General features: G+C 40.7%; 6 protein-coding genes across 9 annotated transcripts; 3 read left to right on the forward strand and 3 right to left on the reverse strand.

The window, feature by feature from the left end:
• Window positions 1-16,440: 16,440 nt before the first annotated feature.
• LOC113137552 (poly(A) polymerase type 3-like) lies at window positions 16,441-23,300 on the reverse strand. Its single transcript, XM_026319282.1, has 18 exons — window positions 23,293-23,300; window positions 22,871-23,035; window positions 22,418-22,484; window positions 22,213-22,294; window positions 21,889-21,998; window positions 21,749-21,802; window positions 21,520-21,631; window positions 21,268-21,357; window positions 20,578-20,716; window positions 20,210-20,282; window positions 20,001-20,121; window positions 19,634-19,718; window positions 18,369-18,422; window positions 18,118-18,237; window positions 17,849-17,955; window positions 17,528-17,766; window positions 16,690-16,992; window positions 16,441-16,551 (listed from the first exon to the last, which is right to left on the reverse strand). Exons 1-18 carry the CDS (start codon window positions 23,298-23,300, stop codon window positions 16,441-16,443), a joined length of 2,040 nt encoding a protein of 679 aa, XP_026175067.1.
• An 801-nt stretch (window positions 23,301-24,101) lies between these two features.
• On the forward strand, window positions 24,102-36,655 carry agbl5 (AGBL carboxypeptidase 5). Of its 2 annotated transcripts, none has more exons than XR_003296372.1 (17): window positions 24,102-24,344; window positions 25,423-25,716; window positions 25,857-26,028; window positions 26,169-26,335; window positions 26,466-26,643; window positions 26,795-26,973; window positions 27,611-28,142; window positions 28,307-28,476; window positions 28,744-28,879; window positions 29,960-30,177; window positions 30,300-30,502; window positions 31,156-31,332; window positions 34,355-34,485; window positions 34,626-34,678; window positions 34,901-35,080; window positions 35,252-35,382; window positions 35,482-36,655. XR_003296372.1 is itself a non-coding variant. In XM_026319439.1 (17 exons), the coding sequence occupies exons 2-17, from the start codon at window positions 25,502-25,504 to the stop codon at window positions 35,557-35,559; spliced, it is 2,907 nt and encodes a 968-aa protein (XP_026175224.1). In that variant the 5' UTR covers window positions 24,102-24,344; window positions 25,423-25,501; the 3' UTR covers window positions 35,560-36,655. The 2 variants fall into 2 exon arrangements, 1 of the variants encoding a protein (XP_026175224.1); XM_026319439.1 differs by having other exon boundaries at window positions 34,901-35,067.
• A 60-nt stretch (window positions 36,656-36,715) lies between these two features.
• ost4 (oligosaccharyltransferase complex subunit 4 (non-catalytic)) lies at window positions 36,716-37,817 on the reverse strand. Its single transcript, XM_026319441.1, has 3 exons — window positions 37,813-37,817; window positions 37,082-37,219; window positions 36,716-36,843 (listed from the first exon to the last, which is right to left on the reverse strand). The coding sequence occupies exon 2, from the start codon at window positions 37,216-37,218 to the stop codon at window positions 37,105-37,107; it is 114 nt and encodes a 37-aa protein (XP_026175226.1). The 5' UTR covers window position 37,219; window positions 37,813-37,817; the 3' UTR covers window positions 36,716-36,843; window positions 37,082-37,104.
• selenoi (selenoprotein I) lies at window positions 37,807-48,885 on the forward strand. Its single transcript, XM_026319440.2, has 10 exons — window positions 37,807-38,351; window positions 41,148-41,216; window positions 41,627-41,735; window positions 42,356-42,430; window positions 43,489-43,751; window positions 44,909-45,017; window positions 45,099-45,147; window positions 45,228-45,408; window positions 45,513-45,692; window positions 45,845-48,885. The coding sequence occupies exons 1-10, from the start codon at window positions 38,295-38,297 to the stop codon at window positions 45,950-45,952; spliced, it is 1,200 nt and encodes a 399-aa protein (XP_026175225.1). The 5' UTR covers window positions 37,807-38,294; the 3' UTR covers window positions 45,953-48,885.
• Window positions 48,886-58,564: 9,679 nt separating this feature from the next.
• LOC113137303 (hormonally up-regulated neu tumor-associated kinase homolog) lies at window positions 58,565-67,651 on the reverse strand. Of its 2 annotated transcripts, none has more exons than XM_026318857.1 (11): window positions 67,063-67,651; window positions 65,676-65,798; window positions 65,368-65,537; window positions 63,719-63,774; window positions 63,432-63,570; window positions 63,147-63,274; window positions 61,506-61,641; window positions 60,915-61,092; window positions 60,694-60,777; window positions 59,744-60,029; window positions 58,565-59,657 (listed from the first exon to the last, which is right to left on the reverse strand). In XM_026318857.1, the coding sequence occupies exons 1-11, from the start codon at window positions 67,321-67,323 to the stop codon at window positions 58,879-58,881; spliced, it is 2,340 nt and encodes a 779-aa protein (XP_026174642.1). In that variant the 5' UTR covers window positions 67,324-67,651; the 3' UTR covers window positions 58,565-58,878. The 2 variants fall into 2 exon arrangements, with proteins under 2 accessions (XP_026174642.1, XP_026174641.1); XM_026318856.1 differs by having other exon boundaries at window positions 60,694-60,780.
• Window positions 67,652-93,150: 25,499 nt separating this feature from the next.
• On the forward strand, window positions 93,151-101,920 carry tbx18 (T-box transcription factor 18). 2 transcript variants are annotated; one of them, XM_026317972.1, is made up of 8 exons: window positions 93,151-93,591; window positions 94,858-95,020; window positions 95,300-95,401; window positions 96,618-96,789; window positions 97,254-97,421; window positions 98,326-98,390; window positions 99,735-99,829; window positions 100,321-101,920. In XM_026317972.1, the coding sequence occupies exons 1-8, from the start codon at window positions 93,357-93,359 to the stop codon at window positions 100,860-100,862; spliced, it is 1,542 nt and encodes a 513-aa protein (XP_026173757.1). In that variant the 5' UTR covers window positions 93,151-93,356; the 3' UTR covers window positions 100,863-101,920. The 2 variants fall into 2 exon arrangements, with proteins under 2 accessions (XP_026173757.1, XP_026173758.1); XM_026317973.1 differs by having other exon boundaries at window positions 99,735-99,814.
• The last annotated feature ends 40,158 nt before the right edge of the window (window positions 101,921-142,078 follow it).

The following is a 142,078-nucleotide window of genomic DNA, read 5'->3' on the forward strand; positions in this document are numbered from 1 at the left end:
ACAAAAATTTCAGAAAAGCCGAAATTACTGAGCCAAATGAGGTAGTTGCATTCAAATTGTTGGGATTATGAATAATTACTGCACGTTTTTCTGGAACTTTCCTCAATTTCCTCGGAAACAATGACTTTAGTGTTTTAATTAAAGAAAATCCAAAAGTGAAGTGAAGTTATTGTTTTCCGGTGGTTGGAGGTAGAGCTACCAAAACCTGTTTTCTAATGCTCAAAGAGTGGACGTTGAAGAAGTTGAAGACGCTCCCTTAGTCTTATTCAAACTTCACATATGATCTATCATCTATTTAAAGTTCCTGCCAGCTGTAAAGAAAAGCCTGGTGAGTAGCATTCAGCATACAAGTAGCACAATGGATTAAAATCCAGTTACTAATCCCAGTAACCCTCTCTAACTTCTACAAATTAGATGTCATCATGATCAATGTCTTATTCAGGTTTTCTGTGTTCAGTGGCGAGAGTGGTGCGCCTCTAGCAAAAGTTGACAAATGTGTTCCCTGTATAAAAAAATGCACTTCCAAGTAACTCCAGAAATCTCTTAATGCACAAACTACCACTAGATTCAGCTTCTTCAACCATCATTTCTCATTTCCTGCTTCTACACTTGCTAAATGCTAAGTATGTTTTGTTTGATTAATGCTGAATATGTGTAATTAGCAAAGTCGTGTAATTAGCTTTATATTAAGTCACATGTAATCACTTATTGATTCAATATTTCAAGTAACTTTCTGAACACTGCAAACAAAGTGAAACACAACTATACTAACTCCTCAGTCAAGGTCAGGCCTTGAGAACCATAAGCTACGCCCATTTTAATCTGAGTATTTTAAAGATATAAGGTATTTTCATGGTAATTATACCACTGCCTGACATGCTGTACAGCACAAACAGCGTTGGACATGAAGGACGGGGGTCTTAAAGTGATGAATGATGAGAATGATGAACCAGCCTGGGGGCTGACTAGCGCTTTGATGCTCTGATAACCAGGATGCTGCGTCTCACCTTCTGCAAAATCAGTAGAGTAGAAAAAAAGCCAAGAGACAAGGTAGTTAAGAATTATGGATTTCAATTCTTTGTGGTTTGATTGAGCGCTGCAACAAACTCAGATACGTAAAGTGTGTTAAAAAATGTAGATGAGTCCATCATAAAAATCAGATGAAAGGAGTCTTTGGTGATGTGGACCAAGAAAAAATGTCAGAGAAGAAAATGACTTAAAGAAGGAGGTAGAAAAGCGGAGGGAGGGGATGAAGGAGGGATAAGACGGCTGTTGTTATTGTGTTTGATGTGGTGCTTGACAAGCAAGAGAGTTTAGAAATCCTCGTGTAGTGCGAGGCAAAGGAAGAGAGGGTTCATTTAAATGCAAGCTCACTCTGGGCCCATACAGAGTGGGTGTCTGCTGAGAATTCATCATGGCCTCGCTGATAAAGCCTCAGCCTCTTAGCGAGGGGAAAGGACAGACAGATCACTCTCCTGAGGTGAGATAGCCTCGTGGATGGACACTTGTTATGTAGAAATACACAACACTGATGGATATTACTGTGGCACTTTCAGACCAGTTAGTCATCCCTCCATCCCATCCCTCCATTCTGCCATTTCCTCAGGTTGAATATGAAGTGCTCTCTGGGGACCATAAGCTGCATCAGTCATTAAGGCTTCACAACAATTAGGAGACAAGATTACAGAGAAATTCATCCAGTTTTCTTTTTTACAGAGCATCTAAGTGGGGATATCTTAAAATGACGAGAGATCTGTGAAAATTAATTGTATATGAAAACACAGACACTATGAACAATGCATTCACATACTGTATTTATCACTTATAGCAGGTAAAGGTGTTAACAAGCAGGAGCTTTTTCTACACCAAGCACACACAGAGCAACACTAATAAGAAGCCTAAGTTGTGTTTCTGTACACGCTCAGAAAAAAACAGAAAAGTAAGCAAATTATTGGAAGGTTATGATTCATTACCCAAACAGACAGGATTAAATCTGGGTGGGACAAAGTGAAAAAAACTTCATTTGCCCCTCCCTTGTCAACCTCACTGTGGTGCCCTTGACCAAGGCCTGTAAATCCAGTGCTCTAGTGGAGCTGCTCAGAAGGCCAGGCTGTTTGTACTGGGCATCCTGCAGGTGTAAATGTTTGAATGCAAGCCCACTGTAAAAGGCAGGTTATTCTCAGTGATACTACCCTGAATAAATAAAGTTTTTTTTTTTTAAATATGCACTATGCTTTCACTTCAGTGTTGGTCTACAGAAAATTCAGAGAAAAATGTGTGAGATTGCCTGTTTTCCCAGCGCAGGGTTTCCTCTGGGTACTCAAAAACCACAGTTTAGTTTAATAGGTGGGTCTAAATTGCCAGTTGAATATGAATGGAGGAATGGTTGTCTGGAACCCCAGCTCTATTCCTCTAACGTATAAACAGGTATATGTAATTGGTGGATATTAATAACAACTGCTATTGCTGGAAATTATAAAATTGAACCAAAACAGTAAAGTTATGGACTGTAAAAACAAAAACAATGAGTCCAAAGATGCTAAAATGGGAAAAGCAGAGGGTGGATGAGATTTTTTTATGGGTTTGTCAGTGTGACCCATATTACTGAGCACATAGGCTTTTGATCTAATGTACAAATTTGAACTGTTTTAGACAAATTAGCATTATAACAAGCACCATTAACAAGAAGACTGGAAAACCCTATTACCCTTAATGAAGACTATGTTTAACACTGTGTACCAAAGGCTTATGCAAAAAAGCTGTTTGATTATTTTAATGTACAAAATGTGATTGATTTATGGCACAGAGCAGATGTTTATCAGCTCAGCTGGGTTTATGCATATAGAGCTTCTGGCAATATCAGATGCAAATGTAGAGGTAATAAAAATGACAAAAACGAAACTGCCACAACCTAGTGTTTTGACATGAATAATTTTAAAGTTTGACAATGTGCTGATTAAAAAATGTTACATATAGATTCAAAAGGCATATTTAAAGGAACACTTTTGTTATGTCGGCTTCCACACAGAAAACTGGGCATGACATCTGCATATAAACGTTCATGTACAGACACAGGGAGTCATCCGTCTTCATTGATGTACATTTTACACAGGCAACGCTCATGTGGACCAACATAAATTAAAGCCACGCCATTCAGTTCTGAGGAGTAATTAGCATGGCTCTGCAAACACAGGCAGGAGAACAATGGCCTTAGGAGGTGAGGGCTGAGTGTGTGTTTATGTATATGTACATTATGGTTTGTCATTTGAATGTGTCAGAGCCACAGCAATTCCAGTTTAAATGTCAATTTCCAGGTTTGCACTTCAAACAAAAGTTCTTTGATAAGACTTTAACATATGCAATTTAATTTGAAAAATAGCAAAGTGTTAAATTTAGGTAATTAAAATTTTGGTTATTTTATGTTGGTTGTAACACTCATTCATTTTTTTTTTCTTTGCACGCTGACTTTTTTCTTACACATAATTCATAGAAAATATATGATACTAGTAGTTGAAGGCTGTGAGTAAGAGACAGGTGCAGGTGAAGTTGTCTTTGAGCTGAATCAGCAAGTACACTGTTTTTTCTTGTTTGCTGGTTTGTGCAATTAGCTTTTGAACCTCTGTCATGTCCTTGGACATAACTGTCCTACTTACACGCATCTGCTGGTGTCTGCCCAGCTCCTCTGTGAAATTTCACAACCAAAAGAGTTCTCTCACTTTCCTCTGTTTCTCTCCTCATCTTAGTCACACACACTAAAATTAGTCAGTACTAATCCAAACACAATCTTCCATCTGCTTCCACTCCAATTTCCTGAAAAGTTACAGATATTTGTGTTTTTTTTTTTTTTTCATCTCTAATGTGATAGACGGGAAAACTTTTTTGGAGTACAGGGGGTTTTGGGGGCTGGCATGGTGGTGGTGGTGGTGAAGTAGGCAGCAATTAGCGTGGCGCTAATGAACTCCCTCTCATTATCAGTGAATCAACAGGCCTGTGCTAATTACGGTTAGCAGGACAGACTCCTCTCTCCCACTGCGACGGGCTTCAAGGTCCCTCTGGAGCTGCAACACACCGGATGGTCTGCCAGCAGCCACAGGTGCAAAGCACTCACTGCCAATGTTAAAAACAGAACATAACACATGTACACACACACACACAAACGTGGGGCCCGCTACACACACACACAGGCAGAAACCAATACTGTCTGTCATGTTGTGGTCATCTTATGCAGATGGCCCCACAACACAGCCTTTTTTACATATTTGTTAGAAATTAAAGTGCTGTTAGCCCTTTATCAACAATTGGTAGGTGACCGAGAGCGGTATGATGCAAACACTTGATTACTGCTTTCACCTGTACCTGTACCTCTACCTGAAAAGCAATTTCAGCAGTCGTAACATTAACATTTTTATTCACCAAGGTAATTGCTGGGATCTGGAATCACAGAAACACCACTCAAATGAAGTTAAAAGAAGCAAGGAAGACAAAACTCCAGCCCTTTCACATCCCACAGTGTCAAATACTAGTGCTTTGCTGAGCATTTAGCATCTCATATGGATGCTGAAGGGTATCTATAAGATGCCAAAGGTACTTGACAAAGCATCAGTAAACCGGTTGGCTTTACACACAATAATGACTTAATTAGGTTTTGGCACTAAAGCACAGAATTAAAAAACATGTTGATTAAAAAACACGTTTCACACTGGAATCAAACACTTTTCTGTCTGTTGGAGGCGATCAGGTAGGTTTACACTGGACTGTTCTTAAAGGATACATTAATCACATTTTTCATTTTATCGACTGATTACATTACTGTGTTTTGTGAAATGTGTCCCTTCTAATCACAAACCCACAGAGTTTTATCATTAAGTGTGCAGTTCCCCTGTTTTTTTGTTTTGTTTTTTTTTGCATCTGATTTTATGAGCCACAGCCATCGACCAGGTTTTCAGCTGTAGCAGGCAAAGATAACCACTGGTTAGTGAACCATGTGAAATGCCAGATATTTATTCCATGAGTTGGTAAAAACCAAAACAGAGCTGCAGGGATCCTGAAAACGTGACTTATTTTAGTAGGGTGGCCAGAAACATGACTCCTAATGAATGCTAATGTGGCTTTATGCCTGCTAGATGAGGCAATTGTTTGCTAATATGCTCAACATAACATCTATAATGTGATGTCAGTGTGTCAGCTTATTCAGTGTTACCCCAGGCAACGAAAAGAAAAACATCAGCTACTACTACTTTGGACAAACTGTACAAACACTGAACTGGTTTTATGTCTTCTCTGTCCTTCTGTCCATCTGTTTTTTTTCCTAAGAGGTCAAAGGGTGGAGCTGAGACTGTGTTAAAGGTGCAGTACAACTCAGTTTATATTAGAAAAGCAGTGTACTAGAGAGAAATCCAGAAATCACACCTGCGAGATTCTCCTGGGGAGTTTTCACTTCGACTGGTCTGTCAGCTAACTCCTTTTGTTTGCTCTTTTTGTTCCACACCCATGCACTGAAACATTGCAGTCTGTTTGATTGCTTGAGTTATTCACCCCGTCTTCATGGTGATGTTGTCATATAATGTGATCTCAGCAATTACGCTGGCATGTGCAGTCATATCAAAAAACTATATCCGAAACTGCAAAAATAAACCCAAGTTGTGATAAACTAGCATCGCCCTTTAAGCTGTACAGGTCCTGCTCTGAGCTGTGTACCTTTTAACTGGCATATTACAACCAAATCTGTCATCTATCGCACAGCAGCCTACCAACATTCCCTTGCTCTGCAAACAAGTGTTTTACAATAGACACAGCAAGATCCATTAATGAAATGCCGTTTGTAAACCAGCAGTCACCCTCACCTATCAAACACTCTGCTTATTGAAAAGCACAAGTTCTAAATTCATTGATAAAGGGACTAAAGGCTTTTGCTGCGAGTCATTTAGGCGAGCAAACACTACAAAGATTCTTGGTGTCAGCCCACAGCATGAGCCATAAGATGGGACCTTGGGCATGTAAAATAGACCCCCCTCCCTTTCTATCCATAACTTAAGCAGAGATCAGTGGCTAACACTCTTAATCCCAAGGGGGCGCTTTCTGAGCTGTAATTTAAAAATAGCGTTTTAATAACACACCACTGCTACAGTACATTAATCTCAGAATTAATTATCCACCCCACCCCCAGCCTATTTGCTTGAAAGAGGCTCTTTGCTGCATTTCTTGTGTTTTAGTTCTATTTATTTCATGAGTGAGCGGATAAAGAGATGCATGTGGAGTGTCTTGTGTCGAGTGCAGTAATTATGCAGTTGCTAGTATATTACCAGTATGTATATAAAAACCAGCAAAGGAATTAGAGCTGCAGGGTGTCATCACCATAAATGGTCAGTAAGGTGAGAAGCTATTAAACAACACAGGCAGTCTAACACAAACACGAACAAGAAACAATTCAATTAGAGAGTGCATTAAATAAAAATGTGAGCCTAATCTAAAGACGCTGTACCAAACACTTTCAGTATGGAGAATAACTTAATGTTCGTTTACATTTTTATGAAAGCAAATTTTTTTTAATCAAACGTCACTTCCAGCAATAGAAAATCAATCCCGAAGAGAAATTAAAGAGCATAACATGACTGGAAGCCAGGCCTAAAGGCACCACAAATATTCAAAAACAATATTAAACTGCGATAAATAAAATATGAACCTTCTCTGGCAATATAGCATTCAAGCATCAGGGGACATGGGCACTTAATGCAAGTTAATGAAACACAAGAATCATGTTTAAAGGCACAGCAATCACTGAGTATGTGTTGAAAGGTGATGAGCGTGTTGCTGAGCCCTCTGGCAGAAGGAGCATCCTGACAAGAGATCACATTGAACACTGACAGTGATTATTAGTATATGAGTTTGGGATGTTAATAAAAAAAAGACAAATCCTTCTCGTTCTCGTTCTCCCTCGCTTACTGTTTCCCTGACTGACTGACTGACTGACTGACCTCTATTGTCATAGCTGCACAGCTGACAGTGATCTCCACACATACATCACTTTGTATGTTCTCGGCTGAATAGCGGCGACGTGCGTGAACTCTGCATGAGGCAGGTGCCCTCGGGTCTGTGTATCACAGATAACCTTTACAAGGAGGTGTAGTTCACGCCTCCCGGCCCCTGCACCTTCCTGCTATCACATCAAAGGATCGGGATGTGGTTATATTCAGACACTGGAGAGGCAGTCAGGGCTTGACATGCATGATTGATGTCGAGTTTGTAACATTAGGTATCATAAGGTGCAATATAAGAGATAGCATGAAGTGTAAGATTGCATTTGGGTGTGTTGAAGGAAATAGGAAACTGTTTGACAGCTCTTGGTGTTTTATGATTTCCTGCTGGTCTTTTTCTGCTCTGGATATCTGACCATAACTATAAAAAAAACAAAGATCTGCTTTTAATTTGTGTTATGCAATGCGTTAAAGCAGTTCTCCTCTGCATCTCTGTGTGCTGTACTTGTTATGTGGCTGTGTGTCTTGCCTACTTTTAAAGAAATCCCTCACACACATAGATAATCCCTTGCAGACACTCATGTTTCAATTAAGGTTTGATAGAGTTATGAAATATACACGTCTTGGAAGTAAACCATGACAAAATGACATACATTTTTGTTGTTTGTGACATGACTCTACTCAGATTTCTGTGTCTCCTACATGACATCCTATTAATTTTGTTTATATCCAGGCAGGTGGTTGTCAGTAAAAGTCATTTCGTCAATCAATTTTTTTCGGACTGACTATTTTTCAAATGAAAAAATAAGTTGCTAATTTTGTCAGTGCTCTTTCTAGACACTGCAGGTTTAATTGCTAATTGTTAACTGGGAATGAATGCATTTGCATATTAATTAGTTAGCCCATTTGCATTTTTAATTTGCTGCCTTCAAAGGGGGTGAGATAAAAGGTCGCACAATTCTGAATAATTTAAATAATTTATGCTCCATTGGTGAAAAGAAGCTGAACAGAAGTGTTCTGCGGATATTAACCCCTGAGAGCTTTTACCGAATAAAGCACTCCAAAAATTGTTTTAACAAATCTAATTAAACGGAAAAAGGTCTGAACACACAACCACCCAGAGCACTAGGAGCTAGAGTGTGTCCTCGGGAACCAAAAACGCTCGGCAGAGAATGATGGAGGGAGTATGGATATGGAGGACGAGACTCCCAGCCCTCCATCCGGATATGAAGGCCTCTCGTAGTCTTTTCATCATTCAGATTGATCAAATACCCCTACAGGAATGCTGATGGAGTCAGTGCTTGGTAATAGTAATTCTCTCTGAAGTTAAGCTGCTCTTTGCAACGTGCCACACTCCATAAGCAATCAAAGAGATGCATGTTCTATAGTTAGTCCTTGAAAGTTAGCTGAGACTGATTTGAAATACATGTCCAAGTTATCTTTTTAATGAATGGACATCAGTAACACAAGCATATCCATCAGATTATCACAGGGAAGAAACAACAGATTGACAGTGTTTGTAGCCATACATTTGTAGCTTTAACTTTCTTCTTTGCTAACTATTCAGGTGTCCGTTTGAAAATAAATAAATAAATTTAAAACTTCTTTCCATTTTTGGATGCAAGAAGCTAATATTTTTGCTCCCTCTTCTTCAACCAGGTCCCAACTGTATTGTGAGACTGTCTCCTCTCCTTTGTCCCAGTGATCTTAATTACAGGCCCTGGGCCCTGAGCAGAGAAGCCCATTAAAATCAGAACACATCCAGCTTCCATTATGGGCTTGGCATTTGGTCTTTGTGCCCATGCTCTTAAATTACATGCTGCCAATCCTAGTGGGCACGGGCAAGATGAGGAGCGGAGGATGGGTGAGAGATGAGGTGAAAAGGGGATGAGAGAAAGGAGAGAGGGGGCTGAAAGCAACAGTGGAGGGGGCCACAGGCTGCACAGAAAGCTCCACTCCCTCTCTTCTTCTGCCCTCTTTATCACAAGATAACTTATGTAAAGTAGCAGATGAAACCCATTCCCATTCACGTCGGCCTGATTGTCAGAATAAGCTTGCATTCCTTTGAAAAGTGATTGACCGCCTGAAAGGGTACAAATTAGGGGCCTGTTCGTCTTTTCTTCTCCGGTCGTGGGGTTTATTTGCGGCAGATTCACCCAGGCCCAAAATTAAGTGAACTCAGGCAGGGATGAATGGGAGAGCTCTGATTGAATAATTGATTTCTTTTGTGCGGCCTGTGTTTAAGAGGGATAACTAGACATCCTTTGGAGTGTAATGATTGTAATTACTGCGATGACTGGTCATGTCAAATATGACACAGGAAAGGACTGTTATTAACCTTTATTCTCCACATAGAAAAAAACTAACCCAATATCCACTTGTCTCTCCCATCTGCATATGGGTTTCACCTCTGGTGGAAGCATGGCTGCCGTAGGTTGAATGCATGGATGAACTCATTCGCTGTCTTCTACTCCTGCCCATGAAAGGTAGATGGGTAATTGACTGTGTAGTCGGAGTCAGTGGAGTGTCAATGACTCACACAGCTAGTGAGCCTTGGGGTAACTCTCAAAGTACAATGCATTATGGCTTCAGAATTTGAGTGTAAAAGATAGGAGTTATGGCCATGTTCATGATATCTGTCAGATTCCTATATGCCTTGACCTCTCAAGCAGTGCAGCCTGCATTGTGCTTTAATGCACTTGACATATTGTAGGGCCTCGGTGAAACAGACATTCATCACACAGTGATCAGACACAGTCTGCTGGAGTTACTGGATATGTGGTCCATATGAATCACAGACACACTCACTGATCTATTGTTATATCCAAACAGTGGGGTCCAGCTTGGCTAGTGGAGGAAATTCTCAATATCTAAAACCTTTTCACTTGTTCATTTAAAGCTGAAGTAATTGATTTTCTTTTTGGCTACTTCCAGGGAGGGAAACAAGATGTAAACTCAACATATAACGACATATCCACCTTAATAAACTGATATGTCTGAAGCAAACCTGGTTACCCATTTCCACATGCAGCACACGAGCTGGTTACTGGCTTTGTCAGCCTACTGGGTACTGATCAGGCTGCATACATTGGATCTGACTGAGCTGAAAATTGTAAGCTCTGTTTTAGTTTGTATATATGAAAATTTTTCATTTGTGATATTAAGGCTTTCTTTAAGATCCAGTGATTATGTCAAACTGAGACTAGTCATGGAGCTGCTCTAGAGACAGTGAATAATTGAACAACTGAAGGGTCACCATGACAGCCCACATGATGATTTCACTGGGGATATGTAGACCTTTTATAATTCACACATATAAGGCAAATAAATATGTGAAATGTCAAACATTTTATGTCCATGGAGTCAAACCCTACATACAGTGTCAGCATACCAATTCAGAAAAGTGAATACAATTATGAATTGAAGATTTGATGATGAGATTTTGAGCAGTTTTTGCCCCTTTTCCTCTTTTTCCTCAGTTCTCAGTAACAATCTATAGCTACTTGGCCCATCCACCACAGACAGCCCCCCCTTAATCTCCAGGCAAAACTTTTGAGTCTAGAGACAGAGTCTCTAGTTCCAAACCTGTCACCAGAAATCCCAGGCCTCGTCCTTCTGTTGAACCTCTGGAGTCAGTGCTGCCAGCCTTGCCAGCTGTGGAGACAACTGAAAAACTTCATTTGCAACTTCATTTGAAGCCTTTAATTAGGTACCACAAGCACTACAGGGGGAGTGTGACCAGTGAACACCAGACAGATGGCAGCAGGGAAACAGTAATGTATTCTCCATATGACCCAAGCGAGGCATGTCATATCAGTATCTGTCTCAAATAGTTCATATTAAAGAAATGAAAGGATTATTATTTAGACAGACTATGACTCTAGGAATGGTCTGTCCATTGTCTGTCTGCGTGGTCCATTGCGTTGGTTTAGACCAAAGTGTGTTTGGGGGCATAGGAGAGTAAAAGGTGGGAGCTCAGTAAGAACCATAAGGCAAAGACACTGTATCAGGTGGAAGAGACGTGCATGCCAATATCCTGAAAACAATAACCAATCACAAACCTTAGTTCAGCGCACTGATTTAGCTCATCTACTAACTAACCCAGCATGTTCAGCAGCAGCAGAAGTGAATAAATAACCAGCAGTCACTTTGGCTTTCCCCAGACTTTTTTATCTAGCACCATCACCAGTAGAAAATGTCAGTCCCTGTCTGTACTTTCTGACTGAAAAGAAATGGCAGTACGATGAGTCTCAGCTGTAAGGTACTTCATGTTTAGTGTTAATTAGCAAAGTTAGCATGCCTAACACACTAAACTAACAAGGTGCGGAATACACTTGCTAATCAACAGCATGTTAGCATTGTCACTGTAAGCATGTTGGCACTGAGACAAGCACTGTGGTGACAGCCTCACAGAGCCACTAGCATGCCTGCAGATTCTTACTCTAGTTCTTCTCTCACACATTATTTGAATGCAGTCTGCACCATTCACTGCTTTCTTCCTCAGCCTGTATGTGAATTTTGCTGCGATTTACTTGTCCCTATGTTGTTTCTACCTTGTCCTGCCTTTGTCCCACCTGTAGGGACGTAGTGGGGTGTAATCCGTTGTAAACGACGGAACTGAAGCTGACAAACAAAATAACCACTAAATTTAATTTCACTTTTTATATAATTATTTGCATTTGAAAGAAGGTTTGATGAAAGGGTAAAACAAACCTAAATGAGAAATATAAATTATAAATATAAATATAATCAATAACAAGCAAAAAAAAAAGTTTTTCCCCAACAGTCTGTAAATTAAGACACAAATTTAGTCTGGAGTTGGTTGCGACTGTGCCATCCTGCTATTTGTGTTCCTTAATGACTTTCTAATTCCTCATCAGTGGGTAGCTAGCCTCCACAGCAGGCAGACATAGAGCAGTGGCAGGGTGCCATCCACGAACAGGTGCTCTTCCATGTTGTGCTTATGGTGTCCGTAGGCCTCAATTACATCCTTTAGGTTGCTCTTAAATTGGGAGCGTTTCAGTGGGTTCAGTGTTTTGCCATGGGCTTAACTTTTTCCACTTACACACCTGACTTCAACTTCAGATACTAAGTCATTTGTGGCTGCTGCCGCTGCTGCTACCTCGATTAGACTTGTTTTTAACATGGTGGTAAAGTTAGTTGGTTACAACAGCAGTGAGCAAGCAAAGAAAGAGGCTAGATTTACCTGCTAGCAGTAACCTCTCCAATCAACGGACATGTCATATAGGTTTGAACTTCAATTGAAGACTTCATAGGTATTTGTTGCTTTCACAAGGTGCAATTATTTTGTTGGGCATGTGGTTAAAAATGGTAACCTGAAACAGTAACAGGTGTCAACATCACCTCATGCTGGTGGTGTTTTACTGTGCGAGCTGTGAAAGAGTATAGCACAGAATTTTAAGTAGGTTGTTAAGGCTTCGGTGATGGTGTTGAAGTTAAAGCAAAAGTCGCTGTATGTGTTTATGTGAGGATTTCTCTCCACTTTGCTGGACCTCACTAGCTACTGTATATTTACAGTGACAGGACATTTCTCCAGAAGTAATTGTTGCAATGACTGACAATGATTCATTTGTCACTCAATACTATGTCACCTGTTTAACCAATAATGTAACTCAAATAAAGGTCTGATCAGGTACTTTGGAATTCATTGCACATCTGCATATCTATTATGTTACACTGTTAAATTGTGTTAAGCTGTTACGTTACAAGGGAAATATGAAAGGTGTTTGCCACACAAATGAATTAATAATTTATAATAAAACATCTCTGAATGGGGCTTTGTTGCAGACCACACCTGCATTCCAGTCGACTTCAAGCTTTGTAGTTTTTTGCTGATTTACAGTAGGATGCTTTGCTGGATTCCATAAATAGAGCTGTTTTGTTGCTTTGTTGTCATAAAGTCTCCTGAGGTTATTAAATTGTTATCACGTGCAATATTGTAGTGGCATCAAATGTATTGTTTGGTTGAATAACACCAAAATAAATGCATGTCAGGGTTTACCAACATCTAAATCTGGCAATTCTTATTCAAAGCCTGTAAGCTTTGAAGCTTTATTTAAAAATGGGCATCCATTTTGTCAACCATCAGATGCGATGATATCCCCTGCAGTCACTCAGATCAATACCTGACCAGCTCAAATATTGTAACAGAATAGTGGATCAGCCACAAAGTACAATAAAGATTGTAATTACATTTGCTTTTTTTTTTTAATTTTGTTTCAGCACAATGCAAAATAAACACAGAATATGGAAGCAACAAGAAAAGAAAAATGAACAAAATGACTGGGAATGGAGGATGGAGTCAATCAGTTCTGCCTCCTATGAGAGAAAAAGGGAGAGAAGGTTTGTACAGTCTACGAGCTCATGGTACAGTCTGGAACACCTCTTTTAATAACATTCACTGGTTTTAAAAAAAGCTATGTAAAAAGCGATCTGCATTGTTTACACAACAGAAAGGATCAACTATTTAATACTTTTAGCATTTTCAGGGTTGTTGTACATATAAATATGAACCAACATGTATGTACCAGATGTCAGGTTTTCATTCCAGATGTTATTGTTAGTATCAATTATGTTAATTTCTTCTAAAATGATAGCAGGAATTAGAAGCAACTTGTAGCATGTCAAAAAAAAAAAAAAAACTTTTTCAAATGGATTAGACCAAATCCACCCAGAAGAAAAACCACACCCCTTCCAGTTAGTCTGTCCACCAGAACAGTTCTCCTCAACCACGCTGGTCAGATCACTCAGAGAAACATAACAGTACACATCTACCGGGCCTCCTCTGATCTCATCCGGGAAGGAGACAACACTTTCATATCAATACCCTGTCATCTCACAATGTGGCATCTTCCCCTTTGAAGATACTGTAGCATTGTTGCAGTTGCTCAGATGTGAAACTCTAGCTTTTATCATTCTGTTTTGGGCAAGGAGGAGAGGAGTGGGAGATGAAGGAAGAGATTTCTTTTTAACTTGGACCCACCAAAGTGGAAAGAAACAGCATGTTGACAAGTGTGTGAAAGGAGCACTGCTGGGTCAACTGGGAACTTCAGAGACCAGTTTAAAAGTCTCTCAGAAAGGAAGAAGTAATAGGTTTGCAGGCAGCAGAGCAACTATCAACACTCATGTACAAATCACAAGTTAGCATTGAGGGTTAGTTTCTACAGATGCCTGCACATGCTTTCACTGTCAATTATGCTACAAGACATGCTAACGTGCACTGGTGTCAATCCTCCATGAGTCTTAAGAAAGAAGCCAGAGAGATTTGCACTTGTCCTGAATTACCATCCGGCTGAAAACTACAATTCCCATTTCACAGCAGGAGGATCATTCTTCCCATTAGCCTTGGCATAGTGCCGACTCCAAAATGCGAGATCTGTGGTCGTCAGGAGGCCTAGTTGGGGCGAGACCCTCTGTCACTCATGGCGACACATGTCATAAACTCATTGTCTTGCCATCAATCCTGAGACCTAACCACATCCACAGCAGATGGAGACCCAGCAGGAAGACAGGGGGCCATGCCCTGAGCCCCTGCCCCACACAGAGCGCATGCAGCAGGAGTAAGAAGGGCCACAACCATGGGGAAGCACCATACCCTAGACCAGACCTCCTGTGGATACACCTTTGGATGAAGTCCTAATGTTGTCCATGATTAATTAAAAACAAATGTACTGTAAGTATGCTATTACTGCTGTGTATGAAAATAATGGTTTTGATTTTAGCCTGTTGAATAACTATATTTTTAAAGTTTGAAATTATAGACTGTCTCCCTATACAGCCTTCCCTTTATGTCAGCAATTACTACAGCATCACAACTGCATCAGTAAATATATAGAAGTCTAAAACTACAGTGAGCATAAACATCCCTCCAAAATTTAGGAGTGAAAATAGCGATAAACATGGTCTGCAAGGGATACAGATGTCTTACCTCCCCTGAATGGGGATATGTAATAATATTCATAAAGAGACTACCTACTGGGGCACAGGAAAAACTGTTCCTTAGCAACAACATACAAGCTCTTACAAGCTACATCTTGGGAAATTTTGACCGGATTGGGATGCAAACAACAGAAAACCTTTAACTAGGCCACGTTATGAGTCTGCTCCCTATGGCTGAGCATCTGGGTGTCTCGTCTGGCACAAATCCCTCCAACTAATGATACATATTGCATATCAACAAAACACAATAAATAGGACAGAAGCAAGCTTGTAGTATGCTGAACCAAATCCCAACCCTTTTCTGTTCAGTTCAAAATGTTGCATGAATTACAAGTCATATAATTAATGTTCCAAAATCCATCAAGGCTAAAGATCAAGTTTCATTTTTCACACAAAAAAGCCCTTAAAAAAATGACAAGTTACTGTAGAGTGAATACTTTGTACTCTTCAAAGGTCAAAAATTGGTCAACCCTACTATCTAATTCCTGTTCTCCCTTCTGCACTCAGAAACCATTTCACATTATCAGCTGATAAGGGAACTCTGATAGCTTAGGTGCATTAAAGAAGCCTTATCCCCATTTAATGTTATAAATCGGAAAGTCCTGTTCATGATGGCTCGTTGTGAGATTACTGAATGTTAGAAATGTTTAGAGAAGAAAAAAAAATCCCACACCCAAAGATGAGGTTGTAAGTATATTTAAAAAGAATTTCCTTATAATATCTTATAAGGAAATGCAAATGTTTCCTCTGAGGATGTTATCTAAACTGTTATGGGGGTGAGGATGTAGGATGCAAGCACTTTAATGCTTGAGGTCCATCTAGATTGAGTGTGATTTTTGTGGCACTCAGATCTTAAGCATACTCACTATTATCCTTTTCATCCAGAAAAACAATTACCGTCCAATAATGAGTGATGTTCGTTTCTCCCTCTCATTAATTACAGTTAATCAAAGACAGCAGACGACTTAAAAGCATCAGTCTGCAAAGAGCTCACAGAGGTCAATTGATCAAATATCATCTTCTGGGTATAAACATTTTTTTAAAACTATATATGTGTTTTTTTTAAAGTGCAACATACCAGATCATCCTCGCAAATACATCACAAATTTATTAATCAGTACCTCACTACTATAATCTGGTCTTCAAAGCAACACATTAGGATGAAAATTGCAAGCATACAAAATCATTATTTTCTTTCCTTAAAGACCCAGCCATTTGTAAAGAGATTACTGAGGGTAAAGATACTCCCTTAACTCTAATCTGCACCAAGCGACTAGTCTTTGAACAGTTTGTCAGTTGTGTGTACCCATTAATTTGCTATGACTGAGGAAGAGGCCAGCAGAAAGGCTTCGTTGCCCTCTTGTGGTGAAAAGACCTGAAATTCATCCAGCTCTAACAGTCTAACTTGCAACAGGCCCTGTATGGATCTCAACATGTGTGCTGTGGGCATGACAAGGCAATAGTTGAAGTAGGTGCCAGATAGAGGGAACTACAAAGAGGTTTTTGGTCAGAATTCTGTGCTGTACCTGATAAGCTGAAGTTTAATGGCACGCCTCATGAAAGTAGCAGGCTTGGTGAGGCCATGAGTCGTGTCAGGCAGCTCGACTGTGGGCAGATTCTGAGAGGGAAGGAACAGATGCTGCGATAAGTCACAATATACGTATATCTTCACTAGTGCCAGGTTTTTAAGCAAGAGGGAAGGGGTTAATAATGTATGTCAAGTTAACATAACACCTTGGAGAGCAGTGTGTCATACCGGGCCATATTTGAATTTCTTGGCTGGCGTCTCAAGCACAGGAGTGCCAGGCCTCTTGGTTCTTGGCAGGCTCACACTGGGAGATGGGTTCTTACTGAGTGAGACACCTGTAGAGGACTCTTCAGAGCTGGTTCCTTGTGTGTCTGGAGTTGGTTCATAATCATCAGCTTTGAATTTCTTACGTGAAGTTTTTGAACAGGAAGAACGAGTTCTCTTTGTGAACCATGGCATTGTGGATGGTGCACTGGATTTCCTAGACATGAATGCTTGGGCGGAGGAGCCATTTGTCACAGGCACTGATTTCTGTGAAGAACAGGACACATGTTTTTCTTCTCATCAGGAGTTTCGTCACTGCAAATAGTTTTGACTAGTGTCTTAACACAGGTAGTAGTCTGCCAGGTTATTTCTTTATAGATACTTATTTGCTTCTTCCTAAAATTTTGACAAAAAGATTCATATCAATCTCATCTGAAAATTTTAAATCAAGCTACATCTCAGCATAAATACTGGAAACAGAAGGAAACGGCTGGTCTGGCTCTGTCAGAAATGTTTGAAAAGTGTACAAAAAGTGTACAACTTTTGAGTTTTGCAAATGGACTTTTTCTATCCAACAGATTGTGTGCTTTCATTGTGCAGATTAGAAAGCAGGATATAATAAAATAAACTGACTGCACCTCTAGATGAGGTAAGTGGTATCAGTCTTCTCTACTCCAAAAATACTCAAATAAGCCTATTTCTCATAATTTCCTTTACAATTACAGTGCTAACATTTAAGCTTTTTTTAAATCATAAAATAGTAAATATTTTATATATTGTTATCAGCAATATTTTGACAAACCTTGTCAGCTGGTGTCTCAGATCGGGGCTGGCCTGATTGGCCAGGGCTGACAGGTACAGTGTGACTAGGTGGCACTGTGGCACAGCTTTGGTGTCTCACTGTGGGCTTCAGTTCTGGACTGAATACACTTTTGCATTCACCATTATGGAATTTCCAGCTGAGATTTTCCCTCCTCACATATGTGGCTGATATGGTCATTCCCTCTTCATATATCTTACAGTTTTCTGCCAGACAGATGACTGCAACAGCACAAAATAATATATAATTATATAATTTTACACACCCTCACTTAATTTATGGTGTATTTTAAAAAATACCTACTACTATCAGTGAAGGAATGGAGGTCAGAGGTCAGGTCTGTTTTCTTTTTTTCCCACTCCTTCATATTAAAGAGAAGTCCAATCAGCCACTTTGTGCTCTTGACTTTTCTGAAACAGAGAAGTGCAGGCCAGTGATTTACACAAGTAACTACAAAAGTAAGAAATAAGTTTTAAAGCTTTTGTAAATATTAGTGCAACCCAAGTCTAAATATATAGCATAAGAACAAAAAAGGAGTGAGGTCAAATATAACTGTAAAGTCATGTTCATACTTGTTATTGGCCTTGCTTGGTCCAGGGAAGGACTCAAGATTAACATGTGCCAAGGAAATGTGCACATTTCTCTCCAGAATTCCCACCAGGGAACGTATTTTTGACTCCACCAGGCTAACCCTGACAGAGTGAAGAAAAGAGGATTTCAGAAAGTAAGAATACTACAGTAGCTGGAAATAAAATGTTCATTTTTTACTCGTTCCAGTTTTACTTAAACTTGGCTTCTCGTTTACTTTGTTCTGTGTACTCACCATTGAAGATGCTGCTCCTCTGTAGCTGAAGTTGCTTGCAGCACAACATAATGCCTTGATATAGAACAATGGCAACAGACATCACATCAATGTGCATTGGTACACAGTCTAGGATCCTAATACATTAATTCTAATTACTTATCAACAAAGATAGTTGTGAATTCATAGCTGTAATATCAGTATTTGAAGCAACACATCATGTAATATCATTACACAAAGATGGATACTGGTACTATGTCCATTATAACCTATTTTAAATCAACAACAGCCGACTTTATTGTTTTAAAATGTAATCATTATTATTATCCATATCAAGCCAATTGTGTAATCCAAAAAAAAGGTAATTAAGAGTTTTCAGTCGAAATTTCTCAAAATAAAAATGAGGGCTCAGAACATGCAACAGATTTATTCAATCAGCACACTGCAGTAAATACATTAGAAAAGACAAACCCAGTAAAAAGAGTAGGAAGTGCATATTCCAAGTTAAAACACTGATTTAAAAAATATCAACAGTCCACATAGCAACAGAGAAATTATCCAGTTTTCCAGATTCTTCAGGCTCCAGTCCATATTTTGAATTACTAACAGAAACCAGCGAAACCAGTTCAGCGGGTCCATTAGAACAATCAGTATTCAACGATTAAAGTTAAGCCCATATTTAAGTCTAGAACAGCACATTAAGAGCTTAAAAATCACATTTCAACGTGCCATAAATCCACATTATTCACCTCCTCTAAAATTACTTGACCAGACTTCAGTCAACATTTTTAATTAATAATACCAAACAGCGAAAACAGGAAGAAATTTAAGTCTGTCGCAGTAGCAAACACAGCATAAGAATATCCACTTCTTAAATAACCTAACAAGCTTCCATCTACCTTTACAATTAATATTAGCAAAAACTGTTCTGAACACACCTGCCATTCAAGAATTCATCTTGGATGCAAAACACAGCCAATTTACAACAAAAAGTCCTTAGAAAGCCCATTATGCAGCACACAATGAGTCTGCCTTAAGTAGCTTACTGGTATGAAAAAAATCACGAACATGCAAATTCACACACTCTAAAGCACAATGTGTAAAAAGCAATTCATTTTGACATCGAGTAGGCCATATAGGATATGTTTTTTACAATCATGTACCTACATTTGTTCAATAGGAAAATAACACTGTCTTCTTTTAAATCATTGTTAAACAGAAAAGACTTATACAGTGGTTGTTACAACACTATGCTTATTTTTGCCTTTATGTTTCTTAATACATACTGATACTTTTCAAAAAAGTTTGGTGTTTCAAATAGCTTGGACCAAGCTGCGTTTTTCTGCTGTATTTCCTGAGTGATGGCATGACCTATTAATGAGGAAGAGAAAGGCTGTTAAAGTCTAAGTAAAACAAAATCTCATTACCTTGTACACATTAAAATACTTGAATAATCCTTGAAGTTATGAGTTTAACACAGCTTGGATTACCACACAGTAATTGAAGATCAAATGCCTACACCTGCCATACCAACTAATTTAACAGTTCAGAGACTGTGTTAAACCAATTTTGTTACAGTAATGGTTATCTGGCTCACAGCTCAGGTAGTCAACTGTGAATATTTGATGGTTGTCAAGCCAAGTCACTTCATACCCCGTTTGATTTCCTCAGTCATAATGGCTAAGGTGGAGGGAGACACGTTGAATGAGGTGTTCTGCTGTGGGTATGCTGGGGTAATGATGGGCATTATGTGCGAGCGGTCACTTGGATTAACCTGAAAATCCAGAAGAACAGAGATTGATAATTAACTGACATGATATATGTAGTCTAAAATCCTAATAGAAATCCTACTGAGGCCTTACGCTGGGATCCCAGAAAGGAAGGTTGAAGTAGCAGTCATTTACAATCCTCAAACGAACTGGGATTGGCCACACCCTGACATAAAACACAAGATCAATTCATCATCAGCTAGAACGTTCAGGAAGGCATTTACATGCACATACAGTTTGAAACTGTAGAAACTTTGCCCCGAAATGCAATCTAACACCAACACCTGCATGTTGCAGTGTTGCCTCAGTTATTTTATTTATTTATTTTTTGTTCCAGTGGTTAGCATAAATCTCCAAGAAGACACAGTCACAATTTAAAAAGCCCAACAATGAATTGTCTCTTTAGAACCCAAGCTATATATTTTTTTAATAAGGACACCAGAAATGCCATGAAAACTCACCACATGGAGTAGACTTTGAAGAATTTCATGACCAGGGTGGATGCTGTAGCATTTGGGTACAACTGACAAATTCTGGCAACCAGTATGGCCCATGATATACCACCTAAGAAGCCCAGCATGTTTGAGTAAATATTACGTCCTGAGCAGGAAAAAGCAGGTGAGAAAAAAGATTAAGACCACTTGTGTACATAATCTTCCCTACTTTGCCAACAGTCTTTTCAAAGTATAAATTAGTATGTATGTATGAGTAAGTATGTGTTGTTACCTTTGTTTCATTTCACATTACCATGATGGATACAATCATCAGCTATTATGAAAATTTCAATTATGCTCAAAACTATGTAAAATTGGATGAAATGAATAGAATACTGTGAAACAAGCACTAACTATATAGTTAAGTATTGTTACATAGTTCATTCCTGCAAAATAGAGACTGAGCTACAGTTGCCTGGTAGCAAACCTACACAAATCGAATATGATATCTATGGCAACATTTAATTCTTAACCTCATAGTGAAAATAGATTGAGAGTCAAGTTATCATTTTGCACCATGGACACACATATAACGGTAATTTAATACATCAGTCAGGTGTTGCTTATGTAAATGTGTCATTATTTTGTAAGGAAAGAAGCCTAGCATTCAGTCATCTTAGTGACTAACAGGTTTAACTAGTTCTGTGTTCAACTCACGTTTGGCCCACAGTTTAATGACTCTCAAAGTGAGTCTGAAATTATAAACATTAGGCACCAGCTTGAGGGTCTCTTCTGCAACTCTGTAGCCTACACAAACAGATGGAAAACAGTCAGTGTAAAGAAAGGGAAAATCACACATCCATAAATTTACACACACACCCTGTTACTCTTCAATAAAAATATTTACAGCTACAGTCGGGTAATGCTGCAGAATTTCTAAGCAGTTGGGCACTTAAACACAATTCATACCATTAAGGCTCCTGGCGCAACGTTGATTTATGTACTTCAGCATCTTGTCATCAAGAAGGTCCAGATTTTCTGGAATACATTTCTGTGCCACCAGGGCAAAGATGAGGTCAATCTAGAAAATAGCAGAACCACAAAAAATAAATAAATAAATAAAGACACATGCAAAGAGAGCTTTAATTGAGGATGCTGCAGACAGCACAGTGTGTATTCATTTCTCTTGACAAGTTACCTTAATTCCATCAAGGGACAGTTTGATGACAGGGACGTATGTCTCTTCAATGGCCTAAGGACAAAAATATTTTCAGTCACTTGTATTAGGGGAAAAAGTATCTTTTCACCTGCATGGAGTGTATCACTTATATGACTAACCAGTATGTTGTGGACTGCCTCTTGGGCTTTCAGCTTCTCATAGAAGGAGGTGAAGAAGTCTTCCCTCTGAAGAAATCCAGGTCCAATACAGAGGGCATCAATATCAGCACCTGTCAAATCAGCATGGATTCAGCACAGTATATATTTGAATGTGTCACTACTGTATGCTCTAGGCCCTAGATCTTCATCCACTGAACCAATCTCTCCTGCATGTCCCATGAATAAAAAGTCTCACTTTAGAAACCAGTGGCTAATAAATCACACAGCATTACAAATTAAAGCTAGGACATGCTCATATAGTTGGGGAAAACATCCCTTAATTACCTTTTGAGTTAGCTCCCAGATGATAGGAGCCAAATGGAAGAATCTTGCCTCCAACCTTTTTGGTTAGCAGTTCAGGTAGGTTCTAAAATTATTAAGCATGACAAAGATAATGTATTATCTATGCAAAAGCATGTTTCTAGGATCATATTTCAATATATTTTTTAAACTATTGTATGGATTAAAAATGTATTTCTTAATTTCTTACCATTTCCTCACATATTTCTTGAAGCCACTCCTTATAGAGTAACTCCAGTCTTTTCAAAACCTTCTCTCTGCAAGTAAAATATGAAGAGCATTTTCAAATTTAGCCACTTGCGTTAGTATTAGCTCTATTCACTGGGGATGTCATTCTTGAACAAAATACAAATTTTAGAGTAAAAATAAGCCAGGTAAGGGAATCAAAAGTCACTGGTAAACACACCAAAAATCTATGGGTTTTTTTTTTTAGTTCTGGCCCTCCAAGTGTGGTAATTAAGACAAGGCAATTGGAGAACATTTGTAGAGTGAATTTTGTACATAAAGTCAAGTCAAAATGCTTTACATAATACAAGAAAGAACAGAAACCATCATCAGAGAACCAGTGTAAAATAAAGTGCATTTAAAAAAACAATGCATGAAAAATACTTGATAAGATGTTAAATAAAAAGATGTTCTGTGCCTGTGCAGCAGCTCTAAGTCGTCCTCAAATACACTGTATGTTTTCAGACTTTCAATCATTTTTCTGGTGTGGACCAACTCAGGCTCCTCAGGGAAGTCTTCACTGATAGGACCAGTGATCCCATACCATGCAGGTATGTCTGATGAAGCACTGCTCTTCACTGGCCTGAAAAGGAACATTTGCATATTCGTGCACTATCCATGCAACACAGGTGTTATGTGCTGTGTATGTTGTGTTATGTAAATGCTTCACAGAAGACCAGGTAGTACATTACTTCAATCACATGCTACTTGTCAGTACAAGTCCAAAACACTTACAAAATCACAAGCAACCACAACTGTCAAGTAGAAAATGCACTGTAATTCTGATTTATCTGTTTTACCTCAGCTAAATCTTTCCAATTACAAGACACGCGATCTTACCTAGACATTGTTGCGACAGTTCAGTTAGGCTGTTTTTTTTTTTTGTTGCTTATATCGAGTCAGAAATATAATGTCAATATAATGTCACTGGGTCAAACACTGAGTAGAGTTTTCACTTTGGAATGAGCGCCCTCAGTGACGTTAGTTCTCTACCGAAGTTAGAACAGCAGGAAGAAATGACGTGTTTTTGTTTAAACGTACCATCTCTTGTCCTTTTCTTTTTACGTCTGTAGCCATGCGTGTCAGTGTTGTAGTCAATTAGTAAGTCTGTATTTCTCTTGTATTTAATTTATATTTTTGTAGCCTGTATTGTTAGAGTTATTAAAACAGTCCGTCTGATTTGGGACTACACTTAAATTATTTTCGAGGGTTATGATAAACTGGCATACCAGTCAATTGTTTTTAAAGGTTTAGCGTTAGCTAGCTAAATATATTAGATTTGTTGAGATGTCTGATCAATAGGCCACGACCGATGATAATAATAAGCACAAATAATTGTTAATAATTTCAACCTCATTTTGAAAGTTCTAGGGTTACAAATAAAAATAAAAAACAAAAACATTCAAGCAATTTGACTTACATTTTAAGCAACTTTGAAAAAAATAGAAACTTTTTGTTTTCTAGATATAATTAGATGTTATGAAATAATTAAGAACTTTTTTTCTCCACACATTAAAAACGTAATGTGGGTTTTTTTTCTTGTCTGTATTTCGACTACAGGTCCACCATAACGAGGACAAATACCGACACGTTGGTTAGTTGACTGGTGTCAAGTGTGTAAGTAAAAATTGTGTGTGTGTATGAATGTAACTATGACTTTTATTATCTTTTTACTGTTTCTACATGCTATTATTTTTACAGCTGGTTTTAATACCACGATTCTTGCCAGATCCGAGTCCATAAACAAACATCCTACTACCTGTTACGGCAGTGACGATAAGCGACAGAGAAGTTTCCAGGCTTTACAGAGGACCCTGAACGCAGCAAGTAGAGCAACGAAATGAGGATTTAGACGGTGAAAACAAAAATGGACCTGGGCCGAAAATAGTCCAGTAAGTCTGATAATTCGTCTTTACATGTAAAAGCCTTGGTGCTGATAAAATGTAAGGGGTAAATATAAAGACAAAAATCGCGTATTTGTTAAAAACACTGTCGTTTCGAGCGACGACTGTTGGTTTGGTGGCCAAGTTAGCTTCAGTAGCTTAGAAACCAAGGCTAGCATCATAGCTGTGTGTAACACTAACGGTATGACATTGGCCAGTAAAGATAGCATAATAGTGAACATTAGCTGGCATTTCCTAATTGAAATAGCGTCTAACGAAAGCATTTTGTGAACCGACCGTAACGCTTCACTCCTCCTATCTGCTCCGTGTTACATTTCTCGCTCAGCGGTTGTTTTTATTGCTCTTATTGAAATCAAACAGCAGCCATTATTGTACCCACAGTAACGTTACAGAGCTACAGTCCTGTTCGCATACATGGAAGGCAAGCAGCTAGGCATCATTTTGGAGCTAGATGTACAGTGAATACAGAAATCTAGCAAACATTAAGGATGGAGCTGCTGAAAATATTGTATATAGTTTGGTCATAGTTGTATTTCCATTAACGGCCTCATGACGTCGCCATTTTGTCTGGTATTCAAGCTACTGATGTATTTGCCTCCAAGATATCTGTACCAGTAAGGCCAGAGTGTAGTTAGATGCTTTGAATTTGAGTCATTTCCAGTTACAGCACTTTTTACTCTGATTAGTCATGTGTGATCTAACTAATTCATGGGTATCATCAAACGTGAAAGTGAATGGATGCTGACACTTGTTTTGGAGAGTGTGCATGCTTAAGCAAGTAATTTGTTGTTTTAGGAGAGGTCACAAGGTATTTAGCAAAAACGGAGGTCTTTGCTAGTGTAGGCAGATGCTCTTTTTCTGATTACAGAAAGTGGATTTCTTCCACTCCAAACTAACGATGACCTGTCCCAGTTGTCACTGCAGTACAAAGCTGCATCCAACACTTTTTTGTGTTTTTTGATCTACATGCCCATTCTCTTTTAGCTTATTTAAAACAAAAGACCAAAAGCATCTCACTTCTCAATCTCAGTCTAAATATAATTTTGTTTGTCTGATTTCATAATAGACTGTCTATGCCAGATGTTTGACTGACACTTCACGAAGACTCAAGGGGAGAAAAGTCAAAAAGGCCCTAGTTCAAAACCATGGAGGCTCGCTTTGGAAATATAGTATTCAGCTCTAAGTTTGACTCAGGGAACCTGGCACGTGTGGACAAAGTGGAGAAGGGCAGCTCTAGCCCTTCTTCTGATACAGCTTCCGGTGGGAGTGGCCCCTCAGGGTCAAACCTTGTTCCTGATTATGAGTTCAATGTGTGGACACAGCCAGACTGCGCTGGCACAGAGCATGAGAATGGAAACAGGTAACAAAACACCTGTATTTTATGCTAAAGGCATAGCCAATATTTCGCTTTAGATAAATGTGTTTATTGTTGCAGCACAGTCTTTTTACACCAAGCTTCATTATTTACAGCATCCCAAATCATTGTGCTTGTATTTTCAGATCATGGTTTTACTTCAGTGTCCGAGGTGCATCACCTGGGAAAGTGCTGAAGATTAACGTGATGAATATGAACAACCAGAGGAAGCTCTACAGCCAGGGCATGGCTCCTCTTGTTCGCACTATACCTGGAAAGAATCGCTGGGAAAGGATTCGAGAAAGACCCACATCTGAAGTATATACACATTCTTAGAATAGCATAAGACATGGGCAGCGGGAGCCACTGAGACAAAGCACTCTCAGTCTGGTTTCCTAGGAGTTACTATTATCTTTCTAATAATATGTCTCTTTGTCCTTTCATCTGTTGTTTTCCAGATTGTAGACAACCAGTTTATTCTCTCATTCACTCACCGGTTGTTGGAGGTGCGAGGGGCAACCACCTACTTCTCCTTCTGCTACCCATTTTCTTATAGTGAATGCCAGGAGATGCTGCAGCAGTTGGATGAGAGCTACCCCAATGCTGCTCAACTCAGTCCAAGCAGGTAGAATGCAATGCCAACCTAACTCACATACTGCTTTGTAAGTAAAATAACCTATAATGTATTTGACTGTTAATTATGCCCCTCTCTTTTCTACCAACTTTTCTCACAATCTCTCCTTGACTGCTACTAGTGCACCAGGCAGTGTTTATTACCATAGGGAGCTGCTGTGCTATTCCCTGGATGGCAACAGGGTGGACCTGCTCACTGTGACCAACTGCAGCGGAATTCAAGAGGAGAGAGAACCTCGTCTCCCTAAGCTGTTTCCTGACACTAACACTCCAAGACCACACCGCTTCTCTTGCAAAAGGGTATAACTCAGTCACACATAGACACAGTCGGTATTCTGTTTCGTAATAACACACCTAATGTGTTTTAATGGCTGCAGGTGATGTGAAATCACCTAATAACGTCAAAATAGTGCAGTTAAACAATGACCTATGTGTGTTTGTGTGTTTGCAGGTATTTTTTCTCAGCAGTCGGGTGCACCCAGGAGAAACACCCTCATCGTTTGTGTTCAACGGTTTCTTAAACTTTATCCTAAGAAAAGATGACCCACGTGCTCATGCGCTTCGTAACATGTTTGTGTTCAAGCTCATTCCCATGCTTAACCCAGATGGGGTTGTCCGGGGGCACTACAGGTAAGATTTTCACGTTTCTGTTTCATGTATCATCCTCACAAGTGTACCATCAGTCAGTCAGATCAGTATAGCCTAAGGTCTTGTCTCGTGATTACATGTTTTACATTAGACACATGGCATACACATAAGAGTTTTTTCTAAGTAATAATTATGCGTGGTGCATATATGTCAACACTAATCTTTTTGAAAAATACTACCAGTAGGGCAAGGTCATGTACTGTGAACCTACATTGATCTGCCATTGTTGTCACAAAGCTAGTTTGTTATGTCATCATATGGCTCACCCTAGAGCACAGCACATGGCATTCAAAAAGTCAGGTTACTAAAGAAAGCCACCTCTAATTTGGTTACTTAAGTGCATGTAAACACACAGATTGTCAGGACGAGGATAGAAGAACCAGGTGAAATGACACATGGTAACCCTTTCAACAAATGTAGGTTAAACGTGCATAACCTTGTGTCACAAAATGATGTTTTAAAATGATTTGTCAGTAAACAGTGACAAATACCAGGGTACAAGTATGCCAGAATAGCCAGGATTATACTAAATGTGGAGCTGATGTCCAGTTGTTCTTATAGAGGAAAAGTGCTAAGTTTTGCCATCAGTGTTAAATAATGGTAATCTGCCTTTATGCAGGACTGATTCCAGGGGTGTGAACTTGAACAGACAATACCTGAACCCCAGCCCTGAGCTCCACCCATCCATCTATGCAGCCAAAACACTGTTGCTTTACCACCACACACACAACGGCTTGCACAGTACACAATCCAGTACTCATACAGACAGCCCTACACAAACACAGATCCCACCCCTTAGCATCAAACCCCCTAATCAACATCAGACCTCTCCCCTCACTGTCATTGAGGTCACTTTGAATCAAAGAAATGCAGAGAAGGATGCAAATCCTGCACAGCCAGAAGTTCCCATGGTTATGGAAGAAAATGCCTGGGTCAGTGCAGAGATGGGGAAGGGGAACCAGAGCAGCTCATCGAGCTCTGCAGAAACGGTTGCTCCTGTTACTGTAGATGTTACAGTCCCACAGACAGAAGAACAGGTACCTATTCCCCCCCAGGAAGGGGGTGTGGCATATTATGTGGACTTACATGGCCATGCCTCCAAACGTGGGTGTTTCATGTATGGAAATAGCCTTCCTGACGAGAGTCAGCAGGTAAAAATTATTAAATTTACTTATCTATCCTTTGCTGTATTGTTGTATTGTACTGGTAATTGACAAATTTGTTTATCCCTATATGTAAGCCACGGCAAATGGAGTACAAAAACTTTTGTTACCAATAATTTAGCTTCTGTGCACTGTGTTTTGTCTCCCTGCAGGTAGAGAACATGCTGTATCCAAGACTGATAGCTGTGAACTCTGCCCACTTTGATTTCCTGGGATGTAACTTTACTGAGAAAAACATGTATGCTCGAGACAAGAGAGATGGCCAGTCTAAAGAAGGCAGCGGGCGGGTGGCAATTTACAAGGCCATAGGGCTGCTTCACAGGTCAAATGTCAATGGATACACACCACTTCAACAGCTGATGTTCAGTGTAGTTCAGATATCACATGGCAACTTTTTAATGTATTTTTCTTCTAGTTTTAATCAGTCAAAAGTATTGTTTTCAAAAACTCAAGTATCAGTTATTGCACACACTCTTGCTTCAGTTGCTTTTTTAAAAGTATTTTTAGTCAAGTTTGATTGAAGAAAACAGTTCATATGAGTCAGGTTTTCTTCTATCAAATTTGACTGCTTCTGTTGCCTTCTAAACAGCTACACTTTGGAGTGCAACTACAACACAGGAAAAACCATGAACACCATCCCACCTGCTTGCCATGACAACGGACGAGCAACTCCCCCTCCACCTCCATCATTTCCCCCAAAATACACTCCAGAAATATTTGAACAGGTAGGAAGACTTGAGTTGTTTGTTTGGAAGTATCTTCTTCATACAGGAATTAAGTTGCAGGTTTTATGGGAATATGAATGAGCAACACATTATGACTCAAGCTACTGATTCCTTGTCATCAGCTGATGATCAGCCATGCCAGTTTGTTGCATATTTGCTGGATGGTTTTAATGTTTAAATGATATTTGATAATGGCACAAAACTAAGCAGATCACTTACCAGCACACCCTCTTAGATCAATCTGTAATTGAGTATGCCTTAATACAGCACATGGTGCATACATTGTGTCCAACATGTTTCTGCTGTGGAGGCATTCAGGGACCACAGTGTAGGTCACTAATGTTTTGGAAGCTTTTCAGACAATCTTGTCTGCCCTCGGGAGGCAAGCAAAGTCAGGCCTTGTTAGTTCTTGGATAGGAGACCACCTCGTAATACCCTGCACAAAAAGGTTGGGCTTCGGGGTAGCAACCTATCCTCTTGTAAACCTCATTGCTACAGAAAAGATGAGCATCACTCCTGAAGAGACCTTGTTGCTTTATGTGCTCACCAGCACAGGAGGAATTCAAACTCAATTTGGTTATACAAACTTCATTCAGAGTGCCATATTAAATGTTATCTTTTGTTGTACTTTTGCACGCTCCTACTATGTTTCATGGCTAACACTATGCAATCACTGTTGTAGTTGAGGCCAAGACCACACCAAACATGCTGGACTCCATCTGATCCAGACTCATTTATTTTGGTTTGACCTGACCAAAAAATGCCTGGTCTTACTTTGAGGCCTGTGTTTTTCTTGTAGTCTGTCAAACCTTCTTTTTAATTATAAGGTTTTTACTTCAACTTAACCACTCATTGTAAGATGATACAGCAAGGGTGGCTAACCCTGTCCCTCAAAGGCCACTATCCCTACCCTACTGCAGTAGCTCTCGAGGACCAGGATTGGCCACGCCTGTAATACAGTGTTGAATCTTTTGTAGTGAGAATGCACAGACGAATCTTTAGTTTTGTTGTATACTGTGTTTTCTAATCAAATTTGTGCCAGAAAGCCGTTCTGAAATAAATGGAGCTCATGTGTATCAGGTGGGCCGTGCTGTGGCTATCTCAGCTCTGGACATGGCAGAGTGCAACCCATGGCCACGGCTGGTGCTGTCCGAGCACAGCTGCCTGACAAATCTCCGAGCCTGGATCCTGAAGCATGTCCGCAACACCAAAGGGCTCAACACACACATACACGCTCAGCCTCCACCAAGAATACACCACAGCGGCAGCAAGGCATCGCCGCCAAAGAGCTTCAACAAGTGAGTTCACACACATCTCTTTGTAAAACCCAAAGGGACATCACACTTCACTGCCTTTAGTTTCTTCTTCCCACAAAAGCTTTGGGTCATCTGATTTGTGTCTGTCTTGGTTTTTGGAGCAGCTGTCTGTCTGGCTCGGCATCAGAGAACACTCTCAGCCGTGTTCGCTGCAACAGCCAAAGTAGCAGCAGCCAGACACCCTCCCGGAAGATGCACAGCTCCCCAAGCTTTACTTTTGGCTGCCCCCCAACCCGAACTCACACACAGCACAACAACTTGCACACCGGTGGACGTGGAGGCAACAAGTCACTCGGGCCAGTCAGGGGTAAGCTGATCTGTCAACCATCTGCCTGTGTTTCTGGTTGGCATTCACCTCTCATTTGGTGCTCCTGCTGCTTTCTCGTTTTCTCTCAACATAACATATTTTGTCTTTTAGAGTCTGCCTTCCTTGCTGCCATCCTTGCTCACTGCTGTTGGAGTTGCTAAGAAAGCCTAATGAGTGGTTGATGTGTGACAGTTGGCTTTGTGTTTACTTTTGTGGTGATGTAAAATCAGTCCAGGGCTTGAGATTACCTTGATTTTAGAAAACAAATGGTTAATATCCTGGATATCAGTACCATGTAACTTCAGCTGACCCATGTATGACCCCTGCATGACCTTAGCATCACCCCACCTGCTGCACCTATCTGCGCATTTATTTTGTGACCTTCAGCGTTGGCCCTAACCTCACTGAGGATGAAACATGAGCCATGTTCCAAGGCACTATAATCAAAATGGTTCCTTCGGTGAAAAAAGTCTTGAAATATATTAACATCAGTTTCAACCTGGCCCCAATTTTTTCAGATTTTTCAGTTGGCTTACTAGAAACATTTTAACATCTGGCTTGCCTCAGTACATGGCTCTCAAAACACTGCTCAAACTGTATGTTTGTGCCCTGCATGTCTCTGAGCCTGTGTGCATGTGTCTCCCTCTCTGTAGACGCTAAGCCTCAGGAGAAGAGACGCCCCCACCAGCACCGCTCCATCCTGCGGTCTCCCAGCAACAGCCACACACCCTCCTGCCCCCCACTCTCACCCCCTTCCTCGTCCTCCTCCTCGTCTTCCTCAGTATGTGCATCAGGGTCCTGTCCCCTCCCAGCCTCCGTCAGTATGACAGGTCTGTACTCCCTCCAGCCCCCCAGCCTCTCCACCTTGCTCCCCTCCCTGCAGGCTCTGCCCCGCCCTGGTCTGCTCTCCAAACTGAGCCCCCTGCTCCTCCAGAGCCTGCCATCGGCCACCAACACTCCAACTGGGCCCAGCCAGGACTGAACCTAATCTAAACTCAACTCGTGAGAGTCTGTGCGTGCGTGCTTGTGTGTGTGTGTGTGTGTGTGTGACAGACAGACAGACAGACAGAGACTCTGAAACATCATGGGTGCTATCTTTTAACTTCTCTCACATATTTATAATTTTTCCTTTTGCACATATCTACATAATTACATTTATCTTATCTACAGTATTTGCACTTTAGAATAAATATCATGTTGAGAACATAATTGTCCCTCAAAAATCAGTTAAAACTGAAATGTGTTGATAAATGTTTTCCCTTTCATTACCAACTTTAAATCAAGCACTTGGTTACACTCATTCCTGTGACATAATTGTTGTGGCTAAACTTTGCTAAACAAAGCAGATCAGTTAGTGTGTGTAGTTCAGCAGACAGAGATGGTTGCTTGGCTACGTAATGTCCATTGTCTCCAATGATGTGTATAGTGTAGTAGATATTAGGAGGATGTGATATTGCAAATCTTACACTAATGGATTATAATACATAAATCTATTTTTCAGCCTCTATGCAAGTAATAAGCTAAGAGGAGTTACCATTTGACTGTGCTGTTTGGGAAATAGCCAGTGCTGCCAATTTTTATATTATAATAGATTTTACTTATGCCATTGTGCACTTTAATTTTTTATCTATTTAATTTTTAAGAAGTGGCATTTGCAGAACTAAACTAAACATTGTGGCTTCTAGTTCTGTAAAACCGTTTAAAGTACCTTCTGATCTTTTGTTCCTTTTTCACAGTATTTTTATTGTAACCTGTAATATTTCAAACATTGCAAGTCACCGACTGATCAAAGTCCAATTATAATTCTCTTTGGAGTTGGTTCAGAGTAGAGCTGACCATTCTGTAGCCTAAATTTAATTTCTAGTGACTGAAAATCACGGCTATTGTTTAATTTCGTCTGCAAGACACTGACTCTGTCTGTGTTATGAAACCTGTGTCATTCCAGTGTCAGACCTTGGTCCTGACAGTGATATTCAGAGAGTAGCCTACTGCCAGAAACCTTTGTCAAGAAGCAATTTCATATATTTCTTTGTTCCAATTGTGTGACTAAGTCAAAGTTGGCAAGTGTTAATTTTTAATAATTCCACTCTTGGGTTTGGTGTAAATAGAGTGTAGAGTTTTTAAATGTTATTATTTTATTGTATATCATCAAACAATGAAGACATTGAGCGTTATTTATTCAAGTACATTTGTGTGTTTCCTTGAGTAAATTGAATTTGACAGGTGTGTAGTAGGCTGTTGATGGTCAAAGTTAATATATTGTGATTAGCAGAGGTGAGAATTACCTTGTTGTTTTGGTCTGTATCTAAGCCTCATAGCTCAATTGTGGAGTTCTGTCATTTTCTTGTAATTCAGTTTTGTGTGCTACCGTCTGAATACTTGATGGTGGTCTTTGTTTAGGACCACCCATTTTAAATGCACTGAAAATGCACATGTGCAGTGTCTGTGATCTGGTGAGGTTTAGGAGCAGCAGATAAACCATACCATCGATTAGCTGGGTCAAAATAGCTTGCAGAATATCTGGCCTTGCCTCGCTGTAGCTGCTGTCTGTTTCAGTGTCGTGCGACATTGTAGATATGGTGTGCCTTGCTATGTGGTAACAGTAGGTCTAGGAATCTCTGCTCATCCTTTTTACCAGAAAACCTAAATTATACTGAAACTGCTTTGTCCTTAATGTGGACAAACATTCCCTTATAAGATGCAACAAAGAAGGAAAAATAGGACACATTTATAATTAAGTAGCTTTTTGAATATACAGGCCTAAAACACTGTACCATTAAACATAAAACTACACATATATAACTACAGTTTGGCCATATAACTATTTAGACATTTTAAGTTAAAGGGGCAAATTTAGGACTTTTTCTAGGCGTTTCACTGAAGAAAAAGCTAACCAAATAGAGCAGATATCAAACAAAAACTTATATTACCAATCATCTTGCAATCCTCTATTACATATATAGAATTAATCCAAATAAGGAGTATAGGCCTGAAAGAGGAATCTCAGGTCTTTGAAAAGAAATAAGTTATTGGGTGTGAAACTTTCAACCCTCGAAAAAAATTTGGTCATTTTGCACTATAGAGGCATGAAAGTGTTACAAATTGCTCCTTCAATGTCACCATGATGATAATTTTCTTGTAGCCTGTGCCTGCTGCATTCAGCACAATGGGAAAGCTGTATTATGAGCTTTCAGTTTTGATAAGTGCCCTGATGAATTGGCAGGGTGCCCTGTAGTTTTATTCTGCTTTCTCACTGTGAACTTTGATGTCCTGTTTGGTGTTTCAAACCTGAAGCAAGTGTCTTCATGCAAAATGACAAAAAAATCTTTAGGTGAAGACACACTGTGTGCATAGTCACATTTCACCTGATCCTTCCGTTGTATTCTCCTTATGAGAATTTTGCAGTTTCCTTCAACGTGGTGCTAATCTTCAATGCAGACTATTGTTAAGTGTTTGTCTGTGTAACATCTTTAAGAATATCACCTTCTTGAATGTCCTGCTGTCTTTTACCGCCTCTCTGTTTAACCTCTGGAATAAAAACTATCCCTTCGTGAATCAACTTCTGTGTGAGTCCTCTAATCTCTATTGACTGGGTGTGTGTACAAGCGGTTTATCAGCTTCTATGTGGCATGTGCTTGGTGACAAACCAGTGTGCTTAAAAGTAAAAACTCTGGGTACAGAATCATTTTAATGTGTAGTTCTATCACATTAACATTTAGCTGTGCATGCACGTTTCTAAATATCAAAAATAAATGTCCACCTTTTGAATGTTGTGTTTCTCATTTGACACCTACTGTTTCTCCTCTCTTCTCTCTGTTCCTTGTTTTCAATGTCCTTTCATCTGATCAACAGGCCTCAGCTGTCCAGACATTCAGGCTGGTGGATCCAGTTCAGCGGGTTGGTCCAGAATGCCTTTCCCCATGCGTTCTGGGCGTGTGGGGAGAGGTTGCCGATCTCTCACGATCACTCATCACCCCACAGAGGTTAGCTGACCTTACTGGCTCACTCACAGAGAGCAAATTCTCCTCTTCCCCCTTAATTACAAGTTTGTTCTGTTATATATCCTATACACAGCATATGCTTGGTATATTAAATCTCATTGTAATGTCTCCATCTGTCACAGACTGCTAAAGAGTTGGGGCCTGAACACATCCTTTCATCCATCAAATTTAGCAAGTGAGTCCAGTTTTGTATGGGAAATCTCAGAGAACATTTTAAGCCAAAGCAGTCAACAAGGGTCAAAAGTCAGGAATAATGAAATCCGTGAGCAAAATATATTACAGTATTCAAGAAAATTCTGAAAATACGATTGTCCCCCTGGAACATTTTATATTATGGACATAGTCTGTGATTTCTCCATGATCTGTGAAAATGTTAGCCTCTTGTATGCCTGTGCAGGTGTGAGCTGCAGTCTCATATGTGTCACATCCCCATCCGGAGGACGGGGTCAACTGACACCCCTCCCACACGTCACAGTAAGACATCCCCTCAGAGCAACAATCCATCCTCTCGTGAAGTAAAAGATGAGTCGGCCACTATGAAGGTCTGGAAGCTGATTCGACCAGGCATGTTGCTGTGGTATTTAGCCTCATAACTCATCACATATTTTGAATTTGAGTTGTTCCCAGTATATTTTCCTTTGCTGGAAAATTTCTTACAGGCTGTGTATTAATGCTGTTTGAGTTCAGTTTTTGCAGTATGTAAACTGCACTTACACACAGTACAAATCAATTTCATTTCACTATATAGGTGTATCAGGGAAGGAGGGTGTCATACAACTGGCCTCTAAAACACTAATGAAGACAAGCACAGACAGTTTACACTACAAAGGAAATCCTATCATAGAAACTGCACCAGAGACGGATGAAACACAGCAACAGGTGAGAACAGATACACACTTTGTGTCAACTAGCATTAATATAACATTGCATATATGACCCCTGAATGAATCCAATGACTTCACCCTGTTGTTTTCAAAGGCCGAGGAATCTGTATCAATGCCTTTTCTGCAGCCTGTGAAAATGTGTGAGACAGTGACCCTGTGTGGAGAAGCCTAGGCCCTGCACTAAAGGGGAGTTGCTTTATTTGCATTTATATTTACTTAATGTGGTGTTAATTAATGTATTGTGATCTAAATCATTTAAACCAAGGACATATTGTTGTCACTGGAGGATTATTAGGACTACATGATAGAACAGTTCTACTGGAACAGCTCTGGGTTAAGTGCCTTGCTCAGTCACAGCAGTGGCTGAGGTAGGGAAGAGGCACACACATTACCTGTCCAAGTTTTCAAACAGTTCAAGGCCTATACACTTGAACTACTGCTTAACATTTCATATCCCATTATTATACCTCACATATGCTTTTGTAACTTCAGTCCGTTCCTTCTGCTACTCCATCCCTAAAAGATGTCAAATGTGTGAATGACCAATACTGCTGATGCACTAAATATACTGTAACTATACCACATGGTTCAACAGTCAGCCACTTGTACTATTAGAGCACAGGGTTGACATTTATTGACTGACAAGCACAACAGCACCTTTACAATCTCCTTTGTGGGTTTAGCAATATGTAAGAGAAGTGTTTAATTATTCCAGAAGTTGTTTGTGTTTTGCATAAAACTCAACATAGAAAGTGTTCACCTTCTTTTGGACCGTTTCACGTTTTTACCACACTGATTGACAGAAAAACAACTAAAGTGTAAAATTGTCAAATTTTACCATGCAAGTGACAATATATAACAGTTACAATGTTTAAAATACTTAAAATGTTACATTAATTGTATTTGTTTTTAAGTGTCTCTATACATTGAATTGGAAGGTGATAATACTACAGTATACTGTAGGAGAATTGAATCCATTGTGAATCAACTTAAAACATGAAAAAGTCCAAGGGTGGGTTGATACTGATAGACAATATATTTGTATTGAATATACTTTTCCTGTCACATTCCTTTAGAGCATTTTCCTCCTGAGCACTCTTTTATTACCTTATATATTCATATAATGTAAATATTTTAGGTAAGCTAACTGCTATGACAGTGTTGATACCAATTAATTACAGGACTGACATAATACTGTGCTGGAACTTGAAAAATACTTGAAGTATAAATAAATGAAGTTGAAATAAAATCAAAAGTTAAACACCTCAGACGACTTGTATCTGTATGTATGTAGAACAGCTTCAGGATTCTGAATGAATGAATGCACATAGAATTCAGACATTTTTATTAGAAAAAAAAAAACACTACTGTGCAATCTTAGAAAATCATGTCTTGGAAAGAGGACTGGATGAGGGAGATGTCATTTCCAAGGTGGTGACATTGATTCCCATCTCACCTGTGGCCAGAAAAAGAGTTTGCATCAATTTAATTGAATTGTAGAAACAAACAAAATACTACATTTGTTGTTTTTTACCTAACAGTATGGCTTAAATCACAGAGGGAACAATTCAATAAATTCACTAATGTAGCATTGCATCAAAACTCCAATTTGTTGAAATGCACAATTAAAAAAAAAAGAAAAAAAAAAAAAGGCTGAACCTGGTAAGCACAAAAAGATACCAAAGAGGACTTACCTCTTCATTCATAGTGGGGGGCTCTACTCCTGCTTCTTAGGATTATTGACAGCGACATAGTGATATAACACAACCAGCAAGAACAACGACACGCCAAGCATATTGGCAAAGATGGCCAGCTGTACGTCTGTCACCATTCTGCAAACAATCATCAAGTGTAAGGAGCCTGCTCAAGTATGTCAGACAAATGCACGATGTGGATATTTGTTGTTTCGCCATCGTTAAGTCATTTTCACTGGTGTGATATATTTGTTTCCCAAACTCTTCACATAACAAACAGGCATTTTATGACCTGGTCACATTTATTCATTCATTCGTTGTGGTGTGACATTATCAACCTGCACACTTGTCTTGTTAGGCAGGTAAGTAATTTATATGTAATTTCCAAGAGTTATACACAAACTATTGCTTAATTATAAAGCAGATTCTAACTGCTACCTATCTCTAGTTAAAATCTCTACAAGTCATTTGAACGTAATTTTAGTTTGAGGTAAATGTACCCCACTAATATGAACTATATTCTTTATTACATTAAATATAAATATAACTAAACACAATTTGTTGTGTAATCTGAAGTGGTCCACCAATCTGTTTCACGTTAGCCTAGCTAGCTAACTAGAGGAACCGCCGCAGGCTAAACTAACCAACACAACGAACATTACATGTAACTGCTGAACGAAAGTGTCAAATTAAACATATCTCGTTGTAATATAGATGATGTTGCTACTTACATGAACCTTTAAATTGGGTTTTTAACTCGTCTCGAGCGATGCTTCAGCCGCTCAGGAACAGACCAGCAAATCCTCCGCTGTCTTCCGGTTGGAGAGGAAAGCCACGTCACATTTAAAAGCGCCATATAAACAGTTTCACTTAGGTTGTGATGAATTAACAGAAATAAAACCCAGCGATAGAGGCTGAATTCAGCCTGTCAAGCAACGCCAAAATAAATTAAATACTCTGCGTCGAGGCAACTTTACCCCGTTTGCTGACGCTTTTCTCATTCTTTTATCGCAACCACCCGAGCCACAGGTGGCAGTAGTGAGCTGCAGCTGGCTGTGTCTGTCGCCGAAGCAGAGGCGCCAACGGGTCGATACCACCTCACCCGGTGTGAACGGCTGTGGCTAAGCTAGATGGTACTTCGACACGGCAGCTAACACTGGGGAATTGAGTTTCCAGATCTGTATATCCCATCGCTGAGCCACTGGGTACCACCATGGCTCTTTACGAATATGTCACTCAGGAGCAGCTTGCGGGCTTCGATAAATACAAGGTATGATTAGCATGCTAGCAGCTAGCTAACCATTGAGTCGACAGTGTGTGATTCACAGCTAGCTGTCACGATTTGGAGGGTGCTTCCCTGGCACAGGAGAGTGTGTGAAGGTGGCCGGTGTTAGCCAGAGTCATAGCGGCTGTTGCACACGATTCTCCTAAAAATAAAAGCGCGGAAGTGGAGCATTATAGCATCTCTTATGTGGATGGCTTCTCATAACTACACGATCAAGTCGATGGTATTTTGTGTGGAGTTATAATGTTGACGGAGTGGTCCTAAATAACGTTTTAAAAAAGCACTCTTACTCCTCTTAATAAGGAGTGGCTGCTATTTCAGGAATTTCTCCAGACAATTCAGTATTGATAAGAGACGGTTTAACTTGGCCTGTGGTATATATAAATTGGTTTATCAGTATAATATGTAGTGTACCCCTGAATTTGACAAACAAGCATATAAGTGGTGTATAGTTGTAAGTGTGTTCAAAGTTTGTGTGCATTGTTTAATCATTTATTGTCTGTCACTTCAGCTAAATAGCAGTTTAATAATGAGATGCTTGAGCCTGGACATATAAGTATAACGACAGGTATTTAAAGTCTTGTGATTTACAGCAAATATTCGTGTAGTGTCAGTCTGATAGCATGAAATGACAGCTAAAAAGTCCTTTATTTGAAAGTGGTGGCCGGAAGTGTGGTTGTTTACCCTGTTGCGCTTGACTTTGGCGCATATGTGCTAGTAGCTAGCTAACGACTGTGGTTTGGCTATAAAACATAATACTTTAGAGAGACACGTTTTGACAGGTCCCTCCCCCGACTGTCCCGTTTTTGAACAGATGACTAATTGTTTAATGTCTCTTATTAAACAAAGAAGCAGAAGAAATGAAAAGCTAAGAAGGCAAACCCTCATCCTGAAGCAGTAAGGTTGATAAGAGATAAGTCTGATAAGAGATGGACACCGGCAAGTGAAATCACTTTACTAGGATTTCTAGTGACTTTAAAGTTGTGTGTGTGTGTGGTTTTTAGTGTAAAAGACAATCCCATTAGTGTTGAGCGAACCACAGTAAAGATGAGCATCATGGCAATACCCGGGGGCTATAGAGGACTGAAAATAAGGAGTGGCTGCTATTTCAGGAATTTCTCCAGACAATTCAGTATTGATAAGAGATGATTTAACTTGGCCTGTGGTATATAGAAATTGGTTTATTAGTATGATTTGTAATGTACCCCTGAATTTGACAAACAAGTATATAAGTGGTGTATAGTTGTAAGCCTTTCTCCAGTGTGTTCAAAGTTGGTGTGCAAATTCTTTTAAAATAAGGACTACAATTGCATAACTGGCTCTGTTTTCAATTTTCTTTATGCTCTATGCCTCTAAATGACTCAGAGGTGTCTCAGTCTCTCTCACTCTCCAGTGTCATCTCTTACTTTGATTACTAAAGGAAACTGCTCCCTTGAGCTGTTTATCATGAGAAGCTTTTTTCCAATAATTGCTTTAAAGTGGCTCACTCCCTGTACTGGCTGCTGTGCTTCAAGCACTGGCTGCTGGAGGAGAGCGGAGAATGACTAATGAAAGTAAAACAAAGGATTGTGGCTGTGCTTTGATGCAGTTTGTTTTCTTAAAGGTTGCACCATTGTGCACAGACACAAGCGTGTAAGTGGAAAGCACGTGAAAGTGAAAGGTGGTTCCACCTATCATGTGAGGATTTTTTTTCATGTAGTCACCAATCTTTTCTGTCCTCTCACCCTAACTGTTCAAGGCAGACGGTCGCCCAAACTGAGCCGCGTTCTGCTGGAGGATTCATCCGTTAAAGGGAGATTTTCCTCTCCACAGTCGCCAGGCGCTTGCTCCATTAGTGAGAAAGAAGCTTGTGGATTCTGTCAATGTGTGCATTTGCTTTTCATTTGGATGGTCATGTTTGTACATGATGAAGCTCTGAATTATGTTTACAGTGTATGGTTTTGCCAATCACATTTTTATTTATTTGAGGAACACACTCTTTTCACATAACCCGACATAATGACTATCTTTATTCATATTGGAAATTCTAGTTGAAGTGTTTGGGTTATGGACATGTAATCTGTGAAAATTTATTTTGAAAATTAAAATCTTAATAATGTATTAGATAAGCAATTGTGCTCACCCAGCAGAAGCCTGTGTACATATTAGGAGTGTTCAGTAGTACCATTAGTCTGTGTTCTTGGTTTGCTGCTGTAGTATTAACTGCTTCACTATATCTATAGTAAACACACATTGTGGTGTTTTATTTAAGAGTATGCTGCTCTTGTGAGAACAGATAAAAATCAGTAATCAACCTTTTTGTAGTTACCCAAAACTACAGATTCCAATTTTCTTTCAAGGGAATTAAGAGTGTGAATGAGATCAAACCCTAAAAATCGAAATCTATTACAGAAAAAGGCTATCCACTGACATCACAGAGAAAGCATTTCGTCTCAATTAGAAAGTCTAGCATTAAAAAACACACGTAATGCAGCTTTACAGACGCCTTAGATTGTACGAACTCTGGTAACGGTTCATTATGCTGTAGCATTTGCATATGTTCGTCATGCATGGATGAAGTTACAGAGACTGGATTCAGGTTGTTTTGGTCTGCATGATGACAGACTACCACCATGATCTGGTAAACATGTTTACATGTGAGAACATATGGGCTTTTGCAAGCCCTGGTTTGCTTGCAATGACAAGAAATTTAAAAATTACATTAAGAAAATGGCACTAAAGTAGATGAACTCTAATACATGATAGTCACTTGTTGCCTGATTAAACTGTGTCTCTTTGCAGTACAGTGCAGTGGACTCCAATCCCCTGTCTGTCTATATCATGCACCCTTTCTGGAATTTTGTAGTGAAGGTGAGAAAGACCTATTCATCTCTTATGGGTCTGTGCATCTGCACGTGGTACATCATTAATGAGGTTTCCAACCATCTGCTCTGATACAGTAACAACACAGCCTCACACACCGCCACCTTGTTTATCTCTGTTCTCTGTGTCAGAACACATCAGACTCAGGCTATATATATATATATATATATATATATATATGTGTGTGTGTTATGTAAGGGACCATCCTTTATAAATACTACATTAAGAAGTTTATATACTTCATCATATCTGCTCAACTACAACCAGACATTCATTTAAAAGAATTCATATCCTCATACACAACAATAATTACAGTATATTTTCTCTGTGTCCTTTCTGTGATGAGCTGACATGTCAGTTAATTGTTATTCACTGGGGTGTTTTCTTCTCTTTAACAGTTTCTGCCAATGTGGTTGGCTCCAAACCTCATTACATTCACAGGCTTTATGTTCCTCGTGTTGAACTTCCTTATTTTGGCCTTCTATGACTTTGACTTCACCGCCTCTGGTAGGTCCTGTGTGTTGTTTATTTCTCTCCCCAGCTGTGTTTGTCTTGGACAGGATGGAATGTTTTTTTCAATTTGTTTTGCCGAATCCACCCCACGTCATGACATCTAAGTTTATTTAGTCAAAGGCAAAGTCCATCACTTAGTGAAACGTGATTGCCTGTGTTGACAGATGGTAATGACTAACCATGCCACAGATATACAGTGAACTGCCACAGTCAACATGTGCAAGAACACATAAGATAACATAAGATAAACTTTATTCAATCCCAAAGGGAAATTCAGGTCCCAAATACACGTTTGTGATTGACACAAAACTGGTCCAATATTTTGCTCTGTCATGTCTTTCTTTTGCACAAATAAGTAACCATATATGAATAAAGTAAACTCACAGTGTAACCTCTGCAATTAATATGAAAGCTAGGCAGTGACCTCATGTGAGTATCTGCTGTCAGGAATCAGTCCTTATGAGAAGAGCTAAATGTTAGAGGATCACATTAAATATGCTCCTTTCCTGTTTTTACCCCAGTGTAAGCATTATCTTCTGTCAGGAACATGGCTTTCATGTTTTCCAGTGTGTCTCAGTGTGGTACGATGTATATTTACATTATTTGTGTCTCAGGTGCAAAACATGAACACGTGCCTAGTTGGGTCTGGGTTGCTGCAGGGATCTTCAACTTCTTGGCCTATACGCTTGGTGAGTCCTAACCCCTGTAACCCTTATGTTTTTTTTTCTTCTTTTTTTTTGACTGTTTGAGAGGCTCAGAGGGAATTCTTATAGAACATACATAGAGCCATTAAACTCTATTCCTAAGCAGAAGTGGATACTGTGCATAAAATCCTTGTTGCAGATATATTTGTGTTTAGTTCTTTTTTTTTTTCTCGATTGAGAAACTACTGCTTGTCAGCTATTAAAATGTTGATTAGGGTGTTAATGAGAGATGTCAATTGTAGTTCTTGTATTAGGTAGGAATAGGTATAAGTAACAACAGGTCTTCACATGACCAGTCAACAGAAATGCTTGAAAATACTCTGTGAAGGGAGCTTTTCTGGTCAATATACTGAAATGGATGACAGGTTTGATATGAATAAAAATCACCCTGAGATGTAGAAAATGTTACACAGTCACTTTAAAAGGGTCATATTTACACAACCAGGTGTAACATTAAGAACCTTCAATGTTTGAGCATGTGGTTTTTAGAGCAGGGGTGCCAGAGTGTGTCAGAGCAATGCCTCTAATCGATAGGTGCAGTCTGAGCTGTTGTTTCCATGGGATGTTATACACATATACTAACTAAAGTGCAATATATTCATGTGACACTGACAAGCCTCTTTTAAACCTTACTCCTCCAGATATGCCACAGGCTCTCAGTGAATCTAACTACAGTCAAATAAAAATTTAACTGTCAAATTCTTTTTCTCTGCGTGTTGGTCGTGTGTAGACACGTACTACCATTTATACAAAATGACTTTCCATATGGGGTTTCCCATGATGATGTGCTTGTAGAATACTTCCATGTGTGGATGAAGTGAGTGTAGCCCAGTTGTGACAGTGAATTCAGTGGTGGGTAGTAGGAATGTGGCTTTGTACAGACTTTATACAGTTATGTGAGTGTGGGCAGCAGCTTTGGGTGGATGTGAGAAATGTAAAAAAAGAAAAAAAAAAAAAACATGTTTTTGTACCCATCTTTATACCTATGTGCATCTTTCTGAGTATTCACTTATACTGTAGGTAATGATCTTTCTTTCCTATAGATGGTGTAGATGGAAAACAGGCGCGACGCACCAACTCCTCCACACCACTAGGGGAGCTTTTCGACCACGGCCTGGACAGCTGGGCCTGCATGCTCTTTGTGGCCACTGTATACTCCATATTTGGGCGTGGGGAGAGTGGAGTGAGCGTGGTCACACTATACTACATCCTGTGGATGGTTCTGTTCTCCTTCATCCTGTCCCACTGGGAGAAATATAACACTGGCATTCTGTTTCTGCCCTGGGGATACGACATGAGCCAAGTGGTAAGGGCATACACATAAAGCTACTGTACCGTGTTAGCCTTGCTGAGGCCAGGTTACTGTTCTTATGGCTGTTAAGATCTCTGTTGTTGCAAGGCCCATGTGCACTTTCCAATGGCAACAATATTGGATTTAATGATAAGCAGTGGTGGGTGAGTGGTTAGCACTGTTGCCTCACAGCAAGAAGGTCCCGGATTCGCTACCTGGCCTTTCTGTCTGGAGTTTGCATGTTCTCCCTGTGCTTGTGTGGGTTTTCTCCAGGTACTCTGGTTTCCTCCCACAGTCCAAAAACATGTATGTCAGGTTGATTGGTGACTCTAAATTCCCCCTAGGAGTGAGTGTGTGAGGTTGTTTGTCTTTTTGTGTCTCTATGTGGCCCTGTGATGGACTGGTGACCTGTCCAGGTTGTACCCCTGCCTTTCACCCAAAGAGAGCTGGGATAGGCTCCAGCAGATCCCTGTGACCCTGGTTAAGGAATAAGCAGGTATAGATGATGTATGGATATGGATATGGATGGATGGATAGATATATGAGCAGTGGCTCAACCTGATTAGACAGATGGAGACAAAAGCAGTCTCATTTCTAGCCAACAACCATTGATTTTTGTTGGCTGAAATAACAGCTATCTTTATCAGATGTTCTCTGGAACTAGTCTGCTAATGAAGCTGATGCTAGTTCCATTTGTGAAAATTCTGATGGTGCAAGTTAAAGTAAGACAAATGTAACATTTATGTTTTGTTTATATTTTCAACCAGCATGTTTAAATTGAACCTTAATGTGTTAAAAATGTGTTTTTAGAATGGGGACTAACTAGTGTTTTGATGAGTGTAACTGTATGTCAGATAATGAGCTTATTGGGGGTTGCAGGAGTAGAAGCTATAGCCCATTAAGATAGGGGCTGAATGTAGTGGCATCCAGGACTGGCTCACACAATGAGTAGTCTTGTGCTTTATATGTGTATTTTTGTTTTGAAGAGGGTAAAAAAAAAAGAAATGATCATCCAATCATGTCTGTGAAGATGGTTGCCCTGCTGTGCATAGTTGCACATCATGAACTCTGGCTGGACAATGGTTGTTTGGAGAAGTGGTTTAGTGACTGGTCAGTTGCCACCATGACATACCAGCCTTCTAATACTTGTCTTGGGTCTCCTATCTTTCCAGACCATCTCCCTTGTCTACTTGGTCACTGCTGTGGTCGGTGTGGAAACCTGGTACCAGCCAGTCCTGTTGCACTTCCTCTACAGAGACCTTTTCACCTTTATGATCATCGGTGAGCTACGATTGGTCAGTCTGAAAATATTTATGTACTGTGCTAAAACAGATACAATAATAAATGTGTATTCATTTTTAGCCTGTTCCTTCGCTGTGACCTTACCCATGAGCCTTTACAATGTTCTGAAGTAAGTACAGCTGTTATTGGCATTTTGTTATTTTGTAGTATCATTATTTAATGGAGTGCTTTGAACCTGGGATTTTGCAGGGCTTACCGCAGTGACACTTTGAAGCACAGCAGTCTATATGAAGCTTTTCTGCCCTTCCTCTCACCCGTCCTCCTCTTTATCTTGTCCACCATTTGGGTGGTGTATTCGCCGTCCAACATCCTGGATCTGCAGCCCAGAATCTTCTACCTCATGGTTGGGACAGCATTTGCAAATGTCACGGTGAGTGTCTGCACAAACAGACACACCCCTTTTTTGTGCTTTTCATAAGCACACAAAACACACTTTTTTGTATTCATGTGTTTTTGTCTGTATTTATCTTGCAGTGTAAGCTGATTGTGTGTCAGATGAGTAACACACGTTGTCAGGCGCTGAGCTGGCTGTTGCTGCCCATGTCAGTGGTGGTGTTGTTGGCAGTTACCAAGGTGGTCACCAATGAGACTCTGCTGCTGCATCTGTGGACAGCTGCTGTCATGCTAGCGCACATACACTACGGTGTATCAGTGGTAAGATAATTTCCTTTAAAAGCAATTTCCTCATGGGTTTGCATCTATCTACTATGTGTTCATGCTTGTTCCAAAATCCCAATCTGTAAATGACACACATTGTTTCACAATATTCATATACATGAACTGAATAATGTTATTTCCACGGGTAGGTACACCAACTCAGCAAACACTTCAAAATCTTCGCCTTCTCCTTGAAGAAGCCTAACAGTGACTGACAGGAGGAGGAACGAATCGGCTTGAAAGAGGCAGAGGTTTAGGCTTCTCTCCTCCTCTACTTACTGACACGTCACTTTCATCACTGCAGAAACTGCATCTCTGCCCCTCCATCCAAGAGGACACTGCAAGTGGAAGACGCACACACACGCACCCACACTCACACACTCATACAGACATTCCCAGACAACAAAACTCCAGTCTCAGCGATGGGGTGGGCCCAGGGGGGGGGCTCTGGCTTCCATTATTGGTGATTGGCTAACTTAGTTGAGCCAATGAGGTGCAATTGTTTCCTACGGAAATGTGCTTCAGTCATGAGGACAGGAGCCCAGAGGAGCCATGCAAACACACACATTCTGCTTTCATGTAACTAATATATACACAAACAGCTGCACTGTCATAGTATTATGAATGTATAATATGCCTTCGGGAAACACAATTTCAATTGTATTATATTAACAGGAATGCCTCAATTAGTGTTGTTTCAAACTTGACCAAACCTCTGAACTCTGGTCACATCTGGCTCACACTTCCACAGCTGTGTCCACAGTTTAAAGGTTCAGTCACCTTTTTATTATCAGAGGACTCTGAGTTGGAAGTCTGTGTGATATATGTTTAATGGGTAGTGGGTAATACGCACTGTATGTGTTAAGCGGTTTGAGGCTTTTTAGTGTAAAACTGAGATAAATCTTTAAAAAAACTACTCCTGTAAAATATTGTGTACATTTCCCCTAAATGAATTCCACATTCAGCTCTGTAATGGCAGCTGTCATTAGAAAACAGAGTTGAATATTGACTGTCCAGGGCATGAATTGACCAGGGATACCTATGATCTTACCTATGAACTCCACTGATCTTCCACCTTTAACCTCTGTCTGAGCACTGGCCTCCCAGCTCTCCCTACCACCTAAGGTGTCGTGTCTTCATGCTGGTTCGTTCTGTTAACTTTTTATTTTTTACATTTATTTTATTTTTTTACTTTTTGTCTGTTGCCATGGCAATGGTGTGTGATTTAGTTGTGCAGCGCTTGAATGAAGAGTGTGCCCAAAAACCGTTACTGGAGCGGACTCACTCTGAGGGAACAGGCCGTTGCACACGATGCCACAACCACCGCCACCTTGCCTGGTGTCACACTGCTCACACAGATACGCTTATCACACTTTTTCTGTTGTTTGTCACTTTACTGTGATTCACACTGTGTTTCCATGGTGAAGATGGATATTCAGTAGTGGCTGCAGAGTGGACCTGGCTTCTCATCACGTTGGTTTTCACTGCAGGGTAAAACAAGATGAGATAATCTGTTATTTTCTTCAAGCCTTTACTCTTTTTCTTTATTCCTCTCTTAGAACATAAACACTTCTTATAGCATGGTTGTACTTCAGAGGAAATAAGTTTATCTGTAACTTTAGCCTTTTGAATCCGTTATGCTTTTGTTGAAAAGTGCCCAGTTTTGTTTACCTGTAAGAACATTTTCCTGGTTCAGATCTCTAATAACTGTTGTTAGAAATTAGAAATTCACTGCTCTAGCTTGTCCTGATCAAAACCTAGGTGATGAGGTCTTTCATAGCCTGGTTCTTGACCAAACCAGAAAAAATGTCTGCAGAGTCTGCTGGGCCTCTGGTTTACATGTCATGCCTCACTGTCACCTGTCAAAAATAGGTGAAATGGCCCAGTCAGCCATAAAACATTAGTCTAATGTCTGGGGCTGAATGGTTATGAAGAAAACCTGTTAAAACAAACAGAAGATGAACTGTTGGGAAAGCCTTATACTTGCCTTGTGAAAGGCAAGTCTAGTGATGTGACTGAATGTAAATATTCTGTCACAGTAATAATGATCTAATTTTTACTGTACAGTAGACTGCTGCTGATAAAAGTGTGACCATACTCAATTATTAAAAGGTACAAAAGATTAGATGCACTTGGGTTAAAATATACATAGATCTTTTGCTTATTAGTTGTTTTTTTTTCCCACTTATTCAGACAGTTTGTACATAAACTGCTAATGAGCTACAGTCTGCATGTAGGCACAACTGTAGTGTTACTGTTGTACTATCCTCTCTCCTGCCGTAATACCCAGCAAAGTAGCCAATGTTGGTTTTTAGTACCTCTGCACTGCAACCAGGGAAAGCTGTTCTGCAATCATAAGCATTGATGTGTTCATAATGAAGCCCAGCATCTGTGACTGCAGACTGTTGGACAATTGTGATTGATATTTTGCCACTGAAACAGTTTTTCTGGTCTGGTGGGTGTATTCACTGTCTGGGTATGTGTACTGTTAATGTATGGGTCTATATCTGTGTAAATACATATGTCTTCATTTTACTTTTTAAACAGCAAATGGGATTGTTTTCTGGAAGGCCAATTCCTCCAAACATGGTGAAGGTAGCTAGTTGACCAGGGGGAGGATCTTTTCCTGTCAGCTATAAATCTTGCAGTCCAGGTTAAATCAAAACTGTATAAGTTGTTCCTAGATCAGCAAGTAGTTCTCTGCTCTACCTACTGATTGGATTGTGCTTTTCTCTGTAGTAATTTCAAGAGGGCACCAGCCATGAGTCTAAGGATGTCTACTACTGGGCTCCAAACACTACAAACAATGCTAATATGCAACATGGAATTTTATATTTATCGAAAAGTCATCAGTCAGCAGCATGAGAACAACAGTGCCATTTAAAGAAACAAAAATCAGTCTGAAATCTGATAATTAATAAACAAATCTCTTTAAATCTTTACACTTACATTGCAGGGCATTTTTTGTAGTGTTGCTCCTCAGCTTCATGCACACATTTCTAGGAAAAATTTTCTTAACCATTTAACTTCGCCCGCCTGGATCAATGAACCAATTTGTTTAAATTATGACTAGATTGTTGTATAAAGCTGCTCTGGCAAAACCCCAGGGCTTTGGTGTGACTACTTGTAATGTATTTAACCTGTGAAAGAAAGGACTGTCCATAAACAAATAAAACTGAATTTTCTTTAACTTGTGTTACTGTTTTAGAGCAAGGAACACGAACTTTTATAGCTGTTTTTAAAAATGTGAGTTAAGCTGCAGCTACTGTAATAGTCCACTAGGTAGTAGCAGAAAGCAGCTTTAGGACTTTGGTAATGCATAATGTTCCTGTATTGTAAACAACATCCGGCATAGCCACATACAGGGCATAGCCTCTAGTCTTTGCAGTCTCAAATACTGTCCTTTAAGTAGCATAAGGTCTCATTTTGTCCTATTTTACTGTATGCACATACTTTATTTTACATTATTATACATTGTTATTATACATGACAATGACAATGTCAACTACTTCTGCTGAAACAACAGATTTGATATTACAGAAAATATTTGTGATCATCTTCTATTGCTGGCAACCAGATGGCGCAGCCTTTCACAGGGTTTTTATTTCTGTGATCTGCATTTTACTGTGCTACTGCTACCCAGCTATAAAGAAATGTGCAGGTATGTCAATGTATATTTCATTTGAATTTAAAGCCAATTTTAAAGTAAATGCAAAGTGCTGTAAATCATATATACTGAAATGAAACAACTTTCAATTATCCACACTATTCACTTTTGGCAAGACAATGTGTTCTTACAAATCAAACTTCATACAAAGGTAAAATATCACATAGTTAAAGTGATGGAGTTTGATAGATAAAAATTTGTAAACTAACCTGCAATACAGGGAGCCTCCAGCAGATGGCGCTGTAGAACAGTAACTGGTGCTACATGTTTTTCTATTCTCTGTGTAGTTTACTTAATAGACTGAAATAAATATATGTACTGCAAAAGTACAACATATATTAATATATGACATACTTGTAAATTATAATAAATGTAAATGTGTATAAACTTTTTTTTTTTTTACGTGTTAAGTGAAATTTGCATTTGCATTTGATTTGATACCTCCTTGTGCATTCATATTAACAAAGTAAAGCCAACCACTGTGAAGGACATTGTAATGAAATGGGAAGACGTGTCTTTCATGCATGAAGTTGGTGGTTCAAAACCAGACTGAGCCTTCAGGGAGAGACTAAAAAGACCAAGGTCCCCAACTAAGACAGAAGAAGTACTTTTCACCCCCCCCCCCCCCCCCCCGCGCAAAAAAATTATAATAATAATTTACACCAATTCTAACTTTCTAACTATTGGCTCTGCCTTAGTCTGGACTTGAAACACCAACCAGCAGGCTCCAAGCACCTGCCACTACCCCTGCACCACCAGCTCAATCAAATGAGTTTAGGTCATATTTGGCAAAGACGACATCAAAGTTCACAAAAAAGTATATTGCACAGTATTTGTTTTCCATTTGAAAATGCAACTAATGTCAAAAGACATGAAGTACCTTTTCAAATGGTAAATGGTCTGGTAAATGTAATCAAATAACAACGCAAAAAAAAAAAAAAAAACAGTTCAGGTTATCCGTAAAAAACACATTTTCCTTTCAGTTTGTTCTGATTCACGCCAAGAAGAAAAAACTGCCAGGAGAGGTATAATACAGATCATCTGAATGGGATTTAAGACTCAGAAGACCGCATGGAGGATGAGTGACACTTAATGAAGTTCAAACGTTCAAAAACAGTCTTGCCTTGTTTGAATTCAAGCAACAAGGGTGGACGAATACTCTGCAAAATACACTAACACTGACCTGCTTTCTATTCAAGCCTAAGTCCATGCAGACCCCAAAATGGACAAAGTGTCTAGTAGCATTCTAAAAACACATCTAAACACATAAACATATTTATTTGGTCAAATTAATTTTGACGCCCTACACTTCTCTCTGTGTACACAGAAAGCCAATCACATACTTTAGCAGGGGATAACTGACAGAACAACTGCCGTTTCTGACAAAATTACACCAAAACCAGATGAAAAAAAAAATATATATATATATATCACTAGAGAGATTTTCACAAGACCTTTACACTGTAGGACTAAAAGCTTCGTTGGACTGTTACAGCTGTACAGGGGTTTAGCACAGTGCTGTGCAACAATATCTGCCTTGATCGATGAAAAATTAAGAAATGAATGTTCTGTTTGAAAACCTATTAAAAATAAGGAGCTGATTTTTCTGTTTTCAGCATCTTCAAATGTTTCATGCCAATAAAATGGTGACACCATTAAACTGGTGAGAGGAACATCAAGGCCCAAGCAGCCAAACTTTTACTGACATGTTAAGTTCTGACAAGGCTTCAGTTTTCGCTGCTGACAATACCACAAAACTATTTATTGCCTCCTCTCAGACCCATGGCGCCTCCTCCTGGACCCTCAGCGCCTCCTCCCAGATCCCTGGCACCAGAGGAAAACATCTTTAAAAGTATCAGGTCCAGAGGATTCTGGGAGACTGAGAGGGAATCTTAACTTTTTAGTCTTGACCCAAAGCAGCTGAAATCCATCTGGACATCAAAAATATCTCTTAGCTATAGCCTCAGTCTGTCATCAGGGGAATCATCCAGTCAGTTCTCTGCTCATCCATCACTGTGTGGTTTGGTTCAGCAAACATAAACAACAGGAACAGAGTCTAACAGACAGTTTGGGCTGCAGAAAGAATCACTGGTGCCAACCTGCCCTCCATATTTTTACTTGTGTATATAATGCTGACTTACAACGAAGCACATTGAGAGCCACTGCATCTTAGTCACATTCCTCGTGTGTAGCATGTGGCGCATGTTAAAAACCCTTTTACAGTTTGCAGTTGCAAAAGTAAGTTAGTTAATCTGGTCAAATCTTCCACTGACCATTTACAACAGCAAAAAAACTGGCAGAAACTGCTTTGATCTCTTGACATCAAAGATCCATTGTTGCAAAAAAAATGATCGTATTTTCTGGACTATAGGTTGCACCAGAGAATTTGTCACTTTAAGCAAAAACAGCCTTGTTAAACAACAACAAAAAAATAAAACATACATAAGTTGCTTTGATATATAAGTCACATTTCTCATGTATAGCTCTTTCTTTTGGGCAGCATTTTCACATCTGTTACACTAGGAGTGTAGTTTAGCAAGAACATAAGTGCTTTTTCTTTTTCATTGGCAAAATATTATCTATATTTAAGTCAAGAGTGCCATCTAAGGCTAGTGACTACTCAACAAAATGACTGTGAATATACACACATAAGTTGCTTCGCTATATTAGTCTCACTACAAGCCAGAGGAGTAAGAAAAAAATGCAACTTATAGTCTGGAAAATACGGTATTTCAAAATGCCTCCATTATCACTGTAAACTGTGCAGTGTGAAAAGTGCTGCGGGAGTTTTCACAGTGATTCACTTGAGTTTTTTGGAACAATGGCTGTTTTAAATCAGACAGAAGTAATGTAATTGGTAGCTGGAGGGTCAGCGGGGTCTGGAAACAGATAGGTTCACAAAGTCAAATCCTGAACTCCATCAGACAAACTCATCTGTGTACACCTGCGACACTTTTCCTCAGAGTGGAAACCAGTTATCAAATATCCAACACATCTTGTTACAAAAAACACCTTAAACTCACATCAGAGTCAAGCTGACCCAGGGTTCCCTCTCTTTTCAAGACATTCCTGGAACATTAGGCTGCTATGTCAGATGAGGATCACGTCCTACACTTTGGCTCTTAGAGCAAACCAAAAAGGTAAAAAAATGTCACTTTCCAACCCACAGAAAGGGTCTGGCCAAGGATGCTGCATTTTAGGGTCACAAGATAAACCACAGCATGCAATCACTAACTCTACGACAATAAAAGTATCACTTGAACACATTTCTTCCCACAGAAGAGTTATCATTTTGATGAGTCTTCTTCACAGTGTGAATTCATGCTGAACTTAACACCTCTGACTCATGCGGTTCTGCTCTCTGTTACAGACTTCATTAGTAATTGATCGTCTCCTCGCCTGCAGGTTTGTCTGGTGGAAAAAAAATGAGCGTGTGGGTTTGTTATCTCTGCGCCTGCAGAAACTCTTCAAACCCCCATGGGGATCATACTGCAGACCTTTAAGCGAGTACTGATACGAAGTGAATGAACCCTGCCAAATGGAGAGAGAGAAATCCAAAGTGAAAGTGGAGGCCATCTGTTGTGAACATGTCAGTGCTGAGCTCTGCCTGTCTCAGCAGCTGGCAGCAGCTCAGGATGATGGTTTATCAAGACAGAATCTTCTTCAACCAGAAATATGACGCTCATCAAGCAATGATACGCTGCTTTAATAAAAGGATCACTTTAGGCCCAGTTAAACAGGAACGATGACTGCGAGACATGCACACAATTCTTATCCAGCACCAAATCTGACAGCACTGATGAGACTGACAGAAAAACTTTCGCTACCACGACAGACGACCCTGTTTTCGATCACCTTACTTCTTTTTGAGTATCAGCCTGCTGTGAAGGTTGAGCTCCCATATGCTGAGGTTAAAGTGACACAGTGTCTTTTAGTGAATTAGCTGGTGTTGATCCTGAACTGACAGTTAATCAGAGATGGCATCAATTAACCGTGCTTGGTTCGGGTTGCCACCCTGCGACACTGGATGTTTTGTGCACCGGTGACCCTCATGACTCTCCTGCGTGCGTGCACGCGCGCGCGCGCACGCACACACACACACACACACACACACACACACACACACACACACACACACACACACACACTGTGGAGGTGAGTAGCCAGAGCCCAGTTAACCACCGCACCACCGTGGATGGCACCCCCCTGTGAGGTGACACTCAATTATGGATGACCATCATTAGAAACCAGACACGCCAGAACACAGGCTTGCACAGACTGACACACACACGCGCACACACACACACACACACACAAACACGGGCACAGCGATTATTCTCAGAGACACCCAAGACCATTGAAGTGCTAATGGGGTAACACCATCCATTTCGTTCCATAACTGCTGCACCTGTAAGCCCTGTGGCCTCCAGGTGACCACAGGTATGAGTAGCTGATCCAAATCAGTGTCAAATTATGATACTGTCCCTAACTAATTACATTTGATGGCAAAGCTCACTGGCTCTCTTGTATCGGCTTAATCCTGCATTTGTTCTGCGAAAGAGCAAACACAAAGGACACATCTCTCCTCAGTCATTAACAGAAGGATTAAACTACTATACATCAAAATAACAGCACAGACAGCCATGCATTCAGAATGTGCCCACACACACAAAACCAGTGAAGGTTTCAGCTTTCTGAGTGACATCTGAGGTTGTCAGTTCACTGCTACCTGTCTATCCACATGTGACACGTCTATTGTTGATCCTCCTCTTTCCTCTATCCCATGCAAGCAGCATGGATGGCACCGTGAATTGATCCTCTTTTGGTTAATCATCATGATTTCCAGATGACGAATCCTCTGTGATGGAATTTTGTACAGACATTTATGTCCCCCTTTGCATTAATTATAACATTTGGTGATCATTAAATTTTTCATCCGACATTATCACCAGGTTCAATTTACAGTTTGTCCCATGTTGTTTATGATTAAATACTTGTGAAACTAACCACAGTTGGAACCAGAGGTGAACTCTAAGCTCTCTCTGTATGAGCTCCCATTTGGATGATCTGAACACACACCTGACACAGCCTATATCAGTTCACAAAAACACATAAAGTCATGCAGACAAACTCAGTGAGTGATAAGGGCTGTGCACCACAGACCAATGCCACCCACGACCATGTGTAAAACACAGGGACAACCAGGTTGGCTCACATCAACATGGTTTGGTGACTAATCAAGTGCAGAGTCATTTTTCTAAAGACATGTGAGTGAATGAATAAAGTTAAACTCAGATCATCGTCTGGTCTGTCCAGAACACCACATATACGGTGTATGAATGCACATCCATGTTCAGCTGGACTGAAGACCATGTGGATTTACAGTCTCAGGCCAGTGGCAAGGTGAAATAAGATAAGATATTTTAGAACCTGTTCAAACAGCATCTGCTCTAATAAGTAACTAGCTCAACCCTGAAGTATCAGAAGCATCTGCCAAACAGACAAGTCCAGTCATGTAAGTGTCTTTAATAAGGCAAACAAACCCTTACAAACACACAGGTGACTAACTCCCAGTGACCCAGACTGACCGTCTCCAAGGCATCTTACCTAGCAGGGCATGTCAATCTGTGCCACCACAGGCTGAAACTTGAATGCAACTTCTGCCACATTAGCAATGAACAGTGGGTGAGGCAGAGCTGAGTTCATGTGAAGGAAGATTGTTTGTTCAAGTCAGATTTCATGCTCCCACGAGTCCAGACTGAAACCTTCAGGTCATTACAATGAAACCAGGTCCTTTAAAGCAGCTGATACATGCACTAGTCTTAATAATCCACACGTAATTGTTAAGTTATTGACTGACGGCACCATGCTTGAAATCTGAATAGTTCATTATTAGGCCTGTGCATTTAACATGAACTCTAATGACATAACCATTTTCAATTCTGACATTTACCCATTGGCAGTAATCACCACAACAGAGAGTAGTGTAGGCCTGCTTAGGAAAGGCCACTAGATGCCACAGGTAGTGCTGCGTTTACTTACTTTCATTTCATTGCGGTTAATTTACTTGGCCAGTGTCGACAGTAATCAGAAATGCTCTGCTTCATTATTTATCTGGTTACAACGACTTACTACGTAACGTTCATGGAAATCCAGGCCGTTTGCTTTTGTATTTGTATAGACATATGTCTATATGCGCACAACCTGCGTAAACCCTGCGCACTGCGCTGGAGACTGTGTTGCCATATTACCATCAGTACAAAGAGTGCAAAGATTAGGCTACTCCAGGCTACTCTCAGTAAAAACTCCATGTGACTTCACTTTACTTACAGTTCTGTCTCTTCGTTTTCAGAATTAAACCACGGGATTTTCACAGAGCCTGCAGATTACAGGTCACTATTCAGAGGCCTGATTAAAGAACTGTGGAATAAAGTGTCCGTTTCCTTCCTCAGTGGCGAGGAAGCTGTCATAATTAGGGGTGGAAGGAAACGCTGCCACGCATTATACATGCATCGACGTATTTTCGACGTAGCCTAATCGATTACGTTGATGCGTTTTTCCAACCCTATGAGACTTCGGGACTTCGTTTTCTTATTTTCACTTTGAGATACAAAAAACGAGGAAACCCCGTTTTTGAATTAATTTACGCGTACTGGAGAAAATAGGCCTATTCTTTTACTTTTTAAATTAAAATTAAAATTTTGAAGTTTTAATTTTTGTGACTGTTGTGCCCTTTTGTGTCTAATCTTCTGAATGAAAATGTCTTGGTACCGTATGTCAGTATGTAAATTATGTCGGGGTATAGTATGTCATGAAAATTATGACTTATTAAATAATGTTTTGAAAAACAGGAATTACAAAAATAATAAAAAAGATGCCATAGTATAAAATGATATAAAATTATGCCTCAGTATAGTAAGTGAACAAAAATTGTATCTTATTACAATATGTCATAAAAATTAGCCTTAGTATGGGAGGTCATGAATTTTATCCTATAGTATATTAAACTGAGCAAAAATATTAAGGGAAGACTCAAATCTCACATCAAATCGTTTTGTATAATTTGCTCAGGACGAGGATCAATGAAAATCATCAACACATGGAGGACTGTATTCATAATCAGACTGAAAATCCTACTGAGAATTTGAACTCACAGGCTCATCCAAGGTGTATCAGTTTCATCACAGCATCTCCTAATGTGACTCAGAGGTGAATGTAGCCCCCATAAGCCTGCATGCACTCCCCACAGTGTCTGGGCATGTTCCTGATGAGTGGGGGGAGGGGTGTCCTGGGAAATCTCCTCCCAGACCTGGATCAGAGCATCAGTGAGTTCCTGGACAATCTGTGGTGGCGTCAGACGCACCGAGACATAGTGTCCCATGGGTGCTCAACTGGAATTAGGTCAGGGGAACATGAGGGTCAGTCAGTAGCATCAAACAGCCTTCATCAATAAATGTTCCCCTTGTTTTTTGAGCAGTGTATATATCTCACTCTACTATGTCATGAAAGTATTAGCTCACTATAGCATATCATGGAAATGATATGTATGTGTTAAAAATATGCTGTATTATGGTAAAAAAAAAACTAATGATTGTTGAAAATAATGCTTTACTGCAGTAAATAATAAAAATCCCTTATATTAGAGTGTGCCATTAAGTATATGCTCTATGTGGTGAAATATATGCCTTAGTAAAGTATGGAAAAATATGTGCAACATGAATTATTAACCAATTTTCCATACCTTGTTTGCAAGGATAAAATTACCTTAGTTGTTTTTCAGGTGATATATATTTATATGTATATATATAATATATATTTTTTTACTTAACTTGATTCTTACCAAGCTATCCTTGTTTGGTGTATTGCTATTGTTCGTTGTGAATGTGTGTGTATGTTTGATGCAGTATCAGAGTTTAGTGGTTCATATCACTGTTAAGTAGACAGAGGTAACTGGAGTGGGGGATATATCCATCTCAGTGGGTTCAATCTGTCTTCATTGGGCACATGGAGAACATGCACTTCAACAATTCACACACACAGACTATCAGGTAACAACCCCTGAATTATTTAGCAGTCACAAAGAGCAGCCACCAGATTCTTCCACATCTTTGCAGAACATCTGAATATTAATGATCTCGAGCTGGCGACATGCACCAGAGTGAAGAGACTGAATTTTTTTTGGTATAAATTAGCTTTTTTGTTGTATGACAAACCATTTACTAAATATTCCTCACACCTTCACAGTTGTCTGTTAAAGAATTGGCTTTGTGCAGTGAAAAGATCAATATATAGCAAAAAAAAAGTTCATGTAAAAGATTATCAGTCCTCAGTTTTACTTACAGGCTGGTTGATGAGTGTAAAAAAAATGTGTTTGCAAATTTATGTTACTGGTATTTGACCTTAGCCATTTTGGTCCTTGTCCCTACCACAAAACACTACAAATCGTAACATGAGAATCAGCTCATTGGTTTACCAAACAAATACTTTGGTAACCTGAGCACTAACAAAATCCTGAGTAGTTACCAATCCAGAGAGGAACAAACCAGAAACTAATTACTAATTAATATGTAGCCAGGTCCTAATAACTCTGAATCAAAGATTATACAGTAACTGGAGAAGCAGCTGCTAAAAATACTATAATGATCTGTGAAATCTACTTGTGGACAACTTGATTAAACAATCAATCCTGATCAACGTCAGCTAATAAATACCACTAAGTCAGTATTATAAGTATTATTACATCATTAGTTACCGTTAATGCAGTACCTCATACAGAGTTGAACTTCTATATTTAATGAGGCATATAGGAAAAGTGACAAGTGACTAGCCTGCAGCCTAATTTGAAGAGCCTAGTGCTATTCTAGTTCTATTCTAGTGCTAGTTTTTTTCTTATTATTCAATTAATGTCTGAAAAGGAGCTTTATCTGAGAATATCTGTTATATCAGTGCCTAAAATTATTTCCAAGGTTGTGTCATAGCTGAAGAGCATCTTTTCAGAAAAATGTGAATTATTGTGTTGTCCTTATAAATAAATAAATGAAATTCACAATAGTGTCACCTGAGTTGATGATGTGTGAAATGGACCTTTTAGTGAAATGTAGATAGTGACATTATAGAGTTCACATTTGTTTTACTTGGTCTTTTAAGGTTAGTACAAAAAATGTATTTTAGAACAGTAAATACAAATAAAACTTTAGGTCTGTGTGCAATCCTTGCACTTCACATTGTGATGGGTTGAAATTAACACAATGATATTCACAAAGAAAATGGTAAATAGCAAAAATCTCAAGGGCCATTAACTGAATTGATGAACCAGTCAGAATTTAAAACTTTGGCACTACAGCATATATGTTGTCTGGGTTGGAGTCATGTGGGTGAGCAGTGCATGGATGAATAGTAAAAGTAGAGCATAAATGCTTTAGTATATTGTTGACACTGACATCCCTGTTTCTCTCGGCTTTCAACCTCTTTCCTTGTCATATCACTGCCTGTCTATTGCGTCCTGCCACCTGTGTATCAGTAGCCCATGCTGTGTAGCTGGTTCTTCTTGTCAGCTTTCCCCTGCAGGGCTGCAGGAAGCAGCGGCAGATTCAGATCCTCCACCCGACGCTGGAGAGATGATCGTAACTGAACTGAGTTCCTCTTGGTTACGTTCACCCCTCCTCCTGCTATCCCTCTCTCGGCTCCTCCTCCTGCTGCAGGCACATCTCTTCTCTTCCCCCTCTCCTGCCTGAGGCTCTTGATGACCAAAGTATGATGCCTCTGCAAGGGGAAGATGGGAGGTTTAGACCCATTCACCAGGAGTCCTGAAGGTCCAGGTCGGGTCAACCCTACCCACGTCATCTTCTTGCCCCGTACATCTTTTAGCCCCATGTTGCGCAGGCGTGGCAGGGGGGCAGACGGTGACTTTTGTGAGGTCCCCATGGTCCCCAGATGGTCTCTGTCTGCAGTGTGGGGGGGGTGTTTATCAGTCTCTCGGAGCATCCTGGGAGAGATACCATTCTTTTCTGAGGAATAAAACGCCTGCAGCTTCTCCAGTCGCTCACTGACGCTCAGGTGATGAGAATGGTTGTCTTTCTGGCAGTTGTCATGGAAGCAGTCTAACGTGGGTTCGGCTGCCCCGTCCGACTGTGCTGTCCTGTGCAGGTGTGTGTGTCGGACTGGTCTCGATGTGCTGCTATCTCCAGTTGGCTCAGTGGGTAACAGGGCTTGGCAGGGGGTGCAATCAGAGAGTTGAGATGCAGAGCTTTTAGGAGGAGAAAGGTGGACGAGTTCCCTGTCTCCAAACACTGACACTGTAACACACAAACAGACACAGTACATCACAAACCACACTGTGGATGTGTGCAGCTTTGTTTCTACAGGTGTGATAAACTCCTACCCTCAGGAAAGAGCGTCTCTTTCTCCAAGGAGACAGCAATCTCCTCAGCGCCCCCATCCTCTGCAGACACGGGGGCAGGGGAGGGAAGGTGAAGAGGTAAAGAAGGAGAAGCAGAGTGAAGAATCTGGGGTAGAGATGGAGCAGGGGGATGGTTCTCATTGTCCTCTCTGTGGTCCTTTCTGTACAGGTCTTCAGTCTTCCTTCTGTTGCTCTGACATTCAGTTGCTTGTTGAGTCCTCAGAGGCCTGCTGGACTCCTTAGAGCTTTTTTCAATGGTCGGTTCATTCTAAAAACAAGTAGTGATTGGTTGGTGGGAGGCCCAAGAATAATTTCTTACCAGCATATGGTGGTAAGAAAGTCATTTCATATCCCAATTTCCTCTGTTTGGAATAATTTACACAATCAAACAAGGCAACAACATCTGCTTCAGCACATGAAGACTACTGTCTGCCCTAATCTTCATTCTTCCATCAATCAGTGGAACATAATGTAATAACTATTCAAATTCACACAACACACCCTGGCACTAAACAGGAGAGTATACAGAGTTCACCCAGCCTGCTAGGATTTGTGTTCAGAGGACAATGTATGTCCAAACAGATTTCATGGCATTAGATCAAATATAAAATTTAATGAGATATTTCAGTGTGGACCAATCAAATAACAATGTATATAACACATTGCACGATTAATAAAAAAAACTACAGCACCCAGCTGTTAGAGGAAATTACTGACTTACCAAATGTGACCAACAAACAAATAAGATGCAAAGAGCCACAGGTAGTGTAGGGAAAGCAGCAAAGACATACAAACTAACTCACTGATGGTTTGGTCTTTTCATTTGATGGGATGACAATAAGAAACATGTAGATCAATTTGAATAATACCTTAACATATCTGCTCTTTTTCTAAATTCTTGTTTATTATGTTATTGGCAATGTCAGTCTCACCTGTTCCTGAGTCTTTGATTCAGTGTGATTCCTCCCTTTCCATGTATACTTGATGGGGAGACTCCAGTCAATGATTTCCAACTTCTGCTAAATAATCATTTTAGCTGTTAAAACTTTACTTTAAATTACTACATATTTTTAAAACTAATTTATAGATACTTTGCTGATATTTCATTATGTGCAGGCGTGTGTGTGTGTGTGTGTGCAAAGGAGGTGTGAACCTTGCTGGCTTTGGCTCCTTTCTGGCTCCTGCTGAGTCTTGTGACCAGCAGGTGGTAGGAGGCCATGATGGCGGAGGGTCGGTTGGTGGTGAGTGTGGGTATGATTTCAGAGAGGGAGTATCCCAGTGTCTCTGTCATGTATGCAAGCACAGATGAATTGAGATCTTCTGAACACAACCTGGAAAATATCAAGTGACACAATGAGAAATATACTCGGTCTTTTGTAAGAAAAAGTAAGAGAAGGATTTTGGTTGTGAACAGACCAGGCTCCGGGACAGTTCTCACTTCATTCATATAGGTTCCAGAAAACATTATTACCACCAGGGGAACCATACATGATTGCATTTCCACACAGCATAAAGTGATAAAAGCCTTTTAGTTGTCTTTTAATATACAAAGCTGTTACAGTACTGACCACAAAAATGTTTATTTTGTTAGATAGCATGCGGTGCTCTCCTTTATTTGTAATGTTTGTAATATAGCAAGTTTAAATATATAGAAGGGGTTTTTCAAGAATAACTCTGAAGTTAACTCTGTGTTTGATTTGTGTGTGTAGGCACTATGTTGAAGTGTATTCACACAGATGTCTACCTGTTTTTATGAGCGAGTGTGTGCAGTTGTTTCTTGGCATATCCCTCATTGATCCAGCTCTCCTCCATCGCAGCTCTGACACTGGGTCTCTTGGATGGGTCTGGCTCCAGGAGGGACAGCACAAATGACACCGCACCTGCCCCAGCAACACAGACGTAGTAATGCAATGTCTGTTTGGCCACATAGACTTACAAGCAGCAAGATATATGATCATATCATGAAAGTCAAAGCCAACCACAGCTGATGAGAGGTGCCTGCTTTCCTCCAGACATAACGTTTAGAACTGAGGCCAAACAGTTCAATCTTGGTTTCATCAGACCAGAGGATCTTGTTCTGTTCTGAATGCACTGTAGGTACAACCCACAGAAAATGATCAACTGACCGCAGTCCCCCTGAGCACCCAATAACAGACAGACACTAACTGGTGAACACAGTGGAGCGTGTTATCAGATAAAGACCCAGATGTTTCTATTAGGAGCTGATGGAAATCAAAAGTAGGGGGGAATGTTGGACTTATATTTCTAGGGTGGTCAGAATCACAACTTTGAATAATTACTTATGTTCCTCCACATAGGTTGGATTTGCAAATAGGTAAAATACATGTTTTTTAACAACTCAACAAAAGACGACAACATAACAGTGCTGTATTCATGGCCTGTGTCTTCTTCCTCTGGGTTTAACTTAAATTGGACTGCTATAGTCAACTTAGCACTTAGTAGCTCAAGTCATTGCATATTTAAAGAGCTGATATCTGTACAAAATAGTTAGCAATCATGATGGATTGGATTTTCTGTATGTTTGTATTCTTCTTGCCTGACCAAATGAATCTAAAGAGAAGAAATCATGTTGCTCAGCCGCTCCAGGCTGGTGTCCCTCACTGTGACTTCACTGTAGCAGACAAGATTTCCCTGAACCAGCTCAGCCTGACACCCTACAACAGCCAAGTGGGGTTGAAAGTTTGACTCCAGATGGGGATTCCTGATAAGCTCCACAGTCTGGAGGATCAGATAGCTTTAAACAGAATGACTTCCACATTGACAGACACTGACAGACAGAGCTGCTAGTTTCTGCACAACGTTTTGATTTTTATCTGTAACCTGTGCAAAAATATTTTTGTAGACACTTGTTTATTTGCTTGCGCAGTGATAAATACATGTTGGACAGTAAACAGCAGGATACATGAACAATGAATATAAATAAAAATTGCTATTATAGAAGGTAAAGCTGTTTACAGTGTGTGTGAGTAGTATTTCAAAAGTTTGTGGAAAAAAATCAAACATCTCCATACAGACGTTAATGTAGATGTCTCAGATGCCTGTCTGTGGCAGAGATACAGCTACTAATCTGATCTTGTCACAGTTTGAAAACCAGACTGAGTTTCCCCACAGTAACAGGAGATGTGTTTGTTTGGGGTGACATGGCGCCATGACAGAGTGTAATGCAGTGACTATGTGTGAGAAAGAGACCAAAATGAAGTGGAGAAAAACTTGATTAAGCTCGGTACAGAACAAGCAAAAGTAAAAAAAAAATAAATGAAACAACATTCATTTCTCTATATGTGGTCTGTAAAAAGAAAGCTGTTTGCAATGAGTTATTTCTAACACATGTACACACACATGAAATGCTGAAATGTGGATCTACCTTCACTGACGTCACTGGGGATGCTACTGATCTCGCCATTAACCATTTTCTGGTGCAGCTGTTTGATGTTGAAAGGCTCAACAGTGAAGGGCAGAGTCCCCGTCAGCATGGCGAACATGCTCACTCCCCTGCACACACAAATACAGCAGAAAACACATACACAGAAATGCATTCTGTTATTACTTTTAAACAGCAAATATCACCACAGAAAATTGACTTTCTCACATATTCACTCTGACGGCCAGACAGCCTGCTCAGCAGGCGCACTGAGACTTTATCACTTACACAGACCACACGTCCACTTTGGGCCCATACTTCCTGTGAGCGAGCAGCTCAGGGGCCGCGTAGGCAGGACTTCCACACTGGGTGGTGAGAAGCTCCAGGGCTAAGGAGTCAGCCTTCAGTGTGTTACTCAGGCCAAAGTCTGTGTGAAACATCATCATTTTCTCAGTGTCTTACTGCACATTTACAGATGAGAGATTCTCTAATGTCCGGCAGGTTCTGCAATATCCTGAATTGTTCGACAATTTGCGTCAGTCAGATAAGTGGCGAAAGCAGGAATGTCAACATACCTACAATCTTAATGTTGTTATGTTCATCCAGGAGGAAGTTTTCAATCTTTAAATCTCTATGGAAGAAAAAAAGGAAAGTTGTTAGAGCAGAAGGGAAAACTGTGGTTCACTGTGACATTTTCATAGGTTTGTCTTTCATCCTACAAAAAAAATACTTTTTGTCACAAATAGAGCTTTAGAATAATTTACTTGACAGACTCAAAGGTGGCTCCAGCAAATGTATTTTGTCATACTAAGCTTTATCTTTGTATTTAAGGACAACAAGATGAGATGGGACCAGGTTGGGAATAAATAAACAAAGGAAAAACCCAGATAAATTTAGGTTTGGTCAGAACTCAGGCTTCTAAAACACTGTTGAAAAATATTTAGGTGGAAATTTAGCAATAATTTGAGGAATTACTTTTCTCTGGATTTGGAAACTCCTACACCCATCTTGACTTTCTTCCTCTTCCCTTCTTGGCTTACTTAATATCCCCTACCAAAGTTATGTCTCTGTTTTCACCTGGAAAAGTTGTCTCACTCCCCTGAAAGCACCACCCTCACCACCAACCACACCGCCGGCTCTAAAACCACCAACCTAAATGAAAATCTGCGGTTAGAAGAGAGAGATCCCCTATAAACTATAGTCTGGGAGTCAGCCATGTTCCTTTCATCTGCCTTCATCTAACCAACAGACACTCTGGGTCCCAAAAATCCAGAGAACGCCCGCTCACACAACTCATGGAAAGTTCAAGGAAGGAGAGAAAGGAAGAGAAAGAGGGGAAAAAAGCAAGAAACAGCAAGAGCAGACATTGTCATAAAGAAGAAAATGTATGTAGTAAAACTGAATGTGGGTGGCAGGATGTGCGTTTAAGTGTAAATTTTCCATTTATTTCCAGTTTAATCATCTCTGTGTGGAACTGTGGTGAAGAGAGTGCAACTTAGTGTATGCATATGTGTGTGTGTGTGTCTGTGAGCACATGGGTGTGTGTGTGTGTGTGTCTGTGCGACAGAAAGAGGTGCGATTGAAGGGTTGAGAGTGACATCGTTGAGGGACTTCATTAGAGAGGAAGTCCATGATGTTGTGATGATGTGTGAATCATGGCGCCGGCGCAGCATGATGAGGTCATTGCCTGGTAATCACATTCCCACCTTTCATGGAGCCAAGATCTTAAGCTAAAACCCAGAGCTGTGTATGGTGTGTGTGATTGCAGTGTAAGTGTGTGTCTGTGTGGGTGTGTGTGTCTGTGAGTTCTGGATCTCTAACAGCTATAAATACTAAAATGCCAGTAAAATAACACTCAGCTCCCACACTGCACTGTGCCATACACCACCTTTCTTCCTTCTCTGTAGGCTGTTAATGCCCTGCAAACTGCCCTGTGTGTGCATGTGTGTGTTCACAAGTTCACCATGCAACAAGTAGCTGCTGCTTGTGGATAGGTACTTTAGGTATTTTTAATCTTTGGGCTTGATTAAACCAAGATAAAAACTTGCTTAGGAAAAAAAAACTAAACAATCTGCAGGCAGCATATAGAAAATTCCCCTTTGAATGAAGCTACATAGAGGAAAACAGAAATTAGAAGGGTCTTAATACTAAGTAAATGGCAGAGGTCTCTAATATATGTATTAGATCTTTTGTCCATGCTCCACGTGTGTGTCTGTAGTGTCACCTGTGCACAATGCCGTGTTTGTGCAGGTGCTCCACTGCAGAGAGGATCTGTCGGATGTAGCGCCGCACCTCCCTCTCCTCCAGCCGCTTCTGCTCACAGATCCTGTCCATCAGGTCTCCTCCAGCACAGAGCTCCATGGCCATGTAGTAGCTGTTCTCAGTCTCCAGTGTCTGATGCATAAGATTATGTGAACAGACGTAATGTTGTAAGAATCCGTCATCACTTTATTTGCTCCATACAGTATCTGCATTTCTGATGGTTTGTACGTGAGTGGTGACGTGTAAAGACAAACACGTTTCTCCTCTTACTTCCAACAGGACGACAATATGAGGATGTCGAACCATCTGATGGATTCGAGGTTCTCTCTTCATGTTCTTCAGCACGTATGAGTCCTGCCGTGCTTTCCTCTTGTCAATCACCTTTATGGCCACCTGGACACACACAAACAACCACACACATATACAGCTATAATGGGTTTGACTTTAATATACAAGAAATAAGTTCGATGACCTTAATTTCCTCATTTCTCAAAATCAAAAATCTGCTAAGAAAGGTTGTTTGGTAGTCTACTAGTTCAATTACTCCATACTAAACCCTTAATATTCTCTTAAAAGGTAGCCAAACCTAAGGAATTAGCAGAAAGAAATATTATAAATTACAACAAAAAGTTGTTACAATACAACAAAATCAGAAAACACTCCCTTGGTAATTGTACAAAAAATGTCATGGTATTATCAAACAATGAGTCAACATTTATTATGCTTATTGCTCTCAGTGCTGGGAGTTTTAAGTCTTTGGAAGATGACTTTGGCAACTGTTTATGTTCTCTTATTTATTTCCTCTAGATGATGATGGTGGTGGGAAGAAAACAGAAGTGCTTGTTGGCAGAATCTAGCTGGCCTCAGATAACTAATCACATAAACACTTGGATGTGATGACAGTAAATTGTTAGCAGAGTCAAGAGGGCTCAGTCCATTTCCATTTGATAGTGCATGAATATTGTGTGTGAAGCGGTGTGCTATCATTGGATTCAGAATAATAAGGAAAGAAGAAGCAATCCCAACAGTGTGTATTTGCAGAGTGTACCACCATAGGTCATGTAGCATACCTGTACAGGGTAACAAGAGTTAAGAGGAACCGCCAGAGATGAGCTATGGTACCCAGGTTAAGAAGACATGAGCTGAGGTCAGGGACTCATAAATTTACACACTTGCACACATACTTCACCTCCATTGTACAAGAAGCGCACATCAATACTAGATTTTTCTTAACTGCATAACACACATAACAGAAATCCTTGATGAAACTTTGCAGCATTTCCATTTTCTGCACCTGTGCTGTAACAGCTAACTATATTTAAAATAGACCTTCAGACCTACTGAACAGAAATATACTCATAAGATAAATAAATAAACGCTGTTCCTGTATAATCTTAAAGAGTGTTATGAAATGAAGTAATTACAGATGAACCTGACTAAGATTTTGTTCATGTACACACAAACAAAAATAATGGCAGGTCACTACCTTCTTCAAATTCAAGTGGGTATAATTATCAGGCACAGGTTGTAACCGTGTAATCATAATCTCATGTGTCTGTGTGATCTTTTCTCTTGTCACTATGCCACCTCTCCAGTCTGAGGTGTGTTACTTAATGTTTTCTCACTCTAATTCCCAAATCAGGGAGAAAGCACTGACCTTTTCCCCCGTGTCGATGTGTAGCCCCTCCATCACTTTGGCAAACGAGCCCCTGTTGATCATTTTTCCCACCAGGTAGGATCCCACTCGTTTGGAGTGGGGAAAGCTCCGCAGCAGCTCTCTGGAGACCTTCAGAGAAAGGAGAGGCAGACGCTCACGACCCACAACCGAGGCTTCCCACTGGGATGCTCCAGATTGTCCTTCTCCATCTCCCTCTGCCACCATGTCCTCCGGAGCAGGTTTTACTGCTGCAGCTGGCATCCCGGAGTTGGCCCGCACCCCATGTGTCCACCTCCCACACTCTTAGTCAAATCCAAGAACTGGACTGTCCACATAGAACACACATACTAACACACGCAGATACACACAAACACACAGTAGATGGTTTGTTTGACTTGAAGGAGGCAGAATGCTGCTAAAAATAGAAGCAGGTTGAAACCTGTCTTCAGGAGCAAGTGCGTGTCCTCAGCCACTGTTAGTGGAACTCTGAGGTATATCCTTTATCCCAGTATGTCTGATCCTCTTTTCGTCTTTGTTTATTTTCCCTTTCAATGGCCAAAGGTGCCTCAAAAATGTCTCTCTCTCTCAGTCCAACTGAGCAGCACTTAACACTGGCTTCTCTCTCTGCTCTAACTCCGTCTCTCTCTGCCAGTTAGTGGATGATTAACCGTTGTGATCTTAGGTCAGCTCCAGTGATGAGGAGGACATTCTACACCGTAATTACCCCCCTTTGCACACACTAAGGTGCACACAGACACTGACAGTTACACAGTAACCATTCAAACTCTTTTCCTTTACACCCTTGGCTTCCCATTGAAATTCTACTTTATACTTCAGTATTTCAGTTTCTGGCACAATGACATAACCTTTGTCACTGTGAGATGCAGGAGATGAGAATATTGATAATAACCTCAAGTCTGTTTGCTAAATATGAAACTACAACCAGCAACCAGTTAGCATAGCTTAGCTTAAAGAATGAAAATAACAACTTGTAATAGAAGTTTTTTTTTTTTAAAGAAACACACATGTTAACTAATGAGCTTTAAAGCTTGTGGTAAGTGAATTTTATTACATTAGGACAGAGCTATGCTATTTGTTTCCAATATTTATTATAATCTTATATTTTCTAAGTGTATAATGCAAAATGTCCAACTGTTCTTTTAAATCATTGCTGGTCAGGATTTGATAAAATGCCTTTTTATAAGCACATCTATACTTTTGTTACAAAACTAGTTTTGAATTTGTTTTTCTGGCCTATTTCAGTAATGTGCTAAACCCTTCTTAAATATTATTACTGTTACTATTATTGGCGTCTGCAAGGTAATAATTAGAGGCAGCAGCAGCTCAGTGTCCATGCAGCAGGTCAGAAACCTTCTGGATTTGTATGAAATCTGGTTCAAAGTCAATTGTGCCTTTCATGTTTTTATATGATAATACAAGTAAAAACCAAATTTGAATTGGAGATTTTTTAATCATATGGACTCTATTGGCAAAAGGTATCAGAGCCACAGAGGCCTGTGTTATGACAGTCGTGATCAATGGAAAACACCAGTGAGGTTTTGCACTGATGAGTGATGACTAGCAAGTCTGTCTGCTTCTCTGGCACAGCATGTATTAAAATGCATATTGTGTGTGTGTGTGTGTGAGGGTGTGTGTGTGTGTGTGTGTGTGTGCGTGTGCGTGTGCGTGTGCCCATCGGGGTCAGATTGCAGTGCGTTGCTGCTCATTTCTTCCTCACTCTGCTGATGAAAGGCAGAATAGAGCCTCATATCCACCATGTAACCCAATGCACTCAAACATACACACAGCGTTTAACTGAGCGACAGCATTTGCCAAGTGAAGCTTCTAGAATTACCTTATTTTGTTTTCAAACATAGTGATACTGTATAATTTGATTTGGCATTCAGAGCAAACAGTTGCAGCAGCCATGGCAGTCTACAATGCCTTTTTTACACACTCAGGCACCGTTGAACTTGGTGTAATCACAATCAAAACACTTTGTCGACCATTTTTCTTCATCTAGGCGTCCATGCCAACATTTAAAAATTCTTTTTCAGATAAAATCAGCAAAACTGACCAACTCAGGTCAAAACTGTTTTAGCTGTAATAAAAAACGACACACATAAATATAAAACACACCCATTCTGTACACTGGTGTCAACAGTTTTTCCAGAATATTCTGAAATGAGCCGCAAAACACAGGAGCAGCCTACCATTAGTGGTTTCACATCAGTAGGATCCAAAATGCTGTGAAAACACCAACCAAACCCCTTTAAGAAAATCATGAATTTTCTTTCACAAGTCAAATCTCATTCTTCATGCGTGTGTGTGAGATTGTATAGTAGGAACGCTACAGTTGGTAAACAGGTCTGAAGGCCCTGATGTGTAAGGGAGGAGGTGTTAACACACCCTGCCTAATACCAGGGAAGCGTGTCCAGCTGTGTCTGCACTGGATGAACACAGAGGATGAAAGGAATAAAGAAAGAGAGTAAGAAAGCGTCACAGAGGGAGCAAGCAGTGTGCTGCTCCTGTAACTAAGAAAGTGATAGATGAAGGACAGGACGTGAGTGAGAGCGGCAGGATGAGTGAGAAGGAGTGAAACTAAGCTTTACAACTGCAATACAAATGTGAATTAATAAGACCTCAAGAGGATTTTTATATAACTTTGGCCTTGCCATGCTTAAATGTTTCGCAGAGGTTTTTCTGTGTGTGTGTGTGTGTGTGTGTGTGTGTGTGTGTGTGTGTGTTACCATGGTTCACAAAAGGTCATTTTCACTGCCAGAGACCACAGGCTATTTGTGTGTGTGTGTGTCTGTGTGTGACTTTTTTGCATACTAGTACTGTTTCTAAAAGCACTGTGATGTTGTGCATAGCTTTGGAGATTGTGTCTTTGAATCTAGACATGTGCATACATGAGCTTCATTTACATGCCTTACAGTACAATTATGCTTATATACATATTCGTGTGTGTGTGCGTGTGTGTGTGTGTGTGTGTTGCGTTGGTGCAGAGGAATGCTGGCTTGCCTGTAGGACTTGGCAAGCTCTTTGGCGGTCACATTAAATGAGAAGAGAAAACCCCCTTTTGCTTCCTGCCTGTAATAAATGGATCCCCAGCAACCATTAAGGCATATTTTAACACCAAATAACTCCACAAAACCACACTAGACCAGGCACAGTCGGCCCCCACCCTCTCACCATCGCTCACTCTCTCTGTCTCCTTGCTCTTTTTTTGTGTGTGTTTCTCCATCTACTCGGTTGTTTCTATACAAAAAACAACAAGAAGCTAAATGTTAAAATAAGATCTTTTTAGTGATGTACTTGACAAAGATCTGAGTGTTTCCCCTAATTGAAATGTTTCAGTGTTGACATTTTAACTTGAGAAAAATGCAAGTATAAATTTTCAAACATGCATCCAACAAATTGTTTTTATGCAGACTCCTAGTCTGTGTTTCGCTGTAGTTACTTTCAGAATAAATAAAATCAGTGTAACAATTTTCACATAAGGACACACAGATATTGTGTAGGGCTGAATCCTGAAAAAGCGGTGAGAAAAGAGTGATTACTGGTACAGTTCTGATGAGCTTTTTTAGGTTTAAAAGAAAAACATAATATAGTTAAGGACATGACAGAGAATAATGGTGAACAATGGAACAAGTTCAAGGTAATTGCTGCAAAAATAGTTTATAATAAGTGTATAAAGTTACATAAATATTATTCTGCATTTTTGCCAAATCATATAGTTTCCCTGGGGTTATGAAAGCGTATGCTCTGCAGCCCAGTATCAGAGAGGGAGGGAGTTAGGGACCCCTGCTTTAATGGAACTGAGTGAAAATGTATATAGCTCTTTTATGCTGCCTTTACATTAATCTGACAGCAGTTTCATATGATGATCTCAGGTCTGAATAAGCACCCTCCTCATTTAAACATTAAAGTCACAGTAGAAATCTCTCTAGGCTCAAACTACCAATATTAAGACACAGAACGTTTGTCTTCAATTGTTGTCCAGGAACGTCATATTATTTTAAATAAAACACTTTCACATGGCCTGGTTTTAAACCTGCAATATGGCAAATCTGTGGTTTGTTCCCATTGGCACATCTATGATAGAAATCAGACATTCAAGGCTCAGACATTGGCATAATATAATACACTATTGTATCGTCCAACTGAGACAAACATTAGCATAAAGTGGTTCTGACTTGTTATGTTTGGGTTCCAGAGCTGCTGTCCCTGTCTGCCCTCCAGTGGACATAATAGCCCGATGCAAGGACATTGAGATCTGATTACACAACTAAAGGAATGTATCAGCCGATGGGGGAGAAAGGGTTGTTATATTTCTCTTCCTACCTTCTCTGCTCTCTCTTTCCTCTAGTGCGTCTTTGGAAAACCCTAATTTCTCTAGATTCACAACATGAACATGAACAAAAATGATCCCTCAGGCAAGAAGGTCAGCATCAGTCCCAGATCAGAAATGCCCCTTTCAACCCTAATTCAACGTCACAAAGAGAAAATCACACAGATCATTTATGTCATTTGAGAGATGAGGTAGAAATATCAACTCATGCATTTACTGTGCACTTGTCTCACTAATAAACTGCAAAGAGTCAACTTCCTCTCTTTCTTTGCAAAATCTTATCCTCTCCACCTGCAAACATAACCCACAGCTGACTGAAACAAGTGTGTGACACGTTAACACTCGCTCCAGTAGGGTTGTTGTTGTTGTCAAAGGGGATCTGAGGAAATGTAGGAAATAATTAACTGAAGTCAACAATGCAGCTTGAGGGAAAGTGACTCACTTCATCATGAAATAACTCCTACAATGTGGTGAACAGCATGAAGGGATGCATGGATGGACTTGTGGAAGTATTACAAAGTAGAGGGAAAAAACAGATAATCACAAAAACAGCATAAAAGGAGTGCGAATGCCCATATGCTTTACATTAAGTGATTCAAAAAGAATGTTTTTATTTATTTATTTATTTATGTTTGCTTTTAACTAGCTTTCTTATTAGCAAGGACAACAGGGAGAGGCCTGGGGGGGCGGAGGGGGCTTGTTGGCTGTGGCAGGAGCCCCCTTGACATGTCATCATCTATCAGTAAACACCACTCATCACTTCACCATGTCATCATCAATCAGTTCAGTGTAGTTTGCTTAGCGTGTCATTACTCAACAGCTGCACGTTGCTGCAGTGTAAACGTCTCATGTCCTGTGGTCTCTGCATCAGTGATAAAGATTCTCCGTGGTTTCCAAACAGACAAACGCTGCATTTTAAGATTTAAGTCATGGATCTTTCATGTGAAAGCAGACTGCAGAAATAAAAAAAAATAAATAAATAAAAAAAACACTGCTGCCCACAGAAACATTTCAATAAGATCAGATTGCTTCAGCACTGAATTTAACCAGAAATGGTGCTGAATTACCTCTCTAAACAGTTAGGGGAAGTGTGTTTTGTGAAAAGTGTATGTGCCAAGAAAAACTGAAATGAAGACAGGGCAGAAAAATTAAATAACATTAGTAGCATGCTTTGATTTAACGCTGTCTTGAATCCTTAACTCAAGTCTACACAAAGACTGTGTTTAAATATTTAAGTATTGAAATATCAACTAAATGTGTCTGCACCGTCACTTTTCCAACATTTCAAATGCAAAGGGCCTGTGGTTAAAACTTGCCGTCCAGAAGACACACATTTTCACATTTCGGTCTATAAATTGTTTGACTGTAAAGTTTGATTTGCATCAGGGGTAAAACTGAAACTGAACATTTTAAGGAGGTGTTGTCCATTTCATCTAGCTATCTGACTATTGGTGTAGAGCTCTGGACTACAGGTTGACTTTTAAGTGTTGCTGGCTGTAAATTCCTTTTCTGCTCTCTTAAGGTTCACTGTGTGTAGACTATTATAAATGAAACCCATGCACAGACACACACAATACATATCCATAAAAAATGTCTTTCCCAGAGACTAAGTCCATCACACGCTGCTAATCCCACACAATCCTGACCAAGCCTGAAATTGGAGTTTGTGTCATGGGTGGTTAAGAGGTTTTCTGCTGTCAACAAAACACTGACAGGAGAGAGACCAAGAGAAAGTGAGAGAGTGAGAGGTCTGAGAAAAATACAGAAAAGGAAAGGATAAAAAAAAGAGCCCACCCCTTTGAGCAGAGAGACTGAAAATGGAGCAGTGCACCAGCAAAAAGTGCACTCCCACTGTCGCTAATGTGGACCGTGTGTGCCGGTGCCTGAGTGCATATGTGTGCCCTTGTGTGTGCCTGTGCAAATGTGCGTTTGTGTGTGTGCATGTGTGCGCTGGAGCTGCCTGCTGCGCCGCTCCCAAATTGAAATGTGAAAGAAATGTGTTGGAAGGTGATGACAAGAGTGAAGTGAACCAGTCATTTCCTGAAGGCCCAGGCCAGATGTGTCGCACACAGAGCCTCAGAAATCTGCAGCACATTTCTGTTTAATAACAAGGATATTTAACCAGGGGAGGCGGGAAGTCAGGGGGCAGGAACTGAGCGTGTGTGTGTGTTTTCTTGCATGTGTGCTTACCTGTGTGCACAAACGTATGCATGTTTGCTGGGGAAGTGTGCGCTGAGAGTGCGTATGTGTTTTGAGGATGGATGAGATGTGTGGTTTAATTACTTTAATTGGAGTTTTTCAGACTGCAGAAACTGATGGAAGGACGACAGAGAAAGAAGCCTGACAGACTGATGGCCACGCCTCCAATCACCACTCAGGACACACAAACGCACACGTGCACTGGATCGACTCCATACTGTACTCAGCTACTGACCACAATGCCCACCACTTCCTCCAGGAGCAAGCCCTGGTGCCTAGAATAACAAAGAAAATATTCAGCTCTATACCGTCTGAGGTCTTTTCCAACCCATCTGTTCTCATATACACATGATCCATGGATTAGAACTTAAAAATACAATCAGATCCTTTCCCACTGATCCTTTTACCAGTTAAATTAAGTTTTTATAAGAAACTTTATTTATCACATAATGTGAAAAGAAATAATGCCAGAGTGGTGCAGATTTGGCTACAGTCAGAATGTGTCTTAAGTGGGCAGATGGTATAGTAGGATGGGACTTTGTTGCTACTAAAAAGTCTTGAAAGCGCAGTGAAACAATAATTCTCTAAGGAGAGGGAAAACACACAAAATACCCAGATGATCATTTGCTGCTTTTATTGTCTCATTTTCATTCCATCCTTTTATAACTGCATATATAAACAGCCACATGACAGACTGCTGGTATTTGTGATTTAAACATTTTAACAGCCTTGCACTAAGCACACTACATGTTACACTCTGAAGCTGCTATGCTGGAAAATCCTTATAAGCATCAACAGGCAACATCAACATAAATCCAGCTCTGTGTATTAAGATATAGTAGCTTTCTAAATGATTGATCACTGTGAACAATAGACAGTATATGATGGCGTCTTAACCTGACTTGACATGACACACAGCCCCCTAACCCTCAGTGTACCCCGCACAGACTAAAATACCAAGCTGGCGTTTTCAGATGTACAGACAGACACTGCACGAACTCTGTGCTTGCATGCATTTGCCTTGCTGGATGATGTTGCTTCAAATTGCAGCAACAGTTGAGGCTGGTTCAGCTTTTTGGCCAGACAACCCTGCAATGTTTTTCTGGAGGCCCTGTGCTGGCATCCCCACTGATGGACTTTCAAGCAGGGCTACTGTCGGTCTGAGCGCAGTCTCACAAATATAGCAAATAACTCAGGCTGCGCAAAAAAGGCCTGAATCAGTAGTTAAAGGATAAAAGCTAAAACTGAGATGCATGGCACTAGCCTGATGGTCTAGCCTGATTTTTGCTTCCTGGAGCCAGATTGGCAATCCACAACCTTAAAATCTAACTGAATCTGGCAGCCATATATGGGCATCACATTTAATCTTGGGTTGCCAGAACGCAGTCATGTGCTCTGACACTCAGGATCAACACAACTTGAGTTGGTTTGTGTTGTCACCTGGTGTCTGTGAATGTCAAATTTCCTAACCAAGGAATCAGTTCCACAATCATCTGCGAGGAGAACGGCATGAACAGCTTCATTGTGCTGCTGCAGTTTGTTTGGGCAGGAGGAAGCTGCTATTTACACAAAAGGTGTTGGACCAGCACACATGGAATTGCTTTGGCTTGTGCTTGTCTGTATGAGTTTGTAATGACAGGGTGTTTAGCTGTGTAAGCCTGTGTGTGCGTATGTGTGTGAACATAATCGCCCATGATATACAACATTATGACTGTGTCTTAATAGCGGTGTGCTAAGAACAGCCATTAATGCTGCTTGTAAAATATTTCCAACACCACGCCATACACTCCCTTCAAATCCACCTCCATCTTCCTCTCTCACTCTCTAGCTCCCTCCACCTCGCTCTGCCTCTCTCTCTTACACTCACCTCATTTGAGGGAGAGTTTATTTAACAAGTTAAAAACAATTCTCAGAATATCCCCAACTGAGTGACCAGGCTTCTGTTTCCTCTCTCATTCTTCCTCCTCATTCTCTGTCTCTCTCTGGCTTTATTTTTTCCTCTCCTCTCCCAAACTAACCTGTACAATGTTGTCAGAACTGCTGCAGAATGAAGTGCTAAGTGTTGCTTTTTATGGGGAGGAAACAGACTGGAACAGCGGGTGTGTGTTTTCTGATGCCTTGTAGACACACACACACACACACACACACACACACACACACACACGCACACACCCGCACGCACGCACGCACACACACACACACACACACACACACACGCACGCACACACATTCAGAACACCTTAGAGTGAATATATTAGGAATTACAACCTGTTCACTGATGAGACAGCCATGAAGCTTTTGCTTAGTACCCTACATCATTAGTGTTTGTGTGTGTGTGTGTGTGTGTGTGTTTAGTGAGCATGTGTTTATGTGTGTTTTTAGGGTTGACAATGCCATTAAGGCACCTCAGTGAAAATCTGTTCTCAATTGTTGTGGTGATTTCTGCTGTTTTAATTTAGACAGTAAAGGAGTTGCCAGCTCTACCCGCCATGATGTCGTGACTTAGCAATGTTGATGCTGTTCCCATGCACACAAACCTTGCACATTTCACACACATACACACACACACTTTGTTTTATGTATTGTGTCCATAAAAGCTCAGCTCATAATTTGTTTTCCAAAATCATGATGTGTCATGAGTGAGAAGTCTTTGTTTAAAGGGTGTGAATAATGTGCAGAAAATTACTCAAACTTTCTTTCAAAGCATTGTAAACAGAACCCGATGCCCTGTTCACTCGCTTTTAAACCTGACCATTTTATACTGCAAGTGAACTCATGCCAGCAGAGCATATAGGGACAATAAAATATAACGAAAAGACCAAGGCAACATTTAAAAACTGCAGCAATCTAAAGAAGATTATGAAATAAAAAAGAAAAGAACAGAAAAATAACTTGCTATTGACATGATAATTAAAAGTAAGAATGATTTAAAAAAGGACAATCATTTTGTCGTTTGCATTTTTGGAGCTAGATTTAATGATGGGGTGATGGATTAAATGATTAAATTCTGATGAATATTTGACCTGTGCAGTAGTCTTTTTTATTGCCAGTGTTTTTTCCAAATCATCTGCACACATGTATTTTTGTTATTTGAGTCATATGACCTCTATTCTGTGAGGGCTTGAATTCAGTACTGTTCTGGCTCCATCCCTCCCGCCCTGCCGGCCCTGTGCTGTCCCAGCTGACAGCTGGCTCTGAGCACCTCTGACTCTGCCTGAGGATGAGATAAGCTGAAACATGATTGGATGGAACTAAAACAATTCTTGAAGGGAAAGTGTGCGGTTACATGAGAGAAACAGAATACCACAAAGAGAATATCATAATACAATTAGAATAAAAGAGCTGGACAATCCACGTGTTATTAAATTTACTGAAGCTAAAGCAAATCAATAAAAAGCTTAACACAGGGAATTCATGGTTTCCAGCCCAAGTTTAAGGATGCAGGCTTTTTCTCTTTTTTCTCCTTTTGCTTTACTTTCAAATTGATTTTCATGGTCTAAAAAAGCTGCTCACAGATCATGTTGGAACATTAGCGCAGCATAATGGCAGTAATGGTTGTGCTGCTGGTGCTAGTGCAGCCATGAGGGAGGTCCTGGGATTGAAACGGAAACCAGATGGACGCTTGGATGGTACTGAGTTCCTTCACCTCAACCAACAGGAAATGGAATTATGGCCGATTATTCACGCTGCTCCCAGCTTCAAATCTCAGCTTACATGTCTAGAATGTCTTTGTTTTGACTTGCACAGGAAAATGTGCATGTATTTCTCTACGTGTGCCTGTGTGAACATGATTAGGTCTGTGTCTGTTAATGGGAGCTTAAAAAAGGCCTGTTCCTTTTCATTAATGTGTTAAAATGACCTGGCAAAAGTAGTTTGTGTTTGTGTGTGTTTAAGTGTAGCAGTGTAACTGTGTCTGTGTTAACTGGGTAATATGTGTGTGTTGAGACAGCATATAATTGTGTGCCTGTGTGTGTGCATCTATTAAGCATGTGTTATGTTGTTAATAGCACACCTCGTTGGCCAAGCAAAATGAGGTCGTTAAACTGGTGTACAACTGTGCTTGTGTACTCTGACTTAACAAAGACAGGCCTATATTTGTAAGTGTTGCAGTGTGTGTGTGTGCGTGTGTGTGTTTGGGTGTGAGTAATGCTTCAGGCTGTAGCAACCATTGCAGCATATTCTGGTTTAAGTTTATGGGTCAGTTTCTGATGGACCCACAGGTCAAGGTAGAGAATACATTTTCAAGAGTATTGATTTTACTCAGTTTGAGGGAAATCGGTCTTCATAAAGAGTTAAAACAGGCAGAAAATGATTTTTTGGCCACTGGAGGGCAGCAGGATGTGCTGTAAACACAACAGCAACATAAGCATTTATTTAAACTTCTGTTTCCACCAAGCTCCTGAGGCAAATAAATTCTGCCCCATGTTCACCATCTAGTCTCTACCATTTATCTATCTGGCATTTGGTGCTTGTTGGTTGTGTACACTGGGGTTAACAGAGCATTTTGATGAGAATATATGCTGCTGCATCTGGAAATAACCAAAACATTAAGGTTCTAGGGTGTAAAACCAAAACAATTAGCTGAAAGACATTAAAATCTCTGATGGCAACAGGAGAATTAGTTGATGATACTCTGTCAGTTAGTCACTAACAACCCTCAACAATCCTTTTCATATTACTGATTTGTTGTTAATATGTAGAAATTTTGATGGAAGCAGCTCTCACTGGGTCTGACGTGGAGGCTGCAGTAGCAGGTATTTGAAGGGTGGGGCTAGTTTCTCTGTCCTGCCTATCACCAGGAGCGCAGATAATGATGTGTTCACACAGCTGCAATCTCAGATGTGGCTGTTTTAGCAGCTCCTAACTCCACACCTCACAACGGGATACACTTTATTGCAACACGCACACATGCATGTGCACACACAGCACCCCTCCCAGTCATGCCTGGCACTTTGTAGTTTCTAACAGCTTCACTCTGGAATAATAAAAACTGAAACCAGGAACAAATCTAACCTGAATACCTTTGACGTGCTTCCATCATTCCTCTAATCTGGGAGGGATGTGGAAAAAAAGTCTATATTAGCAGTTTAACCAAGTCTAGTCTGTCTAGTAGAATAATGCAGAATAATGAGGAGACAAAGAGGAAAAAAAGAGCTATTGTACTTCAATAGTTAGAGCATCAAGAAGTGCAAGATCAACATAAGCCAGCTGAGTCTGAGTCAGGACCTATTTGGCCCAAGACTTGAAACTTGAGTTTAGCTATGCCCCATTAATATTTTTATTCAGCTATTTGAGGCTTAACCAATGTAACCTCAACAACCAATCACTCCATGGCCAGACAATGGCTAGACGACAAAGTGAATTCACATCATGGACCTTTACTTGCAAACAAAGTCTGGTGATCTTTGTCAGAATTTAGGCGAGCAGGTGGCATGGTTTTCCAAAACCTTTCTACACCACTGGAATTATGGCAAGCCATAAACATAAAAGGCTAAATTCCACTACTTCAGCTGCCCTTCAAGGTTACACTAAATCAACAACCTTCAAGCAAAATTATGGCATCTGAGGACAGAAAACCTAGACAAAAAATATACACATAAATAAGCACTGTAAACCAAGCCAGGCTGTTTTCATCAGTGGCAAGCATTAAGTGAAACATTATATTTACTTCTTTGGGGTTATATGAAAAGGTCTGAGGCAGATGCTACTAATTTTTAAAGTTCAGAATTTTTAAAGTTTAAAGTTCCACTTTTCAACAGTATCACTATGAATGTCAACTATGAACTGTACATGCACTTTAGGTGATTGCAAATGTCCATATTTATGACCCCTGTCAACATTTAGTGCCAGTGCAGGGCCATTTATGAAGCAAGGAAAGTGGGAGTGTCGAGAGTTGAGCTGATGGATGCATGTGTCAGACTTTTCTGAAGGAGACAAGTGTTCACATCCTGTCACTGTACACTTTCTTTTAGGTGTTACCACTGTCTTTTCTAACCTTGACCTGCTATTTCAATTGCCTAATCTATACTAAATTCATTTTTAATCTGCTATAGCTGCCGTGCACATGTACTGTAAAGAAAGAATTTTTGTGTCGATATATAGTTGTATCTTCTTAAACCAATTAAAGGACTAGTTCAACCAAACTTGATTTTGTATCAATTTACCTTTCTGTCTAAAAAGCAGAGACATAACTGGCCTTCATCCATCCATTATCTATACCTGCTTATTCATGTTTAGGGTCACAGGGATCTGCTGGAGCCTATCCCAGCTCTCTTTGGGTGAAAGGCAGGGGTCCACCCTGGACAGGTCACCAGTCCATCACAGGGCCACATAGAGACAAACAACCTCACACACTCACACTCACTCCTATGGGCAATTTAGAGTCACCAATCAACCATGTCAATCAAACATGTTTTTGGACCTGGAGAGAGCTCTAGTAGTCATACTTAGTCATACTTGGGCAAAAACTAGCCTCAGAATTTGACCATATCAAACCAGAAGTGACTAGATAACAGCAAACTGTCATTTCCACAGTGTAAATGAGTTGTATAAAGAGTTTGGTAACTCTGCAACCATTGCCCAATTGAAGGATGTTTTTTCCAAAAAAATTCTGAGCTCCGAGCAGGCTTCTTCTTACTTGATCAAAACAAATGCAATCATTTTTTAAGATGTGTGCCACATTAAGATGCTTTTGTTCCAAAGCTGCAATCATAAGTCAAAACATCTGTTAACGAAGGCGGATGGAGTTTGGCTTTAATTTCGTGCAATGTTAATGTCTGCCACTAATGAGTCGTACACCATGTGCACTAATGTCATATGTTAGCTTGGGTCTTTCCCGTGGTGCCTGCCTGTCCGTCTTCCAGTGCTAATGTGCTAATCTGCTGTTTAGTCCAACCAGATGGGTTTCTCACCGCACGCTGGGGCATGATGGGAGAAACGTGAGGGGTGGGGGCGGGAGGAAGTTACCTGCAGAGATCTCCCCTCATTAAAAATCCTTCTGTCGAAATTACACAACCCACACTCAGCCCCTTCCTCCCCTGTCAGCTCAACAATACCCAAAGTCTCTTCTTTCTATCTCACACACACACACACACACAGCTATTTACTTCTTTTCAGTTATTCGATTGAATCGGTCTAGAGCTAATGCCTGACAGTTAGCCTCAGTAGTCGTCATACTTTGGCATCCACTTCACAGGCCTGTTGGCATATGTGCTGCCTTCACATAAAACTAACACATTCCTTACCATAGATGAGAATAAAATAAGAGCTAGAGATGAAAGCAAGCAAGAACTGAAAGTTAGATTGATATATATGTGCAGAAACACAATATGTAACAGCAAGAGATGAAAAAGACACATAAAAACCCAATCAGGGAGACCACACATATTTCATCCATCGTTCTCGCACATGCTAACGCTCTCTTACCGATGTCCTGGGAATGTCTATTAAGTTCAAACCATCATGCGTGAGTGCATTCAACAAGTTAATTCAGACATAGAGCTAAAGGCAAGAAGGAAGAAGGACAGAGGAGGAAAGATGGTTTGAAAACCTTCTTTAGAGGGCAAGTAAGAGAAGCCTGATTAAAATTCTTATCCTTTGTTGCTCTTGTCTTTAAGTGAGTTGTTGACCAAAAAAAAAAAGTGAAGAAAGACGAGGCGAGAAAAGCGCATGGTAGCAGGTCTGCTCCAGTACAGACCATGTACCAATGGAAACTCTGCTTAAAACAACTCCACCGATTTTGTAGAGAAATCCCCTCGTATCGTGACAGAAAAAGAACTGCTGAAAACCTTCATATCAAATTTGAACTCCGGGAGGAAGAATGTGACCAAGGTTAACAGTGGCCGTCTCACACATACACATAGGCTCCATCTTTCATCGCAAGACAATGATCTCTTTTCCTGGACTGTCTACACACTCACACACACTCAAAACCAAAACCACGGGACTAAAAATGGGTCCTTGTCATAGTCTATTAGGAGTAAATTTGCTGTATCCACAGAGTTGTTTTTCTCTTTCCCATTTCAGCCCCTTTTTACCCTATTGTGATTGCTCACTGGATTTGGTCCATGTAGTATTTAAAAAGATTCAGCTCCTGTCATCAGTCACATTACAGTCTGATTAACAGATAACAACAAACCTGGATGTTTCTCATCATGTGACTTCTTCTCTGTCTTTGATGCATCCTGCTACTTTCACCCAAAACTACTGTCACACACAGCAGATGTGCAATCCTGCAAATAGGCCCATTCAAATGTCAGCTGTCACCTATTAAAGAGTGGAGTCTTCAACCTAATCAGTGGCACGCTCTACTGTACACAGCAAATATGAAATGACAACCAGAAATTAGTTAGCCTAACTCAGAGAACAGGAACTTACTGTACACAGCTTAGAAACTGCCACAAAACTCAACAGAAAACCACAAGGTATCATTTTTACACTTCATTTCTTGTAGAGATTAAACAAATGAGTATAATGTGTTTATACTGCAGAGGGATTTTGTTTCCATTGGACAAGATCAGAGTAGCTGTTTCCAGACTTTGTCCTAAGTCACTAACTGGCTCCTGGCAACAGCTTCATATTAAGCAGACATGACAGTGGTATCAACATTATTTCCAGTTTGTTGAAGGTTAGAGAAAGCGTATGGTCAGGGCAAATTAACTATGGCTAAGGTATTCTTAAGGTCTGACAACACTTGATTAAGGTCAAGGGGAAATTTGTGGTTATGGTTACAAAAAGTTAACACTAACCACTGAATGCAAACTGATCTCCAGCATGAAGTTTGGCTGCGCTTCACTGCACACCCATCCACCATCCCAACATCCACACCCTTGCTGTCTGCCATGCTAAGTTCGGTATAGGCCATGCTACTTCCTGCATGAGCAGTGAACATCACCACTGGATAGAAAATAGTGAATATAAATCAACATATCGACCAACTGGGACAACTGGGACTAACTGTGTATAGATATATTATCAGTGCATTTTGCTTTGGAAACTGATATTACTGAGTCACTGTGTAACAGATTATACAACTTACTGACATTTTATTCAACAGATATGAAGCAACAATTGTCTATACATATCATGTTTTCATATCAAGTTAATGATATTCTAACAAAATAAAATGAAAAAAAAAAAAAAAAAAAGAATTCTTACTCACCAGCTGATACATTATAACAACAGTCAGAGGGACCCACATAGGGAAACATCCGGACTGGAGTTGAACGCTTCACATGGTCAAGGTTTCCAAAAAAAAAAAAAAAAAAAAAAAAAAAAAGCTGATGAAAACACATTAAACTCAGCATAAAAGAAGCTTGACCCATTTAAGGTTGTAAACTGCAGTTGAGTACCCAAGCTGTAAATCATCAGCTTCAGCTTCAAAAGAAATATGTATTACATCAACACAAAAAAAGGCACATATGAGCCCTACCTAGTGTTATGCGTGTGCTAATCCATGCACTGGGCTTTTCAAACAGGCTAGTTTTCTGAACCAAAAGACCTGTGGACTGCCACAGAAGGCATGACTACCCCTGCAGTATTTTTAAGGACACCTCAACAGTCTTCCTGATTCATGAAATAATTACAGTATCTGTTTCCCTGCTGCCGGCCGTCCACACAGTTTGAAATATGGGCAGCAAGCTGTTGAGGGACCAAAGATGAATGAGTAAAACCTGTTGAAAGAGACAGTGATACACAGAGATGGTTGTAGCTGTGGATAGAAATGAAAAGACAAAGAAAGACACTAAAGAGACTAGGTATAAAATATCAGTAGGTTTTTAGCTGCTAATATCCCAGATAGTTTGAGGCGCCAACACTAATACTATACTTTTTCCCAGGCTGGTAAACACACATTCATCCCTCTGCAGGCCAAGAGACTGCCTGATGTAATTACCTGCTCTGCTCAGAGTCTATTATGGAAAGGAAACAAACTGTCACATACACCATTAACTGTTCCTATGACCCCCAGTAATACAGGGGTGTTTTTAATAAACCTATAAAAGTAGTTTATATAGTCATAGAGTCGAGGGATATGGATGCAGATACACCATGACGGTAATGGCTGCTGCTAACCCCTTGTATGTCTAACCAAAGGACTTTTTCTTGGGCACTGGTGCTAGGAACCTCTGAAAATGGACTAAACTGGAACTATGCTGCATCCAACATTATTAACATCTATCTGTATTGCACTGGAATAATGCAATATTATGACATAATAAGATTTTATTTGCATTGTCTGGAAAGGGGCAGCATGGTGGCTGGGTGGTTCGCATTGTTGCCTCACAGCAACAAGGTCCCGGGTTTGCAACCTGGCCTTTCTGTGTGGAGTTTGCATGTTCTCCCTGTGCTTGCATGGATTTACTCCAGGTACTCAATTCAGTCGATTTCTTTTCTTCTGCCACATGGGGCCAGACAAACAAATTGTAGGTTGAAATTACTGCAAGAAATATCTTAGTAAATAGTTTACATATCCAACAGAAACACTGTGGAGCAACATTGACATTTTTTTCAAAATCATGTCTCAAATCTCCTGAAACAAATGTCATCCAATATTAACTCTGGTCTTCCCTCAATTTTTTAATAAATCTGCTTCATTACAAAACAACCTCTTTCCCATTTCACATAATATTTCATAATTAAGAATCTACTTCAGTACTTCAGTGTAGCATCGATATCTTATAGAAAACAAGTTTTTGTTTCTAACCTATTGCTGTTTATTGATCAATGCACAGTTCTCATTTAGTTTGGCACTCTCCACAGTGAGGTCAAAGGTCAGTATCAGGTAGAGGTCTGGTGCTGCCGGAGCTGACAGGGGATAAGGGTGATCTTTTTGGCCACATTGATGCCATGTGGTAGAAAATAATCTTGCGAAACTTTTATCTCATCTGCACTAAAATAGATGACACACAAACAAACCAATGGCATGATGTAAGCAGGTGTGGTCAGAACCGTCCAGCTGAATCCTCCTCTGCAGGGGTGTGAGCAACAGCCTCACTGCCTCATTAACAAATCATAAAATTCTCACATGGACATGTGTTTGTGTGTTTGTGTGTGAGAGAGAGAGAGAGAGAGAGAGAGAAATGATGTTCAGATGGTAAGTTAATGTGAATGATGAAAGACAAAAAGACAAAAGACAAGGAGACTTGGCCAGTACACACATACACACACAAACTGAGTCAAAATGTGTAACTTTCCGGAGTAATTAGAGGGGCTGAGTGAAGGACTGCCAGTTTCTCAACTGGTGTGTGTTTAGAATAAAGTCAACAACTCTTAATCTTCTAAAATATAGAAATGATGACTAGATGACAGATGTGCTAAAAAGTAGTAGAATGATGAAGGGGTGGATCAATAATAATGGAATAATTGATGGCCAAAGAGTCGGCCTTTTACTCTATTCTATAATACTCCACAGGCAAAGAATAGACTAGGGATGTAATAACAATATTCCACTACATAAACATCAGTGGAAACTATATTCCTAGTAAATTCTTCAGCTTTAATATCATTTTTCTCTCGTTTCATGTGAACCCTTTATTTGATGCCTTCTCCATCCACAATCTGTTAGAAGCAGTCAACATCTTTGGAGTTTATTTGGAGCCACAATGACACGTGGCAGTTTTGTAGGGATGAAAAATATCCCCCAGCCCTTAATATATGGTGAAACCCTATAGTTGTGAATTCAGCAACTGTATAAAATGCACATACACACATTTGTGTGTGTGTGTGAGGAGGCTATAATATGTTTGGAGAGAGCAGGATGCCAGGCAGTGCCCGTTAAAGGCTCTAATGTGGCAGTGGTTTCATGGTGGTTGGCACAGATCAGCAGGAAGAGGGCAAAGTGAGGGATATAAAAAAAAGACGTGAAGTGGGAGGAGGGTGGTCTGGAGGAGGAAGGGAGAGAGCAAGACCAAGCTAAAAAAGAGGGCTATAGTTACAGAGGTACACCACAGGCATCAAACATTGGTGGATATATGAATTTCTTTTGCTTGCTTTGTTCCTCTCTCTCTCTCTCTCTCTGTCCTCACTTCATCTCACTCTTTCTCCATGTTGTCTGGCTGAACAGCCCATTCACAGTGTGGTCCTGGGGTGATCAGACTGGACCCTTCCCTCTCTTGTTCCACTTTCATTCTCTCCCCATCTCTCACCCCTTCTTTTCTTTTCACCACGGACAGAGGGGGGAATCAAAACAGTTATACTTCCCCTAAACTCATCTTTTATTAATCAGACCTCAGCAGTGTGTTAGGGGGAAGAGTGACGCACACGGGTTTGTGAGTTTCATGTGCCTAGTGAACAGACACACACATATACACAAGTAAAGAACATGCAACTGACCGCTGACAAATGCCTTAGGGTGTTTCATATTTCCTTCGTTGCAAAACAGGCCATTGCAAAAAAACACCAGAGTGCTGGGTTTGTGTTTGAGTATGTGTCAAAGACAGAGACAGAGAGAGACAAAGAAATTAGCAAGACAGAGGTCTTAACTGCACCACATGACCTCCTTCTCTCTGTCATTCATAAAGCGTCTCTCACTCTCCACTTTTTTCTATCTCCCTAACACACACACGCGCGCACACACACACACATATGCACACACAGCTCATGAGCGGATATTCTGGGTGGTGTTATTCCAGGTGTGGAGTCGTTGAGGTCTCCATGCTGTGACCCTGTTATCCTGGGAAGAGGGAGCGTATTAGAGGCATGCCGGGAAAGGAAGAGGCTCTATATCAAAAACACATTTCGCCTCGAGGCTGTATCACTGCAGTTAGATGTGCACATATGTACACAAGAATGCAACGGCGTGTATATATTGTGTGTATGTTCATAACCTGCTTTTGGACTTTATCAATCATTAACAGGGAAATCTACCCTCACATGAAGCAGTGGAGCTAATCTTGGGAACTTTTATGAAATTGTTAAAAGTGAAATTTTAGTGGAATGTAAATAAAAACGAAAATCTTACACTTTCACTTCTTTGCAAATTTAGAATGCACAGAGAACACCAGAGTTTCTGAAGTCGGTTCAGAGTAGATCCTAGAAGGCTGCAGGACAGAAACAGGTGAGTGCATTGGTAATTGTAACTGCTAATTGATTTAATGTAACTACATTCAACTACCTTAAAATCAGGTTCTATGGAAGAGCAGTGAGTAAAAATGTCAGAATGAACAATCAAATCATGAAATTAATCATATTAATGATCACTTGAGAATTGATCTAAATGGTTAGTTCTAAGCTTCAGTGTAGACATGAGTGAGCTGGTAACTCAGTAGACAGGTGTAACTCCTGAAAGCCTGATAAATATGGGCCTTGGTCAAACTGACAATTCAATGACAACTACTTTAAATTCATGTTAAGACCTCCCTCCACGTGTCCATCAACGTGCACGTACATTGTTTAACAGTGCTAAGCAAACCCGTTCAACAGTCGTCATGAAACTATTGAACGGTTACTAATCCCTGACATAAATAAGTATGCACATGCATGTTTTGTGCACACTTTAATGCTGACATGCCTTAAATACAGTTATAAAAGCTCATTAAATCAGCACTAAATGCTAGTTGGACTGGACATTGAATGTAGGCAGGGAGGAGAGGCAGGCTTACCGGACGCCTTCTCCGCCAATTCTCCAATTTAACGACTTTGTTCTTTGATTAAAAAAAAATGCCTAAATGGTTCCAGTTGAGCCAGAGAAAGAGAAAGGAAATAAAACTCCAACATCTAAGAGATGAAAATAACCGTTGTTCTCCAGTTTTAAGAGGCACGTGTGCTGGGGTTGGCCTAAGATGTCAATTACGAACTGCAGATGTTTGTATGGTTTTTTTTATGATTGTTGTTATTTTCAAATTGTGGCGTCCGTGATGAGCTTTGCACTCGTTAGTAGTGTGTTTGTGTGTGTGTGTGTGTGTGTGTGTGTGTTTGCGTGTATGAACATCCCAAAGAAAAAATCTTGAGCACTTTGAACTTAATTAACCATAGCTCTAATCTGTGTGCCTTTTAGCAGCTCATTATGCAGCCTGATCACAGGAAACAAGGTTATTACACACAATGACAGACTACCCACATATACACACTCAGACAACACACATGCATATGCACACCTACGAATCCAAGAATTCCCTGGCAGTCAACAATAGGAGATAATTAAAACCTCTATATGCACAATCTTTCCTTAAAATGACCTCATACACACACACACACACAAAACACACACTGTTCAGATGGAGTCTTCATGTGGTCTCACGGGTTATGAGAGGAGAAAATGTTTTCACCTCTTCTTCACTGGATGGAGAAAGCCATAAAAACAGCACCTGCTCGCTTGTTCTCCACATCCTGACCACCCCTCCCCTACAGGCTACATGTCTTTGAAGGGAGAAAAAAGGCAGAGGCACCGCGTTAATGAGGTGAGTTGTTGAGTTGTTTTGTTGCTCTGTAACATCGTAAAACACATTACACTTGCATTTTAGCCCGTTCTCATCCAGAGCATCTTAAAATGATTGGACAGGTATGGGTTTGGCATCTTGCTCAAGAGCACAGGCTGTGGTTAACCCTGCCAACTTCAAGCAGCTTCAGCCAGTAGGCCACCCTGCCACCAATCACACCATGAGTGTAAATCATCCAGGTGTAGACTGTAAGACGATGAAATAAGCAGCTTACCTTGGCAGCAACATAGACTATAAGAACAGAATGTCTTTTGGACTGACTGGAGCTATTTTACAGTGTGTTCAGTGCCAGCGAATGAATTGTTTACATCCACAAATTATGACTAAGCTTTATAATTAATAGAGCTTAGGTAAGCGTTTCAAATATGTAGCCTATGTCTTTTACAAAGAGATCACATTAGAAAACAGGTCTGATTATAAAGTGAAAATGCAAATTTCTATTATTTTGAATCTGATATGTTAAAAGATATTCCCTCTAAATGGATAGATAATGAAAAACTCATCCTAAATATGTTTTTCTTTAGTCTCTAAATGATGATGTGACAGACTGTGTTGTAGGAGGTTATGACCTGGCTTAGCTCCCTAATGCATTTTTGATCCATGAATAACAGGATGAATCCTGCACCAGTCCAACAGTTGCAGGCTGTAACTCTTGAACTTGAGTTATCTGTGTCTCTGTTCTATCTGTCTCTGTATTCCCACGAGTGTCTCAGTGTGTTTCAGTGTGTATGAGACAAGCTATTGCAGCAGGAGTTCAGCTTCAATAACATCCGAGGAGCACAGGGGCCTGAATAGACTGCGTCAAGACCAGAACCGGCTCGTAAAATAATTCAATAAATGTCATAGATCCATCCATTTCTATCAAGCGCGTCAGTAAATACCACGTTTTCAATGGAAGATTAACTTTATGAAAGAGAGCAGGGGTCACTTCACTTGGATGACGAGTGACTCTGGGCCAGCATAAGCAGGATATGCTTGCAGGGGCCCCGGCCATTTGCTTTGCAGTGTTGGCACAACTGCAGATAGGCACTGAGTTCAAGTTATAACTTTCCCCAGTGGAGTCATACAGGGGGAACCTGGCAGTTCTTGTCTGGGATTTGGCCTCCCAGCATGGACCATAGGGTTGACAAGGGACTCCTGAACCTGGAAGGGGACAGATGGCTGAAGCTGAATGCTGCATATGTCTTATCTGTTTGCTGTTAAACTAACCTTTTCCCCCAGATCAGGTTTGTACCAACCCACTGCGTCCTCAAGAAAGATCCAAATAACACATCACAAACTGTATCGGCCTTGAACCCTTTAAAGACACTATAATGTGCCTTCTGTAGCGTATGTCTTTTTTCTTTGTTAGTTTCTCTCTATATTTCTCTCACTTTTTCTCACACACACACAGAAGCCCACACACCCATGCCACTTCCGCCATAAAAGCCCTGGCAGTGATCCACGTGCCCATTAGCACGCGCTAAATAACTGTTAACAACGTAGTACCCAGAGTCCCCTGCTCCTCCACTTCTACCCCACCCCGCGTCGCTTCAAAGCTCACAGGTAATTATGTCAAAGGTTTTTAATAAACAGTCTATTCCATGCGCAGTGGGTTACGCCTCCCGAGTGACAAAACGGATTTTTAAAAGGGACACATGGGTAAGTGGACTGGCCTCTGATTGGTTGAATTATGCGTCAAACCCGTAAAAGCCACCAGGTAAGATCACACCTCCAAGTCACCGCGTAATTTAGCACCATTCACATGTTATAGCCAGATTTTACAATGAGAGAATAACTAATGGTTAACGGAAATATAATGGATGGCCGATATTGTTAGTATTAACAACTTCAGAAAATATAAGTAAAAAGTCAATGTGTTATTTTTGAGATATAAACAACAACAATAATAATAATAATAATGATAATAGTTATTATTCTTATTATTGTTATTATTGTTGTTGTTGTTGTTGTTGTTGTTATGATATTTTTTATTATTTTTATTTTTTATTATAATTATGATAGGGTAATAATAAGAAGAACCAAAGCCTGAGGCGGGTAGGCCTACAATGGTGCAGCAGAACAAGAACAATAGAATTGTGTTGTTTACCTGTTTAAGAATAATAATTATTATCTTAATTATCTAAACACAGATATTAAAGCTTGTAGCTTAGATCCTCTTTTCAGAGTTGTCCAGATACTGTATAGAGTCAAGTTACTGACCAATTAAGACGCTAAATTGAACTTAACAGAACTAGTCTTACCCACACTGCCTTAAAAAATAAAACATAAAAATAAAAGAAATCAAACACAGCCGGGGCCCAAGGGTTTTCCACTTACTAACTTTCAAAACATGACTACGTTCATACAGAGGATGTACAGAGGTGCCAGACTGGCCGACCCACATTGGCCTGAGCAGAAAGTCTCGGCGACAGAGAGCTTCACTACAATGCATCCACATAGAGGCTGGGAATTACGGCCTGGACACAGAAAACTCTACAATCCCACAGCCTCCAAGCGCTTTCCGGTCATCTTGGTCACAGCCCTGTGGCACTTTCTACACGCTGAGCCACCTGGACTGTGTCGAAATCAGCGCTGCAAACAAGAAAGGATAAAATAGTTTATTTTATATTTTTTAATGGCTGTTCTTCCCGAGAAGATGAGCTGTGCTGCGTTACTTCTGATTCCTTCTAAAATAGGTCGCATTTTATGAAGTTGGCTTTTAGAAAGTCATGAGATGATGAGGAGTCGTACAACAGCAGATGGCACAGTGATCTTTAGGTGCACTGACCAGTGCACCTGCGAGCCTAACGAAACAATGAATCACTACAAACAGAACAATTATTTACAACTATATATAATACAACTTATATTACAAACCATCGCGCAGCCTGCACAGCAAACGAAACGGAAACAACGGTGAGAAGTGACTGAAGCCACGAATTCGCATTAAATTAGACTACGACAGCGGACCTGTGCCAATTAATGACCCCAGAATGCAACAACAACAACAACAACAATAATAATAATAATAATGTTTTCTGTTTATTTTAAATTTTAAGTTTTTAATTTCTTGATGTGTCTGGAAACATTACTGTTCTTAATTCTATTTTTGTTTTGTTGTCGATAATCAATACAATCTCCTCCTGTACTGAAAACACTAAAAAGATCAGAATTAAAAGCTAATTGGTGAAACAATTTTAAAAGCAGGTTACGTTTTGGCTTAGACTGATCGTACTGAAATACTTCGTAATAAACAGCGAGGACACATAGAATCGTTAATGTCCTGTAGCCTGTTGCATTAACCTGTTTTCGACAATCCATATTTCTGATTTCTTAGACTATACATGACAGCAAACATTTTAATTTACTGGCAATAGCAGTTTATTAATCCCGAGGCTGTGGCCCATATTGAATCGAAAAATCAGATAACAGAGCGCAGGCTGCTTATTCTCACGGGGTTGTTAAGAAATCTGACATTTTTGAATGCGCACGGGAAATGAAACACACACGCTGGATCTGATAAGCTGCGCGGATATGACCTTCCCCTTGACGTCCAATTATTTACACTGAATTTATGCCAATAAACGCCAACGACGTGTTGTTTATTTAACCAGCAAACGAAGAGAGGCCTTGAGCTTTACAGTGATTTTAGGAAACATCACTGAAGCGACAAGGAAATTTCAAAAAGATAATTCAACTCTGATGTGACTAAAGTCATTTCATACAGGCCCTAATTATTTCGGAGAGACCCTGATATGCAAAAAAAAGACGTTTCTATGTGACCTATAATCCGCAGGTTAATTAGACCATAGTTGCGTATTTAACTGTTTTGCGGTGTGTTCACTGGAGTCTGTATAATCAAGCACGAGCGCGCGCGCGCGCTCTGTCTCACTGCTTTGTTTATTTATAGCCAGGATCTCTCCTCCATATGTCCGAGCCTCTTAACGACACGCATCCCCCCCCAATCCCCCACCCGTGACCACACGCTCATTTACGCGGCCTTGGAAGTGCGGAAGATTATTTCCAAACGTGCGTGAGGAGAGAATCCGCCTCATCTCCCGGTTCCCTTCAGCTGCTTGTATTTCAAACCACTTCTATGATCCCTCAGCTCCTCCGTCCAATACGCCTGTTGTCCATTTATTGTGTTTGCACGTTGGAATCTGAGAGGTGTTTTATTAAACGTTCAGCGCTGTGGGCATGTGTTGATGATTAGCCTATTGTTGAACTGACATCTTCAAAGTACAATGATTCATAAAGTAGTAGAAAATGCAGACCCTTCTATTTTTAGACTCCTCTCATTAACCGTGTAGCCTATAAAGAGGTGTGACAAAAATAAGTTTGAGTTCAGTTTGTCAGATGATGTTTATCTGTTTTTCAGCAGGCCTCACACATGCTGCTGCAGTGAAACAATGGCTGTCTGCGCGTTAAAGTGACAATACCGTCAGTACTGTCATTGCATCCACTTGGATGTACAGTTTGTTACAATCTAACATCATGAAGCAAAGCGTTTGTTTGTCAGTTATATGGGATATGTTGGATGACACGTTTGGGGAAACTTACAGCCTGCACACATTTTATAGACCTGATAGGATTTTTTTTTTTTTTTTTTTTTTTTTTTTTGAGTGCATTGGAAAAAATACACAAAAACTGGAAATGCATTTCTATGCGGTCCAGTGAGTATGTAGGATACCAGCAGCCCAAGCCAATTAAATTAGGACCCTGTAATGGTTGAACTGGTTATCACAAACACATTTGTTTGTCATTTGATGTGAAACACCTACACTAAATCTTTTTTCCAGGATGGCAGCTAAGAGTGAGCAGAGTGCAGGACGAATGCTGCTAATGGCCAGATATGCAAAGCATGTCGGGCCGGTGTGTGAAAATGCGCGCGGTGGCCCAGGGACCGGTCTCTCTGCTGCGACTGGAGACATGATTCATTCAGCAGCTCTGCTTTTACCACATAAGGCGGCACGAGAGGCCCCTCTGCGGGCGGGATCAGAGAAAGGTTCCGGGGGGCTGTGATCATCCGTGATTGGTTGCTCTGTGCTGTGACTGACAGGTCCCTTTCCACGGTTCTCATCTAAGCTCCGGTTGTTGACACTCTCCAAAAAGTCCGCACGGGTCTCAAGGATAACGGAGCAGCTCCTTCCGGGCACCCTCCGTTTCCCCTGCTGTCCGGCTGGAGGACTGACACTCCGTCGCATGCAAAGCGCTGGACTGCCATCGTGGATTCTCTTATTTTGAGACTGTGCGTGTCTTTAACTTTTCCTGCTCCTTGCAAGTCTGTGACGCCGTCTCGTTCTTCTGTCCCCGGACCGACAGAAATGGCAGAGAAGCGGCGATCCCCATGCGCGCTGAGTGTCAAGGCTCATGCATTCTCGGTAGAAGCGTTGATCGGGGCGGGAAAACGACGCAGAGTGGCCGGAGAAGATGCTGTGTCGTCCGGCTACGAGGACGGAACTGATGTCTCTGATCTGACCGGGAGCCCGGGGCCGCGGGCCGAGAGACCGTGCACCAGTGACCGGGGCAGCGAGGCTGAGTGCGCAAGCGACGGATCCCGTAAGTAGGCTGCATAACAAACAACAAATACACTAACATTACTAAAGAGTACTGCTAGTAATACTAATAAGTGAGGAAAAAAAGAACAATCAAAAAAACACGGTGGGTTATTGTAGCTTAATTAAAAAGCTGTAATTGCACCAAACCGAGTTAGGTCGCTGCTCACTAATATCAAAATAAATGGTAGCTACTTGTTAGATTAAACCACACACACACACACACACACCTTCGCTGGAGCATGTATTGTTTTCAGGTATACTGTAAATTATTCAGTCTCACCCTATTTTAAGGACAATAATGGAACCTCCTCCTAAAGTGCTCTCTCTAAAATATCTCTTTTTCTATCAGCGGTCTCCTCTGCTTGCTGCCACGGGGAAATCAGGTTTGATTAATTCGACGCAAAATGCTCATATTATAAAGTAAGACGGTGAGAAGCTCTGGTCAGTGCCACACAGTGAAACTGTGATATCATATCACGGCTCTGGCCTAGTAAATATGAGCGGTGTGAGTGTGACTAATGTGAGACGCTTTATGAGTTGTGTTGCCGTCATAAACACGCCAATTAGCAGCGCGTAAAGGCAGGGGAAACTGCCACGGCAACGATGCTAAACCCACTGGCCCTGACAAACGAGGGTTTAAGTCTGCAGCAAGCTGCAAATGCACTTGGCTGAGGATTTTGTCTTTGTATTAGTTTGGCCCATGTCTGATGTCCATAAATTTCCAAAACTTGGCGAGGCCTTTGGCGCAAATAACAACAGGAGTGAGACACATAAACATTATTATTAGGTGTCCTCTAAACACGTCCTCCACATTAAAATAGGGTTAAACTCAAGCAGCCCGTAATGAAAATTACTACACGGTTCCTAGTAGGCATAAGAGTACAGTTAACTTCCACTGTAAAATACTTTGGTATATTTCTAGGTGTACTCAGTAGTGAGTGTGAGCGACCTTAGTTTAAAGAGACACATGGCCTTCTTAGAGATCGAGAATAATGATAGGACTCACTCAGATGTTCACCTTCCTGAAATCATAGCTAATAACATAAACAGTGACATTGTCACGGGCTGCTGAAGACAGTCGCTGCAACAGGGCGGCTGCAACAATCCCCTAAATAATAAGTCACCTGCATGTAGAATATAGCAGAGGTGATGGTGTTTACAACCAGTTTTATACGGCGTAGCCTGTTATGTCAGCACTGCTCATGCAACGTGAACTAATGGGTGTGTTAGAATGAAAATGTGCCATTCTCGCCTCTTTTCGGTGCAGCGGAGAGCGAGGACGCGCTGCTGGAGAGCCCGCAGCCAGCAGCTCTGTGCACGACGCCGGTAACCGGCAGCGGAGAGGAGCCCCGCGTGGAACTGCAGGGATCAGACCTGTGGAAACGGTTCCACGAGATTGGCACGGAAATGATTATCACGAAAGCTGGCCGGTAAGAGAGGGTTCATATAGGAACAGTCAGCCTACTGCTCTACTGCCCGAGTGAGAAAAAATGACGCATTCATTTTGCTGAAGAACGAATTATAGCGTGTGCGTCATATAGGCTAATATAATCAACAGATAAATGCGTATGACTTTGACATAATAATCACTCAGATCTATTGATATTATTATTATTATTATTATCATCATCATTATTATTATTATTATTATGCATGTATTTATATTTTAGTTCTCCAGACTGCAGATTATTGTTTGGTTTTCCTGACAGGCGGATGTTCCCTGCTATGCGTGTGAAGATTACAGGCTTGGACCCACATCAGCAGTATTACATTGCCATGGATATAATCCCGGTGGACAACAAACGATATAGGTAACCCACAAATCACAGTCATACACGCGCGTAACAGCCCGAAATGAATGGTAGTGATAAAGCAGGTCTCTGGAAATCTTGTAATGAATTTTAAATAAAAGTCCGAATAAAATCCGTGATGGGAGTTTCAATGAGCATCAAGCAGCTTTCGATTGGGGCCTATGGAAATATTACAGTAATGTTCGTTAGCACACAGGCTTGATTTAGACACGTTGTAGGCCTAGACTGTTCTGGGAAAAACCGAGGGTTTCAGTTGTGCAACCCAGGTCTCTTTCCACAAATGGCGCTTGGCACCGGTGTTTGCGCGCGGCGGTTTTGTCGTCCCTTTTGGAAAAGGCCCTTTGGATGCCTAACCTCTCCACCCTGAGGTCAAACCAACAAATGCCGTTACACTGCAGAAGACAACAGCGCGTTATCGCTGCCAAATCTTTACATGCTTTACACCGCAGCTCTATCATTCAAAGCTTCAAACCCCGTCTACACATGAACACGTTTAGCGGCGTAGTAAGAGGAAATGTTTCTCAGTCGCTTTGACAAGACACCGCCTAAGGTACAGTCCACCATCAAACTGTGGCGCTCACACACAGTTCAGAGGAAGCAGAGTCTGCAGGTTTATATTTCAACCAAATGCTTAACAGCAGGTGACGGGTGCACCTTCAGCCTGACAAAGAACTAACTGTCTTTCTAGCACTAGACCACTGAATCCCAAACGTCGTTTTAACCTGTAAGGCTTAACTCTAATATGGCTAAGTAAAAATGACTCTGGGTAAAAAAAAAAAAATATTTGGATTAACCCTCTTTAAAGGTCGATGACTAAATTCGACTTGACTGGCGCTTTGCTTAGCATCTTAGTATAAAATGTAAAAATGTGTTTGATTTGTGATATTTATTTAAAAACGTAATGCGCTCCTAAACAGGTCATTTGCAGTCGGATGAGAGCTGACCAATCAAATTCGAGCTGAACAAAAATGAAAACTTCGAGGGATGTTTTTCTTCCCGTGATGAATTTCCAATGTTTTATCTCTCTCCAGCTTTTAACAAATGTCTCCATATCAAAGTAACTCTTGATTTATAAAATAAAATTGTCATCTTTTTCCTGCCATAGGCCTAAGACGCTTTGAATATATATATATATATATATATACGCAATGCTCATAGCAGAACGGACAATGCAAAAATCGCTGCTTATTTAACCACCCCTGTGTGAATTGTTAAGGTACGTGTACCACAGCTCCAAGTGGATGGTAGCGGGGAATGCGGACTCCCCTGTGCCGCCGAGAGTGTACATCCATCCGGACTCTCCGGCCTCAGGAGAGACGTGGATGCGTCAGGTTGTCAGCTTCGATAAACTTAAGCTGACCAACAACGAGCTGGATGACCAGGGACATGTGAGTTCCACATGAAGACTGTAAAAATATGTCTATAGCCCGTTTGGTTGTGATACTCATAAGTACCCTCAGGCCCCCGCCTCTTTAATTTTATTTTATCTCCACTGTTTGACATTTAATTTTATGTTTTTTGTTGTGATCAAATGTTGTAAAAGTTTTATTTGGTCCACAAGATAATTAGAGTCTGCAAACGGTTATTTGTTTTTCTTTGCTGCAATTTGTAATAATTTCAAAAAGGGAAAAAAACATATGTCAACTGACATTTTTGCAAGTGGTGGGATTATTCCTTTTTTAAGTGCAGTCTGCACTATTTGTGTGTTTCTTTGTGTAGATGCATTTATGCCCTGTTTCCACATGTTCATTATTCAACAACCTTTTTGGCTACCCATGAACAGTATGAAATTGTTTTTATGACTGATATAATAATAATAATAAGAAGAATTATTTTTCCCCTCCCTGCTCAGATCATTCTGCACTCCATGCACAAGTACCAGCCACGGGTCCATGTAATCCGTAAGGAGTGCGGAGAGGAGTTATCTCCTGTGAGAGCCATCCCTGCTGGCGAAGGCGCCCGCACCTTCGCCTTCTCAGAGACTGTGTTCACTACTGTCACAGCATATCAGAACCAACAGGTAGTACAGCTGACCTCAACACGGCCACATCTCCTCTTAAAACCAGCACCACTGGATGAACCAGGCACACAGAAATAGCAAATGTGGCCAATAATCCCACATCCCAACACACAAGTGCCACACTGACTGCCCTGTTGTTGTTTTGTACTTTTGTCCTGTTGTGGTTTGAAATCTATTTTTGCAGGCCACACTGGGGTGTTTCCTTCCTTTTTGAGCGTGAGAGTAAAAATGTGTGTGTGTGTGTGTGTGTTGTAAAACAGAGATAGAATAAGTGTAAGGTCCTGATGTTTTCCTAAAGAACATTTACCCAGCTGAGAAAAGGCTTATTGAAGTGATTATTAAGAAATGACACTGAAGTTGACTTTTTCAAATGCTGAGTATCTCATATTTTTTGTATTGTGTTGACTAAATTTCAAAGTCCGTCTCTTCAGCAAGGGAAAACTTTTGGTTTTCTGGATTTTTGCAGTCGGTCAGTCAGTGTGAATTCTGAAGTTAGCTGGGGTTGGTTCTCCCACAGGGCATGATGGCTGAAGTCAGAATATGGTGGAGATGCCTATAAAAGTCCCTTTGGCTGTGGGTCACTGAGCTGGGCCTTCAAAGCCACCCACAGCCTGGACAGCCCCATACGCACTGCCATGCATATACACAAGCAAATTCACATACATGTTCAAGGAAAAACACAAGAGCGCACATGCATTCCCACATATATTCATCAGATACAAACAGTACAATCTGCAGCGACACATTGCACATCAATGTACTTATTTATAGACGTGAGTGAAAGATTACAGAGAAAGAAAAATATTTTGGCTGGAAAAAAAAATCTCATTATATACTATATGTTATCTTGAACTTTGTAATAACTATTTTTAAAAAATAATTAGAGTCTTATTCTGCCTTTCAGATTACAAGGCTGAAAATTGACAGGAACCCATTTGCCAAAGGCTTCAGAGATTCTGGCAGAAACCGGTGAGTTCACTTCAACCACAGAGATTTTCACATTATCTAGTGCATTAGGGCTAATGTGGGATGCATGACTGCATTATATTCTGGCTTGGTTGTGGTTTTTGTCATGGCTATTTCAGTCTGATTTTATGGGGAGAAAAGCTATGCTTTTTTTTTTCTAATGGAAAATGTGCAACAACCTTGTAGATCTGACCTTAATTGAAGAAAAAAAAAAATTGACTAAACTGAACAGACGTGGCACATATTATTAAGGTTTCTGCATATTCATTGGTAATGCATTTTCATTTAAATGTGCTAACTTTAAAAGCACATTATTTCCTGCAATTGCATAGTTACAGGCACAGGCTTTGAGAGGGAAAAATCTAACCTCGGCTGCAAACCTAAATGGAGCGTCAGATTCCAGCCAGCCTCGGGAACATAAACATCAACAGCAAAAATAATAAAAGTCAAGAGTGTCCTGAAGAAAATCTGTATAAACACATTTCTAAACATATATAAACACAGCATTAAAACAACACAGCAGTAAAACTCCAACAGTCTCCAAACAGCCACTCCCTTGAGGCCTCACAGAAATCATTAGAGAGGAGGGGAGAGAAAGGGGGAGAGCAGGAAAAAGAGGAGGAGAGGGAGCATGTGAGACAGAAAATTTTAGAGGGAGGAAGGTAGAGGAATGGCAAACTGGATAACCGAAGGACCCTGACAGCTGACCCTATAAAAGTTAAACCCAGGAAGGCAGAAAAAAAAAACCTTCCTTTAAATATTGCAGGAAGAGTTAAGCAGTTTGCTAAATAAACTTCTGCTCTGATAGGCTGCTTTAGAGCACACAGAGCCGCTCCGAGCAGCTTGTCTAAATTATCACCGTGGCTACAACCCTGCGGGGGGGAGGACTTTTATCCTCACACTAACGAGGACTAACAGAGCACTCGCATTACCCCGCCACGGCAACCTTCTGCCCCACCTAGAGGAGGTGCAGATTTGGGGGGAAGGGGAGTCCCACCTCATAAATCCTTCCTGTGGCTTCCTGCTCCTTCGTCCTGATTCGCCTGTAAAAGCCGTGTGAAAGCAATTACCTCCGAGCAGCCGGCTGGCAGCAGCCAATCGAAACATGGCGTTTATGCCCCTCATTACCTGCGGTCCTCATGGAGACGGCTAGTGAGGCCCCACGAGTGACTAAGATGGCCGCCAGGTGGTTGCCGTAACGTATGCTCCAGTGATACATAGACTGTAGCTGCATCGATGACCACAGAAAGCGTTGGACCTGGATGTTGTGCGGCAAATGATTTTGTGATGATTTGTCTGTAATGCTAATGTGGTGTATTATTGTGTGTATTTGTGTGCGTTCTACAGGATGGGTCTGGAGGCTTTGGTTGAGTCTTACGCATTCTGGCGTCCATCTCTCCGAACACTCACATTTGAAGACATCCCTGGTATGGCCAAGCAAGGTAGAGTTAAGCAACAGGAGTAAGAAGTAATAAGAACAAGCCCGTTCCTCCGACCTAAATGACAAAATCAGTCATCTGTCAAAACTGATCGGGCACTCCTGTTTACGAGACAGTCATTGTGTCAGTGCCTTTCATAAAGAAAAATGTTTACTACTGTTTTTTCCAAAAAGCTCTTTGGTTAACAGCAGGGAAAGATTGTGTTTGTTGTTAAAACGGAACCAGAGCTGACTGTTCATATGAAATACTATGTGAACAGAGGGCCCCCGTGTACAACACACTGCCTGAAAACACTGAGTCATTGGGCAGGTCAATCATGTCATGGCTGATATCCTGGTTTAATGAGGTCAATACCGATCCAGCATGTTAGAATGGTGCATTCCTAGTCATTTTAGGCATTTTAACTGGACGCCCAATGCATTTCATCATGAAGACTGTCTGGAGAAAGTGGATGTGGGTTTCACTTTCCTGTTTCTCTGGTTCTGTTTCTGTAGGAGTCCCAGGAGCACATGGAGGGGTTGGAGCATCATCTCACCTGCTCTCCACATCCCCATGCTCTTCACCTTTCCAAGTTTGCCCTCTCAGCCCACCTGACTACACCTGTAGCCGACCTACACACCCCCTCCATCGTTACAGCAATCCCCCGGAGCCGTTCCCCCCTCCCAGAGGTCCATCGACATATGAAGGGGAAGGATTCTGTTCCCTGCCTCTCCCAGCTTCTCAGCTTGGCTATTTATCCAATCCCAACCCACAGGGTTATGCCAGTCTTCGCCTCCACACACCACCCTACAGCCTGTACGGTTACACATTCCCCCCCTCACCACGTCTCGCTGCCAGCCCTGATAAAATGGCTGCTGCTGCCACTGCCAATCATCAGAGCTCCTTTCTTGGTTCGTCTCCCAGTGGGACTTTAACGGACAGTCTGGGTGTGCTCAGTGGGGGACAGCAGGGCTTCTTGTTTGACTCTCGGACTTTAGGACTGGCAGGTACCCAACCAGGAGGTGGGGCCTCACAGGTCACTGCCCACATGGGCTGAATTTGACTCCACGTCTGACGTTGCCACGAAAACAAAATGACACCCTGGAATGGGTGTAAGTTGCTTTAGGTTCAGAAAGTCCTATTAGTTAAACATCCGTATGCTAAAAAAGCACTGATCTGAGGTGTGGACAAATGAAGAAGAGGGACAGATCAAGCCATTGCTCCTGTGAACATTCAGGGCCTGTTAAAGCTTCTTTCCTATCCTCTAAGCGTGTTTTCTACGACATGCATGTGCAGCTGCAGCAGCTGGATAAGAAGTCGAAGCGTTGTAACCCAGTGAGTGAACTGGAACTGAATATGGACTGGGCAGGAACTGGGCTGGCCCAGGCACTCAAAGCAAGCACTTCAAACCCTGGCAGGAGGCCCTGAAGCAGTAATTATTATACTCACACCACAATCTACTTTGCCTTCATGAGCTCTCCTACTCTGGATGGAGTTGCTGAACACCACTTTTTAACCTTTCTTTTTAAGAGATATATTGACTAAACTTCTTCCATCAATAACGTATTTTCACAATACATGCCTGTTGGTGTTCTCAATCAGGTCTTTGGATTGACAGAATTGTAGCTCAGGTCCACCTACCAGTAAGCACTACAGACAGGCCTTTTTATCACTCAGACTTAAGAAATACTTTCAGGAACCTGTCACACATGAAAACGAATCCTACAGATATCTCAGTGACAGCTATGGTTAAAGCTGTGGGACAGTGACGAACTGATCTACATATTCTGTGTCTGGTTTGACCGACGTTTACATGATGCAGCTGTGTGGATGTCAGGCTGATGTACTGTAGATTATTCCTAATGTAACACAGACATAACTGCACATGATTGGTGGGAGAAGAGATGTGTATATAAAGGGCTGTGTGACCCTTCGCACTTAAAAACCCAGATGCACCTGCTTCTGCTCTCTAGACTGAGTCAGGTACCAACCTTGACTCTTACCAAAACGCCTTTCTTTGCAAACACGCTTTATATCAACACTCATTTTGGCCAAGGACATTGCATGTTCTTTGACATTTCTGAGCCAAATAAAATATATCTATTGATGTCACAATGTTTATATGTACTGTAATCACTATCTTACTAATTTAACTGAGTTCAGATTGTTTAGTAATGCCATTGTGAGTGTATGTGTGTGCTTTCTTTACACATTTTTTACTAAGGCAATCATAATACAATATTACTTTGTAGAAACAAAAATGTATGCTTATGTATTTGCACTCAGGTATATGTGTTCCTGTTAATGTCTCACACACAGACACACACACACACACAACAAATTTACATGATCTTTGTTGTGTAACACCCATGCAACTGATACATGTGAGCTGACTCGAACAGTCATTCAAGACAGGGGTGAGGGTGTGAAGAATATGTGTGAAAGTGGTCACCTTTGTGTTTGTGTTTGTGTGTGTTTGTGTGTGTGCGTGTGTGTGTGTGAGTGTGTGTGTGTGTGTGTGTGTGTGACAAAAGCACACTAAACAAGTTCTCTAAGAAAAAAAACTACTTCTTGTGTACTGTATTCCCAGAATCCTGTTTTAAATTGAAAGCAAGAAGAGCACTAAACATTACAGCCATTATAACACTTAGCAGTTTAACAGGTTTTGTTAATATTAAATCAAAAGGAACAACAATCAAATATAGTAAAAGACTACAATTAAATTCAAAACTACAGCTGGAATGGCAGCTGGGTCAGAACAGACTCCAAGCAGTTAAGAAAGAGCAAAGGGAAAAACACGTTCTTCGTCTGCTCGTACTCCACTTTCAAGAAGGTCATTTTAATCTTTCACTACACACCGATTAGGCAATTGCCTCAAAGAGGGATGTGTAAAGCATATGTGAGCCTAGAAAGGCCAATAACGCATTATAAATAGGCTCAGAGTAGATCACAATAATAATCATGAGCCCAACCAAAACAGTTCTCTGCTTTCTTTCAGATTGCAGATTCTTATACTGTAGCTGCCTGCCATGGCCCTAATATATTGAACTGAAGCTTCTGTGTTGATTTTATTACTATTAATTTTTTTTTTTTGGAAGTCATTAGTTCTGTTGTCAGTGTGTAATGACATTTATTGACATAGATCTTGATATAAAGTACATCATTGTAGAGTCTGCATTTGTTGCACTCAACTGGACAGCAGACCCCCTGGTCTAATTTTGCAGCTCGTTACATATTTCCAATCTGATTCCTCAGCTTCCTTAAATATTCATGTCAAACTTCCTGCTGTGCATTTCCTCCTCAGCTCCTCTGTCCCTCATCAGTTGTCTCCTGTCACTCTGAAGGTGAGAGGTGCTGACGAGAGGCACACATGTGAGGGGGAGGGCAAAGAGGACGAAGAAGGGGAGGAGGGCTTATTTTAGCACCCAGGAATGATTGGCTTGTTGTTTCTGAGTGACAGGGGACGCGACTCCTGCTTGGTGAATCCATACCACACACACTGAAACATACACACACGCATACATACACACACACACACACACACAAACACAGCAAATGCAGACACAAATATGCACATTTATATAGAATATAGCTAAATTTCCCTCCTCACTGTCACCTCCTTTAAAATTACAGCTCTGCTTGTTGGTAAGATAAAATGGGTTTGAAACTGCAGTATATCTCAGTCGCTCACACTCATTTCTGCATTGTGTCAGTCCAGTGGTTCTCGCTGAGGTGGGGACATTAACACCGGTGTAAGGCCAGGTGCCGACGTGACAAATCTGTCACGATATCTGCTTGGAAGAGGACAGGAGCGGGAGGATGGAAGCAGAGAGCAGGAGCAGTGTGTGTGTGTGTGTGTGTGTGTGATCATGATTTGTATGGATTGTAGCAAATTTGTTGTCATTATTAGTGGCATTTGATTTGTACAAAATCCTGGTGCAGAGGTATTCAATTTCTAATTTGAAATAAAATGTACAGGAAAAACCTAAAGGCAAAGGCAGAAGACTATCTCAATAGCTTTCCTTAAGATTATTTGCTAATCCAAACTCATATTTCCACATTGATATCAGTGCTATAGATAATAGTTCAGTGAATTTTGGAGCAGCTAATCTAATCTATGCAGAAATGAAAGAAATGAGAACTAAAAAGCTAAATATTCCCAAAGCTCACTCTGTCACAGCGGATGGATAAACAACTAGATCAACAACTCAACATCACTTATTTCAGACCCCACCCAAAAGGACCAATATGTGACACATGACAAGTGCCATCAGACCAACCAACTGTCCTCACAGTTATGTTCATTTTTAGTTTTTCAATAAGAAAAAAACAGACATTGGCAGCTACTGTGGGAACTAAGGCGTTATTAGAGTATAGTTTCAGTCTGAGAAGTAAAACCACTTGTGTTTTGAGAAAGGTAAAAGATGTGACGACAATAACGTTTTATGGCACGCTTAAGGTAATGCTACTGATTTAGAGTCAGATGTTGGCGATGCTTACTGAAAACGTCAGCGGTAGCACAGAAATATGAGTTCAAACAAGAGTCATACTCTTCTGGGCCCATTTAACTCCTGGACTGCCACACTTTACCACAACTCTTCATGCACTGGAACTCAATCTTGCCAATGGATGTAAATGCCCAGAGCAAAACAACCAGTGTTAAAAAGTACAGACTGTTTAAAATGTATATGTGCATTTTATGTTTCCACAGTAAGAATATAAAATACATAAAAACATGAACTACTACTTGAAAACAATGACTTACTTCTAGCGTCTTGTGAAGGGGAAGGGTTTTAAGGAATAGAGCTGGATTTGATTTGTTGCCCTAAAAACCTTTTTGTTTTGGTATTCTAATGTGTCATCACAGCTCCACAGTAATACCGATCACTCCGTTTAACATATCACCTTTGCTTGTAATATCTATTATTATCTAAAGCGCACAACTGTTAACATTAGCCACACATAAATACACACTTAGCAGCTCTGCCAAGGCTTCTCATCATGACACTGAATATTCCCAAAGCTCTCAGGCATCACATTAAAGCTGAGAGATATCAGTCTTCAATTTAGGGTGTGTGTGTGTGTGTGTGTTTGTGTGTGTGTGTGTGTGCACTAATGCCAGCTCAGCCATACCATTATAAACACACACAAGAGAAGTAAAACATGAATGAGAGTGAATGAGCAAAAGAATATTCTGGGTCCACTGGCTCTTAGGCTTTTAGTTTACAACTGTATATTGTCAACACTTACACAAATGCACACACACACACACACACACACACACACACACACACACACACACGAGTGTAACACTCTCCCATTTTCCATTTGTTGCTCTGTGCTGAAAAGTATAAGCACAATCATTCTTGACCTTTCCAGCCACAGTGTTTACACAAAGTTAGGCACATGAATCTGTGTACTGTGTAACATCCATCCCATTAACATGTTCCATAAATCATACTTGTGGTATTCAGTTTGTGTCAGTTGGGCTAAAAAAAAAATCTCTTAACAAATTGAATTGTGTTACATTTACAGTATACATTACATTTAATATGAGCTGTAAGGAATGGAAGCATAAGGAATAAGGCAACTAAGTTGGGAAAGCGGCTCATGTGGATTCAAATGTTCTCATGTATAGTATAAGGGTCTGTGGCATTCCCAGTGAGTCTTGGTCGATGTGGAATAGACGTTTTTACCATATCTTTCCTCTACACCCATTTCCTTTCTTCCCTTTGGGAATTGGCTACTCTGTGCATTCAACACAGAAGTTTTCATTTGCATAGAGGCCAGTTGTGTGGTTTTAGCGTCCTGTGTGATTGAAGCAAGCATTAACATACAGGCCAATGACTGACCACGTGGTTGACTGTGCTCAGAGGGGAGCTGTGGCCTCAAGGACGTGACAAAGCATAAAAACTGGGGAGTCCGCAGGTGAGGTCATGTTGGGCAGTGACAAGAAAGTTCCCTGGAGCACAGAATAGGGTTTGGCAAAGACACTTGCCGCCTTCAGAGGCAAAAAAAGAAGTCTGTTTGTATCTGATGAGCAGCATATTAGAATTACAAATGGCGGTTTAGACAAACTCTCTTGTATTAAGGGAAAACCTTACACGCCTGAAAGACAAAACTGGCATTTCAAAAACTATGAATCAACACGAGGCAATTTTAGTGAAATATGTCTGTGAGGAATGCCTGATTTTTCTCATTTTAAGGAGTGAAATATTTACTCATAGGAAAGGAGTGAAGACTGGGGCAAAGTGGCTCTTGCACCTGTGCTGTGGCAGGCTTCAGCTGGTGACAAGAGGAGGGCGGGGGGTGCTGATGATGGTGCAGGCTCAGCTAAGCTACGCCTGCGTGAACTGTTAATGGCCTAGTGGGTATTTGATGACAGTTGCAAGAATCTGAGGCTCAGGGTGTCCTTTACGGCCGTTAAATCTTTGTCATCAAATCTGCCCCCACCAAGCTGATTTATGGTCCCCCTCTGCAAGGCATGTTTCTCAGTACCCACCACCCCACCAGACCCCCTGTGAACTCTGATCTATGAGGGGAGTGCGGAGAAATAATTATGACAATATTTTCCTGTAATCTTTCTATGTCAACAAAGACAACATGAGAAATTCCAGTGAGTGTCCATCCAGTGCCTCGGTGAAATAAAGACACACAAAAACACACACGCTCATGTGAACACACACATGTTGACTTCATAGTAAGTGTGTAACACTTCTAGCTTATGTGAGACACCGGTCTGAAAGGGTGTCGAGTTGAGTGTCAAGCCAAAAAGAAAGGAGAGGCTCTGCAACGTCTTGTAAATGACTCAGTTCTTTAACCATGTGATGTCTGTCCCTTATGAGTCCCCTGTTGTCCATAGCTGCCTCAGGTAAGCAGTTTAAGGACTGATGACTTTCTGCAAGCTTTAACAGCTGATCTAAACGCCTGCTAAGTTCTGGTACCATAGGTAATACAAACCCTTTAATTTGGGAAATTTAACCACTGTCACCCAAAACTGAACATATTGTCAAGAACAGAAATCATGATGTGATTGTGTAGATAATTAACTGAACAGCTCCTAAAAGGCAATAACATGATGGGTTTACTACAAATGGTACAGTTTTCTATATGGAGCCAAAGTCAAACCAATACTTGCCCTGTTCCAGATGCAGGTAACATTGGCAATAATGCAGATTACTAAGGATCAAGCCCTGGAACATAACCTTTAACAACAGTTCAGTCGTTTCATGCAGACAGGGAAAGAACAATAAACAACAATGTTACCTCTTTGTTGTTTAAAATGTTTGTTTGTTCAACAAGACCTCAGCCACATTGGATAATTGACATAACTGGGTCAATTAGATCCTTACTGGCATTTAGTGGGTGGTTGACAGGCAAATTACATCTGTACTGTAAGGTTCAAGAAAGAGAAAACTGAATAGCATACTCTGATTAATTTAACCACACTGTCTCTAACTTCACAGGCATGTTATATTTATTATATATGCTAACAAATAAAAAACAAAAAAGATACAGATAATGCCAAACTCAAGGAAAATGTTTCATTTCCACAGGCTAGACAAAAGGTTTAGCTCAGGACTGGGCTTCAAGTTATTCATTTAAAGAAAAAGAAAAAATGGCCATCAATTGAACTTTTTTTATGAATTTTCCTTTAAAGCCTTAATTTAATGTATTGTAATTAATTGTATTTTTCCTGCAGTTTGTCACCATCATACTTAAAATGTCAGGTACTCTCTCTAATGAAGCACACGCTGAAGGCATTAACTTGCACTGTCTTTGATTTGAGCACAAGATCTAAGACACTGGAAGTACTGGTTAACAGTGTGCTGGTTACTGATCCACAGCAGACACTGCTGGAGGTGACTGGCAGGGTCATGCTTGTGTGTCTGTTTGTATGTGTATGTCTTCTGTAACATGTAACAAAAATAGAGCCCCTGCCTGGGCCCCAGCTCCCACGTTCTGCTGCTAATAGGAAAAGTGCATGTGACTGTCCTTATGTATGTGTATGTGTATGTGTGTGTGTGTGTGTGTGTGTGTGTGTGTGTGTGTAGCCCCTGTCTGACTGTGGCCCTGTCCAAGTCTTAGCATGCACATTTATAGCCAAGCAGCCCATCAATCTTAATAGAGGAGAGAAGTGGAAAGAGCCGATGAAACACCAGACATGATCACTATTCACTCGATGGTGGCGAGAGAGGGAGGAGCAAGAGGAGGGAGTTGCAAGGAAAGATGAGAGGAGGAGAGATGAAGATGGAAGGGTGAGGGAGCACAGAGGGAGTGAAAGTGAGGAGGGAGCAAGTGGGTAAGAAGGATGGGGTGAGAAAGAGAGAGGTCACAAGCTGTTTACCCAGGCAGGTGATAATAATGATCTGCTCCTCTCTCAAATTTGAGCAATAGCAGGCAGCGCTACATAAAACCTGCTGAACGGGCCAAGGTGAGAGGCACAACCCAACATACACACGGCTCTCAGTCTTTGCCTTCTTTTTGTTTATAACCAAGGTCCTAAAAGGACAAAGGACAAGTTGGCAGAGAGGTTGTTTGACTAGCACATACTGTATCACCAGTGGTGCTTGATGAGTTACATGCCAGGTCTTAGATCATACTGTTCTATGTGTACATGGCTCAGCCATATAGAGGCCTGGTCTGAAATGGACTGCTGGTGTGTGCGTGTGTGCGTGTGTGTGTGTGTGTGTCAGTGGGGGTAGGAGATCTGCTGAGAGGTGGGAATTGTGAAAGGATATATGGCAATGTGCTGTGAGACCTGGGTGACAGGACACTGCGTCTAACAACAGAGTCGTCACACTCATAGGCATGTGGTGTAAGATTCAGTAAGTCAGTATTTACCTGCCAATGTTACACTATAACATGAATGAGGAAATAATAAAAGTAAGAGTTCACAAATAAAATAGCACCTCTGACTAGACCGATGACAACATGCTCTATTCTAAAGGTGGAGCAATGTACTACTACAGGAATATTGTTTCCTCTATGCTCTCACTAAGAAGATCAAACTGTAATACACAATAATACAATTTAATGTATTTATGAGTAACATAAAACAGGATAAAAATAAACTAAATTTCTCAGTCTCTGTGCACACACTGCATTCCCGTACACACGCGCACAACAGGACTGTGATATAAAACTACTAGACCCAAATAAAACAGCAGTTTGAATGGAACAACAATTTGATCGCTTAAAAAGCAGCACCTGATTTATTTTTTGCAAGAAATGTGTTCACTTGTTAGGCTGTTCAGCAAGATAAATCAGGCGCACATCAAAGCAGTTCAAATATTTAAAACCCTATTCATGTATTGTATATTTTGCCTTCAGGTCTGAAAGCCAGGACCACAGAGGGCAGTGCAGCGAGGTGAACCTGGGAAAGCCTGCAACAGCTGCGAGAAACCATCAGATCTGCCATTCCTCACACTTCAACAGCCAACATGAGAGCGATTTATGATGGCCAGAGAGGGAGAAAAAGAGATGAAGAGGGTCAGAGGAAAAAAGGACAAGCAGGGGGAGAAGGAGACATAAACAGAGTGAGGAAAGGAGAAAGAATGAAATAAACACAGAGGAATAAAGACAGAGGAGTTGAAAGGAGATATGATAAAGCAAGTGCACAAAGAAAGAAGAAAGAAGCATAAATAGACAAAGAGTAAGGAAAGAGTAACAGGAAGGAGAAGTAAAGGAGAGAAGTGGTAAGGGTTACAAAGCAACATGACAATCTTAGAGATTTAAACATTTGTTTATAAGAATACATCTCATTTACATCACATTCTTCTAGCTCTACTAAACACACAGAGGGAGAGACCTCTCAATTGACATGGTCATATAACTACACACACACACACAAACACACACACTAAAAGCAAACATGAGCCCCAAGGTTATGCCTTTTACAGAGTGATCGGGTGAGCAGAACAGCTGAACAGCACAGCACTGCAGCCAAAAAGCACGGCAGTGAGCCTAATGACAGGCTCAGATCAGTATCTTTCTATATACAGGATATACGATGTCCTTTGACATAAAGGATTTATAGTGAACTAATGTCCTGCAGTGGGGATGAAGGCTGGATAACCTACAGAATGATACTCCTGGAGTCCTTCCGCAGTGCAGGTGTGGTTGACCTCGTGTCCTCCTACACACTGATCCACCCCGCTGTCCTGAAAGACGTTTCCTTCTAAAGTTCCTCATTCCCCTCACCTCCACACATACAAACATTTCCTTCTGCCTCATTTTCTGTCTGCTTGTCTTGTCTGCGGTGAGCCGCTGGTGTGGAAAGCTTTGTTTATTTGGTTTTTTTAATACAAGCTGACCTCTGTCCTCTGATGTGTGTGTATCAGTGTGCATGTTCATATGCGTGTAGGTCCGGAGAGCAGTCTCCCATGAAAGCTACGTCACAGATGGTGTCGAAAGAAGACCACACCGCACGGGCGGAACACACACATTAACGCAGATAAACACACACATGCATGAGCACATGCACACAAATAAACTTTAACGCATTTACACTTGAACGGCCAACAAAGCAGTATAGCACATATATAGAGATATGGAATATGTGCACATGTGTGGGTGTTTATGTGGGTTTTGGCCTTCGGGAAATCTTCAGCATGTGTTTGATGAACCCCTGGGGTGCTCATTCAGTTCTGATTGGCTGGCCAACTTACTGTGTTTGTTTCAACAGTGACAGAGCTGTCACTGCCTCCTACCACCCAGGTAGAGCTGTCAGTTGTCCTTTTCTCTCTCCCTAGGTGTCTTGGGTGTGTGTTCTGCTGAGGTAGTGAGGTGAGGAGCCACACCTGACGCTCATCTGGTCTTTAGGAGGACCTGTATTTAAGACGGCGCCCTACAACACCTCAGTGTCAGATTGTACTTCTGCCTTGGACGGTAGTAGTCGTCTAGCCAAACTCCTCATAGTTCGCAAGTTTGAACTTTTGCTATGGAAGTGATTATTTCCTCTTAATAATCAGACATTACAGATTTAACTCAGGTGTTATATCACCACCAGGTTTGGATTCAATATTTCATTTATTATTTCATCAAGGCTTTACAAAGATTTTTTTTTTGGTTGAGATCTTTGTTTATTTCCATATCGTACCAAAGGAGAGAGAGGATGAGAATGCTGATATGTGTCAGCATTACTTGTTCCACCATTGATTCCATTCAGTCACATATTAGACTGAAAATCATGTGGTCCAGGTAAGAATATAGTCTGAGCAATGAAGAACATTTACACACTGGGCAAGTGAGAGAACGTGGTTGGACTAAAGGGAATGAACATGTTCCTTTATCTCCTCTCTCCTTCTTGGATCTTACATAACAGGGACAGAAATGCTAGGACACCCCATCCACCTCAAAACATCACCTCCTTCGAGCCGGAGTCAAACCTAAGGATGTCTGGGTATATTACATTGCAGTCCTCCGCTCTAACATCTAAGCTATTGAAGTGGTTGCAGCAGGCTCCTTATCTGAATGAAAACAACAAAAATGTGAGCTTGGCTGTATTAAAACACAATACTATTGATAATGAAAAGCAAAAGGGGCCAGAATTAAAGTTTAATCAGCTGAGACTGAGACAGCCCATCATACTGCTGACCTAATGTCGGGTGTCACTACTGTTTTTTATATGCCATATGAATGGGATTCATAGTCCCTGTGGTCGCTGCTGCTACAAATGTTCAGGCAACATGAGAAACAAACGGCATTCTCAAAATAAGCCAAACACACAGATTTTACTTGTGTGTGTGCTCATATATGTCTGTGGGTTGTTAATCCTTGTCCTTGCTCAAGAGTCACACAAACACACACACACAGCAGTTCGTCCCTGTGGGCTACAGTAGCTCTTTCAGTGTGTTTGTGCCTCTGTTCAGCTGAATACAGGTTCTTTACTGTAATCACTGATCAATAATACTGATCAAAGGCCAATCATCAATACTCTTCCATCTGCTACCATTTGGCCTGAGCAAATAAACACACACACAGGCTGAGGACACACAGCATGACTGAACAGACACCAAAAAGGCTTAGCACACAGGCAATTAAAGCTGCTCTATGGATTACATTACCGTAACAAGACATACGCATTTTAGTTAAATTACAAAAGATGTTACTTAAACAGTCACACCGTCTAACACATAACAGACACCAGCCTCCCCCTCCGACCCACCCCCACAGGTCTACAGTATGAACCTATCATTAATGCGCTGAGCCGGATGTTGCTGTGACCTTTCTCTTTTTAGGCCTGATCCCAGCAGATGACCCTGGAGAGGGATTAGTCCCTGGTACGCCTAATTAACCCCACAGCACACGGCTCAGACAGCAGCAGCACTGCTAATATTTATGCTGTCTTTCACTCTTTCTTTCATTTAGGTTAGGGATTAGTAGAAGTCCGTTTTATTTCTTCTCACATAGAACAAGATTGAGAAGAACATATTTTTCTGACCTACAAGGATTTTTTTCCCCAGACCGGCAAAACCTATCTTCATACCCACAACACTATGTCTTTAAATCTACCTAAAACTTACTTCAAGACTTCTTCCAAAATGTTTTCCACACCCCTCCTCTTGACCCATCCACTAATACTCCTCTGGACCCAGCTAACCCCTGTGTAATCCCTGTGAAGCCTAAACATGTGTATTTTGACTGTGGGGTTTGCAGCAAGAAAGGAGCGATTGGATTTCCACAGGTGTTTGAAACTGACAGAAACATCAACAGTAAATCTGCGCAAATGAGCCTGTTAACATAACATGCGTATTTCAACATGCTAACACACATGCTAAAGGAGCAACCAACCAGTTTCTCCTGCATATCCATGGGCAGGAAAATATCCAGATAATAGTTGGTTTATATCCAATGACTCATTTAGAGTAAAGCATTATAATATGGACGTGCTATGTGATATGATCCATTAAAATGTACTTATCTTCCCCAGTGCACACACTACACTTTAAATCTCTCATAATTAATTTCAAACATATATTGTAGGTTGTCTTTGGAAATATACACAAATTTGCTGGGTTAACTTTTTTCCCCCATCAAATTTGATCCACTATGATCCACTAAGCCTGAGTGAAGTTTCAGATGTCTACGTTTGAAATAGTTATTCTTAGTCACGCTTCGCCTCAGACAAACACATACATATGTAAAGATGCCCAGCTGTGTGGTGCTGTCAGAATCACAGTCGCTCACACACATACAGTATGTAAAGTATCCTGGGTCAGGTTCAGACGCAACTCGACACCTGAGTACGAAACAGTTGCACAGAACCAGACACTCTATTTAGAAGGTTACCGAGCAACACCTTTTTTTATAGGCAGTAGTAAATAGCACCAATACTCTGACTTTTTATTTAGCTGGATCACATTACTCTGGCTAACTATAAATTTACCTAGCATATGCTAGTTTTCATGCTGTTCACACCTCATTTGGTCCTGTGTGAGTGGGTATATATGTGTACGTGTTTTAGTATTGGTGTTTGCACAGGTTTTTTTTTTCTATCTGTATTAATATGTTTTTGGGTGCAGGGTGATATCCTGCTTAATATAATACAATGTAAAAACACTAGTTAACCAACAACAAACATAAGCACACACTGGCACGAGCTTGCGACATTTCAAAGGGGGCAGGTTTTCACAACAATACACAGGCATCCAACCTTGTCCTTTCAAAGCCGACTTCAGGGTGTGTGTGTGTGTGTGTGTGTGTGTGTGTGTGTGTGTGTGTGTGCGTGTGTGTGCATGTTCTTTATCTCTTCATGGAGACTTATGGGTACCTCCCCGCAGCTGCAACTTCTCCCCGCTGTGTCATTTCGATAACGGAGTGGTTGTGTATGCATGTCTTTGTCTCCATTACTGTACAGAAAAGTCTGTGTGTGTGCAAACCATCTACTGAGGCCAGTGTCTGTCATGCAGGTGTGAAGGTGTGAGGGAAATGAAATAACCTGGCTTCAAATGCTTAAGTGTGTGTGATCTTGTGTACCCGAGTAAGTGGGTGTGTGGGAGATATTGTGCATATTGTGCGTATGACCAACTGTCGGATATTGAAACTTTCACATGATCATTTACATATAATTTTAGTTACACATCTAAACAGTTTAATGTTACAGTGTTTTGCACTTTGAGAACATCTGCTGTCAAACAAAAAATCCTTTTCCTCGAAAATTTCTGGGTGTACAATTTTCCTTTGGGGTCACTTATATGAGAACAGGGTACAGGCTGCAAGGTGGGGGAGGCCAGAGAGGACAGAGGGGGTAACTGGTTATTATAGGCATCCAGAGAGCAGGACATATGGTTAGACAGTGGTCAGGGTTACACAGCAAAAGGCTGTAAAACTGATATGAGAAAACCATGTGTGTCTCACCTAGAAACCACATATATGCAATGTGTGATGAGAGATAAGGTTTGAAAGAAAAGGAGAAAAAGACAAAATAGGGGTGGTTTGACAAACATACAAATACCGTGAAATTTCTCTTTTCTTTATCAGATATTTTTATTAAACCAGTAAAACTCACATATTTATACCTTAGTTTATCATCTGTGATGTGAAAGCTTCATCAAAAAAAGTGCACACCGAGGTCATAGCTTATCTAGGCCTCTACTGCATGACCGCTGACCGTGAAAATGCCAATCATATTGAGGTTGCACAAGCATCCACTCTAAAAGTGTTTTGGAAGATTTTGTTAACACTCAGCAGCAGCAGCCAAAAGAAACGAGTTGCACTGCTCTGTGTCACTCTGTTGTCCACTTACATCTCCCCTTGATGCTTCCACTACAGTGAAGGTAAATGGGAGAGACAACAAGGTTTGCAAAAGTTTACAGCTGCCTACTTTTCACAATCCTGAATGTGTAATTTGACACAGGAAATAATGCAATGACTGACAAAAGGTGGAGGCTTCTTCACTGATTATTGAAACCATCACCACAGCTGAACAACAAAAATTATTACCAGCCCTGTCTGTTACCACTTCAATCCCCATTCAACTTTAGCACCACCATGCTTTGTTTCGTGCACTCCTGGCTTTTTGCAGCTTTTCAGAAGAATTTCAGAAGCTGAAATTACAATGGTAGCTGAGAGAAAAAGCTACAGTTGGAGAATTAGCTCCAGCTAAAAGTATCCAAAAATAAAAACAATGTGAGTGTGATGCAGGACACCCTGGACATAGATCACTTTAGGTGCATAAGCATCAAAACTGTTTCAATGTTTCTTCAAATCTCTAAACTTGAATTGCATTTTTAAACAAAGTCACAAGGTGAGAACTAACTAGCGAAGATAATTGCTGCACATTTTCTATTCCTGTGAGGTCAAAACACAGACTAAGCTTCCTAGATCATAAAAAAACTAAATAACACCAGGTAGCATCAACAACCTCTCTTCCTCAGCTCAGCTGTCAGCACCCTCAGGATCCGGGTGGCACATAAGTTCACTGGAACCACAGACAGGCGCCAAGGATGAGTCTAATCTGCTCTCATATCTCTCTCTTTTTTTGCTTTCGTCTCTCTAGCTCTCTCAGCCTATCTCTGGACTCTCTTCAGTCACACACTTACACCTGCAGTGAGGCGAGACTATCCCAGGCGGGATCTTCAGGGAGGCAGGGGGATGGATGAGACTAACTGGGAGAGGAAGCTTCATCTGTTTCATCTGTAACCAGTTGCTGTGTGATGGTCACTGATGGTTTCTGGTTGTGATGTGTTTAGACAGGTATGTGGCCTGGATTTGTGTGTGTTTACAATTGTGGCCTCTGTATCAGGATATCAGTGCATATTAAAGTGCTGTTGACAACATACCTGTCTGATATTATAGGGGTTGTATCTGTAATCTGGGCAGCAGAGGTAACTGTCAGGTCAAGATATCATGCTCCTACCATGTAAAATGCAAATGCATTGTGCTAAAATGGAAAATTAAATATGCAATTAGTAAATAGCCATGTAGCCTGGATTAGTGTTTGTTTTTAATTAAAAAACACAAACAAAAAAAAACTTTGTTAAATGTGTGTATTATCTCTACAAATGTCAAACAAGCACCGTCCGAGATTCATCTTTACTGTCTATTTGATGAAGAAAGGATCTAGTAGTGTCATGAACTCTATTTCATTGTCATGGGTGGCAAGAAACTACTGGTCTCAAATAGGAAAATATGAGATGGGGCAAACGGAAAGAAAAGAAATCAAGTCAAGAATGCCCCAACAGGCATCACTGCATTAAGTCTTCTACCATCGGCTGCCTGTCAGCTGCCTCATGTGAGCGCGCTCCATTCCCACGACCAACACACTGCAGGAGATGCTGCTGGGAAGGACACGGCATTCGGTTGCCAATGTAGCATGAGCTTTGCTCCTAGTACGACCGCAGTACTGATTGTCACACATGCATGCATGTGCATGTTCATGATATCATCTCCCACTGTTGCTATTACCGTCACCTTTCCATCCGGTTTAGACCCATGACCAAATAAACACAGTTTCCACTCCATCTCAGTCCACACACACACACACAGATACTAAGCTTTGTGTCTGTAATTGAAATAAAACGGAGTGTGAGCAAAAGGTACAACCTTGTGGTTCTGGTGATGCGGTGTTAACCCCACTCAACCAAAACAGTTAGTCTCTCTTGCTCCCCCTCTCATATTCCCACCATCTTTTATATATGTTTTTATACATAATTTCACATCACTGACTCATTATAAGAGTGGATTCATCAAGTAATGAAAACATATCCTGTTCTGTGTGTGGACTGTTTCCTGATTTCTTATGAGACTATGCAATGAGAACACTTGTCCTTTCAATAATGCCATATCCATGAAGGTGCTAGTTACGTGGGTGCTTGGGATCTCCCGCACCCACGTATGGTCTGTGTTAACCATATCAGGAGAAATTAGCAACAAATATTGGGCAGTGGATGCTTTGATGATTAAATTGATCAACCTAACATCAGATGATGACATGAAAATGCTCAGTTTGTAGGCTATATGTATTTTTTTTAAGCACTGTGTGGGAAAAATAATACATGGAGTGTCTGTGAATATTTCCAATCCAGCTTTGAGCCAAAGTAAGAACAACTGAAACCTCAGTTTCTGGAGCAGAGTTGATGTTTCTCAGGTTGTCCAACACCCTCCCGCCCCGCTACTCTCATTTGTTTTCTCTCAGTGCTAATCTAAATTCCTCGCGAACAACTTCCATCACACGCCTGATGATGCATGCAGAGCGCCCTCCCTGATGAGACTGTTTCATCACTCATGTAATACACACCGTTACTCATGCACAATACACACTGTATTGTGTTCTGGCCTTGACCTTTGACCTCATCGCCCATAATTCCCCTATGTTCAGATCCCACACACACCGGCCTCTGAGCGCTAACAGATAAATCCAGTGGCCTTTCACCAACACAAACAGCATAGTAACACATATACGCACACACACTGTGTGTAGGTGTACATGTGAATAAGCATAATTAGTCTTTTTGCTTGACTAGCCATCCCTATCTGCATACACCTATATTTGTACTTGCCTAGAGTATATCCTATATGGAGCGTATGTATGTTTTGCAATGGTAGAAGCAACATTAGCACATTGTCAGTGTGTGTGGCCATGAGCTCTCTTCCCTCAGAGAGTTGTATTTAATTTAGGATCTTGGCTATGACTCCCTTGACTGCTGTAGGCGTCACGCTCTGTAACGCCCACAGGGTGAGGAAACAAGAGGAGAGCGAGAAGAAGCTGCTATTGCAACAGGCAGTGATTCACTAAGTTCTGGGGCTAAAAGTCTACAGTAGCTTTCTCGTTAGACAAAGGTAGCTGGTTGCAGCCTTCTTTTCTCTCATGCCTATCTTAAAAATATATCAGGTTGCTTAATTTACTTGACCTACTAGTTCACCTCTTCTTTGAACTAACTTAAGCATAGTCAATAGTGGAGCCTGAATCAATCAAATTTACAGAAACCCCAACTTACTCTTATTGTTTAATCTATTTAGTCATCTCCATAAGTGAACCAAAGAGTAGCAACGCAGAGGAGTACTTTTGAAACTGCTGATGCAGTGACTTTCAAAGATCCAATTATGCTCATTGTACTGTGGCAACAGACATTATCCAAGCTTCTGGAGAACAAAACTCTACAAGTTATATGGTCAGTATTCTAAAATTATGCTCAGATTTATTCTGAAAAAAAAAAAAAAACGTCCAGCCGCAAAAACGCTCATGTCTGTGTTAACCTCCTTATATTGCAGGCTGAGGACGTGCACTGTCTTACATCAAGTCCAATTACAACAAGAGACGAGCCAAAGTGTATGTTGCGTGTATGTGGGCTGCAAACAAGGGTACAGTCCATACAGTACAAAAAATGTGTATAGCCATGTATGTCTATATGAATAGAGCATGTTCAAACAGGGCCGTGTTTAAGCCTTGTAAACACTAAACATAGTTTAGGGCTGCGATGAGCCTGCTGCCGTGCTGTTTGTGATTAGCAGGTTACAGGAGAGTGATCAGAGAGCCAGGCAAACGGAAACAAGAGAATTTTTTTTACTTTTTTTTGTGGACATTATTTTAGCACATATTTCCCAGAATTAGCTCCACCATAGTGAGGCAGTGTAAGCACTAAATATAATGTAATAAACATTCATCAGATGCAGAGAGAAACTAATGCAAAGCCTTCTTTACCAAGTTACCATAAAAATGTGCATTAGTGTGGAGCCACCTAAAATGTACATACACAGAGCAGATGCTATGTGGTGCTATATGTGTTGCCTGTAATTTTTTTTCCTTTTGAAGAAACCTAAAAAGATCATAAACTCAAACAAGATGCTTCAACTGTTCATAAATAGGGATGTTTAGATCCCTATTTGTGTCTGTGTAACAGTGCAGCCTAAAAATCCATTTTGACCAAAGGTCTAAGGGCCCTCATTATCAAGTTCAGATAGCAGATGTCTTTGTGCACCACACTTCCTAACCTGCAGAGGTGCTAACTGAGGTTATGTAGAGGGATCAAAAGAAGTTCTAGTCTGAGTAGTCCATTACCTCCATAAACAACATCACACAGCTCACACACACACACGCACGCACACACACACACACACACACACACACACACACACACACACACACACACACACACACACACACACACACACACACGCACCCCAGGTCAGCCTTCCTTATACCCTTGTTGCCCTGTTGTCCATGTCTGTCAGCAATCTCCCCCACACAAACACCAGCGCCACTGGCACAGGGGCACATAAGCAGTCAAAATAAAGTTATCTAGAGGTAAACATCCAGGCACATAGCATTATCGTAAAGACAGAGCGTCAGGGAGGACGGGGGATGAAAGAGAGGCAAAAGACAAAATGAGCCAGTGAGAAGTGTTATCTGTGGTCATCAGCTAGAGAGAAGAGGTGCTGAAAGGAGAAAACCCCAAATCCTAGACATCTGTATCTAAAAGAACAGGAAACGCACATTGACACAAGTGAAAGCTAACACCCCGTCACCTACACGCCACCATCGAGAATGTTAGGGCTAAAACAAAAAAAACAAAAAAACAAAACAAAAGCTTTCCAGGTTATCACGAGTTGAGGCAGATGGAGAGTGTGTTGTAGCAGCAGTCAGTGAAGCACAAAGGTGACGCTGTACAATCTGGATGACTAATCTAAACACATAAAAACTTGTTAGGGAATGTGAGTGTGTGTATGTCAGGTCAGGCTGCTGTTTTGTATAAAGCCATCACACATCTTGTGACAGGAAAGGCTAAATCACTTACATATTTTAAAGACAGCGAGGGAAATAAAAAAAGAGGAAATGAGTACAAAAGTATAACGTGTGTGTGTGTGTGTGTGTGTGTGTGTGTGTGTGTCGGGGGGTGACAGCATGTAGGCAACACCACCAGAATTAACACCTTATTATTTACACATACATCACTGTGTGTATGTGTGTGTATATGGGGCTGCTTTAGAGGCAGGGTTATTAGACGGACACAGGAGGCAGTGTGATGTATGAGGCAAGTTGATGAATACATGGGCTATTATTCAGTCAAACAAAAAAAGATCTGAGTGTATTTATTTGCACAAAATATCTAAGCAAACATGATAAACTATCAATTTTATTCATGATCAAACACCAAATAAATAAATTTATAAATAAATTATCAACTGACTTCAGGTTTAAACATTGTGATAACTGGTGCTGCTATGAAATTTCTTTTTGTAGTAGCCCATTTTCATTTAGATTTATAGTTTAGCACCCAAATTAATTGTGCAAATTATTAGGGTCTAACAAAAGTGATGAATGCACTTTCTTCCTCATAAGACAATTGCAAGGCTGCCGTTTATAGGCCAGCAGTTCATCAGTGATGATGGACATCAGTGACCCCCTTTAAACCCCAAATATGTAACAGCCAGAACAAATCATCCTGATATACCTTCATGAGCTGTAAACATGAATTAACATCAGACAGTGATAGAAGAACACATCTCACTATATGTCAACCAATCCTTGTTATCCACCATCCTGTATTTGTATTTGTATTTGTTCTGACAGCCATTCAAGCTGTGCTTCTGAAACATGCCTCATGACCCCTGTTCCTTCCTTCATGACACATGGGGGCACATGGAAATGGCTAATGTATTCTATATGGGGCAAAGCAAGTCTACACGGTTACTGACCGGACCAGGAAACTGGAGGTGGACTATGGGCTCACCCTCCACCCTAAAACTTCCTCTATGGGCAGATTTCATCTCTCACTCACACACTCACACACTCACACACTCACACACTCACACACTCACACTACTGTTGTATGCAGCGATACAAGCAGAGAATCTATGGGTAAAATTTCAAAGCTACTATCTATCCAGTCAATCTCATCTGACATTGGGAAGGAGGGACACATCACCATCACAGATTCAAGCTACTATGAAACTGTTCCCAATGTCTGAGAAACCACTGCTTTCCATGAGGCCAACAGGCTAAACTCACATTCAAACTTTGGGACAAAGTGGCAATAACGAAGGACTAAAATCAAACAAATAACTATGAAATCAGAAAAAAAAAAAATCAAAAGAACAGACGGTGAGCACTGTTATGGCCTCTTTCAAGAGAAAAAAACTACAAAAAAATAAACTAAAATAAAATTGCTTATTTTGAAAGGTTTTTTGCTGGATAGATTAACAACTAAATTCATAATTTAATCACAACGATAGATGTTGGTAGTGTTATAAAACATACATGTTGGGATCATGCGTTACGATACTGACCTCCTGCCACTTCCTCTCACCCTGAAAGTCATTTATAACAGCAACTCAACAGCTCCCTCATTCTAAATCCTCTCCTCCTCCTTATCTCCCAGACTCTCCTCCTCCCTGCCTCCCACACTCTACAGTATCTCTGTCTTCCCCTCCACCTCCCTATCACTCCTCTCCGCTCCTCCCAATTCTACAAGACTTGTGTGCATCATTTCAACCTTCATACTCAGGAAAGATAAGTGATAAGTGAGCACTATGTGTGTCTGTGTGTGTAATTAATGAGCTTGCGGGGGTGAGGACATTCCATCAGACGATCGGCTCCATGAGCAATCAGTCGTTACTTTGGAAACGCACAGAAACTAAACAGATTTTCATGAAAACACCACACACACAAACTTGGCCAGAGGCTGCCATCCCTCCTTGTTCCCACATTTATCCTATCTCTGACCTTTTAATTGCACACAATTATGGAGACAAATACATATATTTATCTTCTTCATGGCTTTCCTCACTCTGATATCACAAGTGTCCAAGTGCCTGCTATCCACAGTTATTACCCCTAAGTTTCAGGGTTGCTCATTTTCTTTGTAGTCAGTTCAGCTCTGTCCAATCGTTGTCCACTCAATGAGGCCACAGTTATTTATCACCCAGTGGTAAAACCGAGGGGGCTTGTCAGGTGACCAGGCCTTATTAGTGAGATTTACAGGGTGTAGGAAAGGCTCTCAAGAGGGAAAACTCTACAATAAGCACCATCAGCTGTTTATCAGGTAACACCCACATGGCTCAGTCAGTCCATGGTCTATGCATGAGACCACAAACCAGCACAAAGGTAAGGGCCGGAATATTCTAATTTCCCACAGGTTTCAAAAACAGAACCAAAGTGACCTTTTTATTGTTGGCAGTGGTTTAAAATGAAGTTTAATTAATGTTTCATTTAACCTTTTTCCTCCCATGAACCCTGCTACAAATTTGACTAAAATAATTCTATCCTGGCCTCAATTGTTGCATGGAATTTTTTTTTTTGTAGTAGTTTGTTTGCCAGAGAACAAACTGGGTTGCATTCCTGTGCACGTGTGATGAGCAGAGTGGGAATAAAAATCAGCCTGTGATATTTGAAGCGAGCTGATCCACCAAAGCCCAACTGGAGACACCACAATCACACACGGCCCATGTCGCACATCACAAGTACCATGTAGCAAACAGAGGTTACATTAAGTATGATGTTTTCTAGAATAACACACAGAACACAATCATCCACACATATTTATGTAACTTTGTAATGCTTCTTATTTTAAAAAAATCTGTTTCGGAAACACCTTTTCCTATTACAGCCCACACCGACAACAAACTAACTACAAAAAGAACCTTAAAAATTGAATAATTACCAAAAAAACAAGTACCAACAAAAGCTGAACATTAGCATATTAGAATTTTTGATGAAAGCAGGGCAGAAAATGAGGCTACCATCATTTATAAACACAGTGACGTTTGCCATTGTCAGACATGATGCAGCCCCTCTAACCAACCTTACACAGTGTGAGTGTTAGAGTTAAATGCGTGCTTGTTATATCTCATGTCGCTAAGCGGCGAGCCTGCCCGTTCTTATCGAGCTCTAAATGCTGGAGAGGGTGAGAAAATACGAACAGGGTCTCTGTCCTGTGTCTCTGTCACGGCCTCGGGGTTCAGCGTCTGGTCTGATAGCAGCCAACAACATCATTTGTCACTGCATGCTCAAGTGTTGTCTGACACATAGATACTACAGATACAGCCACACCTTTATGCACTGGTGTTTACTCAGTCACAGTGGTTTAAAAGTCTCATCTCTTAGTAAATTATTAACTGCATATTTTTTTATATGTACCACTACACTGATTCAGTGGAGGAAATGGACTAACTAAAGAAATACATTTTCATGGATCTGATTGTGATCCAAAGTCTTACAATCTCTCTGGCATCGTGCGTTTGCTTGGCAAAATAAGCTCAACTGAAACTCTGTTGCATTAACGCCTCAGCAGGCTTAGTGGTTTCAATGGCATCACACTGACAGACCAATGAGGCACAAAGCCCTTCACAGGGACCTCAAGTTCTGACAGCCATTCAAATCTGTAGCTGTGATGTTATATGTATGAGCCCACTAAACAGATCTTGGGGAGCACTTTCCCTATCATCCATATGCAGAAGCTCCTTCCTTCCTCCTGGCCTGTGGCGGCTGTGGGCTGGACGCCCCGGTCGAACACTCTTCCTCAGAAGCCAAAGAGATTGAAGTGATTTCTTGAGTTGTTTGCTTGGCCTTTACTATGGGTAAAACAAAAGTGTTTTTATGAGAGTCACTGGGCCTTTGTGTTTTCATTTGTGTGTCAGCATGTGTGTGTGTGAATATAATAACTACGATGGGGTCATCTTTGATTCAGCTCCCCTGCTACTGTCAAAGAGACAGAGAGGAAGGATGAAAGACCACAGGGAGGAAGGGTGACTGTGTATCCGTGTGTGTGTGTGTGTGTGTGTGTGTGTGTGGATGATTTAAGTGGGCCATATTTACATGGCAAAAGCTCTTTTCTGCTCTTTGAAGTGGGGAGTATCAGTATCTTAAGAAAACAGAGAGAGGAAAGGGCAGCTGACCATGTGTGCGTTTGTGGATGTGAGGGAAGGAAAAAAAATAACAGAGCTAGAGGAAGAGATGAAAACATAACTTCTTTATCACAGAAGTCCCATTTTGACTTCATCTCCAACACATCCTCCCTTCATCTTTCTGCATCTCTCCATCTCTCTGCCAGGGTTTCTTTCAGTACATAGCAGCAGAATAATGGGGATTGGTGACTACAGCACTAATAAATTATATAATGAGCCTCTTCATTAATGTGATACTGACTCTCCTGTCTCCTTGTGCATGTGCTTGTGTGTGTGTGTGTGTGTGTGTGTGTGTTGTCTCCGTGCTCACTCTCATCTCCCACAGAGACAAAAAAGGAAAGTCTCCTCAGAAAGGGAAAAGATTATATACAAAGAAAACAGCTGGAGCAGGAAGAGCTGAGGAGAAATGACAGAATCATAAAACACAAATAGATAATAGCTAGAGTTAGAAAGGGAAGTCGCCACATTGCTTCAGGGTCAAGGTCATGATGTTCTAGAAACAACTGAGTCCCTGGAGTCCAGGATGTTGGTGGCACTTTCTCTGTGACATGTTGTGTTTTAAATTTCCAGCTTACAAATCATTATGTTGTACCATTTTGTATCTAATACATGTGCACTACTGCATTGGACCGTAATGTTTTTATTACTGCTCTGAATATTTTTTGTTGTTTTTATACGATGCATATGACCCTGCAAACACCAAAGCACCTGGGGTTATATGAATAAACTCTATAGATTCATGGCTAAAAACTGCACATACACACAAGACAAAAATTCATAAAGCAAAACATATTGCACGCATGTGCACAAGCCCCATTCCCAATTCACCATAACTGGATGTAGAAAAGTAGGAAAGAAAAGGATGTAATCATCCATTTGCATGTCTGCATTTGTACTCTCTTCAACACACTCTGCTGAGTGTGAGCAAAAGTGTGTTATTGTGAATGTGTTGAAGCAGTCTGACATATGCATTATGCTCAAAGCACTACTGTGCCTAAGAACAGCCTCGCAGACATGGCTGAAGTGAATTGTCTTCATAAATAAAAGGTTTTTTCTGTGAAGAATAATTTAATAATTTAATTTCATAGTTACACACAAAAATACAACTAGACTATTATCATGTTGGACTATATTTACTAAAGCAGAAAATGTGTGTCTTTTTCATTTGTCCTGTAACATATATCATAAATCCTAAATCCCACTAGAATATCATTCATTCATCTTTAACATCTCTTTTTTTATATATAACTGCAGCCTCTACCTGAATTATTGTTAGAATTAGGCTTCCCACCAAATACTTCGCTGTCCATCTCACCAAAAACCCCTCACCCCTTGGATGACCTCCACGTCATCCAGAAAGATTGCCAATAAAAAACTTGGACAGGCAGCCAATGAGCCCTGATATACTGAAACCATAAGTTCACATTTTCTTATTATGTCCTTCAAAAGACACAAAGCGCCCCAGTACAACTACAGACAAAATGTGGGCACAGGTTTTACTAACTTTAAGATTTCTTATAGTCATTTTTACTGAAGGACGAGCGAGTGAGAAAGAGTCAGAGAGAGACAGGCAGAAGGAGACAGAGAAGTGGGGAGCCTGCTCCATCGCCACCGTGTCTAAAGCAGCTGGTATCTCCAGATAAAATAATCTGGTTATTCTCAGCAACACCGGGAGGAGACGTGCCTTTTACATGGCGTGGCCTTGTGAGTGTGTGATTGCGTGTGTGTTAATTTCATCCACAGGGAAAAGATACAGTGCATTATGACACATTAACATTACTATTCATACTGGAGGCCTGAATGAAAGAAAACATGAGACTCAGCAGGAGAAGTCAGGACATTTACACATAGAAATCAACTCTGTCTTACACACAGCCAACGTATGAATGCTGTCATGCACTGTACATTTGTATCATGTGGTTACTCTTACATGTCTGTAGTCTTAACTTCTGATTTAACAAGACTGCGTCCTGGAACAGTGTCTTGTGGTGGGGGCTTCAAATCACCAGAAGGAGTTTTACATAAAAGCATCACATGATTTATGATATTATCAAATACAATATGCTTGATTCCTTCTAATTTCATCTGGCATAATCTGGAAACAAAACCTCTCAGATTTATATCGTTGCTGTGTACAGGCCAAAAGCTGGTTAACCTCCTGTGGGCTTGGGCAACTGTCAGTCAAATGAAAACTGATTGAAAAGCATTGATACTGATGAGATTACTATGGGTATTATTAAAGTAAACTGAACGGCCTCTTGTATTTTTATGATGGCTATGTATTTTTGTGGGATATGAAAATTCAGTATTTATGCAATTTTCCACCCACAGACTAGCACTGCAGTGTCCTTTGGACCGAAATGTTCATGAGTCACAAAAAGTCTGAGTCAAATCTGAAGTCTGAAGTTAGAATCCAGTTCGAGCCCAAAGGCTCTAATAGGGTTATTCCAAGAGCATTTCTCCTTTTAAATTGTATCCAGTGTATTAAAGAAGAAGAGTTTATAGCAGGTTAATACAGTGTCCCTGTGAGCTGCCACACTAACTAGTACCTTCTTGAATTCTGTAAACTTACAGGTCTACAGGCCACTTACTCCTGCTCCTTATAAATTACACAATCAAGGAAGAATATTTAGTAATATGCATGTAGCATCATTCTATGCCATGATGCCACTATAGAAAATTGGGAATGACCACAGTAACTCAGTATTTACCATTATGGACCAGAAAGTATTTAAAATGCTAAAACATAATTTTAAGAAGTCACTGACTCATTGGTATCACTCTAACATCACTCAGGTGCTTTGGCATAATGAAAATCTTCATTAATGCTCTTTTAAAGACAAAGAAGAGAAGTTGTAACTGAGCTGTGTCACTGAACACCTACACTATGCCATGTTCACCTTTTAATCCCTTAAAATCAAATGATAAAAATGCTACCAAATAACAGCCTAGATAATAGTTTATACACATATCAATTTTCTTACCATCACCACTAAAGGAACATTTAAACATTAGCCTGTTCAAACACAGATGCACAGAGAGCACCGGATGTGACATTTCTTTAAGTTCTGCTCACATAACCTACCACTCACACATTTTCAGGACTTACTGACTATTTTTAACGAGATTCAGATGATTTAAAGCCTACATTTCAACATTTTTCTCTGCTCAGGACCTAAATGAGACTTTGGCTGCCATTGTCACATGGAGACCAACCAGTAAAAAAAAAAAAGGCCTGTGACATATTTTGGCTGCAGAGTGATAGCTTAGTAACCACTGTCACTGACAGCATTCAATAGGTCTATTTCCAACTGTTTTAGTGGCTCAATTTTTACTGCCCCATTGCAAACAGACTGTGGGGAGAAGGCCAGGAAAATAGTCATAGGTTGAAATTGCATCCAAGCGCTTTGTGTGCAGAACTTTTGATGGAAAGGGTCAGACGCTTTAATATTCTACTTCTGTTAACATAACTTATACATTCAAAGGGTTTTGTTACTGTATCGATAAAAATGGCACCACCAAGAAAGTGAAAATGGATGAGTGTTATAAATCTTTGTGAATTTCTGTATCCTGTTAAATAGGTTGCTTCTACATGGCAGGTGTCATTTCACCACAAAACTAAACAAATAAGACTATTAGGACTTTTTTTTCTATGTCACACACAGATAGACATCACATGGAATCCAGACAAAGATAAGGTAATGCAGTGAAAATGACAAAATAGCAACAAAAAAAAAAAAAAGAAAAATGGAAAGGGAAAGGGAAAATACTTCATGGCCGACTAAGATAACCTGCATTGTTCTGAACCACACTCTCCCTGAAGTATGCCAGCACTGGTGAAATCCAGTGGGCGGACACAAGGGCTAGAGTTAGGTATACAAGAATTTCTCCAGCTTTAGATGCAGACATGAAAAACAGCAAAGCTGCTGCCTCTGGTGCTGAAATGTGTTCAGCTGCACCTATGGGAGTGACCCTAGTGTGACTGATGTCATCGGTTGGCACGTCACAGCGGAAACGTATTTCCAAAAACCATTTCTGTTTAGTAAATAGATAACTAAACATTAAATCATCAAATACCTTTGAAATCAGCTTGGCTTGTGCATAGCTGGTCCTCAGCCTGTCCTGTCAAAGTGACCACATAACAGACTGCCTCCATCAAGTCTCTTAAAGCATGGCAGTAAACCAAAGCATGTCTTCTCCCTCCATCAAAGCCACTGTTAATATTTTGTCCTAAATGCTTTAGTTGTAATGTGACAGTTTATGGCATCTAATTAAAAAGGAACACTCAGTACTGCATCACAAGTACAGTATTGCATTTCACAGTATTCTGTTTTTAGAAAAGGCAGGGAGGTAAAAAAGTAAGAATGTAAAAGGAAAGTAAGGAATGAAGAACAGGAATTGTCATCAGCCATACAGCTCGCTGTTATACCTGTGGAGATCTATCAGTGCGTAATAATATATGGAGAACTTTCTTTCCATTAGACTGTTGAGACATGTCATGAACCCCCCCAACTATGTAAAGGTTAAGTGCTCTTGCATGGCTATTAAATTTTAACAAGTACATCTGCCAGGTGTGTGTATGTGTGTTACTGTGTGAAGCATACAGGTACAGTATCTTATTAGTGCCTTGACCAGAATCATGGCACATTGGATGCACATAAAACCAGAAAGTGAATATTCATTTTTTCCAGCCTCTAGAGTTTGTTCTGGGTTTTCCATTATAAAGTTGATCAGAAGTGACACACACAAATACAACACACACTTTCCTCTGGTTCCCTCTCATACACGCATACAAACCACAAGCCCTCACAGACCTACATAATAATGACGTGTCTTTAAGCATTAAAACACAAAGCTGACCAAGATGGACACAGGTCAGAGAGGAACAACATATCAGTCGGTGTCAGAGGGAATACAGCCTGTTCACCAGCATAAAGTACCTTATTGGTACTTAACACTTTTTCCTCCTAGTTCCTGTTAAATATCTTTTTTTCATATTTATTTCTTTTTTAATACTGGGATACTAAAAGGCTCTGTGAGCTGGAGTTGGAGTTATCTCTGTACATTGCTAGTGTCTTGTAACTTAGCAATAAAAAACAGAATTCGGTGAAACAGTTAACTCCAAGTACAATACTCCTGTCAACACATCTGGACCTCACTAATTAACTCATTATAGCTTTCTCATTTAACTGGTAGAGAAAAGAATTTATTTAAAGTGGAGTTACTGTACATGCTGGAAATACTGTATTTCTTGACTGCACATATACCATGTCTGCTCACAGTGATGTTGCCATATTTGACACTATTGGGCCTTACAGAACACTAACAACACTTACACTTGCTGACTAAACCTGGCAACCCACACTACGACCACAAAAACTACAAAGAACTGGCTATAAACTATTGTTTGCTAAGAAAAAAAAAAGTTCCACTATGTAGCTACAGCTAATACAACAAATCCTCATTGCTGCATTTCTGTTTCTGTAGGGGTTAAGTTAAAGTGTGTGTTAGTGAGTTACCGTGTTTATTAAACTTTGGGTAGAGCCAGGCTGAGTTTTTCCTCCTGTAACTTTCATAAAAAAACATCACATAAGTACATTTGCCAAAATGTTGAACTATTCCTTTAACATTCCTGAGTGACTGTAAACCAGTTGAACCAGTGTTCAAAGTGTGGATGTTTGCACAGGAATGTGCACAGACATTTTGTTTAATTCATGGAAAACAAAGTCCACAAAATAAACAGATTTGAAGTTGACACAACTACAAAGTGGAAATCATCACATTGGCTGAACCACATTAAACAATAACTGCTAAGTCATTCTCCTGCCCTCTTTAAATCGGTAATACGTCGAGTCTGTTAATCGTTTCCTCACTGCGTAGGAACATGCTGAAATGTGCTGACAGTCAGAATAGCATTTGGTTTATTTTCTCTCCTCATGGTTACCCTGTATACATGAACATAAAACATAAAATGCAGCTCATTGGCACTGGGCTCCGTACCCTGCCAAGCAATGATTGTGTGTGTACCGTTACCCTCTTGATTGTTTCCTTCCACGTCTCTTCAAAAAGTTTTCATGTTGCTCGAGGGTGAAATTTTATGTTGACTGTGGTCTCAGGGTTTGGTTATTTTTGAAAGCAAACGCGGAGGAAATATCCCAAACATTTTAACGGCCTTTCTTCAAAGGAAGTCGACTCTCTGTTGAATTTAATTAACAGACAGAATTGAGATTGGCCTTAAATAGCTTGGCTTTTACTGTGCTTTTCAAAACTAAAACATAAAACCACATTTAGCAGTCATCAAGTCTACGAATCACCACCCCAGTTTATTTAAGTACAAAATTAGGCTAAAATGGGAGAAATCTTCACAAACATAGTGGGCCATTTCTGGGACAAGTCTGAATTGTCTGGAGTCATTCACACCCAACATGCGGTGTGAAGCAGCTTACATATCATAATATCAGCAATCAATAGAGTTTGAGTATTTTAACTTCTATCAGATGATGGACAATATCATCCATCCATCAGCTACACTGTTTATCCTGTGGAGGGTCACAGGGTGATTGGAGCCAATCCCAGCTCACATTGAGTAAGAGGCAGGATACACCCTGGACAGGCTGCCAGTCTATCACAAAGAAATAGTCAACCATTCACACTCAACCACACCTACAGCCAGTAGGATGACTGCTGCACCCTCTGTTGGCTCTTCCTATTCTGCCTAAACACTGCTGATACTGTGTTTCAGCTTATGTACAGTAGTTACTGACGCTCATGTACCTGCTCCATCTTTTATGAAGTCTCACAGTCTAGGTTCTGTTTCACCTGCTCCATCTGTTCCACATGAGAAAGAGCTCCCCCCTGAGGGCAGTCTCACTCTCAGCACTGCACAGCACTTACCCTGAGACAACAGAGGACGTTGAACGGCAGGTAATGTGACAGTTCTTGTACATGTGTGTGAAGTCTTCATGCTGGTCCCAGTGGGCTGTAGACTTTAACTGCATGGATCACAATTACTGTTCCTCAGAGAGAACACTCCAAAAAAAAAAAAAGAAATCAGAAAGTTGTCCCACACACACACACATGCACGCACGCACGCAAGCACGCACACATCAGAGCCTCACACACATACATATGTCTGCTTTGTTCCTTTGGTCCAGCAGCTGAAATTCCCATCAGAGGTTTTACATCGTAAAGCCCCATCATCATCTTCATCACTGCCTCTCTTTGGTTTTCTCTTTTGTTCTTCTGTCTTGCTCACCATTCCTTCATCCATAGGTCACACACTATTCTCTTACAGTATTTATAAAACAGAAAAAAATAGTCTTTACTTTCATTTTTAAAACCTGAATTGCTCCCAACTGCAAATATAAGTTTGTGGCAACAGCAGATTTGCCTGTGTGCTCGTCAGAAGGCCTCAGCAATGAAACCATAAGCTCATTTGAAGTTTGTCTCCTCGGAGCTCCGTCCAAGAACAAAGATGGTAAAAGTTTTATTCTTCAGCACAGAAAGCTCACTAAAAAGACATCTAAGATCATGTATGCCACAGTATAAGTGTGTGTGTGTTATAGAAATATGCACATTACGACACACGCAGAGCCAAAGAGTTGCCAAAAACCTCTGGGGAAGTGTGGAGTGATGACTAAAGCAGAAGTCACATCAGCTGACGACACAAAGACACACACGTACACAAAATGAGCCACCTCAGAGGTAACATCTTGCCAGATCATTACATTCACTTGGACACTGCCTTTTAACAAGCACAGTACCACCTAGAAAGCAGTGAAGCCCCCCCACACACACTGAAACACACACTAGATAACCACCATGTCTTCCAATCCAACAAACCAAAATGGTGAACAAGAGACAGAAGCAAATTGTGCCTCTGTGTTCTTACAGACGTGCAACTAAAAGTGCACTGTAGCACAAAAAAAATGACCTGATGATGCACTTAATGTGCAAGCCCACAACTTTTTAAATGGTTCATCTCAAAAGGTTAAGAAATCAAGTAGGTTTGGTATTGAAGGTTTTTGCATTTACAGCATTTCTAACTTCTCCCATTGTCACAAATCATTTTATAAATATAGTTAAAAGAATGGACAGGCCCACAACAGGTCACATTGTTCCTTTTGCTATGGATCAAACTAAAATAAGATAAAACTATCAGCATCTGAAGGTCTTGTGTACAACCTGGTTATCCCTATAACATGCCACTGTCCTGAGTGAAAGGTCAGAGGTCACAGGTCAGGGTTTGGGCCCACTGACATGCTGCTGACTGCTCCTTCAGCTAATCATCAATCAGTTTCAATCGTCGGTTCAACTGCAGCAATCAGCTCTGTCAGTAGTTGGTCGAAGGGCAAAAGGGAACACTGATTGTGTGTGTGTGTGTGTGGGTGTGCACATTCCAGATCCTGAAGTGGCAGAGGGTCAGAGGTGAGCCATATGCAGCCCCTCACCAGCTCTCCTCAACGAGAGAGAGAGAGAGAGAGAGAGAGAGAGAGGGAGTGGGGTTTAACAGACCCCCAACACACGAGTAGACACACTTGTTGAACACTTATTCTATTTAAGTGACACCTAAGAGTGCAAGGCCACAGTGACGCTAACATACAGAGTACTCACCCAGTAACAAAGAAGAAACTCCCAGTTTGATAGACCAGCACAGTCACCAGTGTGTCCAGGACTGACTACAGCTCTACTTCCCAGAGGTCTGTCCTCACCAAACCAACACTGTGTATCAATGTATAATCTAATGCTGTTCAAAAATATATATCTTATATATATCTTCATGCAACATGCTGTGTATAAAAACTGCAGTACACTTGTACATAACATTTTAAAACCAGTTCCTTCCTCATATCTCATTATTTATTACAGTTGTCCTAAATGTTTTGAATGTATTTTGGAAATTATAAACAAATCATTTAAAAAGACATTTTTAATCAACCTGAAGTTTAATGTTCCAGCTAAAAGACTAGGAAGGAGCTACTCCCACCTGACTTTGTGACCTTAACTTACTGTAACCTGAACTGACTGTCGGTGTATTCTTTCAGTAAAAACCCTATTTCAGTGTAGAAGCCCTGAAGCAAAACATCCAGCTGCATCTTTTTTCACTCAGTCAATTGACTTTTGCTCACTTTCCCTTCTTTCATCCTGAATTTAACTAAACACACACACACACTGACACAAATAAACCCCTACACACAAACACACCCCTAGGTCTCTCTCGCACATACACACCGAGCGCAGCCACATACAGGCTCTCGGCTCCCCTCCGCTCCGCTTTAAAGTTTTGCCTATCCAAACAGGAAAGTGGCCTCTGCCCTGGCAGCAGTTGAGGGCACAGCAGTGGAGATTTCATTAGTCACAGCTAACAGGCTAATTATCCGCTTCAGCGCACCTGTAAAACTTTACTGTGCGTCAATCTCACACAATCGCGGACACTGCATTTAGGTGTGTGGGTGGTTTTGTGGACATGTAGGTCTGTGGGTGTATGTGAAGTGGCGGGTGTGTAACAAACCCGTCTGTTTCTGTGTTAATATGTGAACTCTGTGTCAATCAGGCCTCTGTGGGCATGTGAGCATTTTATGTGCAATAGTATGACTGGCAATCAAAAGGCTATAGGTCCTTTATTTTAAAACGTACAGGAAAAAAATCTAAATTAAGTGAATCTGCAACTAAACATGTTTATTTTGTTTATGGGTTTTCCACAAGCTCCTAATAATGTTTTGCTATTAATTGCTCCCAATGTCATTTTATCATAATTTTTTTCATAACCTTTATTTTGTACTTTGTTTTAAACTTGCTGGGCAGGACCTGGTTGGATGTGTGATTAACATCAATTAATTTGAATTAGTGTTAAGAAGAGAAGAAGAAGAGATAAACAAAGCAAGGACCCTTAAGACAAACAATTAAACAACTCGACATAAACCTTAAAAATTCCAAGAATATTTGGTGCAACGGAGCAGATGTGGCTTATTGGTGGTGTTAGAGTGAGGCAGACCGTTTGGGATTGCTATTCCTTAGATACAGCTTATAGTCGAGACTGATAAATGTTTGGAGTTAAAAAAAAAAAAAAATCTGATTACTGTATATTCCCCAGTACCCTGCACCCCCCGTACAGCACACGTATACAAGTGGAATAAATCCAGTTCAATTAGCTGGCAAGTTAATTACAGTGAGAACAAAACAAATTCTTATGGTATGGATAAAGACCCTTTGACACTCTTTGGAGAAGAGAAAGAGGTGGAGCAGGAAAAGAGAAGAAGTCTGTAATAACCACAAGTCATTTCCCCTGTTTGAGGGTTTAGGGTTTCTGTGTTTAACATAGCCGAAAATAGAGAGATGAAGGAGACCAGGGGCTACTGGGTCTTTGAGGCTGAGGGAATTTCTCACCATTTTACTGTAGGTGGCAGAAACCCGCATCCTGCCCCATGAATGGAGCTACAAATACACACACAGTCTCACACACTCAGACACCGGTACTCCCTGCCTGGCAGCCTCTTTGTAGCCATGTTGTGATTGTATCAGATGTGGAGCGACAGAGGTTAGGAGTATGGGGATGTTGGTAGGGGGATGTGTGAATTTGTAATGTGCTTATGCTGGAACCGCAAAGACAGGAGATAGGGGCTCTGAAGAAATGATACACTCAAACACACCCACACCCACACACACACTGTAGGGAGTGGAAATCCTTTCATCTTACTGAAGGTGGAAGTTAGTGCAGGGTTTCCTGGAGTCACAGCAAGATTCAGCACTGTATCTTCTGCAAAACCACTGCCTGCTGCCAGTTTGTCAGTATGTGTGTGTCTTTATATGGTTCTGAACCGCCGTGTTCAGGTGAGCTATCAGTGTCTGATCTCTAAGGCTATATGTATAACATCACAGACTGCATCACTGTGTTTGCCCATATAGCACTTTTATTAAAGTGGTTCTGCAGAAGTAAAGGTAGGAAGCAGGCAGGGGTTTTTAAGATTTACTTTTCTATACGATACACGTGTTGCTGATTTTAGTTCCAGACATTAGTGCTTCAGGATATTGTTGTTCTGCTGAAGTACAAGACTACTACTGCAGGGCTTTTTTAAGATCACATCTTTGAGGCTCCGTGTGAGGTGGTGGCAGAGGTCCCAGAAGGTCAGCAGGAGTTAAAGAATGACCAGCAAATGGTGTCACATCCCTGAACACCAGGTTAGAGGTCAAAGGGGAGCCACACTGGGCTGTTACTACGACAACATACCTACAGCAAACTGCCCTGGCACACAAGTCAAGGCAGTTTGTCACAGTCATTTCTTTTATACTAATTTTAAAAGCAGCAGCTGTAATGGAATAATTACCTAATAATATTATGTAAATTAGGTCATCTATGGCAGACAAGTTCAGTCAAGAGTCTAAAATGCTTTGCACCACTGAGGACCCAAAGCATAAGATGTAATTACTAATATTAGCACATACAAGTTACAGAAGATAAAAGGAAATTGAATAAGCCATTATTGTTGACTTTTGAGCTTGACTGAGGGCTTAGATCTCCAATTTATTGAAATCATTTTCAGCAAACTTGATTGCGGTGATTGTGTGTGTGGAGTGGCCCATGACTCACCCATAGCCACATATACTGTACTATACAAACTTAACATATGGGTGTGCCTCTACAGCTGGGGGCATGCTACACAACTGATCTACCTTTGGTGCAAAGGAGGTCACATACAGTACATCCATCATCACTTACATTCAGCCATCAGAGATGTCCATACTCAACCTGTCTGTCGACAAAATAAAAAGAAATATGGAGAGCAGCTCCATGGGGCATTCCCTCTTTTTGTTCTTCAGTTTAGACTATAAAATCAGTGTATTTTGATCTTAGTATTTGCTGTTCTTGCTTTAGTAGCACCAGAACTCTTCTTGCAGAGCTACTAGAAATGACTGAACTGGTACACAATTCAGAAAAACACAGGAGACCCCATAGGTCCCCGACATAACTTCAGGTCTAACACTATTCCACTCATTTCTGTAACTCAGTGCAGTATTCCACTGAGATTTTCTTTCATTGTTCTTTCTGAAACACATATTCTACAATCCAGTTGAAAGAAAAGATTTATGTGTTCAAACATTATTCAACGCCCAATCACAGTACAGTGGTTTGTAACACTCACATACAAGATTTTCTAACTCTGGCAAGTTGTCACAGGCAGAAAACTTCCCTGTGATGATTTGGAGATAAACATAGAAATGCAGTGCATTACAACATAAACCACCAGGAACTCACACTTGCATTTGTGTGATTGTCCAATTCAGTGCTTCACTGAACAACATTAACTGGTATTGGGGAAAATTCTTAGACCAGATTCTCAGTCTCAGTCCACACTGTGTAAATCGACTTTCCCCATTCAAATGGATGAAAATGTTACATTCACACAGGACAAATGTAATTATGAATACAGTCTGTGTATGAATACAGTGCTGTGAGATCAAAATCCAAGAAATTCATATTTTTCAATCTCTGCAATGTCCTCACACTCACTACAGCAGCAGCATCTGTCCTTTCTGCTCTTTGTTTCTACTCATTTTATAACTACAGGTGAAATAATGTAAATTTCCTGAATAAACCCCACCCCCTCCTCCTTTAAATGATCTGTTCAGTCATTTCAAAATTTCATGGGTCAAAGTTCAATCAGATTAAAGTCTAAAAGGAGCTCAGTTGGCGATCAAAACCAGTGTTCACACACACATGAATGGAAGGCAAATTTTGGTGGGATTGCATTCGGTTTGTGGGAAGTGGCATTTGTTCATGACTGCTTAAATATAAAAACACTACATGCCTTTCCCACAAATGGAATTAACCACTTCTTAATAATAATCTTTTCAGCACAATTGTGTTCCAGCGTTGATTTATACTCAACCAAAACTGCATGTTAGATTGTCAAACTGAATGAAACCCCATTTCCCCTAGAACCCTTACCATCATTGAATAGATCGGTTCTGTGTCAGACCATTTCTGTAACTTTCCAAAACCAAAACACTGCTATTCACAGACAGGCATTAGACTTTCCCTCACCTTTTCAGCAGGTAAACAATTATATGTGGCTGAACAACCAAATGCAAAACTATGAATGTCTTTCTGGAGAAACTGTCTGGAAATATGCATCACACTCACCACACTCTATTCTGATGTTCACTGTTCTGCTGTCAAATTCGGCAGTGGTGCACAGTATGGTCACATGAAATGTTGACAGGCACACACACACATTAAGATCACAGGATTTCCTGCTGCTCAGTGTGGTTGTGGCAGTGTGAAGGTACCTGCTGGCATAGTGCCTCAGCTGGAAAGCTCAGCAGGGAAGGGGAGAGTGTTTACACACTTGCACCGCCACACTCACACACCGTACACCACAAAGCTGCCGGGTCTGGTTCCTGTCCCCCTTTGCTTCTGCATATAATATATCAAAGCATCTCTGGGTGTCTACGGAGCTCAGAAAATCCATCCTCACTTCCCAAGACAACATACTCTCTTAATCTAACTCACTCTCTCACTCGTGCACACACAGACACACACACGCACACATGCACACACACCCACCCACACACACACACACAGTGGTGAAGGATGGTACCTCTCCTCTCTCCGGTCTCCAGCTGATGTGCACACACCATTCCTGACAAAACACCTGGAATAACACCATAAACACATATACAAATGCTGGCATACACACACATACACAATGGTCCAAGTCACTGCAATGATATTTTGCCAAGATAACCAAGAAGTAAAAATCACACAGCTGAACTGCCGGGTAAGACATTACTGTGGTATCATTATAGTAATAAATGAAAAAGATGCCTACACTGTATTGTGCATGTTTACTCCTTTATCTGACATTTCACCAGAAAATCACCATTAACCATAGTTGTGGGTTAGCCAATTTTCGACCAGCATACCTTGTCAGCAAAATTATTGTCTTGGAAAATTCTATCTTAATTGTTTTTACAAGCTTACATTATTCATTTGACCTTAATGTCAATGTGCTCTTTAACATGACTGCTCTCTGCCAAATGGCAGGCAAAATGCTTCAGATGGCAAAACTGAGCTGGACAGCACAGTGGAACAAATGGCCTGAACCAGACCACAAAAAGAGAAGAGAAGTCAGGGCACAGGGCACAAAGTGGCTGTGTGTAGGTTGAGTTGCAAAGTGATTCTGGAAAGTAGTAGAAAACACATCTGTATCTGAATGGTTGCTCTCTAAAGACGCATATCTATGATAATACAGTCTATCTCTGTTCCCTTCCTGGTCAGACTGAGGAGGAGGAAGAGGAGCAGGAGGAACAAAAAGATAAGTGAAATACAGTAGAGCCATTCATAGATTGTGCTCTTTAGGGAAAGTAGTGCTTTGTGCACAGAGGAACAGTGTGTGTCTGGAAAACAGAGGCAGCGAAGAAAATCTTTAGGTCTAACAAAAAAATCTAAATAGGTAGAAGAATCAAACATATCAAAAAACACAAGCCCTTTTCATCTATATGCAGATACATATTCAACATACAGTGTGCCATGCGTGTGGTCTTGTCCTCTCATCCTGTTTAGGATGGAGAGAGACCCCTGTTTCCTTTGGCTCTGAACCCTCTGTTGTGACTATATTACACCACCTCCATCACCACCCCCAGCTCCATATGTCTCCCATACTGAACCCTCTCCACAGGCCCAACACCAGAGTCCATATAAAAAGGGTTGAACACTATACTGTAGCTTTAAGCTAACAACTCCTACGCATTTAATTAACCACATTAAGGGTTTGGCCAACATAACAATTATAATAGTGCTTTGCTGTCATTTTAGTCAGACAAATCAAGTAATGCAAATGCAGGAAGGTTATAAAATCTCTGTAATTAATACAGATACATGAGATACAGGTATTGACTGTTTTGCCTAACTTGAAAACTTGAAATGAAAGGAAATAAGTTTATTTCTGAAAAAAATGGGACGATTGGAAACAATAACATCTTTGTTAAAATCTAATAAAATATACTGGGAGTAAGAGATGGAGAAGAAATCTGGGGTAAATTTCTTCATGTTTACCCAAAATATACGGAGCCAAATTACCTCCATCCCATCTGAGCTCTGACAAATCCACCGACTGCTTATCAGATTAAACCCCATTAGAAGCATAAACACACAGCCTCACAAGCTCACACAAACAACGTATTACCAGGACAAATATGCCAGCACCTCACACGTTTATGTGTCCTGCTTCCAGCTCTGCGTCACACCAACCTACATGTTTCCACCCCCAGGTAAACAGGTCTGTATGTCATAAAGTGCCCCATACAGAGCACGCTTCTGACCTATGCCATCAACTGTTAGCACCTGTCACCCCGTGTGTCCAGAAGGATGTGAACACGGAGCTCCACATCACACCTGATGAGAGACGGCACGCAGCATGGAGTCCACAGTCTAATTCTTTCCATGTGCACTTGTTAACATGTGCGATTTTCTTTGCAGTTGCCATAAAGTAGCGTGTGCAGGTAACAAAATCTCATGAAATGTCACTCTGTCTGGCAGCTGCTAGGATTTAACTGAAAATGTAGTAATGCACACCCAGAAAGTAAGACATTGCTGTAAAAGGGACAATTTGATCTGTCTTCCTTCCTCTTCTGTGTGGCCCACTGGGGACTCCTGCTCAGTAGTGGACTGGACAGTGAGAGATTAGGGGAAGCAGAGACTAAATGGAACACTTAAGCAATCTGTGTAAATCAATCAGCAGATGATTTTCACGTAGACGGTGGTGTTTGGATGAACATGGCAACGTGCATTTATGAGCCGTGTCATTAGAACAGATAAAGTAGCGTCCAGGAAAACCTGGGACTGAGTGGAGACGTCCAAGTGGTAAAAGGCGGCCAAGTCCTAAACTCAGGACACGTTCTCAGGAAGGGGCAAAAATAATACAGTGCCGGTGCCAGTAAAGACAATCATTAAACTGTGGGGAGAGTACTCCCCATTTCACACTACCTGCATGCGTCTCTCGGCTGTACAGTTCAGCTCAACTATGCTGACATGAAATTATTAACTCAATTAAAAATAATAAAGAGGACATTAGGGATCTCTGTTTTCCAAACGTTCCTCTTGCTAAACTGAGACAGGGAAGAGGGGCAAAGTAAACTGTAAGAGTACAGTTCACCAGAAGTACATCAGTAGTACTTTGGAGGCCTGGGGAAATAAAGGTAACTATGCAACTGCTCTAATTTGACATTTGCTGTTTGGAAGATATTTACTGCTTGTTGCAATATGCAAGAAGAGCCACTTTAATGCTGGCAAACTGACCTCTAATGCAGATTTGCTTTTGGATTAGGTTTAATATTCTCTTTTTCCATTTTTGCCTTCATTCGGCAGTAGATGACAGAGAGGTAGACATAAAGCAGGGTAGACGGGGGGGGGGGGACCTGAAACCCCAGCCGTTAGACCTGAACCCCCAACATGAATTGTGCTCCCACACAAGTAGCTCCTGCCATAACCAGTTGTCTATCAGGGCACTTAAATATTAGGTATTCTACTTGAAATTACATTACTTAACATTTCATTTATAGTCTGGACACTTTCCATGCTTACTGCTATAAAAACCACTCCACCTCTATTTAAATACGCTTGATTAGAAAAAGTGGATCGAGATGCAATTTTCGTTGTGTGTTTTGTGGAGATGTAGTCTATAGCTCTTAAATGTTTTCCCTCAAATTAACCCAAACAGAAACCCTATAGTTCGGCCTCACTGTTTCCTCTTGCTTTTCTTCTGTCTCCTCTCTGGAATTCTACTCTCTCTATTCTAATAAATCTGAAGGGGCCTTTTCCACTTTTTACAGGAACAGCAACTCATTAAATGGTTGATTTCAGATGGCAGAGTGTGAATGTTTTGAGTTAACTTTATTGATCTGTGAGTGGGTCTGCAGGCCAGAGAGAAACGGACGTTCCCTGCGGCACATGAGCACAGATTTACACCTTCACCACTTACAGACACCTCTAAACCCAGATGGCCACTGGCCCTCTCTCTCCTCTTCTGCCCTGGCAGTCACACCGTGTCTCTTCTACAAACACGCTCAAATAAACGGAGCAAAAATGTCTCGGAAAAGGACTTACCTGCATGAATACACCTCTCTCCTCCGAGAAATGTCATGATGCATAACAGCCTGTTAGTTCATGCCTAGTTTACTTCAGACTCCTTGGAGCTTCATCCCCAACTGTCTGTAACACACAGAGGTAGTGGCACAGTCATACAGAGCAAATTCAAATAAATAAATGATTTTATTTTTAAATACAAAACACATATGACTTTTTTCTGTGTTATTAGTAATATAGAATCGTATTTTGATAAAACACCACAGGCCAAATTTTAGCCCATTACAAGCAATTAAACATGGAAACTTGCTCAATGAACCATAAAAATGAAGCTAAATGATTTTTTTCTTATGAGACATGTGTTTGAAATATAGCAAAGCCTTCTCTAGCAGGAACTAATGAGAACTCAGAAGAATATGTCACAGTTCGACCTAATTAAGGAGTTTTTGGTGTTTTCTAATCCTGCAAATCATAATTTCCCTCCCTGCACAGTATCAGCCAGGAAGAACTTGGTCTGTCTCCTATTTATGACATAATTCCCTGAGTATGAGCTATTTCCCACAAACCTCTATGGTCCCCAGGGTGTCCACACCCGTGAGATCAGGGCATAGGTAATTAGAAGCAAGAGGTTTCAGCAGTATGTTGCTTCTTTTTTTTTTTTTCTTCAAGAAAAAAGCAGCACTTTATGAGAAGCCATCAGGACAGCTGTTTTATGCTCATTTATTCAATCACTCTTCAACTGTGTTTTCTAATAATCCGTTTAGACTCTCTTTCTGTATTTGTCTCCGTCTCCCCCTCAGGGTTGAAAGCTACGAAGCTGTAAGGTCCTACTCTTCCCACCACTGCTCTCAATCGTCCTGTGACTGCTTGGCTGTCAATCACTTCAATATCGGAGGCGCACTGAGCAGATCTGGCCTGTTAGCGTGTACGTACACACACATGCACAAAAAACAGGGTTTGTAAGGGGATTAGAGAGATGAAGGAGGTCCTGTCAGCACCTGCTGGGCCTCACCGGAGATTATGAGGAGACACTGATACACCCGTACACACAGACACACCACAGGGGCACTAGTTGTGAAGGTACCACTTTAATTTTGGTCGTATTTACTCAGCCTCCCTCTATGTTGCCTCCAGCCATGGTGTCCCAAATAGTCAGAATGAGCTGCTCTGCCCTTTACCCAAGCAAAGCAACTGGACACAAAACACATGTACAAAAACTGCACACAGGACTACACATGTATATCAAGTAAACGGAAGTCTAAGGTCATAGAGCTTGTCATACACAGATGTGCCAACACACTAACACTTCAGCGTGCACCTAATGTCAGGTACTTTCTATGAGC

The sequence above is a fragment of the Mastacembelus armatus genome, chromosome 24 (assembly GCF_900324485.2).
Source record: "Mastacembelus armatus chromosome 24, fMasArm1.2, whole genome shotgun sequence".
Lineage (NCBI taxonomy): Eukaryota > Metazoa > Chordata > Actinopteri > Synbranchiformes > Mastacembelidae > Mastacembelus > Mastacembelus armatus.

Bases quoted from the DNA above. Each gene is read 5' to 3' on its own strand.
- LOC113137552 (XM_026319282.1), bottom strand. The intron at 17,956-18,117 runs GTATGAACATGA...TCTCTGTTTCAG, and splicing joins CCAAGCAAGGCCAATAACAA to AAAAGTCAAGAGCACAAAGT. The intron at 16,552-16,689 runs GTATGACACACT...CTTCCCTCTCAG, and splicing joins AGAAATTCAAATATGGCCCG to AATCTGCCCACAGTCGAGCT.
- agbl5 (XM_026319439.1), top strand. From the start codon at position 25,502: ATGGAGGCTCGCTTTGGAAATATAGTATTCAGCTCTAAGTTTGACTCA. The intron at 30,503-31,155 runs GTAAGCTGATCT...CCCTCTCTGTAG, and splicing joins GTCACTCGGGCCAGTCAGGG to ACGCTAAGCCTCAGGAGAAG. The intron at 35,068-35,251 runs GCATGTTGCTGT...TTCACTATATAG, and splicing joins CTGGAAGCTGATTCGACCAG to GTGTATCAGGGAAGGAGGGT.
- ost4 (XM_026319441.1), bottom strand. From the start codon at position 37,218: ATGGTGACAGACGTACAGCTGGCCATCTTTGCCAATATGCTTGGCGTG.
- LOC113137303 (XM_026318856.1), bottom strand. From the start codon at position 67,323: ATGCCAGCTGCAGCAGTAAAACCTGCTCCGGAGGACATGGTGGCAGAG. The intron at 63,571-63,718 runs GTATGTTGACAT...TGTTTCACACAG, and splicing joins TAACAACATTAAGATTGTAG to ACTTTGGCCTGAGTAACACA. The intron at 59,658-59,743 runs GTAGGAGTTTAT...TGTGTGTTACAG, and splicing joins AGAGACGCTCTTTCCTGAGG to TGTCAGTGTTTGGAGACAGG.
- tbx18 (XM_026317972.1), top strand. From the start codon at position 93,357: ATGGCAGAGAAGCGGCGATCCCCATGCGCGCTGAGTGTCAAGGCTCAT. The intron at 95,402-96,617 runs GTAACCCACAAA...TGAATTGTTAAG, and splicing joins GTGGACAACAAACGATATAG to GTACGTGTACCACAGCTCCA. The intron at 99,830-100,320 runs GTAGAGTTAAGC...CTGTTTCTGTAG, and splicing joins CCCTGGTATGGCCAAGCAAG to GAGTCCCAGGAGCACATGGA.